We start from the raw sequence: 141,610 nt of genomic DNA, 5'->3' as shown, positions 1-141,610 counted from the left end.
TGGTTTACTCCTGCTTGCCCGTCCCACCAAACTGACTTTGTTTCCTGCACATTGTCTCCGTTTTGACCATGGTAGGATTCTGATCTACACATCTTGGGCTCCTGCAAACTTTCAGACTGTCCTCACGCTTCGCACTGAGCCATTGGTGAATACTCTCTCTAAAAAAGTTGTCCAATTCTGTGGTCCTCAAAAGGAGGGGGAGGAAACAGGAAGTAGGAAAAAAATGTTGGCTTTTGGAAAAGGGTGAAGATAGGAGTCAAATAATCTAGAGGCACTGTTCTAATGGGAATAACAATGACTCAGGAAAGCAAGACCCTAAAACCAATAAATGTCTTTGCATGGAATGTTTGTTGAGTCCTTGCGTGGTCTACCTATGTTCAGTATTTCTTGCGGTTTCTCTGGGATTCCGTATGCATTGTCCAATGTGGCCCATTGCAGATGGCTTCCTGTCATGTGGTGGCCTCTGATCTTTTGTGCTTTGCTAAATCAAAACTCTGAAACATGTCACGAGCATTCTCTATAAAAATCAATGAAATGTAACTGAACCAAATCTAATTAAGCCTCACTGTGGTTTAAATTTCTCCTTCAGCTTTCATTTGCATTATGAAGACTGTTGAACATGTTTGCCAAAGAGTCCCATTAAAGTTGAAATTGTGTACTTAGCACAATACAGTGGCCGAAACTAATACTGAATTGCAGAGCTACATCTCTGGAAAACTGTTATAGAGTAGCAATTCTAGAAAGGGACGATTTTCACACACCCTAAGTTCAATCTATTCAAAAGGGACTATAGCTAATGTTTCACACTAGTATGTAAATTGGCTTTCGGTTTTTATTTTAAGCTATTTATCAGAGGAATTTCCCAGCACTTGTGTCAATATTTGAAATCATTTTTCAACCGAGAGCACGTATTTCTATTAAAACCTGAAAATGTTACCATTTTAGTGTTGAGTAGGTTGTAGGCGAGGGCTGTGGAATCAGACAGCCCTGAATCCTCCCCATGTTCTTGCGTACGGATGAGCATCGTAGCCTCCTGGACACTCAGTCTCCGCTTTCTTTCTTTTTTTTATTTATATTTATTTATTTTTGAGAGACAGAGTGAGACAAAGTGAGAGTGGGGGAGGGGCAGAGAGAGAGAGGGAGACACAGGATTGGAAACCGGCTCCAGGCTCTGAGCTGTCAACACAGAGCCCGACACGGGGCTCAAACTCACAGACCGCAAGATCATGACCTGAGCCGAAGTCGGACGCTCAACCGACTGAGCCACCCAGGCGCCCCTCAGACTCCCCTTTCTTAACTAAGCCTGAGACGTTACTATGTCCCATTGAGGGTGGCTATGACAAGGCAGGTGATAACAGGGGAAGCATGAAGTCCATGGCTGGCCTGGAAGTTTCATCCTTTTGGGCGAAGGTGTGGAAGATCCATCCTCCACAGGGCGATGGCTCTGAATACCTCCGGGGCAAGGGAGGTGAGTGTCGGACAGATTACACACTGTCCCTGCACCGTACTCGGGCCCAGCTGGGTAGGAGAGTTGACTGCAGCAGATTGGGTGGTCTGTGTTCCGGGACATAGTTTTCTTAAGGCACAAGTTGAAGACCCGACAGGATTGCACCTGGACCTTGACGCTAAGAATTTAAGGTGTGGTCTCTGAGTAGGTAGGGGCGTGACCAAAAGGCACAAGATGCGTGCACTGGACCTCGGCTTTGTTCGTCTGTTGTCTTAAAGAGCTCTCTGTTCCTGCCAGAATGAACGCGACATGTTAATGGAAACAAGTGATTTTGCCTTAGACACGGGGACATGAAGGAGACCATGAGGTGGATGCACACACAGTCTGTTTGTCAAACGGCTGGAGCTTGGTCTAGTCAGCCTACAGGTGTAGGGACAGCCACGCAGGCACTGGCCAGCAGAGAGGCAACGGGGTCAGGATACAGTGCATTTTGAAGCTACAATTTTTTTTTTTTTTTTGGTTTAAATGTATCCCAGAGCATTTTTAAAAATGTTTATTCATTTTTGAGAGAGAGAGAGAGAGAGAGAAAGTGCAAGTAGGGGAGGGGCAGAGAGAGAGGGAGACACAGAATCCAAAGCAGGCTCCAGGCTCTGAGCCATCAGCACAGAGCCCGATGAGGGGCTTGAATCCATGAACTGTGAGATCATGACCTGAGCTGAAGTCGGACGCTTAACTGACTGAGCCACCCAGGCACCCCTATCCCAGAGCATTTTTTAAAGATTTTGGGAGGGGCGCCTGGGTGGCGCAGTCGGTTAAGCGTCCGACTTCAGCCAGGTCACGATCTCGCGGTCCGTGAGTTCGAGCCCCGCGTCAGGCTCTGGGCTGATGGCTCAGAGCCTGGAGCCTATTTCCGATTCTGTGTCTCCCTCTCTCTGCCCCTCCCCCGTTCATGCTCTGTCTCTCTCTGTCCCAAAAATAAATAAACGTTGAAAAAAAAAAAAAATTAAAAAAAAAAAGATTTTGGGGAGGGTCATGAAAGGTTTTCTAATAAATAATTTTGAGGCTTAAATCCAATTAAATAATTCTAATAATTAAATAATTAATAATTATTTAATTAAATAATTAAATTAAATTAAATAATTAAATAATTAAATAATTCATAAACTTCTCCGTAGGAAACTATTCCTTTTTTTTTTCTATGTCTACATTTGCAAAGCTTTTAATTTCTCAAAGACCTTTTAGAACTATGTTCTCACATCCTCTCCATAGGGAACGCTGTGAGATAGATTTAACAGCCTTTCTGCACCAGGCTTGGAGACAGGAAACAGGCGTGAAAAGTGTAATTGATTTTTCTAATCTGATTTCACTTAAACATGGTCAATTAGTTTCCTGTGTCACTAAAACATTACATGAAGTCAATCCTAAACCAACTTTTAGATCTCTACCTCCAGGGAATATTTCTAGCTACAACTTTCCAAAGTTTACCCCTTTTAACACTCTTAACTAGACAGTCCTTCTTAACTACTACCAAATTCACGTGCATGCATACACACACACACACACACACACATGATTCATGCAGCCTTATTCTCATTGTTTCAAGGGTTTTCTTTCCACTTTACTGTAGTTTCTACATTTTATGCTGTTACTTTCCCATAAAACATATTAACTTCCGAAACAAGATATAGTTCCAGGCAAAGGTGCCTCCCTCCCTTTTCCGTGAATAGAGTCTCCCTGGGGGTCCCTACTGTCACCTACTGAGTTTGTGTCCTCGGTCCCTGGTCCCCAGACCCCTGGACTCCACGGCATCCAGGGTCAGACCCTCCCACCACGTTCAAACGGTGGGAATAAAGGCTGTTTCTAGCAAATGACAGCTTGGAGTTGGCTAAGTTGACTGGAGAAAGTGTTGGCAATAAAACCAAGGGCCCCACTCCCAATTTTCATGCCAAAGGTTTATTTAATAAATGAACTGGAAAGGGCCTCCCTGGAAAGAACTCTGTCATTTACTTTGGTTGCGTCTGTCCCAGGCTGGGTCCTCAGCTCAGAGCCTGTTCAAACATTTCCCAGCACACAGACGGTTTCAAACGAGGTGACGCAGAAGACTTCAAATGGTGAAAGGATTCTTTATAACCCAGAGATCTCCTTTTTCAGGAGGTGTTTTAAAGCTCAGGAAGTTACATCCAGACTCCAGGGTCCTCATCCAATATCTTGTAAATCTGGGACCAGAAATGGGGGCCTTGTTACTTCTAGTCATGTTGCCTTATGAGTGTAAAATATATCTACATGTGCACATGGCACGTAATGCATCCAATAACTAGGACCATCTTAGAATGTGAAGGAAAAAATTATACATATATATATATATATATATATATATATAGTAGTGGGTTGAATAGTGGTCCCCCCCAAAATCTGTCCGAGTCCTAAGCCCAGAACCTGTGAACTCGACCTTATTTGAAAAACAAAAGTCTTGGCAGATGTAATTTAGGCCAGGATGCCAAGATGAGATCGTCCTGGATTTAGGCTGGTCCCCAAATCCAATGACAGGTATCCTTACAGGAGAAAGGCACAGGGAGATTGAAACACAGAGATACAGGGAAGGTGATGTGAATAGGGAGGCAGAGATTGGAGGGATGAGTCTACGCCAGGGAGCACCAAGGATAGATAGAAACACCAGAGCCTGGGAGGGAGGCATATGATGTATTGCCCCTCAGAGCCTCCAGACGGAAGTTTGCCTGATCTGGGACTTGTGAGTTGGCAGGTGATTTGATGCTCTCCTACCAGAGGCTCTCCCTTTGAACTTCTCTCTTTGAGTCTCCAAAAATGTTTGAGTACCAAGATTTTAGTGACATTTGGTAGTTTCTATTTTTTTTAAGTTTATTTATTTTGAGAGAGACAGTGCGAGTCGGGGAGGGGCAGAGAGTGAGGAGAGAGAGAGAATCCCAAGCAGTCTCCTCACTGCCCAGTGCAGGGCTTGAACCCACGAAGCTGTGAGATCCTGACCTCATAGAGTCAGACATTAACCGACACTTGCTAAGAGCACCCAGGCACCCCTATTTTTTTAAGTAGACTTCACACCCAGTGCGGAGCCCAACACGGGGCCTGAAATCACAACCCTGAGATCAAGGCCTGAGCGGAGATCAAGAGCCAGATGCTTAACCAACCGAGCCACCCAGACGCCCTGACATTGGTACTTTCTTAAGTAAGGAGCAAAGGTCACAACGGTGTGATAGTGGACTCCAGGAGCAGAAGGAAGAGAACTTGAAAAAGTTGAAGGCTTACAGAGAGCAGCCCCAGGAATAAAGATGCCCCAGGGGAGTCAGCCACATCTGAAAGTGACCCTCGAATGAGTCACACTCTCATACGACCCTCTTTCCATCATGGGGGCAGGCCGATGGAATATGGAAGGATAATGGGATATGACCTCTGATTATGTCATGTTGAAGGGCAAGAGGGAGATGAGTCTAGACCTGCCCTGAAAAGAGAGATTCTCCTGGTGGCCTTAAAGAACTAAGCTGCCAAGTCACGGGGGCCACGCGGGTTGGCACAAGGGTCTCTGGGAGCCTAGAGAGGCCCGCAGCCAACACCAATAAGAAATGGGCCAGTCCTACGGGTGCAAGGGACTAAATTCTGCCAATAACTTCCTGAGCCCGGAGGACGACCCCAGCCTCCAGAAAGGCAGGCAGCCCAGCTGGCATGTTGACAACAAACTGGTGAGACCCTGAGCAGGGGACGCCGCTGTCCCGAGCCTGGACTCCTGACCCACGGGAGTTGAGAGACAACACGTGTGTTGCTATTTTAACTGCTGAAAGTCACACAGCAATAAAAAATGAATATGCCAGTCAGATGCTTTGCCCCCACCCGGAGACGTGGAACTCTGTGGTGAAGAGAAGGCTCCGGTAGAGGAGGGTGGGCCTTGCCCTGATGTGGAGTTGTGGGTCCTTTTGGGCACTTGGCCATTGCATTTGTTTCCTGAGGCTGCCCCAAAGGATCACCACAAACTGGGTGGACTAAAACCGCAGAAATTTAACCCTTCGTGTTCTCGAGGCCGCAAGTCCAAGGTCATGATGCTGCCAGGGCCACGCTCCCTCTGAGGGCCCTAGGGGAGATCTCTCTTGCCTCTTCCAGCTTCCGGGAGCTCCTGGCATGCCTTGGCTTGTAGCTGTGACCTCGAATCCCTGCCTCCTTCTGTGTCAAGTCTTCCCCTGCCTTTCCTTAGACCACTGGGCATTGCACGTAGGGCTCACCTTGATAATCCAAGATGATGTCCTCATCCCAAGATTCTTAATTACGTCTGCAAACTACACTTCTACATTAGGTCACGTTCCCAGGTATGAGGGGGTAGGCCATGCACATGTCTTTTTGGGGGGCCACCATTCAACCCACTCCAGATGTCACTGTCAACGTGGAAATTTGCACTCACGCTGATATGCTGGCTCTGCTGGCCTTTGGCTCTGGGGCCAAGCCCGCCCCACTCTGTGACCTGCAGATCACTTTCCCCAGAGACTGCTGTCTGTGCCTTGTCCCCATATGCATCACGCCTCCGCAGTGGAAGGTCAGGCTCGTGTCCATCTCAGGGCATCCGGGCGCTGCTGGGAGCTGAAGAGCAGACCTGGCCGTGACCTACCCCGTTTAGCATGTCAGTTCACCCACGGCCCTGCCATAGGAAGGACACGTGGGCCCGCAGCTCCTTGAATGGAGACTCTGGGGAGAAAGGAGGAGGAAAGACCAATGTGGTTCCGCTTGCTCTAAGCATCCGCCGAAGGCGATTCGAGGTCAGCTCATCTCCCTAGAAAGCCCCACATTGACTCCTTCGGGGGAGTGAATCACCAGCTGTCTCAGGGTGCCTTTCCTTTAACTGGCTTTTCCTCCACCAAATCAAAGTGCTCTGAGTCATGCAGACCCGTAGGGAGGTGTTCACTGAGTCACCAGCCTATGGCACCCGTTCCGCCATGCGGTCCTGCGGATGCCTCCCCACAGTCCCGGCCGGTCGCCTCCGCTGCTCACCACCCACCTGGCTGTGAAGAGACGACAACGTGGGGACATTACAGCATCGGGGGAAAGAGAAACGGGAGATTCATTTTGCTATAAAAAGGTAAATCTCCTCCAGGAAGAAAAACGGCCGACTCTATAAATTCATCACCAACACCTGCTGGGAAACGCTGCTGCGCTCTGAGAAGCAAATTTGCCCGAAAGCCCCTTGAGCTCCCTGCAAGCCCACCCACCGCTCGGGCCTCGACGCATTGGGACCCCCAAAGGCGGCACTGTCCGAAGCCCGGAGAGAAAGTCCCCTCCTTTCCCTCGCATTCTCCTGGTCACCTCTCCGCCAGCAGAAAACTCTCACTTGTCCCAGGATGAACCCACACGGATGTGCCCCAACACTGAATAGCCTCATGTTCATTATCCTGATGGCCGTCATCCGGCGTCCCCTGCCTGCCTTGTGCACGGTCGGGGCTGTGAGGCTTGGCGAAGGGTTAATGAGAGAGACAGAACATTTTATAATTAGAGGGAGGTCAGGAATAGAGACTAGGGGAAGAGAGAGGCTCAGAAACCCCCTCTCCTGTGGCTGGCAGTTTCTGAACGGCATGTGTGAACGTGTGGGTGGTTCTAGGCGATGTTAATTCCTTGTCTTCCCAAAGCTGATCCAGCCGGGGCTTAAATGAAACACTGAGACTGTGGTCGGATCACGTTCTGTCACTGAGATAAGGAGGCAACAACAGCGCCTCCCAAGTTAGAGCTCATTCTGACAGGTTCCCCTGGAGCCAGTGGTCTCAGGGGCCATGCCTTGGTCTCAGGGTCTCAGGGGCCATGGTCTCAGGGGCTATGCCCCTCGGGGGGCCCCGGGGCAGGGGTGCACTTGGCACAAAGGCCTCGTGACCCAGTGATGTCTGCTGGGGACACCGGCCCACGGGAGGCCACCGCCTCTCGATTGCAAGCCCGACGCAGAAGGCTGGCATTTCCCGACCACAGACGGGACACGAAGCAGCCACGGAAGCAGGACCCGAGCGGAAGTAGCCGTCCAGAGTCCACCCTGTAATTCCTTGCTCTCTCATGTGGAGAACTGTATTTTCTTTCTCTCGAAAGCTTCCTTTCCTTCCCCGTGACTCTAAGTGCTGGACAGAAGCAGGAGGTGCACCGGGAAAAGCTTCCCGCCCTTGCTGGGGTGCCTGGCACTGGTCCAGAGGGGCCGTCGGAACACGGGCCCTGGCGGGAAGCGAGGCTGCGTGGGCCTGGAAGCCGTAGGTTCCTGCGGGACGGGCCCCCACTGCCTACCTGAGTTTCCTAATATTCTGTTCGTGTGGGTTCTTTTTATTTTTTTCCCCCATTTCAGTAAGGGGAAAAGCCATAGATTTCCTGTAAATTTTCACTAAAGGCAAAAAAAAAAAAAAAAAAAAAAAAATGTTGAGAGAGGAGACACAGACAGGAAACTATGTGGCCAGGACACCATGAGGGCGTCTGGGTGAGCAAGGAGGGTAAGGAAGACCTTCCGTGTATTTAAGGCGCTGTGGCTGAACCACGCAAATAAAGGGGAGCAAGGATGGGAGACCCCCGGCCCCCCGAGACTCATCCAGGAGAGCCCCTGCCTCACACAGGTGTGGGGTTAACCACCTGAAGGCCCAGGCCAGCCATGTGTCAGCGGGCCCAAGAGACGCATCCTAAGCAATGAGGAAGCGTGTAAGGACACGGCTTACAGCCTGTGGTCAGCGCTGGGACGGGGCGGGGGGTGGGGGCACACCCGTACTACGGGGCCGTCCTAACCCCTCAAATCCGTTACCCTGAGAGTTTTCATGGCGAAAGCAACTTTTCAGGTGTGATCCAGTGAAGATAGAGAGATTATCCCGGATTATCCGGGTGGATCCAGTGTGATCAAAGTGTAGTTTTATGAGAGGGGGCGGGAGTGTCACAGAGGAGATGTGATGACAGGGTCGTAAGCAGGAGTGACACAGGAAAGGGCCACGGCCGAGAAGGGCAGGTGACCTCCAGAACCCGGGAAAGGCAAGAAGTGGGCTCCCCCTAGAGCCTCTAGAAGTAACAGTCCTGCCACGGCCAGACTTCAGGACTGCTGATTCCCAGAACAAGGGGGTGTTGTTTGTATCCGCTGGTTGTGGGATTGTTCCAGCAGAAAACCACACGCCGCGCCCCGCCCCCCTCCCTGGGTCCACCAGAGCGAGGGGGTAAGCGGCAGGTGCCCGCAGGTGTCCCGGGCAGTGTTGACAGCTCAAGGAAGGGCCCAGACGTTTGCAAGCCCGGCCCAGGCATGGAGTGGTCCCCAGGCCAGGCGTGTTGGGATAATCTTGTCCTCCAGCCGGGCTCCCAGGAAACAGGGACGTGCAGGGGAGACTGATCCCAGGAGAGATTCAGGGCAAGGGGTAGGAGAGCCCAAGGACAGTTCCGGGACCTGGGTCGAGGGACACCTGAGCTGTTAGTGCGCAGGCCCAAGCGTGGGGGAGCAGGTTGGATAGAGGGGTCGCCATGGATGGCATGACCTCCTTGTGAGGTGCCCACGCCCCCAGGACACGCCCTGCAAAGCCTTGGATCAAACCTCATCTGCCCAGCAAGGCCCTTCTCAGCCCTTGTCTGTAGCCACAACCCACCTCCACCCCAGCCTCACCCTGGCCCCCTCTCAGCTGCCGTGCTCCTCACCACATGCACTGGGGTTCTAGAATGGGGGTGTGCCCACAGTGCGCCCCAAGCGCCCAGAGCAGTGCCCAGCGTGGAGGAATACCTCCCTAAGCTTCACCTCTTCTCTGACTGCCTCTTTACCTGCGTGGGCTTCCTTCTGTCCCCAACATGGACTTCCTTCTGTCCCTAATGTGGACTTCCTTCTGTCCCCAATGTAGGTTTCCTTCTGTCCCTAACGTGGGCTTCCTTCTGTCCCCAACATGGACTTCCTTCTGTCCCTTATGTGGACTTCCTTCTGTCCCCAATGTAGGTTTCCTTCTGTCCCTAACGTGGGCTTCCTTCTGTCCCCAACATGGACTTCCTTCTGTCCCCAATGTAGGTTTCCTTCTGTACCCAATGTGGACTTCCTTCTGTCCCCAATGTGGGTTTCCTTCTGTCCCCAATGTAGGTTTCCTTCTGTCCCTAACGTGGGCTTCCTTCTGTCCCCAACATGGACTTCCTTCTGTCCCCAATGTGGGTTTCCTTCTGTCCCTAATGTGGACTTCCTTCTGTCCCTAGCACAGGCTTCCTTCTGTCCCTAACACAGGCTGTTCCTTCTGTCCCTAACACCTTCCAGGTGTTCGGCTGGTCCTGCCCTTCTTTCCCTTGTCGTCCCCACGCCCAGGCTCTCCTGCCCCAGCCTATTCGGCACCTGCCCCCCCCCCCCATCGGACCCGACCTGGAGGCTACCGTGTCCACCCTGGCAGGGACTGTGGGGGTTCCCACCTGCCAACACACAGCAGGTGTTCAATCATGTCTGTTCCGAGAATGAACGGAGGCTGAGGAAGGGAATCCCCGCAGGTTCTGATGGGGCCGCAGAGAGGGCTGGCCGTACGGAAGGTCGGAAGAGGAAAGGATCCCTGCGTTATCGAACCACATCCCTTCCTACAGGGACACGTTTCCCAGCCCCGGAGTGTTGCAGATGCAGCAAATAAAAACACAGGAAGCCCAGTTAAAGTTTAATTTCAGATAGCCATGGGTGATTTTTTAGTGTAAGTGTGTCCCAGTATTGCATAGGAAATACTGATACCGAGAACTTATTACAATTGTGTTTAAATAGGCTTCATGCCCAATGTGGGGCTTGAACTCACGACCCGGAGGTCAAGAGTCCCATGCTCTAATGACCAGCCAGGTGCCCCCAAAACTTTTTTTAATGTGAAGTTTGAATTTACCTGAGTGGCCCGTGTTTTATCTGGCAGTTTGCTTCACCTCCCCCCCCCCCCCCCAGGGCATCCTGGATGATGTGCAAAAACCAGATGCTCTCAGGAGGTGCTGAGACCATGTCGGTCTCCTGACAGTGGCTCAGCACGGGCCCTGGTGGGACAGGAGGCCTGGCTCTGCCCCCATCCCCTGCTCAGGCCTCTGCTGGGCTGACAGCAGAGCCCTGGCTCCCTAGCACCGCAGGAAGGAGGGGGCTCCCCTCCCCGGGAAAGGTCCCAGTGCTCGGTCTGAGGGAGCCCCCAGGCCGGCGGCCCCTTCTCCCCACCTCCAGGCCTGGAGCCCGGCCGCCCCACTGCAATCCCGCTCCCTGTGCAGGGACGGGGGCTGGGAGCCAACACAAGCGCCCCTAGCAGGTGGTTGGGGTGACTCAGGGTGGCAGGTGACCCCTGAGGAAGCTAGGAGCACAGCGCCCAGCAGAGCGAGCCAGAGTCAGCACAAGCCCTGCTTTCTGGTCACCTCGGTGCTCCCCACACAGAGGATCCTGAGACCCGGCCCTGGAAGTTGGCAGGAGATGGGACCCCAACTCCTCTGGCACGTCCGAGAGCAGAGCAGCGGAGTCAGGAGTCTGAGGCTGGGTCCCTTCCTGCTCAGGGACAGCATGGTGGCCCTACAGTCCCTGAGCTCAGGCACCCCACCACGAGCCTCCCCTGCCCAGTGCAGCCCCCCACACCTGGGCGTCTACACCCATGTCCACACCTGTGGACGTCTACACCTGTGTCCCTCTGTCCTGCAGACCTCTCAACGGGACCCATTTCACAAGGATGGTGATGGAGTAAAGCCCTCCTAAAGAAACTATGTGTCTGCTCAGAGTCATGCTGGGAAATTTCCAGAATCAGGAGCCGTGGGAGAGGATATCTGGGAACATCAGAAGTGAGTAAGTAAATACTGACTCACTTTCCATGGGGAACTGGCGCCCTGGAATCCCAGAGCACAGTTCTGGACCCCAGGCTGGCCTGTGACCGTTTCTAATGATTTACCAAAGGCCCACGTGGTCATTCAGCCACCCGTCAGCACAACGTGCCCTCCGTGCCTCTCTCTGGCGATGTGTCTAGAGGTAGTCTGGGCCAGCATGGCATGTCTCGCCCCGCGGCATACTTCCTGAGTCTCTCACGACGTCCCCGCGAGGGTCGATTACTGGTTGGACGTCAGCCCGAAGCGTCCTCCGGGGTCCCCGAGTGCTCCCTAGCCATTCACCGTGTTTCTTCCTCCAGAAGTGGGGGAGGGGGGACTCATGCCCTGAGTGTGGCCGCCCCAAACGCGTCGGCTCATGGCTGCCGTGAACTACGTGTGGAATTCGAGGGGCTTGCCGGTGTTTGGACGGAGAGCTGGCTCCACAAAGGGCAGAGGGAAGGCAGGGCACAGATTCTCAGGGCACAGCAAGCTCGGATGGCGGGGCCCAGCAGACGCCAGCGGAGCTCCTGCGTTAGGAGGACAAGGACCCGGGTGACAGGCCTCCTCTGTGACCCCCTGAGAAAAAAGACCGCATCCAGCGGGAAGATCGCCTCGCTGCCGTGGGCCGACACAGACAGCTGTCGTGCAGATGGGTCCACGTGTGTCCGGGAGGGGCTGTCACCACGTCTGCGTGGCCACGACCACACGAAGCGACTTGATTGTAATTCCAGACCCCATGCTTCTCTGATCGCACCGTCCGGGAGAGGTCAGACCCTGAGAAATGTCCTGCTCCAACGCATCTAAAAAGCCGGGGTAATACGTGTTTGCGTGTTTTTCAATGCATGTTTGCGCTCATAAGACAATGAGGAAAATCTCAGAAGAAACGAATAAGGCTGGACCCCAAGTCCGGAGAAGTCAGGACGCCCGGAGCCAGAGCACCAGGTGGTTCCCGTCCGCAGAGGGGTCTGTTTATGTGGACACAAGCCCTTGATGAGCCTCGTCACACACGGCCGGGACGCCCGGGGACTCACCCGCACGAATGGTGAAGCAGGGAAATCTGTCTACTGGACACGGCGAGAGGCACGTGGGGGCACACGGGGTAGACAAGGAGGACAGGTGGCAGGCTCCTGCAGGACGGGGCTGGGGACAGAGCCACCGGAGGATGCTGGGGAATGGCGGCGGGGCCACCAGCAGAGGAGGCCGGGAACCCCGGGGCCACCGCAGGGAGGGATCCCGGGATTGCAGGATGCGAGGGCTCTGTCACCCACGGGCAGGGAAGCAGGCTGTCGGTGGGGCCGGGGCTCACCAGCACGGCAGGGCATAGGGACGCGGGAGGACAGAGGTGATGGCCGAATACGATGCCGCCTCCTTCTGAGAGACGGTGGGGCTCACCACGGGCCCGGTGCTCAGGCAGGAGGCCCAGGTGGCACGTGAGCAGACCCCGGTGGGCGTTTGGAGCAGGAGCTAAGTCCCAGGACACAGCTGACGCAGGACATGGGGCGTGGGGGTGGGGTGTACGGACGCCTGCATGGTCCCAGTGGGACCCAGAAACACAGCCGAGAGCGTCATGTGACTGTCTGGAACCCAGGAGGGAGTCTGAGGTCTTAGACACGGCGCGTGCTTCACCCCGGACCGGCCCAGGGCTGGGAGCGAGCTTCCAGCCAGAAGACGCTGTGTTGGGACGGCTGTCTTCGGAGGCCTCGCTGGCCGCCGCAACAGACGACCACAGACCAGGCGGCTTAAAGAGCAGACACTTTCATTTTCTCACTGTCTGGAGGCCAGACGTCCGGGATCAAGGTCCAGCCTCTTTCTTTGGCCCGCAAGTGACCGTCTTCTCCCTGTGTCCTCACCTGGCCTTTCCCCTGCACACGTCCCTGCCGACTCTTCCTCTTCTTACGAGGACACGGGATTAGGGGCCCGGGATTAGGGCCCCAGCCTCAGAGCCCGCTTTAGCCTTATTACGTCCTACCAGGCCCCACATCCAATTACAGGCCCAGTGGCGTCAGGACTTCAGTGTAGGAATTTGGGGGCAAACCACTCGGCACACAGGCTGAGGCCGAGGCAACGAGGTCAGGGTGAGCCCTGGGAACGTTTGGTGCCAAGGGAAATAATAAAGCACAGCAAAGAATGGCCCTCCGGCATTGCGTCGGCTCATGGCCCCCTGTGGACACTATGAGTGCGCTGACAAGGCCCGCTCCCTGAGTGCCCCACGCTCCACGGCCTGTCCTGAGCCAGACGCTCTGACCCTCACGCTGGCCAGCGGGGTGGGCGCCCCCACGTCCTTACCCCGGTGCCCTGGTCCCAGCACTGCCCAGGGGAAGTCCATTCCCTGTGTCCTCAACGCCTTCCGCCACCTCCCGCGGGACCCAGACAAAGCATTCCTACCCTGCTTTGGAAGTGCCGTCCGGATGGCTTCGTCTGCTTTGCCTTTTCACTTCCGATTTTTCTCCCTTTTATTTCAATTTCGATTTGATTGTAGCAAAATAAGTATAAGCTGACCTTTCGGCCACGCTTCCGTGCCCAGCGCGGTAAGGGCCGCCAGACCAGGAGGGCTGAGGAGGGACGATAGGGGGCCTCTCCCAGGGAGGGATCGCCTCGGGCTCTGAGGACCTGGGCAACCTCCTGCGTCCACCTCATCCACCACTGGCCCACTTAACACCTGCAACCTTGGTCTAAGCTGCACCGGCCAATATGGTGGCTGTTAGCCACATGCGGCCTTTCCAAACTGAGACGTGGTTAGAGTCCATAAGACCCACCACATGTCAAGACTGAGCACGGACAGCCAAGAGGAACGTGATACATTTCTTTAATAATTTGATATTGATTATGTGTTGAAATTATATTTTAGATACATCTGACTAAATAAAACACATTATTTTTATTATTTTTTAAGGTTTATTTATTTTGAGAGAGTGAGCAGGGGAGGGGCAGGGAGAGAGAGAAGCTCAAGCAGGCTCTGTGCCCAAGCCTGCAGACCCGACCCGCGGTCCTCGTGCTGCCCAGGGCCTCTGTCTGGCTTCGTCTCTCAGTCTGGGGGTGCAAATGAGAAGCGAGTGCCCCAGGTGTCACGGAGCCCCTGGTGGCACCATCGAGTGGCAGTCCTACGGCACGGGCATTCTGCTCTGCTCACTGATCTTCAACCTTCTTATTTAGGGCTGGCTTAATGATGATGCAATCACCACTGGGGTCACCAGGGGGCAAAGTTTTCACCTGTTCCTTAAAAAAAAAAAAAAAAAAAACAATGCTAACAGGTCAAATCTCTTGGAAGAACAGATACTTGTTAGAAGTCTGTGAATGTGGGGGCACCTGGGTGGCTCAATCGGTTAAGCATCTGGCTCTCGATTTCGGCTCAGGTCATGAGGTCGCCGTTCGTGGGATCGAGCCTCTCGTCGGGCTTTGTGCTGACATCACAGAGCCTGCTTGGAATTCTCTCTCTCTCTCTGCCCCTCCCCTGCTCTCACATGCATTCTCTCTCTCTCTCAAAATAAATAAACATTTTATAAATAAAAGAAATCTGCAAATGTGAGCTGTTTTCTCCCCTATGTAATGTGTATCATTTATCTTCCTCTGGAGAGAAATACACAGGTCCTCACAGAAATTCGCTTATGAACAACACAAAATAGCCCGTGGGTACTTGAGGGAGATGTGAAACTTTTCTCCCTTCCGTATGTAAAAAAAAACCAGGTTCCTCCCCACCCCAGACTCTCGCAGCAGCATCCGCCAGAAAGGGAAGCAGGATGTGTTCAGCTTTTCATGGCACCCACTTACCTTCTTCTCTCGAGCTCTGCTCCCAATACTTTCCCATCTTCGACAATGTCTCTTAGGCCTATGACTTGCTCTTGTGGGACAGGTATGAGGCTCCTCAGAGCAGATGATAGCTAATTTTACCTGTCAACTTGGCTGGGCGGTGGGGTGCTCAAACATCTGGTCAGACATTACTCTGGCTGTGTCTATGAGGGCATGTGCTTGGGACTGACATTTGAGACAGTACACTGAGTAAAGCAGATCACCATGCCTATGGTGGGTGGGCCTCATTCAATCAGTTGAAGGCCTGACTAGAACACAAGGGTCGACCGTCCCCTGAGTAAGAGAGAATTTTTCCTGCTTGAGGGCCTTAGGACTGGGACATCAGCTTTCTCTGGCTTTCACTCAAACTGAAACATTAGTTCTTCCTGAGTCTCCAGCTTGATGACTCACCCTGCAGATGTTGGGGCTTGCTTGCCTCTGTAATCATGTGAGTCAATTACTTATGATAAATCCATCCATCTATCTATCTATCTATCCACACCCTATTGGATCTATTTCTCTGGAGAACTCTGACTAATACGGAGCATCAGAAATTTCTTTGTTTCATGGCTTCAGAAGAAATTTGGTTGAGTTAGGACCTGCAGAGTGAGTTCACACTGATTTCTGAGGGCACCAGGCATGGAGTCAGGACATGTACATTCTCTCCAGCTTTATCATCTCCTGCTTCTTGAAGGTCACACACTTTTTCTGGGCTTCATTCTACACACCACTTGAACAGGAAGGAGTAAGAATAATAATCCTTCACCTCTGTTCATTTCTACCATTTTCTCTAAGTGTCATGAAGGTTGTAACTTGGTCTGTCATGACCACTGTTTATTATCAAGTACCTGGCATAACGTCTGGCACATATCAGGTGTCCAGTACAAAGTTGTTGGATGGGATGGGATGGATGGGTGGATGGGTGGATGAAGAGATGGGTGGGTGGATGGATGGATGGATGGATGGATGAAGAGATGGGTGGATGGATGGATGGATGGAGAGATGGGTGGATGGATGGATGGATGGATGGATGGATGAAGAGATGAGTGGGCGGATGGATGAAGAGATGAGTGGATGGATGGATGAAGAGATGGGTGGATGGATGGATAGATGGATGGATGGATGGATGGAGAGATGGGTGGATGGATGGATGGATGGATGGATGGATGGATGAAGAGATGGGTGGATGGATGGATGGATGGATGGATGGATGGATGAAGAGATGGGTGGATGGATGGATGGATAGATGGATGAAGAGATGGGTGGGTGGGTGGATGAAGAGATGAGTGGATGGATGGATGGATAGATGGATGGATGGATGGATGGATGGAGAGATGGGTAGATGGATGGGTGGATGGATGAAGAGATGGGTGGGTGGATGGATGGATGGATGGAAAGATGGGTGGGTGGATGGATGAAGAGATGAGTGGATGGATGAAGAGATGCGTGGGTGGATGGATGAAGAGATGAGTGGATGGATGGATGGATGGATGGATGGATGGATGGATGAAGAGATGAGTGGGTGGATGGATGAAGAGATGAGTGGATGGATGGATGAAGAGATGGGTGGGTGGATGGATGGATAGATGGATGGATGGATGGATGGATGAAGAGATGGGTGGGTGGATGGATGGATGGATGGATGGATGGATGAAGAGATGGGTGGATGGATGGATGGATGGATGGATGGATGGATGAAGAAATGGGTGGATGGATGGATGGATGGATGGATGGAGAGATGGGTGGATGGATGGATGGATGGAAGGATGGATGGATGCATGAAGAGATGGGTGGGTGGATGGATGAAGAGATGAGTGGATGGATGGATGGATGGATGGATGGATGGATGGATGAAGAGATGGGCGGATGGATGGATGGATGGATGGATGGATGGATGAAGAGATGGGTGGATGGATGGATGGATGGATGGATGAAGAGATGGGTGGATGGATGGATGGATGGATGGATGAAGAGATGGGTGGGTAGGTGAATGGATGGATGGATGGATGGATGGATGAAGAGATGGGTGGATGGATGGATGGATGGATGGATGGATGGATGGATGAAGAGATGGGTGGATGGATGGATAATTGGATGGTTAGTGTGACAGTTAATTTTGTGGTCAACTTGACTACATTATGGAATACCCAGATACCTGCTTGAGTCTTATTTCTAGATGTGCCTATTGCTGCCTTTCCAGAAGAAAAAAGTACTTGAATCTGTAGAATTTGCCCTTCCCAAAGTGGATGGGCATCATCCCATTCTTTGAGGGCCTGAATAAAACAAAAAGGTGGAAGAAGGGAGGGTTCAATGGCTCTCTGCCCGACTGCTTAAGCTCCATCACACTGTCTTTCTTGCAGGATGATAAAGGAAATTGGAGTGTTCAGGTCTTAGGAAAATGAAAGCTCCACACCCTGCAGATTTGCATAACCCTTCTGGAATCCTATTTTTCTTTATACTAAACTGTAAATGTTTGTCAGGGAAAGAGGAGATAGATGCTCAGGTAGCCCGAGGCTGCTGACGCGGTGGTTACACCCGTATGCCCACGCAGAACTGGCCTATAACTCTGTGCGATTCCCACTCTCCGGCAGGGACGTGCTCCCTCGGGGAGGTGGTGATGGGGAGGGACCAGTGCTCCTCTGCCAGCACTGCTGAGGAGAGACGAACCGATACCCTGATGTGCTTAGCAGAACCCTCAGCACTCAGAAAGCCCTGGATAAACACGAGCTGTCACCTCCGGCTTCCCACCACCAGCACCCAGCCCAGGGCTCTGCACCCAGGACACGGCTGACAAATATTTGTTGAATAAATAAGTTTGTTGATGTTTCTCCCTCGCCAGACAAGATCAGCTCTTTGGGGAACCTGTTTATTTTTCCAGATAAAACAGTGTCTAGCTGTGGAGTTGGAAAAGCCCTCGGACTCATCTGGCCTGTGGTTCTTGACTCTGGCTGCACAGGGGAGCCTTTATTTCCAGACATTGTCCAGGCCCATCAGGGAAGGCTCTCTGGGGTGAGGTATGTTTGAAAGGCTCCCAAAGGGGCTCTAACATGTGCCTCCAACACCGGCCATTGTGCAGATGGAGAAAGCAGGGCTCGGGCAGGGCAAGGACTTGCCAGCGGGCAGCTGGACTGGGGTCTCTGGCCCTGACTCCTGGCCCTGCGCTCCTCCACACAATTTGTACATCCTGCTGTTGCAGGGACGAGGGGACTTTATAAAAGCCACCCCATTGGGCAGTGGCCCACCAGCTTCCTTCCTCATTAACCCCCATGGCCTCTGCTCTCAGCATGTGACCACGCCCTAAGAGGCACCAAGGCAACTGAAATCTTGTCCCCATGGGCCATGGAGCCTCTGCAAAAAGCCCCCCTCCACAGCGGAGCAATGAATGCCCCAAAACCTCGTGGATCTCAGCAGCACGGAGCATCAGGTAGACGGCGAAGAAAGCCAACCGCAACGCTGTACCCACCACCACGTGGATTTGGCTTCTTGGCAGGAAGAGGAAGGGAAGCAGAGAGTGCAGAGAAGGGACCAGGGGCTCCCACAGTCCGAGCTCACATTCAACAGGTGCACACCAGGTGCAAGTAATGCTGAAGCTCTTCCCCTGGATTAACTTCTCGAGCTTGCGCGGTAGCCCACAAATGTGTATTTGGCCCTGCCGCTGCTGGAGGGGCCGTGGGTACAAAGGCGAGCAGGACACACGGATGGAGAGGGTCCTGGCTCCCAGGCCGGGGGTCAGCACGGCTTCCGAGTGCCTGCTGGGGAGAAGGCAGTGAGTGAGCTGCAATTCCCAGCTGTGCAACCTGGGCTAAGCCCGACGCCAAGCCGGGGCTCAGCCTACCCGGAACACAAGAGGGTTAAACTCAGATCTGAGCCCCTTCCCACACCAATATGCAGTCATTCCCATCCTAGAATTTCTTCCAAATCAGTTACCAGCCATTTTATTAGCTTCCGCTGCCCTCTCTCTGGGGCTCTTACGTAGGACATTTAGTTCATCTCAGTGAAGTTCAACTCAATAAATATTCATTGCAGACTTACTACATTCGCTTTTTGCCACTGTGACAGGAGAAAGGTTTCTATAAGATGCAGTCTCTACCTGCAAGGGGGTCCCTCCCCATCGTATGCAGGAGACCAAAAACTATTTTAGCACCGTAAGATTGTGTGCGTATTAGAGGCACGTAATTAAGGGTGCGATGGTGGGGTAGAAATTTCGAGGGAGAGCAGGATCACGGTGGGCAGTTTCGTGAAGTCTCGCGGACGAGGACGGTGTGAGCCAGAACAGAGAGGGAACTGGCCTTTGATAGAGAAGTGGGTGACACGTCCATCAGTCAGGTTAGTGGCCAAGGACAGAGGACAGCAGAAGACACAGTGTAAAGACAGCGTACTTCATGACGTTAGAGGCAAAGAGAATGATTACTTTGGGGCGGGGCAGGTGTTAAGATCGGGAGAAGAAACAAAGGAGCTTCCCAGACGCTGGGAATTTCTAGTCCCAGGGGTGGGATCCCCCAACAGGTATGACACTGTGGGTGTGAAGGGGAAGGGGATAGAAGTGAAGGTTCATGCCGGGGAAGAGGCAGGCTGGGAAGGGAAGGTTTGGAGGGACCTTGGCCAAGCTGGTCTAGATTATGGAGCCTATGATTGGTAGGTCACCGTCTTACCACGTGGGGTCCAATGATGGAATGTGGGGCAGCAGGACGGCAGGCCAGCGGGTGTCATGGCCGGGGGGGGAGCCATGCGGAGTCCAGGACAGCAAGGTGGCTCCAGCAATCATCTGCATATGAGGCTGGAAGACCTTGATGCAGACATGGGCACTGGGAATGAGTCCCGGATGCGAATAAAAGTCACTTCCTCCCGAAACTGGAACCCTCACACGCTGCTGGTGGGGGTGGAAAATGGAGCAGCCACTTTGGGAAACCGACTGGTAGCTCTTGGGACCGTCAAACCCGGTGTTGCTTTATGACCCTGCAACTCCACAGCTGGGTGTGTGGCCGGAGGACTGAGAAACTATGTCCCCACCAAAACCCGCGCACACGGAATGTGGTCTCTCCACACGATGAGACGGCATCTGTCCATAAGAAGGAATGAAGTCCGATACCTGCTACTATGCGGGGGAACCTTGAAAACTTTACGCTAAGCGCTTAGACAAACATTATGTGATTCCCTTTATGTGAAATGTCCAGAACAGGGGAATCCACAGGGACAAAAGGGATTAGCAGTTGCTCCGGGCGGAGGAATGTGGGGGCAGGAAGGTGAGAGCTAAAAACTTTAGGGTTTCTCTGGGAGGTGATGAAATCGTCTAGAATTGATTGTGGGGGCACATACCTGAATACACTAAAACTAGTGAGCTTTACACGTTAAATGGTGGACGTCTGGTATGTGAATTATATCTGAAAGAGGCTGTTGTAAAAAAAAAAAAAAGTCATGGGGCACCTGGGTGGCTCGGTCGGTTAAGTGTCCGACTTCGGCTCAGGTCATGATCTCGTGGTTCGTGAGTTCGAGCCCCGCGTCGGGCTCTTTGCTGACAGCTCGGAGCCTGGAGCCTGTTTCCAATTCTGTGTCTCCCTCTCTCTCTCTCTGACTCTCCCCCGTTCATGCTCTGTCTCTCTCTGTCTCAAAAATAAATAAACGTTTAAAAAAATTTTTTAAAAAAAGTCATTTCAGTGGAAGCATTGGCAGAATCCTGTGAAAACCTGTACACGGGAGGTGACGAGAGTGGAAGGGGATCCCACGGGCTGTAGGCACAGCCTTGGGGTCACAGGACTCTGCCCTGTTCTTGTCTCCAGCCTCCTCCAGTTCCCTGTGGGCCTGTAGCCTGCTGGGCTCCAAAGTAAATAAGGCGCGGGAGGTAATGTTACAACAGGGAGTTGCTCAAATCAGAGGTAGGAAGCTACCCACGGAGGGAGGAGGGGGGAGGGCCCCAAAGCAGGGAAGGGATGCATTCTGTTTTGCAGGAACACTAGTTCCAGCCCGGGAGACACCCCTCCTCCCCAGCTAGGTGTTTCCCCTGGTGGCCCCTTTCGTGAGCCAGTCTGAGCAGGTTTGGAGCTGGGCACCTGTGCAGAAGCCCCCCGAGTTGTCCTGAACTTACCTTTAGCTCATGATAATACCCAGATCTCCTCCTGTGGACACAGTTTCCTGCCAGTGTTTGAACACAGGACGCAGGCACCACATGCGGACATTTAACACAGGCGCCTAAGTAATAGGACACAAATAGAAGATGTGAGAATACGGAGAAAGGGGAACGCTTTTTCCTGTTGGTGGGAATGCAAACTGGGGCAGCCACTCTGGAAAACAGGATGGAGGTTCCTCAGGAAGTTAAAAACAGAACTACCCTACGACCCAGCAATGGCACTACTAGGTATTTATCCACGGGATACAGGTGTGCTGTTTCGAAGGGACACATGCACCCCCCTGTTTATAGCAGCACTACTGACAATAGCCAAAGTATGGAAAGAGCCCAAATGTCCATCGATGGAGGAATGGATAAAGAAGATGTGGTTTATATCCACAATGGAATACTACTCGGTGATCCAAAGGAACGAAATCTTGCCATTTGCAACGACGTGGATGGAATAGAGGGTATTAGGCTAAGCGAAATAAATCAGGCAGAGAAAGACAAATATAATTTCATTCATGCGTAGAATTTAAGAAACACAGCAGGTGAATGTAGGGGGAGGGGAGGAAAAATAAGATAAAAACAGAGAGGGAGGCAGACCATAAGAGGCTCTTAAATACAGAATACAATCTGAGGGTTCCTGGAGGGGAGGCGGGTGAGGGGGCTGGGCTAGATGGGGGCTGGGCGTTGAGGAGGGCTCTTGTTGGAATGGACACCGGGTGCTGTATGTAAGAGATGAATCACTGGGATCTCCCCCTGAAACTAACTTGAAGTTAAATAAACAAAGTTTTAAAAAGATGTGTAATTCCCCAAGGCACACGCATGCTTCCAGAGGTACTGAACAGGCTTCCGGCACCAACCCCAAGGGGAGGCAGTGCTTTGGGAGCCACCTCCTCGCTGTCTCCTCAGTTGTCGCACATAATAAAAACCATTTGCTCAAAGCAAGAGGACGCGGGCTGATCTTCTGGCCGAGGCACCCCAAGCCGCGAGCCCTCTGCGTTCAGTGACAGTCAGAGGGGAAAGCGGAAGAGCCAGGGCGGGAAACGGGGAGCTCGTCAGCCCATGGCCCGGATACACACAATCACGAATCTGCGGGAAGGCAGAGGTGAGGCTGAGCCTTCAGCCACAGCATTTCGGCATTTCGAGAGCTAGATGAGAGAAGACATCCACCCTTACCCGGCGCACGAATCTCACCGGCTCCCCGTTAGCCTGAGATGTTCTCAAGGCTTGGGCAGGAAAGTGCTTTGAAAGTGACAGGGAGATTTAGACGCCTGAGGGTAGCGAAGCCCTCGTCACTGTCACCGCGGTCACCGCTGGACAAGCCATCCCGTCTTCCAGCCCGTCCTCCTCACCACCAGCGGAGGTCACAGAACGGATCTTTCAGGGACTCGTTTGTGCTGTGAACGCAATAAAAAAAAGTTACCGTGAAGCATTTCTACCTGCCAAGTGTCGGAAATGTGCTGAGGGCTGATAAAATGCCTCTGTCGAGGTTATGGCCGGCCACCTCTGATGATCCATTTTGCAGAAGCGCAGCAGAGGAAAGCCCAGAAAAGTTGTATTCAAAACTGGACACTTGGAGCAGGCAGGGGATGTTTCCCCAACATTTCCCCAATCACACTTTTTCCTTTCTTATCACAGTAGGTCCACACGTGGCTTTCTCCAGCTGTTACCTTGTTATTTCTGTACCGCCCCCTTTGACACTACGGGAGTGGAAGAACCAGGCAGTAAGCGTCCTCCGGGACGCCTCGCTGTGGACAGCAACACTGCAGGAACCAGAGAAGCAGGCACCCTTGTCCTCACCTTGTTTTCTCCTCACGCATCGCATCTCAGGCGGGGCATGCAGACGGCGTCTACTCGAGGCCTCGCCTGCAGGCCAGTTGCCCATCTATTCCCAGCGTGACGAACGGAAACAAAGAAAGAAGCAGACACAGGAAAGGATGGAAGCAAGGATGTGGAGGAAAGGGACCTGAACTGTTGGTGGGCTTGCAAACTGCTGCGGCCACCCCGGGGAACAGCACGGGGTGTGGGGGGTCCTGAAAACATCACAAACAGAAATAGCACTTGATCTGGCACTCCCTCCCACTTCTGGGTACTTATGCACAGGAAACACTAATTTGAAAAGATATCTGAAACCCCATGGCCACAGCGCTATTCACAATAGCCAAGACATAAAACAACCTAAGTCCCATGGATGGATGGACAGGTGGATGTATGGACAGATGGGTGGATAGATGGATGGATGGATGGATGGACGGACGAATGGATAAAGCCATTCAGCCATAAGAAAGAAAGAAATCTGGGGCCTGGGTAGTTCAGGTCAAGCATCTGACTTCAGCTCAGATCATAATCTCACAGTTCATGAGTTCGAGCCCCACATCAGGCTCTGTGCTGACAGCTCAGAGCCTGGAGCCTGCTTCGCATTCTGTGTCTCCCTCTCTCTCTGCTCTGCTCCTCCCTCGCTCACACTCTGTCTCTCCCTCAAAAATAAATAAACGTAAGAAAGAAAGAAAGGAAAGAAAAGAAGAGAAAAGAAAAGGAAGGAAGGAAGGAAGGAAGGAAGGAAGGAAGGAAGGAAGGAAGGAAGGAAGGAAGGAAGGAAGGAAATCTTGCCACTGGTGACAGCATGGATGGACCCTGAGGGCATTATGCAAAGTGACATAAGTAGACAAAGAAAGACAAATACCGTGATCTCACTTATATGTGGAATCTAACAAAACAAAACAAACAAACAACAACAAAAAAAATGAGCTCATAGATCCAGGGAACACGTTGGTGGTTGCCAGCGTTGGGGGTCGGGGAAGGAGGGAGGGGGGGCGGGTCAAAGCACAAACTTCCAGTTATAGGATAAATAAGTCCTGGGGATATAATGATCAGCCTGGTGACTAGTTAGCTATTTGTAAATCGGTGAAAAAAATTGTGTAACTGTGTGTGCTGACAGATGTTAACTCAACTTTTGGGGGAGATCATGTGACCATATACACAAACAGCAAATCATTATATTGTACAGCTTGGGCTCATACAACGTTAGATGCCAACTATATTTCGATAAAACTGGAAACAAAACCAACAAAAATAATTCTTTCGTGTGGAGATTAGAGAAGAGAAATGAAAACCAGATTGCCAACCAACAAAAACACTGTGGATCTTTCCAGAGCCAGTCCAGTGGCTGTTCATCCTGGGGGGGAGCAGGAGAGAGGACAGGGAGCCGGGAGGACGCTGCCTGGGGCCTGCAGGACCCCCGCGTGCCCCCCTGAGCCGCAGCAGGCAGCCCCGACCGCAGGGACAGCTGTCCTGGCTGTGACTTACTCCCCTGACTCACCGATTGGCTGCCCAGGGTAACAGTGCCCCCACCAGCTTAGCGGGTTGAGAAGCCAGCCTGCAACCGGGCTCATCGCATAGCTCTCTGTGCCTTGCCTTCTTGGGACACTGTGGGTCAGCCCCAGAAGGGGGATGGGGCTTCTGGCCAGAGCCCTCTCTCCCCTCCCCTGCCCTGCAGGCCCCAGGGAAGCTGCATCCGGCTTCCCGCTGGGGCTGTCCTGAGATGGAAGAGGCCCGTCCCCGTGGGGCCACAGGGCCAATGCCAAGTGCAGAAGGGGGCAGCCGGGGGCACCAGGGAGGGCACAAGGCCCCAAGCTTGCCTCGCCAGCTGTCTGAATCCCCCGAAGCCACAGGATGATGGTTTCTCACCTTCAGCTTTGGGGAGCCTGCCTCCCGCCCCAGGGGCTCTGGCCAACACGAAACCTGTCCAGGGTCTAGAGTCTGACCTCTCCGGTCTGTGCTCACGTGGACGGAGGGTGCCGGGTCCCTGGGAGAGAAGACACGGGCACTGCCCTGGACTCTGCAGAGCACCTGACACAGGAGCTCACCTGCAAGGGTTTCCCTCCAGCAAAGCCTCGGGAAGCCCGGGTTCCCAGGGGATTGTGCCTTGGCTCGGCCGGTCCACCTGACATGCCACCAAGCAGCTACGGAGACCCCATCCCCCCCCCACCTCCAAGATGGGTGCCCCGCTTGATGGACGGGGCTGTCTGCAGGGCGGGAGGGGCCCCTGCCAGCTGAGTGTTCTGCCCCCACTTACCCCGCGGCGCTCGGAGCTGGTGGCAGTGGGGGTGGCACCCAGCAGGTCTGCCTCTTCTCCGCAGGGCTGGGCAGGGGTGCGAGCATCCCTCCCGACTCAGCGGCAAGCGGCTCTGGGATCCTTCGTGTTTTTCCAGACACAGCGTTGCCTCACCTGGATCTGGGTCTCCGCTGGGAAGAAAGTGGGGAATGAACGCTGACCCAAACGTGGAGAAGGTCTCTTGGAAGGAAACGGGGGCCCCGGGGACCCTGCAGCAGTTAGGGAGAAGGCGTGCCTGGGAAGGACAGGCGGCCGGTGCAGGCGACGTTCTCAGGTTGCAAAGTGGGGAAAGAAGGCTGTTTGCCTACTTAGGACAGCAGGAGCAAGGCGGCATACTCTGGTAGGGGGGAGGCTTGTAGGGGGGACGGGGTGAATAACATCCCAGGGACAGAGGGGCTGTGGACCCCATCCCAGAGGAGGGTGGGACCCAGGGGTCTTGCTCACTCCCTCCTCCTTCCTCCCAGGTGCCGCCCCAGAGCTGAGGCCCCTCCCCTCCCACCTGCTACGGCCCCTCGGCCCCTCGTGGCGTCCCCTCCCACCTGCTATGGCCCCTTGGCCCCTCGGCCCCTCGGCCCCCCGTGGGGCGAGCTTAGTCTCCGAGGATCCAGCCCCAGGCTAAGTCCTACCCGTGAGCTCTCAGGCCAGGCCTCAGAGGGGCAGAGGCTTTGGTGGGCCTCCTGTGGGGAGCTGCCCCCTAACCTGACCAGGTGGGCAGCAGGTGCATTGGTTTCCCAGAGGGAACTGCAGTCTGGATGAAGCCCCCGGGCAGATGTGCTCACAGGTGTCTGAATCCCCAGCTGAGGCGCCTGCACTCACCTCCTCGCTGGCGCCCTGCTCTCCACTCCGCCCAGCACCCCGCCCCTGTACTTCTCCGCCCTGCTTCCCTCTCCCCCAGTCTCTCCCCCTCCCCTGCCTGGAGCCCCCAAGAGCCATGGCAGCCAGTGAGCTCCTGAGCCCCTGAGCTCCTGAGCCTGGGGAGGAAGGGAGCCCTGGGAGCCCGCCCTCCTTCTGTCCTTGAGCTGCCACCAACACCAATGTCTTTACCTTCCCTTTGGCTCCTGGATCTAATCGACCATTTTCAATGTTGATCTGGGGGCCTGCAGACTCCCTGTGTGGGGTGCAGATGCCGGGAGGAAGGCACCTGCGAGCCAGCCTCGAGAGGGAGAGTTGGGGCTGCAGCTGACCCCCGCCCAGGCTGAGCCATGGCAGCCCCCCTCCGCCCCACCCCCCCTGCCATGGGACCTCTCTGCAAAGGTCAGCCCCTGCTGCCAGCTGCCAGCCACATGGACCAGCTCTTTTGCATCACGGCTGGCCCGGCCGGGAGGCACCGTCCCCAGATGCGGGGAGGGAGAGGATGGGGGACAGAAGCCAGCCCCATTTCTGGCTTTGCTCATGCTCCCCGACCCCAGCGCCAGCATTCAGGGCACTCAGCCGATGGAAGGCGCCCCCCCGTCCCCCCTGTCTGCCACCTCCCTCTGAAACCCTTCCCCAACTCAAGCCCCTGTGCAAATGGGTCCTCCTCTGTGTGTTCACACCCTGGAGCCGAGCACGACCGCTGGTGCCACTTCTGTCCAGCCCAGGGCCCGAGAAGAGAAGCTTCTCAATTCTGTGTCTTGGGACTTAGTCCTACCCAGCTGCCATGCTGGGGGGAAGCCCGGGCCACCTGGAGGGGCCGCAGGGAAGTGTTCTGGCCAACAGCCTGCCCCCCACCCCCTGAGATCCAAGCTGGCATCGACCACCAGCTGGTAGACACCCGCCCCAATCGCCCCCCGAGTGCAGTCACGCGACATCCCCCAAAAACCACCCTGCAGAGCCCAGCCAAGCCCTTGAAGGAAGGGGAAGAGAGGGGCAATGGCGTGAATAAGTAAAACCGCTGTTTTCACTTTAGGAGGATGAGACATTCAGCGATAGTAAGTGCAACAAATAGCCAGCCAGGAAGGGATTGTGGAACTGTAGTAACAGCTCATCCCCTGGCCGTCTTAGAGCAAGCCCGCTGAGCTACCCCACTTAAACACAAACAAGTCGTACTTCTTAGCAAAACCTCAGTCCTCTCTTTTGTCCCTTTGAATCTCTTTTGAGAGATACCAGTAGGCATCACCCACCTCGTGTGCCTGGGCAGAAGGCAGCTGGATCATTTAAGGGGTCTTTAAATTTTAAAAAGTCCATTTGCCATGCATGCCCTCAAGGCTACACATACTAAATACCTCCGTGAATCTGTTCAGCTTGCTCATTAATACAGTATTTTCTGCCAGGCTCTCTCTTTGAGCAACATAAAACTGTTTGCTCACAGACCCGGGGTTTGAGCACGGACAGGATGCTTTAATAATTGATCACTGAATAACTTCAGTCAAGGACAGAAGTTAGACTGAGGCATGGGAGAAAAGCAGCAACACGAATGAAGGAGATGGGCACAATCACTGTGGACAAGACCCCCCGACGCCAAGCAGGTCAGTGCTTCTCCACAAAAAGTCGGTCACCCCGCACTACTTAAAGAGGGTCAGAGTGTGTTGGCCAAGAGCAGAGAACTTGGCAAGGGGCAGTTCGGTGGCTGGAAGTTCATTCCAGTTCGGTGGCTGGTTCATTGCATGTCAGTGGGGACTTCTCCCAACAGTGAGTGTTTACAGAGCACAGGTTCTGGACCACGCGCACACAAGCCTCCAGGAACACGATGCCACTTCCCGGTGCCAGAAAGACAAAATCCAAACATTTCCAGAGGAAGCTGCTGACAGCTTCCTGGTGGCTCCATGCAGACTCTGTACCTGGATCCTCGAGCAGCCCAGAACACAGTGAGCGTTTACGGGGTGGGGATGACCAACATTGTCTGGGAGATGTTTATCACGTCCTGTCTCCAGACCTGTCCATCGTTCACGACACACTCTTTGATCAACCACATCTGTCCATCTTAGAAGGTAGATTGAAGGTAGATTTGGAAACAGACCAACCCAGCAGATTTATAAACACTGCGTTTGTTCCTGTGCTTCCTGACAAGTGTAGTAGCTCAATTCAAGTAAGATTCATTTTCTCCTTTTCAAAAAATAAAACTGGACCTCATGGGCGCCTGGGTGGCTCAGCTGGCTGAGCGTCCAACTCTTGATTTGGGCTCAGGTCATGATCTCATGGTTTGTGACTTTGAGCTCTGTATGCCGGGTGTGGAGTCTGCTTGGGATTCTCTCTCTCTTTCTCTCTGTCTCTCTCAAAATAAATACATAAACCTAAAAAAAAAAAAAAAATTGGACCTCAGAGGCACAGAATTGGGTTCTGTGCATGAACCTAGATTTGAGTTCCAATATCAGCACTGGTCCACGCATGGCCTGGATTGTTGTGTCCCACCATCCCTCCTCTCTACTCAGCATCCAACCCAAGGCTGAGGACACCGCAGATAACAAATACCTCCACGTGCATGCTTCTCATTACCACTCTGCCTCTCCCCAGAGGCAGCCCCCACCTTGAACTTGGGGTTCACCATTTCTTTAAGAAAAATCTGTTAAACATACATATGGAGGCCTAAACATATTTTATTCAGCTGTACATTTTTAAGACCATATAATATAAAAAGAATCTCAAAAAATACTGTATAAAAAAGATCTCATACTATAGAAAGCCTTTCAGGATTTGCTTTCTCATCCATGTTCTTTTTTTTTTTTTTAATTTTTTAAATTTATTTTGAAAGAGGTGAGGGAAGGGCAGAGAGAGGGGGAGAGAGAGAATCCCAAGCAGGCTCCACACTGTCAGCACAGAGCCCGAAGTGGGGCTCAATCCCACTAATGGTGCGATCATGTACTAAACCCAAATCAAGACTTGGATGCTCGACCAACTGAGCCACCCAGGCGCCCCTCTTATCCATGTTCTTAATGAGGCAGTGACTGCAGTTCATTTCTTTTCACTGCTATAGAGGACTGTCTTGTGGGGATAGACCCCAATTGCTATAGGCATTGGGATGTTCCCAGTTTTGTTTTACAAATAGCCCTGCTATGCATGTTCTCGTTCATAACTTCTTACATGCATCTGTGTTTGTCTTAGCTAGATACCTAGAAATGGAATTGCCAGATTCCATTAGGTGTGCTAATGTTCCAATTTACAAGAGTGATTTCCAAAGTGGTTGTAACAACTTGCACTCCCACAAAGATATAAGGTTTAAAACCTTTTTTATTTGAGTATAGTTGACACACAATGTTACATTTGTTTCAGGTGTAAAACAGAGTCACCACGGGAACAAAATATCGTCTTAGTTCACTTCCTCTCCAACACTTGGACTTCAAGAATCAGACTTAATTATCTTGCTAACCAAACAAGGGTGTATAATCGCAGATCATTGTGTAACTCATATGCCTCTGATTTCTAATGAAGTTTATCATCTCCTGTTCGCTTATTGGTTCCACATATTTCCTCATCTTTGAAATGCCTGTTCCTGTCTTTCGCTCATTCTTAAAAATTCAGTTGTCTTTTCTTATTAACTTGTGGAAGCTCAAAGAACCGTTAAATTTCTGGTATGATGTGAGGTGGGAAATCCCATTTTACTGTCTTCTGTATGAACAAAGGAAAACCAAATTCTTCTGCTCCATTTACTGAGCAGTCTCCCCTTCAGCCAATGATGTTCCATCTCATTTCTGTCATGTACCAACTGGTCGTGCACCTGTGGTTCTTCATTACATCCCATTGGTTGATTTGTTATGCTTAGTTCAAAAGCACACTGCCTTATTACTACTTACTGCTATGTAGGATAAGACGAGGTGTCTGCTAGGCAAATCTTCCTCCCCTTCTTCTTTAGAATAGTCATGGCTTGGGGGTGCCTGGGTGGCTCCGCCCGATAAGCATCAGACTCTCGATTTTGGCTCAGGTCATGATCTCACGGTTCATGAGTCTGAGCCCCACATCACGCTCTGCACTGACAGCAAGAAGCCTGTTGTGGGGTTCTCTCTCTCCATCTCTCTCTCTGCCCCTCCCCTGCACTCTCTGACAGTGCAGAGCCTGATGTGGGGCTCAGACTCATGAACCATGAGGTCAAAACCTGAGCTAAAGTCAAGAGTAGGACGCTTAACCCCTTGAGCCACCCAGGGACCCCTCTCAAATAAATTTTGTCTCCACTGACTGACCTCCTCAAGTTAACCTGGCCATCTCAGTAAGTAAGATGGGAAGGAGTTTAAAAAGAAGAGAAGCTGGGGCGCCTGGGTGGCTCAGTCGGTTGAATGTCAGACTTCAGCTCAGGTCATGATCTCACGGTTCATGAGTTCGAGGCCCGTGTCGGGCTCTGTGCTGACAGCTCAGAGCCTGGAGCCTGCTTTGGATTCTGTCTCCCTCTCTCTCTGTCTCTCCCCTGTTCACACTGTCTCTCTCTCTCAAAAATAAATAGACATTAAAAAAAAAGATAAAAAGAAGAGAAGCATTCCACAAGTTATTAAGATATGAACATGCAACTGTTTTATAAAAACTCCCTATGGGGGCGCCTGGGTGGCGTAGTCGGTTAAGCGTCCGACTTCAGCCAGGTCACGATCTCGCGGTCCGTGAGTTCGAGCCCCGCATCAGGCTCTGGGCTGGTGGCTCAGAGCCTGGAGCCTGTTTCCGATTCTGTGTCTCCCTCTCTCTCTGCCCCTCCCCCGTTCGTGCTCTGTCTCTCTTTGTCCCAAAAATAAATAAACGTTGAAAAAAAAAAAAAAACTGCCTATGTTATCAGTCAGTGCTCATGGAGTTGCTGATGAAAAAAATATTTTTAAAATTTTTAATTAAAGCAAAACAAACAAACGAAAACAGCTGCCTATTCCAGTGTCTCCACCCTGGCTGCAAATTAGAAAGAGCTTTATAAAACAAACAACAAAAGGAAGGAAAGGAAAGGAAAGGAAAGGAAAGGAAAGGAAAGGTGGAAGGAAGGAAGAAAGAGAAAGAAAGAAAGAAAGAAAGAAAGAAAGAAAGAAAGAAAGAGAAAGAAAGAAAGAAAGGAGGGAGGGGGTGGGAGGGAGGGAGGGAGGAAGGAAGGGAAGGAAGGAAGGAAGGAAGGGAGGGGGGGAGGGAGGGAAGAAAGAAAGAAGGAAAGAAAGAAAGAAAGAAAGAAAGAAAGAAAGAAAGAAAGAGAAAGGAGGAAGAAAGAAAGGAAAGAAAGAAAGAAAGAAAGAAAGAAAGAGAAAGGAGGAAGAAAGAAAGAAAGAAAGAAGGAAGGAAGGAAGAAAGAAAGAAAAAGAAAGGAGAAAGAAAGAAAGAAAGAAAGAAAGAAAGAAAGAAAGAAAGAAGAAAGAAAGAGAAAGGAGGAAGAAAGAAAGAAAGAAAGAAAGAAAGAAAGAAAGAAAGAAAGAAAAGACAGAAAGAGAGAGAGAGAGAGAAAGACCTATGATGGGCACACTCAGGCCAATTAAATTCCAATCTCCTGGGTTGGGACCAGTATTTCTTAAAAGCCCCACAAGTGAGTCTAATCTGCAGCCAGAATTTGAAATAGTGGCACGTCAGAATCTGAATTTTCTTTCCATGAAGCGGTCTCACAGATGTCCATCTTATTAATGGATCAATCAATCTACCACCCAGAATCTGCCAACTGCTGGCATATTTTGCATGCTAACGAGGGTGCTGATCACAACAGACACTCAACAACACATAGTCAGATAAATTGTGGCTCGTTTATCTGATGAAATCTCTGCAGCCCCCCAAAGAAAGTTCTAAAAGTTGCTAGTGATCTACAGTTCACACACATGACAAAACAGTAGATGTTATAACATTTTCAGAAAATATTTAGGTACAGAAAAAAGTTGCATAGAAAAAGCAACAAATACACACGTCCGCTGATTTATGTTGAAAGCAGGAATTGTTTTTAGTTTGCTTCTATGGGTTTTTTCCCCCTAGCTTGTTTGAAATGCATAAAAATTTCTTATGCAAAAAGAAAAGAATAAATACAAAATATAATAAGAGATCATTACGTAATCACTGATTTTATTTAAGGCCTTTCTGTTACAAGGAAAAGTTCGCTCCTGTTAGCTCTAGTGTCTGGGGTGCGGGGGTTTTGTGTGGGACTTTCACAGACATGCAGAAGTCAACGAAGTCAACCCGGTGTGGACATAGGACCTGGAAATTCAGGTGCTGTCCCTTGTCTGGGGTCCTGCCTCGCTGTCCCCAGGAACCTGCTCCTGCCTCCGCCTCCCCAGAAGTCCCGTTTGCCCGGGTGCCTGGTCTCCGTGGAGGGACTCGGACACCGGTCAGGACCACGTGATCTTTTGAATCCAGTGTCATCCCTTTAGGCAAACTGCGAACTTCCACCAACCTAAGTCTGTCGTGTATAAACAGGGACATAATTGAACCACCACAAATATCTGAGAGTGAAATTTTTAGCAAGGTACCTGTTGTATTACAAACTTTCAGCAAATGTTCCCTATAAACCAGTAAGTGTTATGACTTGCTGAAGATGTGCAATTTTTCAACTTTATTCATTTACTTTGAGAGAGAGAGAGAGAGAGAGAGAGAGAGAGAGAATTCCAAGCAGGCTCCATGCTGTCAGCAAAGAAGAGCCCACCATGGGGGTCAATCCCACGAACCATGAGATCCTGACCTGAGCCAAAACCAAGAGCTGGACACTCAACCGACTGAGCCACCCAGGCGTCCCTGAAGATGTGCAATTAGACATCAGCGTTGCTCTGGGGGCAGAGGGGAACAGGGACATTCTGGGTGGGCGCGACTGCGTGGACCGACCTTGGCTGTCCAGGGGGCCAGCAGGGAGGCAGGCTGATGGCAGCGGGGACGATGGGCTCCTCGGAAGTCAGATAGAGGAGCTGGATGTGGGAGGACCAGGACCCAGGGCTCTTCCGAGCATGAGGCTCGGTGGGCAGTGGCGGGCCCTCCACCATCAGTGTCACCGAGCCGTCACCACGAGCCTGGATGTGACAGTCCTGGCCAGCACATGGAGACAGTCTGGGCGCACGGACAGAAACAGGAGCGAATGCTCACTGCAGAGACGAAACGAAGCCCCTTTCTCCAGCTCTCTGCAGAATGTACCCCTGGCCGGCAGGTTTATGGAGCGCTCGCTCTGAGTCGGGCTGTGTCAGGCGGGGCCTTTGCACCTGCTGACCTACTGAGTTCTCTGACCCGTGGAGGCCACCGTCGTCCCCCCTTGTACAGGAGGGGTGTGAGGCACAGAGGTTCGGGGCACATATCAACCTCCGTGTTCAAATCAGCCACGGTGACCATTTACACCGCCCGCCTGGCCATGCCAGCCCCCCGGTTCCCCATTACCCGCAGCCACGCTTCCTAAGGCAAGACCTTAGAACTTTATTCCCGGGAGATGCTCTCTGCAAAAGTTCTTTCGAGCAAAAGTACTGCGGCTCAAATACGTCTGGCGAGGGCAGCACACAGCCTGCTCCTCCTGGGACCCGCGGAGCAGGTGAGCGCGTTCAAGGCTCTGAAGCGGCCCGCTCCTCCCCCCTCACCTTCTTCCCCTTCTGTGTCCATACAACCCCTCCAAGCAACCCCTCACACCCCCTAACTCCACGAGATCTTCCTCCGATCCTGCCGATTGAGCCCAGCGCTTGGCCCGGGGGGAACGCTCAACAGCTTATCACATACTCCCATCCAACCGGACGGGAGAGAGACTTTGATGCAAAAGCAACGTTCGTGCCCTTCATCCCGTTTCTCCTTTTCAGCCAGGCGGCAGCTGAAAACAAAACTGTCACCCTAAAAGTGCCTCCCTTCTCATGGGTATGACCTCCGTAGACTGACCTTCAGTCTAAGTTAAAATGCATGGACACCCTCCAGACTCATTCTAGAAGCATCACCAACTGTCACGGCCATCAGCCTGCAAGTGTGATATGTTCTGTAGAAATACTTTCAAGAAACAAGCTCTCCATTTGATTTAAAAATACGTGGGGCGCCTGGGTGGCTCAGTCGGTTGAGCGTCCGACTTCGGCTCAGGTCATGATCTCGCGGTCCGTGTGTTCGAGCCCTGCGTCAGGCTCTGGGCTGACAGCTGGGAGCCCGGAGCCTGTTTCAGAATCTGTCTCTCCCTCTCTCTCTCTCTCTGCCCCTCCCCTGCTCATGCTCTGTCTCTCTCTGTCTCTCAAATACAAATAAACATTAAAGAAAATTCAAAAATACATGCTGTTTATCCCTTGGCTGTTTCCAAGGGTTTCAAAGGAACTATTTTCAAAAACATATCATCACAATACCCTGAGGTGAAGGGCTGGGATTTTAGGGCCACCCCAGAGAAAGAGCTGCCCGCCAGTGGCCTCACAGCCTTCCTGCGCTCCAGCCCGGGGGACACACGTCCTGCCCTTTCTTTTCCTGCAGGTCCTGGCTCAGGCGGGAGCCCACGGGGCCGTGAGCCCTGACTGACCAAGGACGAAGGGGAGACGCGTGTCATGGTGTCCCCAGCACAAGGCACTGAGTCACAGGGACATGCCGGTCTGGACGAGGCGGGGGGAGGCCCGAGGAAGGGGAGCTGGCTGCAGAAGGACTGTTTGCACGAGACTCACACCGTGCGACCCAGCATGCCAGAGGTGGACGGGGCCACTTCTGCTCATGCTCCCCACCCGCGGCTGCTGGCAAGGTCAGCAGGACAACTGTAGACAAGCCCTGGGACATTTACAAAGCTTCCGGTCTACAAACACAACACACGACATGAAGAGTTCCTTCTAGAACCGACTTTCCCTTCTGTGTCGGTTTTCTGTGGCTGCGTAACAGATGACAACACATTCTGCAACCTGGGAACTAGAGCACATTCTTGTCACCCTCGTTCACAGCGGTGTTATTCACGATGGCCAGAAGGTGGGTAGACACCAGGGGGTCCGTCTGTAAAATGCAATATCGTCCAACCATAGAAAGGAAGAAACATCTGACACGTGCTCCAACATGGGGAGAACCTTGAAGACATTATGCTGAGATAAGCCGAAAGAGGCAAATACTCCATAGATTCCAGTTAGAGGAGGGACCTAGAATAGTCAATTTCCTAGAGGCCGAAAGTAGAAAGGAGGTTGCTGGGAAAAGGGTGTTAGGGTTTACAGGGAACAGTGTTTCAGTTTGGGAAGGTGAAACACTTCTGGAAATAGTGGTGATAGCCTCACAGAACGGTGAATGAATTGAACGCCACTGAATTGTACGCTTAAAATTGATTTAAGTGATACATTATACACATACATATATACATATATATATATACACACATATATACATATACATATATATATGTGTGTGTGTGTGTGTATATATATATATATATATGTATATAGAACATAAATATATATAGAACATAAATAAACCTAAACCAACAAACAAAAACCCACAAATGTATTATCTCACTGGTTTCCATGGAGTCTGACATACATTAGTTGGGTCCCCTGCTCAGGGTCTCAGCCAAAGACGTCCTTATCCGGAAGCTCAGCTGGGAAAGGACCCACTGCCAGTGTCTGTCCCTCAGGTTGTTGGTAGGACGGATTTCCTTGTGGTCATAGTACTGAGGTCCCCGTTGTCTTGCGAGCTGTCTCTAGGTCACCCTCAGGTTCTTGCCACGTGGTCCCCCCTCCATAAGCCTTTCAAACTTCCAAGCTCTCCCTCCAGGAAGGGCCCAGTCCCTGGTGAGGCTCACCTGATTAGGCCAGGCCCGCCCACCAGGACTGGCTCCCTTTTGACTAATTCAAAGTCAACGGACTAGTAACCTACTCACAGGCATGATATATCCCATCATAGTTGTCAGTTCTGCCTGCAATCCAGGGAGGGGGGAAGCTTAAAGGGCATACCCCCCAGGGGACAGGGATCATGGGGTCATCCTAGAATTGTGTCGTGGAAATCCCACTAAACCTGATTTAACCTACAATTACCAGGTGATGACAGGTGCCCGCTGAGGTTCTCTGCATGGCCTGTAGCACCTCTACCGAGGGACGCAGAAGGCATAAAAAAGAGTCTTTACCTTTCTGAAGGGCCCAGCCTGCTTTGAAGTCGTCAGGAGCATCAAATACAAGACTCAGACGGTGGGGAGGGCCTGTCGGAGCTGCTCATCTCTCTGGGAAAGAGCCCCTGGTGGTTTTCAATTAGCTGAGCCGGCTGGCTTCACAGCCTGGCTCCAGCTGTTGCCTGGGCTTGAAAATAAAATCCGAGCCAAACAGATGATTTCAGGCATCCCGAGCAATATTTCTGCTGGTCGGCCGGTCTGCGGCCGGACGCTGTCACTGCTTGGAGAATGCGGGGACAGCGGTCTCCACCCAGGCCGCCCGGTGGATCCACTGAGGATCCTCGTGAAACCCCCGGCCTCTGCTCCGCGGGCCCAGACCCACAGTATCCGATTCTCTAGGGCGGTCTCGCGGCCGCTCAGCTGATTCTAATGGGCGGCCAGGGTGCAGAACCAGTAGGTTGGATAATCATTTGGGGAACGAGTCCTAATAAGATAAAAATTGGAATGCCAGCCGATTCCACTGAAGGGTGCTCAGCTTATTAGAGCAGGGAGCGAAGTCCTGCAGGGAGCGGTAATGCGGTCTGGGGAGACATCGGGGAGGAAACGGCTTATTTCGGGACATCCACAGTCATCCGATGAGGGTTTCCGGAGCTCTCCCGAGTGCAGGTGCCGGAGATACAGACGATTGTGCATGAGATCGACACGGCCCCTCACGGAGCTGACGGTCTCCTGGGAATGTGCAGTGACAACACGATGAGCCCGGAAGGCTCAGCCGCAATCCTGGCTGGCTTTTTTTAACTGGGGCACGACAGGATTCGACTCTACCCACCTTGCACTTTTTAGGTGAGCAAACCGTATCAGGGTGTGGCAAGAAAAAAAATGCGTCTGTTTCTCCTGGAAATTTGTGAATGAAACGATAGACCGTCTTGGGTTTGCTTCAAAATCACCTGGGGCAGGTGTGTGTTCGTCTCAGGAAGGAGGGTCTGTGCGCGGACATAGCACGATGAGACGAAATGTCACTTGTTGGGTTGTTGCGTGGGGGGGTGGGGGGGGGCTCACGGTACCGTCCTCCCTGCGTATGTATGCTCGAAATTTTCCACCACAAAAAGTCAACAAAAATTGGTGAATCAAGAAACAAAAGACCAACGTATCAATTAAAATTTCCAGGTAAATGAAAAAGAAAAAGCTGAGTTCAGAGGGGGGCAGAGAATGAGTGTTGGGGACAAGGCCCTCGGCAACATGGGATTTTTAAATTTTTTTTTTTTCAACGTTTATTTATTTTTGGGACAGAGAGAGACAGAGTATGAACGGGGGAGGGGCAGAGAGAGAGGGAGACACAGAATCGGAAACAGGCTCCAGGCTCTGAGCCATCAGCCCAGAGCCCGACGCGGGGCTCGAACTCACGGACCGCGAGATCGTGACCTGGCTGAAGTCGGCCGCTTAACCGACTGCGCCACCCAGGCGCCAACATGGGATTTTTAAACCACACGAATCATTACTTGATGGAAATGTGCAGTCGCCACGCGGGGCTGGGAGCCCTGTCCCTCCCGGCTCTCTAGGTCAGACCTGCGGGGAGCCAGCCTGTGTCCCTAGTGACAACCCAAGAAGCTAATGGACAGCCCTTGGGTAATAACTGACAGCTTCCATAAGGTTTTGGTTTTTCTTTTTTGCTTTTCTTTTTTTTTGCTGTTTCCTACTTAGGACCAGCCAGACAAAGCCGAATGTGCTCTCTCCTGTCAGCACGGAGCCTGCTTCGGATCCTCTCTCCCTCTCTCTCTCTCTCTGCCTCTCCCCTGCTCGTGCTCGCTCTCTCTCCCTCTCAAAAAATAAACATTAAAAAAAAAAAAACAACAGAAAAAGCGTGCTGGGGCAGGGGCACAGGCGAGTGGTGGCCGATGGAGCCTGCAAGCTGGCACCTAACCAGAAGCTTGTCCACCGTGGTTTCCAGACTGAGTGTCCCCCCGCCGCCCCCCGCAGGCTGATTAGGAACCTGTGCTTCCTGACCTGTGCTTCCGGTGTGGTGCTGCCTCCTGGTCTGGAAGGCAGAGGAGCCAGGGCTCTCCTGGGATCAGCATTATGTGCCCCTGGGGACAAGCCATCCCCCACTCCCTCCCCGAACAACGAGGCAGGTGGACAGGGGGCCCTAAGCCTCAGCTACGGGGAGAGGCTGTTTCAAACCTCCCCAAAGCAGAGTTATGTGGTTCCTCACAAGCATTAGTCAAAATGAAGAGCCCAGTGCTAACCCCAAAAGGCACTGTTTTTTCATAGATCTCAGCCATCGGACGTTAGAAAAGAAAGCGTCTTCTCCAACTAATCTCTTTCACCCCCTTGGCCTTCAAGGGTCTCCTGTCGGTTTCTTTCCCTCCATTCAGTTGCTCCTCAATCTGCTTCAGATTCACAGAACCGTGAAAAGGAAAAACATTCCCCTTCCCCTACTTCTCACCTCTGAAGGGATTCCAAAAGCAATCTGGAGGGGAAAACCTATCAGAAATAAACAGGATGGACGCTGCATTACAAATGAAAACTGAATGGTCAGGGTTTGGGAGGGCTCTGTCACCCAGGCTTCCTGCAGACAGACAGGGGAAGAAAACCAGCAGAACATCGACAGAGGGGCAGAGGGAGGGGAGGGGGCGGGAGAGAAATTTAAAGGAACAGCTCCTGTGGTCAGTCGTGGGGCTGACACGTGTGGAAGCCGTGGGGCAGGCCGGCAGGAAGGGCGGGCTGGAGACCCTCGGCAGGGGCAGATGCAGCAGTCTTGAGATAGACTCTTTTCTTTCTCAGGGAAACCTCCGTTCTGCTCGTAAGGCCTTCAACTGATTGGATGAGACCCACCCACACCATGGAGGGTAATCTCCTGGACTACAAAACAGCGCCATGGCAATACCTAGATTTGGTGTGGTCCCTTGGCCAGGGTGTCATGTGAAACTGCCCATCGCAAACACAAACTGACGTTCCCAGCAGAGCAGACATCATTCCCGCCTTCACGAGCTGCCTAGCATCAGGAGAGCTGGGGTGCAAGCTGCCCCCTGCACCGCAGACACACACAGCGGGCACTCAGTCACCCTCTGAACGTGTGGGGGCAAGAGCCCCGTCTTCCAGCCTCCCGCCCTAAGTGCGAGACCACTGGGCGAGAAGTCACCGGAAGCTTTCAGCTCTCAGCCCCCCTAGCGCCGTGCGAGCCCTGCTGTTACAGGCGAGAAACTGAGGCCGAGAGCCAGCCCGTATGACTGTCCAGGGCGCGTGGATACAGGACTGGACACCATCCTAGCGAAGGAGTAACGGGGTCCTCACACGCCGTCAGTTCCTCCTCATTCTGGATGATGTGGAGGAGACAGGGCTGCCCAGGCAATTCCCCGCCTCCCCCACCGCAAATCCCGTCCACACCCAAGTGTAAGAAATACGATCAGCAAAGGGTTCCTCGTTTCGCGGAGCCGGGATATAGGTCTCAGGCAGGTGGGGATGTGTGATCCTAGGGGCGACGTTTCCATGTGTGGGGTGCACCGGCTGGTCGCCTGTGGGCCCCCTGACCTTGGGCACAGCACCCCTTCACTCGGAAGGCAGTGCTGCGTGGAAAGTGCCGTTTCTGGGGGAGGACACCCGCATGTCCCCGGGCCCCTGCCCTGCTGTGTCCGGCTCTGTGACTTTGGATGAGAGCCCTTGTCTATCGGGAACACCGTTTCCTTACCTACAGGCGGGGACGGACGGTGGAGCGGAGCTCCGAAATTCTGGGTCTTCGTGGATACGGATGTTCATTCCCTTCATCACTGACGTTTACTGTCGCCTCGCTTCTGTGTTCATGACACGTGTTTTGGTTTCAGCTATGGTTGATTTGGTGCCGGGTCTTTGGTACAACAGGCAACCCCCAACCATTTCCTGCCGTATGTTATTCCTTTGGGAAAATGCTGCCTGCCTTCCAAAGCAGTTTCTAGAAAGGCGCTGCAGCAAAATGCGTGTGGTGGTTGTGCCTCGTCTGTCCTGGCCACCTGGGTGCTAGAGCGGCCACCGCGGCCAGCGGGGTCAGCCTGGGAGCTCTCTGCCATCGGTGACTCCAGGGCACTAGAAAAACACATTCCTGAAAGCTGGTCCTGGCCATGGCTCTCCCTGGAAGAGTGAGACACGTAATGGTACAGGACGGAGAGCTCGGGAAGGAGGGGGCACACCTTGCACCCCCACCCGCAGACCTCGGGGGGAGAGGGGGTGCGCAGAATGGAGGCACTGCAGCTCTTTTTGGCTCGTGAGGATTAATTGGTGCTTGTTTGCAGCTGAGTGGAATCCAGCCCACCGGCCACCTAATTTGGTCCATGAGAAACCCCCGGGGGAGGTGGGTGGCTGATGTGCGACATGCCTTTCTTTGTCTATAAGACGGAGTCATTCGTTGTGCACCCCATGGCGACCATTCTCTTCCCAGTGCCCCTACATCACAGCAATGCTGTCGAAGCCTCTGCTACCTGCCCTCAAATAGATCCGTGCGACCTTCTGCTTCACCCTGTAACTCACTGGGGCCAGGACTAGAGGGTGGGTCCAGGGTCCCCCGCTGGTTAAGGCAGCAAACCACCCCCCACACGCGGAGCTGGTTGCTATGAGCCAGGTCAGGGGATGTCAGGCGACGGAGGGAAGCCTGCTCAGCGCATCCCTGGTGCTGTTCCCACCAGGCAGAGTTGAAAATGGGATGGAAGGCTGGAGGTGAGGGGGTGGGGGGCACGTGGGGAAGGAGGACGGTCAGGGGCATCATCACCCCCTGTTGGTCTGATCTTCCTATTCACGTTTATCAGGGGCCACATGGCCTGCGGTGCAGGCCCCACACAAGAACATGTGGAAAGGCCACATACCCGTGTGGCCTCCTAGGGCCGAGCTGGCCCCTACCAGCCCCCCATCCCCAGTGCCCAGGCCTTCCCCGGGGTGTCCCTGTGAGCGGAGCCCACCCTCCCAGGCTCCGGAGGCTCATCCCGCCCGGTCATCGGGAAGAAGCCACGGAATGCACCACGATCCCGCGGCACAGGGACCCGGCCGGCTCCCACCACCCCCTCTGTCCTGGGCCAGCCGAGGGTCACCTGGCAGGTGAGTCCTTCCTCTGCCACAGCCCACCCAGCCACCCTGCCGTCCCTCAGCTGACAGCCTAAGGGCCGCACACACGGGGACCAGAGCCAGCCTGAAGTCCCGGCACGGGGTCCAGGGGCACAGATGGTCTGCAGTCTACACTTCCTTCCGCAGCCGCTGGTATCGGTCCGTTTCTTCCTGATATTGGGGGTCTCTGGTCCCGCTTCACATGCACCCCGACTGAGGGCAGGCCAGTGAAGGTGGCAGCCCCAGCCACACCCCAGACCGCTCCACGGGACTCAGACGCCAGTGGCCGCAGTGCCCCCTCCAGGTGACAAAGCGTGAGACAGGCGTGGGTGCAGGAGCCCCCCACCCCAGGCCCAGCCCGGCCCCGCCGTCTGGCTCCAGGAAGCCCTACTGTCCCTTTCAGAGGAGGCCTGGCCTGTGTCCCCTGCCCCAGCCCTGGAGGTTTGGCCCCTGAGGTTTGGTGGAGAGCCGCCCGGGGGTGGAAGGGGAATCATCTCCATCTCCTCCCCCTCCTCCTTCGTGACATTACCGGGAAAGAGACAGGTGCTCCCTGTCTGCTAGATTTGCAGCGGTTTTCTTTTAATAATTTATTTTTTAATTTACATCCAAGTTAGTATACAGTGCAACAATGATTCAGGAGTAGATTCCTTAATGCCCCTTATGCTTTTAGCCCATCCCCCCTCCCACACCCCTTCCAGTAACCCTCAGTTTGTTCTCCATGTTTATGAGTCTCTTCTGTTTTGTCCCCCTCCCTGTTTTTTTATTATTTTTGTTTCCCTTGCCTTATGTTCATCTGTTTTGTCTCTTAAAGTCCTCATATGAGTGAAGTCATATGATTTTTGTCTTTCTCTGACTGACTAATTTCACTTAGCATAATACCCCCCGGTTCCATCCACGTAGTTGCAAATGACAAGATTTCATTCTTTTTGATTGCCGAGTAATACTCCATTGTACATACAGACCACATCTTCTTTCTCCATTCACCCATCGGTGGACATTTGGGCTCTTTCCGTACTTTGGCTACTGTTGATAGTGCTGCTGTAAACGTGGGGGTGCATGTGCCCCTTGAAAACAGCACACCTGTATCGCGTGGATAAATGCCTAATAGTGCAATTGCTGGCTCGTAGGGTAGTTCTATTTTTAGTTTTTTGAGGAGCCTGCATACTGTTTTCCAGAGTGGCTGCACCAGCTTGCCTTCCCACCAACAATGGAAAAGAGATCCTCTCTCTCCGCATCCTCACCAACATCTGTTGTTGCCTGAGTTGTTAGTGTTAGCCGTTCTGACAGGTGTGAGGTGTTATCTCATTGTGGTTTTGATTTGTATTTGCCTGATGATGAGTGATGTTGAGCATTTTCTCATGTGTCGTCGGTTGGCCATCTGGATGTCTTCCTTGGAGAAGTGTCTATTCATGTCTTTTGTCCATTTCTCCACTGGAATCTTTGTTTTTGGGGTGTTGAGTTTGATAAGTTCTTTATAGGTTTTGGATACTAAGCCTTTATCTGATATGTCATTTGCAAATATCTTCTCCCATCGGTTGCCTTTTAGTTTTGCTGATTGTTTCCTTCGCTGTGCAGAAGATTTTTATTTTGATGAGGTCCCAGTAGTTCATTTTTGCTTTTGTTTCCCTTGCCTCTGGAGACGTGTTGAGTAAGGAGCTGCTGCAGCCAAGATCAAAGAGGTTTTTGGCTGCTTTCTCCTTGAGGATTTTGATGATTTCCTGTCTCACATTGAGGTCTTTCATCCATTTTGAGTTTCTTTTTGTGGATGGTGTGAGAAAGTGGTCCAGCTTCATTCTTCTGCATGTCTCTGTCCAGTCTGAAGAGACTGTCTTTATTCCATTGGATATTCTTTCCTGCTTTGTCAAAGATGAGTTGGCCATACGTTTGTGGGTCCATTTCTGGGTTCTCTCTTCTGTTCCATTGATCTGAGCGTCTGTTCTTATGCCAGTACCATACTGTCTTGATGATTACAGCTTTGTAGTATAGCTTGAAGTCTGGGATTGTGATGCCTCCAGCTTTGGTTTTCTTTTCCAAGATCGCTTTGGCTATTCGGGGTCTTTTCTGGCTCCACACAAATTTTTGGATGGTTCTAGCTCTGTGAAGAATGCTGGTGTTACTTTGATAGGGATTGCATTAGAATACGTAGACTGCTTTGGGTAGCATCGACATTTTAACAATATTTGTTCTTCCTATCCAGGAGCATGGAATCTTTTTCCATTTTTTTTTGTGTGTTTTCTTCAGTTTCTTTCATCAGCTTTCTCTAGTTTTCAGTGTATAGATTTTTCACCTCTTTGGTGAGATTTATTCCTAGGTATTTTACGGTTTTTGGTGCAAGGGGAAGTCTTCTACACAAGCCAAGAGGATTGTAATGAGCTTCATTTCCTGCAACGAATGTTTGTTTTTTTTTTAACATTTGGGTGTCATCTTCCAAATGTACAATTCATATTCGTAAGCTGAATAAATAGGTTTTTTTCAACTACATGCCCAAAGGTCTCCAAAAGGAGTGTCTGTTCCCACTGCTGCCCTCGGGAGGCAGGAGACCACGCCCCTGGGGAGCTTCCTCATCCTGAACCGTGCCAGGTAACGGGGCCCACCTCCAAGCACGTTTCTCTGTTGAAATGAGGCGATGGGCACTCGGCACTTGCTGGCTAAGGAGACGAGCGGGGGATCCAGGTGGGGAATCACCGGCCAGGTACAAGCTTCACAAAGCACTGCCTGATTCAGGGTCAGCTCCTGCAGTGGAGGGGGACCTGGTGGCCCGGGGCAGGTGGCCTGAGACAAGCTCCGCCCCTTCCCTGAGTCTTGTGACAGGAGGCAGGCAAAGCAGAGACTCCCCCACTTCCTCCCTTCCAAACTGTACCCCTGAGGCTGAGACACCTCACCTGTCACCAGGACAGAGAACTCAGTGTCCCCCACGAGAGGCTGCCGTTGCACAGGGCACCTGCCGCTGGGTATTCATTCACCAACGTTCGCTCAACAGAGGCTCGCAGACTGCGCCCTGGGCACCAGGCACTGTCTTCGTGGGGCTGGCTGTCTGGAGGGAGGGGGGCTGACGGGAAGCAAAACGAACTAGCCAATGGACAGCATGTCGACGAACAGGTGCAATGCTGCTCACGCGGGTCTGCAGTGAGCGGGTGCGGCCTGAGAACTTCAGCTGGTCAAAGAGCGTGGGGACCTCTCTGCTCTCCGACTTTCGGGCAACACTGGAGAACAGCCATACGGCTTCTGCTTTGACCCTTTGCGTGTCTCACGCTAGTGAAGGACTCCACTGGGATTGTCACCTTCAGAGGTGTCACAGCCAGTAGGACGGAAACTAAATGCTGCCCACAGATGAGCTCGGCCGCCGTTGGGCACCGTGAGAGGGACGAGGCTGCGGGGAGGAGGCTGCCCATCCATCCGACTCCTGGCTTTCGGCAGCTCCTGGGACCCAAGCCCTAGAGAGAGCAACGGTGACCCACGTGCTCAGACATTCACTTAACCCGACGGCACGACGGTGTCATCAGAAACGGCACCTCCCCTGAAGTGAAGTCAGGAGCACGGGGAAAGCCCACCTTCCAAACAGATGGCGATGAATGAAGCCGCCCACTTTCTCACACCATCATCATCACCGGATATTATTACTCCTTAAACTTTTGTCACTCTGATGAGTGAAAAGTGGAATCTATGGGCGGGGCTGTCTACTGTAGGTCTTCTGCAAATTACCTCTTCATATCCTTTGTCTGCTTGCAAACTGCTCATCTTATTGATTTGTGGAGGCTATTTACATATGGACACAATGTGTCATCTACTACGTGTATATTTTCTCCCCATGTGTCAATTTGTTAAGATTTCAGTGTGGACTAGCTGAGGTGAAGTGAGCAGTATGTGTTACCCGGTTCCTGTCTGTCGCTAATATTTTACTATTCAGTAGGTTGTGTGACACAGGATTTCTGACAAATATCCTTCGTCGAGTTAAACAGGTTTCCCTTCCATTCTTAGCTGTTGTTTTTCAAAATAAGGGATGAGTCTTGAATTTTATCAAACCGAGGTTTTAATTGTTCTCCTTTATCCTCTTAATATTTATAATTCCTATATAATTGTGTTAAACCATGTAAGTTCATAGCTGATGCATTTTACAATATGGATATATAATAAATACTATCTATGATATATGGAATAAGATAGGGCATCATATAAAGTTTAGAAGTCCTCTTATTCCAGGAATACATGATGAATCCATTTTGCAACTGCCTGCTCCTTCTGTTTCGCTCATATTCACTTAGTCTTACATGAGCGGTTTCGCAACAACGTTTCCTTTTTGTATGGACCCTTGTGCATGGGGGGCCTCCCGGATATGCCAGCATGGAATAATGGGGGAAACGTTCTGACTTTCTCTATAAAATGAATTTAACATAGGAAAGAGGTGTTTTCCTGGAAATGTGGCAAAGCTGACCTCAAAAATCTCCCTGGGCCCGGTGTCCACGTTGGGGGTGATGTGGATGTGGGCACATCCCCAGCTGACTGTTTCTTCTTTCTATGGTTATTATTCCTGCCGACATTTTTCTCCTCTTCTTGAAATAATGCTGGTAACTTATGCTTTCCTGGGTGTTTTTATTTCAGCTGTTTTCAAACTGTTGGCACGAAAGGCAACGTGGTGTTCTTGTAAGCTTGAGAGTCTCTCCAGTGGTGTAATGGTCTTTTTCTTTCTTGAGTAGGTACCTGAGATTTGTCTATTTTATTGGTCTTTTCAAAAGCTTCTGAATTATTGATTACCCTAAATATATTTTCTATTTCATTGCTTCGTGTTCACTCGCATTTGCTAACTGATACCCACATCCCTTTATCCTACTCTGTCAATTTCCAATTGATGCTGTTATTAAAATTTCTTCTTTCAAAAAAATTTTTTTAATGTTTATTTTTGAGAAAGAGACAGACAGACAGAGAGACAGAGAGTGAGCAGGGGAGGGGCAGAGAGAGGGAGGCAGAATCGGAAGCAGGCTCCAGGCTCTGAGCTGTCAGCACAGAGCCAGACACGGGGCTCGAACCCACCAACCGTGAGATCGTGACCTGAGCCAAAGTCGGATGCTTAACTGAATGAACCATCCAGGCGCCCCCCCAAATTTTTTTTCCCCAAAAATTTCTTAATATAAATGTAGATTTGCCAATTTCTTCTGTTGGTAACATTTCTTTGTTTTCGGTATTTTGCTTTAAGGTTAAAGTCTGTTGTATGTTCTTACAAAATATGTTCTACAATTCATTGGTATAAAACCTATAAAGTATTCGTGTTTCTCCCATTTAACGTGTCTTGCTACAAACTCCATCTTACTTGATATTAATATTGATACACGTCATACCTACTATAATTGAAAACGCACATCCTCCTTGACAGTAAGTAGTGCTTCCAGGAATTATCCTAGTCCACATGCACGTGCAACATTGGAAATGAGACGTACGGTTATTCGCTACAGATTTTTGGGTAGTAGCAAAACACTGGAACCACCCCAAGTGTCTGTTCACAGGGTCTGGTTAAAAGGACGCTCGGGGGCGCCTGGGTGGCGCAGTCGGTTAAGCGGCCGACTTCAGCCAGGTCACGATCTCGCGGTCCGTGAGTTCGAGCCCCGCGTTGGGCTCTGAGCTGATGGCTCGGAGCCTGGAGCCTGTTTCCGATTCTGTGTCTCCCTCTCTCTCTGCCCCTCCCCCGTTCATGCTCTGTCTCTCTCTGTCCCAAAAATAAATAAACGTTGAAAAAAAAAAATTAAAAAAAAAAAAAAAAAAGGACCCTCTGCACCTGGTGAAGGAATTGGAGCTCCTGGGGCATCTGAATGGCTCAGCTGGTTGAGCGTCCAACTCTTCATTTTGGCTCAGGTCATGATCTCCGGGTCCTGGGTTCAAGCCCCATGGTGAACTCTGTGCTGACCATGGAGCCTGCTGAATATTCTTTCGGTCTCTCTCTCTCTCTGCTCCTCCCCCCCCCTCTCTCTCTCTCTCTCTCTCAAAATAAACTTTAAAAAATAGAAAAATAATTTTTAAACAATGATTGGAGCTCCTGATGTACTGATAGGAAGTAATCTCCGAGCTCTATTATCAAATGAAAACAGCTGGCAGCTGAACGTTCTGTACAGATGTCAGCATCTAACAGGGGGAATATCGACCCATGTCTGTGCTGTGTGGGACACCTCCCTGGGAGGACAGTCTTCCCGCTGGTGGCCTCGGGGAGGAGGATAGGGCTGGAGGCGGCCCACTGACTGGAACCCCTCAAATACTGAGCCCTCTGCACGTCAACCTCTTCAAAACAAAAAAAAACAAAAAAAACCCACCCGCACCTCCCATTAGTATAGTCAGTCCTGTTTCCATTATTTTGAGCTATTTGCGTTTTCTGTTTATTATGTTTCCTCATCTCTAACTTCTTCCCCTCCCCCCCACCCCATCCTTGGTTGGACTGATACAATTTTGTGACTCTTTCCTCCGGCCCTTGGGAAGGCACAGTGCCTCTCTCGGTCTTCCTGCCATATTGGCAAGCAGGTCTCACTGGCGGAGCAGATGTGAGCCCGCACCTACGTGTGTGTGACCCAACCCCAGGGGACGGAGCCAAACCTCCCGCATGCAACTCTCCAGCCCATGGTCCGTCTCCCGGGGAACCTGCGGAAACAAAAACGCTGCTGAATCAGCCTTAATGCAAACTCCGGCCTCCCTCCCAGGCAGGCCGGTCCGGCTCACCTTGGCCTTCCCTCACCCACCCAGACTTGATGTCCCGGAGCAAAAGCCTGCACGGTTACGCATTGTAGGTACTGTGTGACTCTTCTGCACGGGTGGCTTGTCTAACAGTTCGAAGAGGCCCCCGCCCCAAAATGTAAATGGATCCAATGCTATCAGTGAGAGATGACTGATTATTAAAAAGCGTAGCCGTCCACGGGTACTGAACAGACCCCTTTGCTGTGCGCTCTGGACTCTTGTGGTTGTCCTTGTTTAAAACCGGTGGAACTACTTAGAAACTTTATTACCATTTTACTTTAAAAAGTGCAGTCCAGGAGCGCCTGGGTGGCTCAGTCGGTTGAGCGTCCGATTTCGGCTCAGGTCATGACCTCGCGGTCCGTGAGTTCGAGCCCCGTGTCGGGCTCATTGCCGACAGCTCGGAGCCTGGAGCCTCCTTCGGATTCTGTGTCTCCCCCTCTCTCTGCCCCTCCCCTGTCATGCACTGTCCGCCCGCCCCCTTCAAACATAAACAAACATAAAAAGGTTTTTTTTTAAAGTGCAGTCTTTCTCCAGACGCCAACAACAATCTTACAAAAAATCTAATCGGGACACAAATTTGCGTTATTTCCCAGGTGGTTGGATACTTTTAATGCGAGGCCAACGTTTACCAGTTTGTTAGTTTTTCATCCACGAGTTTAAAGCCATCTTCACTACTGCAGATTGGCTCTGAGGGCGGGAGGGACAGGGACTGGGGCCGTATTTGCTGCTGCGGCCAGCTCCTGGGCTGTGCGCCCCTGGCCGCTTAGGAGATGCATCCTGAACGCCCCGCCCCCAAACCGAAGGAAGGAGAACGAGAGCACAGGAACCACGCACGGTTGCTTGGCTGTAAGGGCCCCACCGTCGGGACCGACCGCACCACCGAGACTCAGCACCGTCCCAGGAGCAGACCGAGGGGGCAAAACCCACAATTTCAGCCGCTGCACACTTCACCCGTGTGACCGGTCTCCCTTGATCAAAAGGTTTTAGTCAATCCCAAAAGGAACCAAGGCCTGAGCCCAAAAGCCCAGCCTCCACCTTGAAAGGCTTGCTGGTCCAGGGCTGTTTCCACTCAGCATGTCTCACACGGTCACAAAGTCAGCGCTCAGCACCCCTGATCGGGAGGGTGCCATCGCTATGCTCATTTGACAGATGAGGAAAGGGAGGTCCGGTGACATTAAGAAACTTGCCCAGGGTCACACAATCAGTAACCTACTGTGTCTGTCGTCTACGGCCGCACGACGGTCACCCCAGCATCTGGGGGCTTGGACCATCTCGTCTCAGATTCTGTGGGTCAGGAATCTGGGTGTGGCTCGCGGCGGGGGGGCGGTGGGTCTTCAGCCTCAAGGCCTCTCCCGAGGCTGTGGTCCTCTCAAGGAGGGGCACAGACGGCGGCCACGCTTGCGGGGAGCATCGCATGAGAAATAAACTTGTCACGTCACTACGTCATACACCTGAAACTAATGGAGAATTGTGTGTCAACTGTACTCAAATTTTTTTAAAAACTACAATAAACAAAGACTCTGCTCAGGAAGGACCCACTTCCAAGCTCACGTACACGGCTGTTGGCAGGATCCAGGCGCACAGGGCTTGAGGGACGGAAGGGCCTTCATCGGTTCCTGTTCTCCACGTGGCGCTCACTCCATCGGTGACTGAGCCAGTGCGGGGAAGGGTCGGCACAGCAGGGCCGAAACCGCCATCCTCGGAAGGCGCCGGTACGAGGCCGGCCGTTGGTCGGCATCTGGAAATGTGGACTTGGGGAGTGTCTCCCCACCCTAACGGATAAGGAGGGTTCGCTGTGCCCGAACCCCTCATGCTGAAGATACACAGGGCACCTGCTTTCCTGGTGGAGCTCTGGAGCTTTCCACGTGCCTGTGCGGCCCCGGTGTGGAGTCTCTCATGAGCTTCCCCGGTAGACATTTCACACACACCGTCCCGTCCTGCTGGGTGAGCCAAGCGTGTGCTGCGCGACTCCCCTGGGCCGGGGCTCTTGCACCGTGGGGCCTGGTTTCTCCTGGAGGTCACCCCGCACCCCCTGCCCTCTGAGTCTGCACTCCTTCCCGGTATGAATCGGGGCTGGGAGCCCAACCACAGTCTGAGTCCGGGGGAACCATGGAACCTAAGAATGGTCTTGGGACTCTGGACTCCGCCAGGGAGAGTTCTAGCAGGACAGAAGCCACCGCCTCTAAAACCTTACGTTAGAAGTACGTGTCATCCGTCCTGACTTGGAAGCCACTCACCAGGTCCAGCCTGAGCACACAGAGGGGGTGCCGGGGGCGGGATCACGGGGGGCAGTCTGGGAAGCGGTTACCCCCGGGGGTGGGCGGTGGAGACAGGATTCAACGTGAACTGAACGACTGCCTCCAGGGGCCCACCCTCCACACCACGCCACTCACCACGTGCCACTGATACCCAGAAGGGCAGCTGGAGATCTGTTTCCTGAGAAGTGCTGAGGACGAAATTGGATTTTCTGGTGTGAAACACGACCCACGGGTCACGGGCGCCCTCTGGACTCATAGGCACGGCACCCTTTCTGCGTCACTTAAATTTATTGACAAAAAAACATTTTTAAGTGTTTATTCTTGAAAGAGCGAGAGAGCAGGGAAGGGGCAGCGAGAGAGAGGGGGACACAGAATCCGAAGCAGGCTTCAGGCTCTGAGCTGTCAGCACAGAGCCTGACGCGGGGCTCGAACCGACAAACTGTGAGCTCATGACCTGAGCCGAAGTTGGACACTCACTTAACTGAGCCACCCACTCGCCCCCTTAAATTCATTTTCTGAATGTGTCCAACACTCCTATGGTTCAGTGTTCAAAATCTCCATCCTGACCTTGGGCCTCGGCCCACCTAGATCCCCTCCCGCAAGGCAACCAGAACGGTCAACTTCTTCCATACCCTTCCTGAGTCAGCTGACGCACTTTCCGAAGTTCGAGCGTGTGTAAGCATGTGTTTCTTCCTGCTCACACAAAGGGCGGCGGAGTAAACACACTTCGCGCACCCTGCCTTCGTCTCTTACGTTTCTTGGCGACCCCTTCATTTCTAGCACGTGCCCAGTGGTGGCTATGCCATGCTCATTTCACCAGAGCCCCTCGTGCAATCCAGGGTCTTCCTGGTTTTCTGCTATCGTCAACGATGTCGCAGCAAATGGCACTGGGGACGCATGTTGCACATTTGCCGTCCTTTTTTAAGAAATTTCTTTTATTCGTCTCAATAGGGATTCCAAAGTTCAAAGGGCACAGAAGGTCTTCAGTGAAAAATCTGTCCTCCAGCCCACCTGCAAGGACAGCAATCCCCTGGCCCGTGGGTCCGTCCAGAGGCGTCCCAGGCCTGCGCAACCTGGCGGTCCATGGACGAGAGCCCTTCTTCAGCCACATCTGCCACCTGCCATGCCTTCTTTCGGGAGAAGCCGTGCTGCCATGTTGTCAATTAAAATTGGAGGAAAAACCTTCGGTGTAATTGTTCATGTCAGCGACACCTTTTTTAAAATTTTATTTATTTATTTTTTTTTTTTTTAATGTTTATTCACCTCCGAGACAGAGACAGAGCATGAACGGGGGAAGGTCAGAGAGAGAGGGAGACACAGAATCTGAAACAGGCTCCAGGCTCCGAGCTGTCAGCACAGAGCCCGACGCGGGGCTCGAACTCACGGACCGCGAGATCATGACCCGAGCTGAAGTCGGACGCCCAACCGACTGAGCCACCCAGGCGCCCCTACACCTTTTTTTTTAAAGGGTCTCATCAGGCTTCGTCCAGCTTATTTTTCAGTAACAGGGATTTTAAATTAAAAAAAAAAAATTTTTTTAATGTTTATTTATATATTTAGAGAGAGAGAGAGAGAGAGAGAGAGAGCGAGAGAGAGAGAATGAGCAGGGGAGGGGCAGAGAGAGAGGGAGACACAGAATCCAGAGCAAGCTGCAGGCTCCAGGCTCCGAGCTGTCAGCACAGAGCCTGATGCAGGGCTTGAACTCATGCACCACGAGATTGTAACCTGAGCTGAAGTCGGATGCTTAACCGACTGAGCCACCCAGGCGCCCCTAAGTAACAGGGATTTTTAAAAATGTTCCTGCTCCCTGCACATCTATGCCTCTTCCTAGATGCTTTTCCCTGTTTGCTCTGATCCCCGTATTCGGTGCCAGCAGCTGCTGCCAGGTGTCCCCGATCCCAGCCGTCTGCCCCTGATGAAGAGGGGGGCTCCGTGCCATCCGGGATGAGCAGCACTGAGTTGGAACAACCTGTCCTCTCTGCGGGGATGTGACAGGCCGTACCTTGAGAGATGCGGCAGGGAGGCCACTATCTTTAGGTCTTTTCTCTGGAGCTGGACAGGTTCCAGAACAGCGTCTTCCAATGATGTCAGCTGGGAAAGCGAGGTTCTGGCTGCCTGAAGCATGCTGGGAGTGGAGGGAAGAGGGGCGTGCAGACAGCCGCTCGCCCCCAGGCCAGCAGTGCGGAGGAGGGACCCCCGGAACCGGCCGCTCGCAAACCCGGCCGGGTCTGACACTTAGAACTCTGTGGGACACAGGGACCGCCTCTCCGGGGCTCTGCCCTTGCTTCTGCGGAACCGCCTGCCCATCTGCTTGCCAGCTTCCCAAACCGCACCGTGCCGCACTCCCCTTCCCTGCGTTTAATTCCGTTCGTGTAGTTGTCCTCGGGTTTGGGAAGCAGCAAAATTATACGTGTGGATTCAATTCACATCTCAACCCAGACAGACCCTAATTATTCTGTGCTTTGATGAAAGTGAAGTTTACATGCGACCAAAAAAAAAAAAAACAGAGATTTTAAATAGCCTTAATTAAAAAACAAAACAAAACCGTACATATATAAATAGGACACTGGTCCTTCTGCAGATTCCTTCATTTCTGGCAATTTTGAAAAGCGGCTAAAATCTTGAAAGTCACAACAGCGTGGCTGCTGCACTGCGGACGGCCCGTTAAAAGGGATGTAATTCAAGGCAGAGACCCCCACGTACAGACCAACTGGCTCTACTTCTGCTGGCCAAGACTTCTTTAAAAACTGCACTCCTGTCTTTTGTCACTTCTCCTGTGACATTACTGCTTCAGTTTTCTTACCTGTAAGTAAGGTTAGTCACACCCCTCCACCTCTATTAGGTTGTTGGATTAAATGAGCCACGAATTAGTAATCACTTTGGGTCTCAGGGTTCTACGCCAGCCACTGCCCTCCATCCAAAGGTCTGCGCCCTTGAAATGCTCTTCGCCAGCTGGCCCCGCGCTGCACTGGGTCTGTAGGGGGCACCAGAGAGACACCGCAGGAAGCTGGCCTTGTTGTCTCTGGGTCCCCAGGCTTCTCCACTGGGAGCGACGCACTCATACAGTAGAAGCCCGGGTGTGGGGCTGACATCTGCTGTACTGGTGTGACATGTGTGCGTTTGTATGCGTGCAGGGCGTGTGTCCACAGACACATTTAATTCCTAGTTCTCGTGGGGCGCGCCTGGGAGGCTCTCCGTCGGTTGAGCATCTGACTCCGGCTCAGGTCACAGTCTGTGACTTCAAGCCCCACGTCAGGCTCGGTGCTGACGGCTCAGAACCTGGAGGCTGCTTCGGATTCCGTCTTCCCCTCTCTCTGCTCCTCTCCCCCTCGCTCTCTCTCTCTCAAAAACAAGTAAACATTAAAAAAAATTTTTTTTTTTAAATAAAAAAGAAATGACGCCTCAGTAGCTATGCACACACCTACCTCCAGATCTTGGTTTCCAACCACCGTGCTCCGTGAAAGCGGGGGCTCCCCAGGGGTGACTCCAGGACCTGGCATCTCACCGTATGAGAAAGCAGCATGATGGGTGCATGTGCAAGGCCAGGGGGACCAAGTGGAAGCAGCTCCCAGCAGCCATTTCGGGCACAAGGTGGGCAACATCATCAGGGATATACATAAATGAACGTGAAGTGACCGGAGGAGGAGGAGGAGGAGGAGGAGGAGGAGAAGGAGGAGGAGGAGGAGGAACAAGGAACGTTGAGGACAAACCAGTAACGTGGCACAGCGGTGGGGGACAGACCGCCCGGAGACACTGCAGCCGGGAAGCCTGGTACGGAACAGGTGCACGCAGTCCTGCGGCGTCTCCCGGCAGAGTGCGGGACCTTCTCGTGGGGACACGAGGCCAGCACACGCCACGCGAACCACGGGAAACCACGGGAAACCACGGGAAACCTACTAGGAGGCGGACAAGTCCACGAGGGCCTCATCCCACGTCCCAGTGAGCGAGCGGAGCTCCTCTGCAGTATTCTTGCTGAACACAGGACACAGACCAAAACCGAAGCAGTCCACAAGGTAACTGACCTGTGACCCCCGAAAATGTCACGATCACAGAGGACAGACAGCCGCTCCGCATCGGAAGGGACTCGAAAGGCGGGACAGCTGGACCGGGCCGACAGGCAGGATGGGGGCCCAGGACTGAGGGTCATCTGACGTCAACACTAACATTTATACTGCAACCACCTACCAGGTGCCGCAGGAGGACACGGGGTCATTTGCCACAAAGAAAAAAGGTCCTCATCTTGGAGTTGTGATTCAAAGAGGTGGGTGGGGGAGGGGAATCAGCAGGGGCTCTGATCTACTAAGATGGTAACAACTGGGCCAGCGAGGGGGCAGGGACCTGACGGTCCTCCACACCGCACTCTCCTTTCTCACAACCATCACACTTCTGGAAAACCCTCGCCACCAGCCCCAGGACCCAGGACCTTGCCTGGCACGTGGCAGGAACTCAGGAAGCAATTGAGGGAAAGGGCCCCCTGCAGCGCCTGCCTGAAGTGTATCACCCGCAGGCTGGGAACCACGGTGCCCCAGGGGCCCAGGTGAGCCCCCAGCCAAGCCCACACCTCCTGTGGCCCGACCAACTGGACCCTCTGGCACAAGGAGGGCGAAGCCCACAGGAACGCTTTGTGACACCTTCACGCTAAAAGTCCTTTGACCAGCTAAGAATGCGTGAATTCTACCATTTCCATTTGCCCAAAAGGAAGTTTAGTCCTTCCGCCTCCTGAAGACTGAAACGGGTCATTCGCACATACACGTCGTCATCGACAATTTATTTAAACGTTCCAAGGATCCCAACCCCATTTAAAGACTAAAACCGCAACATCCCCCATTCAATAAAAGCACACAAAGCTCTCAGAGTTAGTACCACAGCCCACGAGACAGCTCTTCCTCTGAGAAAAGTTTATTTGACTTTTATTACGAAGGCACACAAGTCATCTGAGGCTTCAGATATTAGCCCACCGCATGTGAACGTCACACTGTTAACGTGCAACTTCACAGCTATTAAGGTTTACAAAACGGTCTTCCGACGATTCAGGAGTTAGATTCTTTCTATAAATAATAATTAAAACAATAATTAAGCCCAATAGAGGCGTAACAAAAGGGACCTGAAAATTCCTTCAAGGGCAGTTTTGTTTCTTGATAGAAGTTTAAGACCTTAACGGTGAAAGTCTACGACTGCCTGAAACACGCACCATGGACCAGCTTTGCCAAAGAAACCGTAAACGGGCTAAAAAAGTATCGTGAAAGCAGCACTGAGGTCATTTACAGACTGTTCTATCATCTCCACCAGTTTTCAAAAATATGCACTTTGTGGGTCAGAAGCTCCGGGTTTGGCTCTGGGCACCAAGGCGGAGGCCTCCTCACCGGGGCAGGGCGCCCTCGGCCGGGTCGGGGCCCGGGGCTGCGTCCACGCTGGCGCTGGCGGCCGGCTCCGCACCGTGTTCGGCCCCCGCCTCCTCGGCCTCCGGCGGCCCCGAGCCGCCCGCGCTCTCAGGCGCCAGGACGGCCCCTTCCTTCTTCTTCTCCGCCAGCACCTCCAGCCCCATCATCCTGAGATAATGAAGCCGTTCGTTCTTGGGCACGAAAGTCCGAATGGAGGCCTTTCCTCGCCATCCACATAACACGATGGGACACTGGAGGGTGTCCGGTTTCCTACGAACAAGATGGCTGTGCGTGAGCGTTAAGCGTCCTACCTTCATCTAGAGAGGGGAGCACGCAACCTCTCCAGAAACAACATGCCCAAACCCCGGGGGGGCATTTTAGTCTGCGACCCTACGGAAGGTTTTCTCAAAGGCCATCAGCAACTTCCTCACGTCCTAAATATCCTCGATATCCTTGCGTTGGCCGGTTTTTCTTTCTACAAGCTCCCAGTGTAGAATAAGCCCCAAATCCAGAGTTCACACACACTTCTGATGCCAGAATCTCTAGATTCTTCCAGCTGCTCAAATGCGAACACGGGTCACACCTCACACCACCGACAACAGGCACGGCTGCCCGGGGCCTCCCAGCCCATCGTCGGAGACGAGGCTCCTTGCAGGTTGCAGAGCTGGGCCTGGAGCCACACAGCCCTTCCTCGCCACCCTCAGTGCTTCCCCTACCTCGGTCCAGGTGACCCCGAGTCTCCTTGGCCCCCCCCCACCCCGAAGAGCAGCGTGGGGCCCCCACACACCGCGCTCACTTGTTTCCAGCCCGCTGGGTCCCCGCCTCCCGCAGTCTGGGGATCCGCCTCAGACCCCTACCCACCCACTGGCCTTTCCTCGGCTGACGTGGCAGTGACTGTCCCGCCCCCGTGTCCCTGACGAGCACTACGCAATCATCACTGCCTTTCAAACGAGACTCTGGTCTGGTTTTGGGGCTCCTAAAGCCCCGCTCCATTAACCCCACGTCCCACCGCCGTGTGACGCCAGGCATCAGTGACGTGGGCGGAGACAGGAACACACTCTAGGTTGAAAAAGCAAACAGGGAGGCTCCCGGGTGGCTCGATCCGTTGAGCGTCCAACTCGGGCTCAGGTCATGATCTCGCGGTCCGTGAGTTCAAGCCCCGCGTCGGGTTCTGGCTGACAGCTCAGAGCCTGGAGCCTGCTTCGGATTCTGTGTCTCCCTCCCTCTCTGCCCCTCCCCTGCTCGCTCACTCTCTCTCTCTCTCAAAAATAAATATCGGGCGCCTGGGTGGCTTAGTCGATTAAGCGTCCGACTTCAGCTCAGGTCATGATCTCACAGCTCTCGTGAATTCAAGCCACGTCAGGCCCTGTGCTGACAGCTCAAGAGCCTGGAGCCTGCTTCAGATTCTGTGTCTCCCTCTCTCTCTGCCCCTCCCCTGCTTGTGCTCTCTCTTTCTCTCTCAAAGAATAAATAAACATTAAAACAAAAAAATTTTAGGGGCACCTGGGTGGCTCAGCCAGTTAAGCATCTGACTTCAGCTCAGGTCATGGTCTCACTGCTCGTAGGTTCGAGCCCCACGTCAGGCTCTGCGCTGACAGCTCAGAGCCTGGAGCCTGCTTCGGATTCTGTGTCTCCCTCCCTCTCTGCCCCTCCCCTGCTCGTGCTCTCTCAAAAATTAACATTGAAAAATAAATAAAAACAAACAAACAGAAAAAGGGGCTGAACCAACACGAGAAACAAGCCACTACCAAGAGAGGGAAGGACACCCGTGTCCGTCTCTCCAGGGGGGTGGCGGGGGGCGGGGAAACGTGGACAGCACGCTGGTAACAAGGATGAGAGGAATCGACCGGAATTCCCAAACTCCCACTTGCTTTTTCTGCACTTTCTCCCCAGTAATCCCCGCAGCTGTCTTTCCGCTCGTACAACAGGTCAGCACGGGAGAAGCACCTGGCGTCACTACTGCTAAAGACCACATCCCGGTCCTTGTCTGAGCGGTTCTGCGAAACCGCCCCGTTCCCGACACCACTGGCCCTTCCTTTTTCCTTCCCGTGGACCTTCCGGGGGTCCGGGAGCGGGCGAGGCGTCTCCCACCTAAACCACCTCCTGGCCCGGCTGTGCCAGGAAAGCCCGTCTCCGTCGTGCACAGAAGACACCTGGCAAGTGAGGTCGACACGGGCGCTCCGCGGCTCGGCGTGTGCCTGGGTCTCCTCTGTCCTGCTTCGTGCCCCTCCCTTTTGTGCCCGTTTCACAGATGCGGACCTCGGATGCTGGCCCAAGAGCCCGCGAACCCCGGTTCCCGTCTACACCGCCCTCCGGAGCTCCGGCACCGTGCTTGTGGCGGACGCGGCATCAACACGCTCGGGCCCCGAAGGTCCACACCTGGGACTCCGAGTCCCCTCGCTTCCCAAAGCGTGTGAGCGGCGGCCTGCCAGCGTCTCCAGCACGTTCCGACCCAGCAGGTGAGCTCTGCCCTCACTTCCCCCTTCATCAGACGACACCTGCCCAGTCAAAAGCCAGAAGCTGACCCACGAGCTCCCGTGCCTTCGCCCCCACAACCCACCTTGTCTGCACCAGCCCCAGACGCACCAACCGTTGGTCCCCGGCACCCGCCTCCCACTCCCCTGCTGCCCGATGCCGCACATGCTTGGGCCACCATCTTCACAGCAGCCGGAGGCCGTGGAGACCGCGCAGGGTGCTGGGGCCTGCCCCACCTCCGCAAGCTCCACCCAGGCTGCCTTCCGGCCCGTTCCATCCCCCAGACGGGTGCTTCTCAGCTTCCTCGTCGCCACCCAGAGTCAGGCCAAACACACCTCCCCGAACACGGCCCGTGGCCCCACCTAAGCTCTCCTGCAAACCCCTCCCCAGCCCCGTGTTCTTCCTCCTCCTGGAACAGGGGTTTTACTTGAGAAAGCGGCCCTGGGTGCAAATCCTCACTCCCCTCTACCTAGCGGGGTGCACTGGCCACGCCCCCTGGGCTCCTCGCCCCACTTCCAGCAACTGCTGCCCACGGGACCTAGTGTCCGCGGGCACGCGAGGGCCGCCAAGGAACAGCGGTCAGTGAGTGAGCTGTCTGTCTGCTTCAGCAAAACCCCACACCCTGCCTTCGAACAATGCTGCCTGACGCGTGACAAGAAGCCCACGGACACTGGCCGACCCCTCGGTAGAGACAGGACTCCACGTCTCCTGACTGTTCAACCTGTATGCTCCTTCTGCGGGAGACAGAAATCAGAGCTAGATTTCCCAGGCACAGGGAGAAAGTTCTATACGTTTAATTCTCTAGGTAGAAGCTGAACGTTCTAGGAGAAGATGACGTACCAGAACACTTGTCCTCAAGTTCCCACAAGGCCGTCTTCAGGAGCACGTTCCCGACAGGCCCCACGGCCACCCACAGACCCCTCCCGCCCCCCGCTGACAGGAGCGCCCGCACTTACGTGGGGTCCGGCTCGTACTTCAGGACGATGCTCCCCTTGGCTGGAAAAGAGACAGACAAGTGTGGGCCAGGCTGCCGGTCAACGGACACCGTCTGCGTGTCCGGCACTGTGGACAGCCAGCAACACACAGCCTGCACTCCTGGCCTCGAGGACCTCCGTGCGGAGATGGGGACTCTTTGTACCCGGACACGCAGAGCCTTTGGCAAGCCCGGCACCGAGTGGGCGGTCCACGCAGCCTGGCGGAGGACGGGTGGGACCCTCAGGCATTTCCGGGAAGCCTCTCCGTCACTCTCAGCAGCAGGGGGATGGGGAAAACTACGGGTGAATCCTCAAAATTTGAGACGAAACACGTAACTGCTCCAACTTCCAGAAACAGCATGACACACACGTGAAAACCGTCAACAACGAGACTGCCACCACCCCCCTGCAGGATGAAGACGAAGAAGAAAACAAGACGGTGCCCTCGTCCCTGCGATCGCATCTATTTCAGGTGCGGCTCCTGCCCGAGACCACAGAACACCGCGTCCACCCAGCACGTTTTACGCCCTTCCGTTCCGAACAGAAAACACAGAACCACAGTAACTTTGTGGGTGCAGTGTGTGTGCAGATTGAGCCAGAAACAGTGAACACGTAATAAACAACAAGAATGAAAAGAAAACTTAGCACCTCTGGTGGGATTATTTTCATTCTTAGGTGAAAACATCACCAGGATAACTTGAAGTGGAAAGTTTATGAAATACCCAAACAGCATGACCAACAACCTTTTTTGGCGGGCTAGGAAAGCAGCCTGCTTCAAGCTGGCTGATTCAATGCCAAACGAACCTGACGGCCTGTGCTGGTGAGTGCCCTGTGCCTCCGCACAGGACGGCCAGGCCCCAGCACCCACAGAGCACCTCCCCTCCCCCCACGAAGGCCTGGGGAAGCAGGGCAATGTAACGGATGCCTCTGACCCTCAGCGTGCTAAGACACCAATCCCATTTCCACAAAGCCCTCTGGAAAATGACAGTAAAAAGAAAGCCACACTGTATTAAATGTAAGACGGAAGAAGATCTAAGCAACTTGAACACCGACATCCTCACTGTCTTTATAAGAGCAAATTATGCTTCTATGCAAGTTAAACTGCTTACCCAAGTCCTTGGCTTGGCTGTAGGTCTCACTGCTAAGTTTTCTAAAAAATGGGTTTTCCTGGGTTAACAGAATTTTAACATCTTCCATTGACACAGTGATAATTCTTGAATTAATAAATGGATACAACGTGTATATTCCCTGCGGGGAATAAAGAGACGCCACCATTATGAACGGTAACAATCACCCACTGTCCCCAGGGCCTTTCCACATGCCACGCCCAACCCTCCCCTCACCACAGCCCCTGGAGAATGTGTAAGCGAACGCGTCCAGGGGAGTCAAAGAAGCCGGCAGGGCTCTATTCGCCCGGACCCATCGGACTAGCTCAGCAACAGCCGTCTGCCACAGAGCACGGCAGGTCAGCTCACGGCTGCTGCTTCCCCAAGTCTCTTTCCCAAATTACCTCCTGCGCTAACCGAAAAGCACAATCAAACTCTTCGCCACTGTTATTCCGACACCAGACTTTTATCCCAGTGTTTATAACCTGTTGGTGAAGACACAAGACGAAACACGTATGACCAAAAGCCAAACAGTCGATTAAAATACTCCCTTCCACCACAAGGCAGAGCCTCGAGGACGTGCTGACAGAGAAGAGACGGCAAAGCTGTGGAAGTCGTGGGATCGGAGCAGGGGTTCTCCTAGCCTGACGCTCTCAAACGGCGTTGGTTTTAGGTGGCTTAGATCGACTAACAATCACCACAACAGACATTAAAACCAGGAAAAGCTCTGAAAATGCAGGGACACGACACACACATTCCATGGGCCGTCAAGAAAACACACATTCCATGGGCCTCCATGGAGGCCGTCGCCTGGAAAACACTAGGGGACACCCAAGCGAGCAGAGCAGAAGGGGCGGAAATGAGGTCTCAGCATTGGTTCGGAAACAATTTAGAGGTCGTGCACCTCCAGACCACACCTGGAGATCTGCCAGGGAGGAAGCAGTTGGGAAAAGAGCAGAGCAATGAAGGCAGGGCCTAGGGGCAGCGAAACGAAGGAGAACAGAAGGGCCCGTAACAGCAAGAGCGCCCAGGAGCAGCAGCCGGAGCTGTGGACGCCCCGTTCCGTCCTCCCGGACACGCCCGCCGAGCGCAGCCCGCACCTGCTGGGCGGGGCTCAGGGCCCCCGTGCGAGCCACCCCGGAAGCGCACCCAGCCGGGCCGTCTGGCAGTCCCACGCACGGCGTACCTTCACCCTCTCGCTGTTATTCAGCAGGACGTTCCTCAGCTCCTTGGAGACCATGTAGAGTTGCCTTTTCTTCCCTTCTGTGGTTCGAGTCAACAAATTCATCTTTGGGAACGAAGGATCCAATGCGTAAAATTTCCTACGCACAAGACAGAGCTGCTGACGAGTTCGGTTCAAGTGTGACAGACGGTCTCCAAGCAGGACGCTCTTCCCCGACAGAATTCGGTTTCAAGACTGTGGCTTACGGCACTCGCTCTGCTGTGCGGTCCCGTCTCCTAAGCTCGATCGAGTTCACCCAAAACCCCAGGCAAGTTTTACTTGCGGCACAACTAGACCAGGGACGTGGGCAGACAAGTGCGAGGCCTCTCCATCACCTGCTGCTCCAGGGACCAGGACCTGAGAGAACACCTCTGCTACTTGAGAAACGCCCTAAGGGGCAGACCCGAGAGAAGGACCAGTCACCCACATGCAGCACAAGCGCCCACCGTGGGAAATGTATACTGACGGGAAGATGAACGGCGGGAGCTGTTGACCCTCAACCCTTCCTCTCTGTTCCGCTCGGAGGTTTCCAATCAGGGTCCCCAACCTCCCACCCAGACCCACTCTTCTCCCCTTCCCACACGGGGGCCCAGGCAGGCAGCCCCCCGATCTGGAAGCTCAGCTGGGTCACGGACATTCGGGGCCACAGTGCCCCCCACCCCCCGGCCCCGGGCACTTCTCGGGCGCTGGCCGCTTACACTGAAGGGCGTGGTGAGCACTCCCTAGGATTTCACCCGGCTCTAGCGTGCGGTTACGTGGAAGGAGATACTACACACGACTAAGTACAAGGCACGATGAAATGCGATCAGTTACACATTTATGATGAGAATTTAGAAGCCTGAATTAATTCTTACTGGATCGGTGGAAATAACGGGTCGTCTTCAGGAATAAACACGAACGGGTCTTCTTTAAACCCAAACAACTTCATCTTCTTGGACGGAGGAGGGCTGAAGACAGAGGCAGGAGAAACACCACCCAGGTCGGAGGGGAGCATCGGACGCCAGCAGCCCACCCTCCACCCCCCGCCCAGCCCTCCTCCTCAGCCTGCGCAGCACGGGCCCCCCCGCACACAGGCTCTGCAGGGACCGCACCCCGTCCAGCACAGCGGAGCCCACACTGCACCACCTCCAGGAGGCCACGAGAGCCAAGGGGCCGGGAAGACACGAGGACGTCAGGGACCAGACGGATGCCCTCTTCTTACCCACACACTCCGTCTTTCTTACTTCCGTTGTTCTCTACGTTCTCAGCTCTTTCCGTGATCTCCGTGTCGTCAATTCCACCGACCGGTTTACTCTCCAGCTCGGCGGGGTCCGTGGGGCCCGACCGCACAGGCTCTCTGGGCTCGCCCTGCAGCTGCAACGGGAACAAGTGTGTTTACGCTCCGAGAGCAAGCCACTCTGCACTGCCACAGGACCTCGGCACCCGAGGTCCGTCCTGTTTTTCCACAGCCTTTTATATGTAAAAGACAAGAGAATTTTTGCAACTATCTGAAATCTATTTTGCTATGATGAACAGAATTCACGGGCATGGTTTCTTTCGAAGTTCTGACTTGGGCTCAGGTCGTGATCTCATGGTTAGTGGGTTCAAACCCTGCATCAGGCTCTGTGCTGACAGTGGGGAGCCTGGAGCCTGCTTCGTATTGTGTCTCCCTCTCTCTGTCCCTCCTCTGCTCGCACTCTCTGTTGCTGTCTCTCAAAAATAAACAAAAACGTTAAAAAAAATAATTTAAAAAACATGCCCCCCAAATTCACGAAGCTCTAAAGCAGACAAGCTGGTGGGACTCATGCTGTGCAACACTGCCTCCCAGAAAATGTTTAATTTAAAAGTAAAAAATAGGGGCGCCTGGATAGCTCAGTCGGTTAAGCATCTGACTTCAGCTCAGGTCATGATCTCACAGTTCGTGGGTTCAAGCCCTGCGTCAGGTTCTGTGTTGACAGCCCAGAGCCTGGAGCCTGCTTTGGATTCTGTGTCTCCCTCTCTCTCTGCCACTCCCCACTCATGCTCTGTCTCTCTCTCTCTGTCAAAAATAAATAAACGTTAAAAAAAAATAAAAAATAAAAAAAGTAAAAAAACAGCCACCCAAACCCCCTGCCCAGGCTGCCTATGCCCTGCCCACCCCTGTTGGGCTCCTGGAAATGCGGCCCTGCCCTTCACAGCCTGTCTCAAGTGCCCCTTCCCCACGGGCCACCTCTGCATACTGTGGTCGAGCCTCACTTGGCCAGCACACCTGCCCTGGCTGGGATTCCAGCCGTGTTTACAGGCCTCACTTCTACACCAGGGCGTCCTGAGGACGAGGCACCGGAGTCCTCAGCACGGCCCCAGCAGCGCTGAGCTGTGCTCGTGTGCAGGGCAGCTGACTGAAACAAAGCGACTCAATGCAAAGGAAAAAGGAACCGAAAAAACAACAGAAAAGGAAAACAGCAGTAACGCTAAACGAGCAAGTGACGCCATGCCGGAGCAGGGGGACTGGAGGCAAGTTCGACGCCCATCCACATAGGCTGCACCGGGACAAGAGTGTCCACGTGGCACGTGGCGAGGTGATGTACCGTGTCACACGACAGGCCCTGCACCTGCACAGCGCCGCGGCCGTGGGCCATGCGCACTTTCTCACCACTTCAGAGGTGACCAGGGCAGGGAAGAGGCATCTCAGAGTGTAAGTTCACACGGTTTTAAAAACCGCACAAAAGCATGTAAAATAATTCACTGATAGTTTGTTGTACGATTACCACAGAATAAACCTTTACGCTGGGATAAATAAAATGTTACTAAAATCAATTTCGCTTTGGTTTTTGCACGTCTGAAAGCGGCTGCGAGAATGTGGAAGTGACACGTGTAGCTGGCGCTCCAGGTCTGGGAGGGCACTGCTCAGAGCTCCCGCCCCGGGACTCGGGGGGCCTGGAGTCCAGAAGACGAGCTCCACGAGCATTGCCCTCGAGCCTCTAACTCGGGCAGCACAGTGGTGCCCAGAGGTGCGGGCTCCCCCCTGTGCCGGGCTCTGCGTGCACATGGTCATCTGGATCAGCCACGACCCAGGGACGGTCTCCTCTCTGCTTCTCCAAAGGCTAAGCATCATTCGTCCACGCCTGTAGGCTCTGATCTGAAGGAAATGCTGACCTTCAGACTGTGATTCCCGCCACATTCTGACACGACGCAGGCTGAGGTACGCACTAACAGAGAGAGGTCATGTCGATACAGAGAAGAGCGGACACCACGCGGCAAGACTCGAAAGGCCGCCCTCTCACCGACCTCCCTGCTTCAGGGCCTCCTACAGCATCCAGGAGGCAGGGGACTCAGGAAGACAGGCCGGGCCTACTCGATCTCCTTGTCAGCCAGGCCTGGACAAAGTCTCACGGCCACCGTTGAAGACAGGCCGGCTTGAGGCTGGCAGAGCTCTATCAACCTGCAACAGGCTGAATGGAAGCAACCTCTGGGGACACCGCACCGCAGCCAGCTCGGGGGGCTCCGATTCTCGGGGGACACAGCACCGCAGCCAGCTCGGGGGGCTCGGGTTCTCGGGGGACACTGCACCGCAGCCAGCTCGGGGGGCTCGGGTTCTCGGGGGACACTGCACCGCAGCCAGCTCGGGGGGCTCGCTCTCTGAGCCACAGAGCAGTCATGGTGTCTTTTCGATCTGCATTTGAGATGCAGAAGGAGTGTATTCGCCCGACTCTGCCTCCTCCAGGGACCTATCCCTTTATGACGCTGCCGCTTTTCTGCAAAGTAAAAATTTAGAAGCATCCCTGCCCCTGCCACACACATGCTCATGGACAGCTGCTCTCCACACCCAAAAACTATCCCAGTGACCATGGTCAGCGTCTGCCTTGAACACACGAAAAGAGCCCATGATAAGCTGCGTCACTTCAGAGGACACTTACCTTCGGTGGACGCTTATTCCATGGCATTGAAGACTTTTTCACCAATACTGCCACAAAGAACCCGCCGGTATTCTGATGATGTGGTAATATTCTAAGACTAAAAAAAAAAAAAAAAAAAAAAACACAGTGCAAACTTTTTAACTGAGAATACATTCTCTTACGGGCACTTGGGTGGCTCATTCGGTTAAGCGTCCGACTTCGGCTCAGGTCACGATCTCACAGTTTGTGAGTTCGAGCCCCACATCTGGCTCTGTGCTGAGAGCTCGGAGCCTGAAGCCTGCTGCAGATTCTTTGTCTCCCTCTCTGCTCCTCCCCCACTCACGCTCTGTCTCTCAAAGATGAATAAATGTTAAAAAAAAAAATTAAAAAAAGAAAATACATTCTTCTAGTACTAAGACAAAAGCTGCAAAGGTGATCTGTGACAGAGAAGTCACGTCTCCCTGCAAATATTCACACCCCCCTCACATGTGGAACGGCCAGTGTGTAACGTGTAGAAAGTTCGTGCGGTTTGCAGAGCACAACCGTGTAAGTTCTTTCCGCTTCCGTTATTTATAAATGCTCAATGCCAGCAGCCAATAGGAAATGAGAACTTCTTTCTTGCTGGGAAGTTCACATGCCTGGGGTCAGCCACGGGCATAGCCCAGGCCTCGCAGGAATGCTGGGGGCCCGAAGTCCCCACCTCCCCAAGCCTGAGAGCCCCACAAACCCACCACCGCTCCAGATGCATCGCCTGTAACCTCTCCGGGTCCTTTGGTGGGAACATGGTGGGCCGGATCTGGGTGTGTCTGCCATGAGGAACAGCCTCCCACTCTGAAAACCACTGTCCATCTTTTGTCATCACCTATGAACACCATGGCGGAATTCTGCATTACCAGCACTATCCAACAATAAGAAATCACACGGTGCTAATGTAAATGCTGTCCACACGATAAATGGCGAGTCTCATTTCTCTCCGAAGCTGAGACTGTGTGTGCACGTAAAAATGCGATAATCTCGTGTTCCATAAAACACGATGATCATTTTATAAAACAGCATTTTCCGTATAGATTTTATTTTTTTTTAACAAGCCTCAGTGTTTCTGGTTTAAAACTGAAAAGTGAATTGTTTCATATTGGAACTGAAGCTTGAACCCCAGCCAATAATAAAAATAAAGCACAGCTACGCTTACAGGGATAAGAATAAATAGCTGATTTCTAACTGCAGAATAAAGACAGGGAAACTTTTCCACTGCCAGAGAAAAATACTTGTATAATCGTGTACCATTTGTCATTATATCTAGTTTTGAAGTTAATTCTACATCAAAACTGACCGCGTAACTAAAAGCAGCGTTTGTGGAAGTCACTCAAATACGGACGCTCTCAAAGCGCCTGCTTGCTCAGCGGTACGTGTTCCCACAACCAGGCTCCTCCCAGAAACATCACCTTCCACTGTGTGATTCCAGGCATCCATTTCAGTCCCGGCAGCTCGGAAGACACGTCAGCGAGCTCCAAGGCCCCTGGGGACCAAAAATAAAACCTTTTCACCTTATACCCAAAGAAGCCGGACGCACGAGATCACACACCGTGTGATTTATTTCTACAAAATGCCCAGGGAGGGCAACTCCATACACACAGCACCTCAGTGGGTCGGGGGTGCGGGCCCCACAGGCAGTGACCACACGCGGGCAGCTCTCCGTGGGGGGGGGGGGGGGGGGGGCAGGGGACCGAAACAGCCAGGGACCGGACTGCAGGGAGGACTATGCGCGTGTGAGGTCACTAGTCGTACCCTTACAACGGGGGACGCTGAGGCGTGTGCATCACAGCAAAACGGAGCTTCGGAAACGAGGCGGCGGCAGGGTCCCGCCCGTGTCCCAGGGGAGCCCACGGCAACTGTGCCTGCTCCACCCCCGGCTTCTAGACACACACATGCCAGTTAGAGGACACGGTCTTTGTGCCCTCGTGTCTAACACACACCCCAGAACCAGAAAGCAACATATAAAGGGAACTGTGAACATCTGTAAACGTTCTGTGTCAGGCCCAAGCCAGTTTCCTAAAAATGCCCAGCAGGGCATCGGTCCAGCTTTGAGGACATCGTGTCTATGGTAACATTACAAGAGGCTGTAAGATGGGGCCATTCCGGGGATCCTTTCAAATAAACCTCCATCCACAGATCGTGGATACAGATTGGACAGCCTCACAGAAAGGGAACGTCCAACAAAGCTCCACGGAAGCTGTGAAAACGCACATGATCGTAAAAACGAAGCAAAAGAATCCTCAAGGCCGAGGTGGAACGGTATGAAACCCCCCACAAAAGCACGGCCCTGACTTCTACTACGCTATCTGAATATTCTCACTTTGTTAAATGCAAACACCAAATTCTAGTGCAGGTTTGAGGAAACTAAACCCAACACAAAAATTCCAATCGAGAGGACTCCGAAGGGGTTGAACAACTAAGGGCAGACCCCACGGCATGGGTCAACCAGGCACTGAGAACAAGGTAACTGGAAGCCTAGACAGTTGGCTTTCAGTCAGGTTTCAAGCTACTTCATACACGTGCATGTGGTAAGTTTGGAAGTGTCTTATTCTGGATCGTAGTCAGTTTGAAACTCCTCGTTATTTCCTTTAAAGACAAGATGACGGGAAAAGCTAACATTTCAGTAAAAGCTTACACAAAGGAAGAAATATTTTACGACAAAACGTTGTGAAAACTGGTTTAAAAACATTTTAGGCACCTGTCCAGTTTGTCCGTATCCAGCAGTGTGGTTAAGACCTCACACCCGTTAGGACGGCTACCGTCACAAACACAGAAAATAACAAGGGCTGGTGAGGACGTGGAGAAGTCGGGATCTGTGCACCATCGGCGGGAATGCCCTCCAAACTGAGCAGTGAATCATCATCATCCAGCAATTCCAGAAGATACTCACCAAGAAAACTGAAAGCAGGGTCCTGAGCTGCGTGTACAGCTGGGGTCACAGACGCACTATTCCCAACAGCTAAACCGAGGAAGCAACTCGCGTCCATGGACAGATGAATGGGGTCAACAAAATGTGGTGTAGGCCTGACGTGGGAGATGTTCAGCCTTGAAGGCTGAAGGAAGGGAATTCTGTCACCTGCTACAGCGTGGATGAACCCCGAGGACAGTGTGCTGGGTGAGATATGCCAGTCACAGATACAGCATGATCCCACAGGGAGATCCCTAGCGATCCCTAGACAGACTTGAGACAGCAAACAGGAAAGTGGGGACTGGTTTCACGGGTCCAGAATTCCAGTTTTGCAAGACCAAGAGCTCTGGAGACGGGCTACGCAACAACGTGTTCCTAACGCGACAGAAACGTAGGCTTTAAAACAGTTAAGGTGGTAAAACTTCAAGTTGCGAGTGTTTTACCACAACTACAATTCTCTCAAAAAAACCACCGTGGTAAGGACGGACATCATCTTTCAAACTCGAGAGATAACGAAACATATGAAACAGACAATCCTCGAAATTCATTAAATACAACACATCCGCCACATAAGCGTGTTTTTAAGTCAGGGCACCTCACCGTAGGGTTTAGAGTCTAATTTAGCAAATGCCCAGGAAAAGGTCCACAAGAATATAGACTCTTACCTTCGCTTTTCTCCAGCAAAGACGCTATGACCGCCTCGTCTTCGATGGGGTTCAGCGAGCACGTGGAGTACACCATGCGACCGCCCTCCACCAGCTGCTCAGCACCGCGCGTGGCGATCCGCAGCTGTAAGCTAAGGGTGGACACCAGGTCACCCTGGGACCGAACGTGTCCGTGCGGCCCACAGAGCACAGGCACCTACCATACCACGTGTTCGTTACACATTGTCATGACAGACTTTCAACAAATCACAAAACAACCCCCAGGAAAAGAACTCTTTAAGGCTGCAAATGAAGTTAGAGTAAACCCACAGGAGGTGGTTCGTGTTCACCAAATCAGCATGTGTCCGTATAAACAACACGTTTGCTATTCTGTTAGCCTTTCCCAACATGCCAACGAGCAAAGCACGAAGCTAATGACTGAAAGCAACATATTACGGGAGTTTCACTGTGAAGAGGCCTCCGTACCTGTGCAGATACGTGACTTTTCTTTCTACGAACAACTCATAACCCTTAGCACTTTCTAATCCTAATACCTACTTCACAAAAGCGATAAACTATTTAACAGAGAAACCATCTCCCGCCGGCATTATTTACGGTGAATACTCATTAGGACACTGCAGACCACCCACAAGTCTACAATTACGAATGTGTAATTTTAATGTTAAAAGGAAAAAAGGACATAGTCCTGTAGACAATATAATCCAAACTGGTGTGGCTAACATCCCTACGCACAGAAAAACCACTGAAAGGCGTTAGACATTACAGAAGTTATCTTTGACTTATGAGATGTTCTTTTTCCTTCTACTTTTAAGGATTTTTCCAAATTTTCTTTAAAGACAGTCCATAAATATTTGAGATCAAAATGTTAACCAAAATAATTCAACACAAAAGAACGGAAAGCAGAGAGAAGATGAGTGAGACACTAAGGTAAAGATTATTTTGTGGAAAACAGGTTTGAAATGTTACAGGAAGTGGTCCCAAAAAACATTTTAAACAAATGTGTACCTGAAATGCATATGGTCTTCAGTTTACTACTCCAACAATGTTCCAAAAACAACCGCTTCTGATACGTAAGCAAACTCTCTCGAAGATGACCATTAATTGGCCCTTACAGTCCAGTGAACTCAAGATCCGGGCACCAAGTTACGAAACTGGGTGATAACCCTTCCCGACCCTGCCTGTGGGACGCCGGACTCACCCGTGCAGCTGCAAGCTGTTCAAGGTCGTCCACTTTTTCCAAACATCAATGTTTTTTCTCATAGTGCCATCCCCACTGGAAAGGAAGGTATTTAAGAACTTACAGGTCTGTTCAGATAGATGATTCGAATTTATCAATTATGTCCTATTCCAGCTAAATTACAAAACAGGTTATTGTTATTATAAACACCAACAGAACAGCTAAATAATATAGTTATTATATATATAACTGTATATATATGTATATGTATATATGTATATACGTACATGTACATATGTACATGTGTATATAATAGACATAATAACAGCTAAATAATAAACAGTTATCATAAACACCAACAGAACAGCTAAACTCTCACAGACTACAATCAACTTTCTATTTCTGCTTTCGGGGCAGAATTCTAATTACATTAAACTTTTAAGTTATACTTGAATTTGCAATTAAGTAAGGAAATAACAGATTTGAACAGAAAACCTCATTCAAAACTTAAAGAGGTAAACATACGCTTCCATGTGACAGAAATACTAGCAAAACTAATTTTGAGACCAGGACATGGACGTGTGGATCCTGTTACTTAACAATTTGGTGAATCAACGGTGGCATTTTAATCAGATTTACATGAATAACAACAAACTTACACTCACAGGGATTTTCCACAGTGGATTCAATTAAGCCAATGGAACTTCTTTATCAAGAGCTTTCTGCATAGCAGTTAAATATTTTTGATTTTCTACTTTTATTTAATAGAAATTACTTCTATGTTAATTTTACAATACAGACCTGATGAATTAATCTTCCTGTCCACATCTAACTTTATCTACCCATTTTCTCCCAGGGTAATTCCTGGAGCTGCTGGCTTTCTGTGTGAAGTTGAATGTCCCTTGGACATCTAGGTATCTGTCTTGAGGGGAAGGGGCTGCGGGGAGAAAACATCCCGAGAGACCCAATGGCTTTCAAATGACATCCCTTGCCTGCACAGTGGTGGCTTCAAATTCTGCCATAATGTTTAGAGATTTCCTCAGCTGACGCCTCAGTGCTCAGGTTACCACATTCTCCTAAGATGACACGAGACAGGAATTCTAGGTTTCTTTTCTTTCTTTCTTTTTTTAATGTTTATTTATTATTAACAGACAGAGAGTGAACAGGGGAGGGGCAGAGAGAGAGAGAGACAAAGAATCCGAAGCAGGCTCCAGGCTCCATGCTGTCAGCACAGAGCCCGACGCGGGGCTCGAACTCAGAGACCGCAAGATCATGACCTGAGCCAAAGTTGGACGCTTAACTAACTGAGCCACCCAGGTGCCCCAAGGAATTCTAGGTGTCTGACCAGAAGAGCACAGGGATGGGAAAACACTGACCCAAAGGAAAATCAGACAACTGTGGCTCGTGACCCATGTTAAATTTCCCTTCACAGGGGCATCCTTTCCGGGATTTGAAAGCGCACTCACACTCAGTATGCCCAACCACAGCTTTCACAACGAGCTCTGCCACAGGCAGGCAGTCTGCCGCGGTTTAAAGGAGAGAGTCTGAGATCGGCCATTGTACTCAAAACAGTGTGTTCTGGGCCGACGGAGTTTTCCGACAGACAAGTCCACGTGTTCAGAGTCTTAAACACCTACATCACTGCCTCTGGGAACTTAAAAGATGGCTTCAGTGCACAAACACAACTGTACACACGCAATTACAGTAAGTTTCTCCAAGGCGTCAACTCCTGAACTGCAGCGTGCCGAAGGACGTAAGACTTGCCATAAAAACCCAACCTGATTAGGTATGGCTCCTCAACGAACTGCTTTACATAGTCACCGCTCGTGCAAAGAGGAGTGACGGGGTCAAACAAATCATTCCTGACATCCACCACGGCGAGAGTCACTGCTGTCATTCTCTCGGGGACTTTAACTCTTGCGAAGACTGTACAACCGTCCCGCCTTGTACCTCCTTGTTTGGGACCCTATCTCTGCTGTGCTTGTCCATCACTAAAACCGTGAGGATACGGTCCAGGGCCACAGAGCCTCTGTCCTCCTCCCAGCTGCCCCGAGAACGGCGCCTACAATTGTGTGTGTGTGCGCACGCGTGTCCAAGTTAATCTAGACCACACCTCATGTGATCTCCTTAGTGAATTTCAGGCTTTCTGGCCTCTTAATAACACAAATACCTGCAAGGGACATCACACAGAATGCGATCATAGAAGAGAATCTCTTTCTTCCCGTTCACATCTATCGTGAGCCGAGGTATGCTGGATGCGTCGTGGTTCACCACCATGATGCAGGGGCTGCTCAGCCTTTTGGCCTGATGCACGAGCAGATAGCAACGCTTGTTGTCCACATCATTCGCAATGACAAACCCCTCTGAGAACATGAAATGATAGCGTCAGGCGAAATGTTGCACCCGCAGGATAATTTTCTACAATACCCAACCTCCTGGTTGGCCGGTGAGAAGCAGCAATCCACCAGAACGTAACACCCAAGCTTAAGATTTGCCAGAATTATCTGAGCAGTCCAAAACGGTGGCTCAGGCTCAGCGTAGATTTTTACAGTCACCTAGGATTCCCAAACCGCAAGATTTATTTTTCCGATTATTCAACAACTATTCATTTTGTACCAGTTATCACGCCAAAAGCATCTTTTCCATTATCTTCACTAACAACTAAAATGGAGGCTGAGGGGAGAGACAAAGCTGTAGAAAACAAAAGAATCACCCAACAAGTGTTCAAAATACTGCACCTGTATGCTGGGTCCCCACTCCAGACCCCGTGAATCGGAAGCTCTTTTAGCAAAGCGATTAGTCAGAGAAGAGAACGCCTAGGACAAAGCTAAGCAAGCAGGCCCACTAGAACAGAGCAGGAGCAGGGGGCTTGCACGAAAGGGGGAAGGCCGGGAGGGAGGGACGTAAAACGGCACGAGAGTAACGACAGCATTCCTCAGCCCCGGGGAAGGAGCCCCAGCAACGCTACAACGGCCTGAGCACTCCGAGGGCTCAGAACAGCCACGAATCCGGGCCTGACGCCCAGGTGACGCGGGAGGGCTAACACTGTCACCTATGCCGTGGGGGGCGGGAAGCTCGGGCAGCTGATAGCGGCTCCTAACTACGCTCTACAGCCTCTCGTGCGGCCGGGGAGTCATCACAAAACCCACCGAAACAAAAACCCAACGTGATAATGTTACCACCGGAAACTCAAACTGCAATCTACCTACTACTGAGTTAATGGAGAAACGCCACCTGCTTTCACAGAGGACACACAGAATTCTCAAGTGAAGCCACTGTCCCACCCCCACATATGAGCACGGTGGCTTGGGAACTGGTCACAGCGGCGTGCAAAATGTTTCAGAGACAGAAAGCCATCAGCTGGTCACAGGAGGCTTCAGGACCCCACCCACAAGTGACGTCACCACTCTACCTCACCTACCCCAGCACAGGAGCACACTGACCCTCTGGGGCAGCCCAGCGCGTACCTGGGAAAGGGACGTTCATGTCGGCGTGTAACATCTCAATGAGCTGTGTGGTCTTTGAGCCGGGCGCTGCACACATATCTAAGATCTATGAAAAAGCAAGAAATGGCTGACGTCTTTAAGATATCAAATACTCTACACTCATTTTAAAACAATCTTATGAGTCATTCTAGTATTTTAATTTCTTTTTTTTTTTTTTTTAATTTTTTTTTTTTTTCAACGTTTATTTATTTTTTTGGGGACAGAGAGAGACAGAGCATGAACGGGGGAGGGGCAGAGAGAGAGGGAGACACAGAATCGGAAACAGGCTCCAGGCTCTGAGCCATCAGGCCAGAGCCTGACGCGGGGCTCGAACTCACGGACCGCGAGATCGTGACCTGGCTGAAGTCGGACGCTTAACCGACTGCGCCACCCAGGCGCCCCCTTAATTTCTAAGATCTAAATACGTTTCTTTATAGAACGAATCTACAATGTGATATACTGAACCTCCAGGGATCTAAATACGTTTCTTTATAGAATGAATCTACAATGTGATATACTGAACCTCCAGGGATCACAAGCACAGAACAGCACTAGAAACCAGTGGCAGCAATAAATTCAGGGATGAACGGACAAGGCCACAAAGTGCAAGCAGCACTTCTGTTGCCAACCTGCTAAAGGACAGAACTACCCGGCCTCAAATCTCCGCCTGGCCCCTTCTGGCCCCGGGACCCTGAGCTAATTGCTTCGGTTTTCCTTTGCCTCCTTCCCCTCATCTGGAAAAACAGGACAGTGACAGCATCTACCCTCACGGGGACGTGCAGATAACAAAATGAATTAATCCACAAGAAGAGCGCAGAGCAGCGCTTGGCCTGTAACAGGTTCTCAGTACGTGCCCATTACGATCTTCAAGCTGATGGACTCAGTCAAGGCCACTGAAGATAAACAGTGCAGTAAGTAAATGAGGGAGCAAATCTTAAAACAGGAGAAAAGTTATGGGTTGTAAATTTTAAATATGACAAAAATGCAAAAACAGAACCTGAAACAAAATACACAGCATTCTCTATAAAAAGTAAACGGGAAAAATCCAAAGATTATATGAAGAAAAAAAAAAGTGTCAATAAACAAAGGCGCTTTCTATCTAATCCACAATACCTTATGGTGAGGGTGAGCATTAAGTAACAGCGGTGGAATCATGCTAACAGCTTCTTGACGACTGATATTTCCCTTAGAAAATTAAAAAAAAAAAATCAGAATGTTTAAAAAGGCAGAAAAATTTCAATATTGGGCATTATTTCATATGCAACAGAAAAAAACCATTTATTCACCACACGTGAAACAAAACAGCTAATACTATCACACAGCACATGATGTAATCAGGACGTATTTTCATACTAGTGGGTAAATGGTTGCTATTTCAAGGCCAAAGAAGGACCGTTTATGGCAAAACTTACCATTAGGACATCCAAAAGGCAGGTGTAATACTCAACTTTATAAAGAATGAGGATTTAAGCTGACATGGTCCCAATGCGCCATCAAGAATGGAAGCTGGGGGTAGCAACTCTCAAAGGTGGACAATGGCCCTAAGGCACCGGCAGCAACAGAGAGAGCGATCCCTGCGAGCACAGGACAGAGAGCCACCCAGCAGGGCCTTCCCTCTCAGCTAAACCTGTACCTTCCATTTTAGTCCTCATCTGGTTTTAGGAACAGCCCGTGTCTGCTTTCTACTCCTGAGAACTGCCCCTCAAGAAGATGGACACACCGACCAGCGCTCCCATCTCCCCGCCTCGAAGATACACAGGATCTAGCATTCTCACGACGCCAAAGGTCCTCTAGGTCTTTGCTGGTGGCTCAGGGGACCTGTGACGACCCCTCCACGTTCGGACAAACGTTCACGATGGGAGTCCAGCACTCGCCTCAATCACCACTCTATTTTAACAGCCTTAAGACTGAACGCCTCGAAGATGACAGTACTTTAAGAAGCAGTGAAACTTCGGCTGCCGGGAGACTTCGGCTCCATTACAACCTGGGTCTTTTGTACCGGAACAGCCATCCAGGCAGCCTAACTAGCATCTGTCCGAACCTAAATACAGACTCACATCCGAACCCGATCTTCTGGCCAGCAAGGGGTCTGTGAAGACGATCTGACTCCCCATCGACTCGCAAGGCACGCGGGCTCCTGGCTCCAGGTTATACGTACGATACTGATAAGCCTGCCCTGTCCTCATCCAAGTTTTCGTTCAAAGCATCTGAGTAGTATGGGGACACACGGTCCCGGACCAGACAGCCTGGCAGTCAGTCACTTCTTCCATACACGTTTGGAAGTGGTTTGCGGGCAGCTTTGAATACCCCAGCACAATCTCACCCTACGGACTCCCCGGCCAAAATCCATACTGGGTCCCTACGGTCTGTATACGCCACCCACACTCGACACCCACCTCCCCACAAACCCTCTGCTCTGCTGATGTTCACACTGGAACTGTTCTGAGCTTCTGCTCACCTGACATTCCACCTAGGTCGAAAGTAGAGCCAGAAGGTCCCTGCTTGTACCCACGCAAGGAAAGAGCCAAGAATGTGGCAGCACCTGTTTTTTTCCCTTACGGGGGTGGGGGGAAAGCCTGGCCAACACAAGCCTGGGCAGCGGGTTTCCTCCGAGGACAGAGTGCCAGGGTGGCAGTTAAGAGCTGCCAGGTGGAGCAGAGGTCAGGACTGGGCCAGGTGAAGAGCTTCTAGACTGATCACGGCTTCCAGGGGAGACACGTGGGAAGCACAGGGGTCCTGCCAGGGTTCCCAGAAGCTCAGAATGAACAAAACCAAACGTCATCTGGAGAAACACAGAGGGTTCCTTGGCTAGAGAAAGCAAACTAGAGGACAGGAAGGGGGAACCCTGGTTTCAAACAGGAGAGTAACGATTCCCAAAAACCAAGATGGAAGCTGCTCATCTGACAACAGCCAACCCCAGGGGTGTCTGTTTAATCACGTGGGGCAGGAGGGGCACAGCTACTTTGGGAGAGGAGGTCTGATGCTGAGGGTGAGTCCACACACTGACCCACAATCGAGAGACTCGGGATGGCAAAGAGACAGGGCGAGGGCACGGTATCACACAGGAGAACCTGAGTCGTCAAATTCAGGTCCTGTTTTTTGGGGCAAAGGTGGGGTACAGACAGGAACAAAGAAGGAACAGAGATGATACACCGAGAGCAGACCGACAGCTGTCTCCAGGACACCTTACTGCGCGGAGGGCCGTGCTCCGTCCGCTTTGGTGGCAGCCAAAACCCCAGAGAGGCAGGAAGACAGGACGCCCAGCGGACAAGCGTCCCTGACGTCCTCCCTAACGTCCTCCCTACGTTCCACCGTGACACGAGCCAAACCAGGGAGCAGCTGTGTGGATCACTGGAAACGAACGGCGACAAACACGCTTCTCCGTGTGCCCCATCTACCTCATCGCTCCCAGGAACGCGTGCGGAGAAAACATACCCGTGACAGTCACGTGCGGCTAAGGCTTTAAGGAAACCAACAGATGTAAAGAAATCTACTCACAGATTCGGTTTCGCTAACCAGGAACTGGTGAAACTTTTCCAACTGTGGAGACTTTCTCAAGATTTTTCGACTTAAGTTTGTGTGCCAGGCCAGTTCTTCTGGATACCTGACCAAACAAAAAGAAGGAAAAGCAAGCGTTTATGGCTTAAATCTATCAAAGGGCTCTCTTGACAACCCCTTGCTCACACAGATCCTGCAACCAGAGACACCCAATTCTGCTCGGTTCCTCACTTCGGTGGTCTTCGCAGGCCGACAGCGAGCACGGCATGGGGCCCCCTAAGCCATAGGGAGCCCGGCTCTAACCTTATCACGGCCCAGGCAGGAACAGCAGAGCTGACGGTTTTGAGAGAGACATGTACAACATCACCATGGACCCACGATGACGAACGTGCAAGAGGAAACGACAAAGAGCTGCTCTGCTCTCCCCCGCTGATGTTAACGTCGGAAAAGATGTAACGAATTGAAGAAACGCACATTACACTGTTAAAGAATGCAGTTGAGGGGGGCGCCTGGGTGGCTCAGTCGGTTGAGCGTCCGACTTCAGCTCAGGTCACGATCTGGTGGTTCATGTGTTCAAGCCCTGCGTCGGGCTCTGTGCTGACAGCTCAGAGCCTGGAGCCTGCTTCCGATTCTGTGTCTCCCTCTCTCTCTGCCCCTCCCCCATTCATGCTCTCTCTCTGTCTCAAAAATAAATAAACATTAAAAAAAATTAAAAAAAAAAAAGAATGCAGGCCTGGCGAACATGTAATTGCAACCTTTCCCGCTGTATCTCTCACCACGTCTAAAACAAAACAGCCCGATAACGTACTCAACTGTCTTACACACCAGAAAACCTTAGCGCCACTGTGTTGACTAGCACGGCCAGGCTGTTATTTACCCACACCCGAGAAGAAACTTCTCCTGCCGTTTCCGTACACGCGTTTAAACTTTCTGTGATGGGGGCGCCTGGGTGGCGCAGTCGGTTAAGCGTCCGACTTCAGCCAGGTCACGATCTCGCGGTCCGTGAGTTCGAACCCCGCATCAGGCTCTGGGCTGATGGCTCAGAGCCTGGAGCCTGTTTCCGATTCTGTGTCTCCCTCTCTCTCTGCCCCTCCCCCGTTCATGCTCTGTCTCTCTCTGTCCCAAAAATAAATAAACGTTGAAAAAAAAAAAATTAAAAAAAAAATAAATAAACTTTCTGTGATGATGACATCGCTGATTAATAGGTCTCTTTTTTAATGTTTATTTTTTAGCGAGAGAGAGAGAGAGAGAGAGAGACACACCGTGTGTGTGCATGCAATCGGGGGAGGGACAGAGAGAAGGAGATATAGAATCCAAAGCAGACTCCAGGCTCTGAGCTGTCAGCACAGAGCCCAACGTGGGGCTTGAACCCACGAACCGCGAGATCACGACCTGAGCCACAGTCAGACGCTTAACCGACTGGGCCACCCAGGCGCCCCAGGACACAGACCTCTTCAAACGTGGCTCAGCCCTGATCACTGAGCTCCAGCGGCTCCGGGAGGCACACTGCTGTGACACAGAGCCTTGCTCCAAGGACCCAGGCCCAAGCTATGCACAACATGGTACTCGGTGGTCTCACTGCGGTCTTAGTACTTACAGCTCAGTCTCAAGGGAACAACCAGCTCAATTTAACAATGCAGGATGACAATATTTCCATGTGTCAGTTGCAGCTAAGGTGACAGCCATGAAAGTGAAATGAGAACACTGGCAAAACAATACATCTGACTCCCATGAAGCAGAGTGATTACTTGAAAGAAACTCAGGCCTTGAGATTTTAAGACACGACCCAACTGTCAGACTATGGGACGTGTCTTGAGAAGTACTTTCCACCAGGTAATAAAGATTAAACTGGCTGAATCTCTCTGTGGCCACCCCCCAAATGTCTCAGCACCTTGTCTCTATTTCCTATGCCTGCTTCCTTCTTCAGTATTTAACCTGCTTCAAAAATCTAAAACCAAAACACAATCATACTTACTCGGCAATTAAAGCGTTTAGTCTTAACTCTTCCCTTTGGCCTCCTTGGAGGTGAAGCGCGGAACACATTCAAATGTGCCTTCCCCTGCAGGGTCTGCAAAATCTGCTGTTCCAACGCAACAAGACTGGAGAGCCAGACACTTCGTTTTATATAATTCCTTGCAACCCTGAACTGCCTGCTATCAGAGACAGTGAATTTGGCAAGGGACCGCCGTAGCAAATCACCAACACATCATAAATTTGAATGCCACACGCCATAATTATTCGTCAATAGCTGAATTTTCATTTTCAAATATAGGTCAACAGTCCAGATATAGCCAGAGCAAACATTTCCTTACGTGCCTTTTAGACTGAATTTCCAATAGTTAAAAAACGTTAAGTTTACTAAGGTCAAAATTCTTCTCCAAGTGGTTAAGGTCGTGAAAGCTACTAATGTCACAAAAAAAATACTTAAGGGGCACCAGGGTGGCTCAGTCGGTTAAGCATCTGACTTCGGCTCAGGTCATGATCTCACAGTTCATGGGTTCAAGCCCTGCATCCGGCTCTGTGCTGACAGCTTGGACCCTGGAGCTGCTTCGGATTCTCTGTCTCCCTCTCTCTCTGCAACCTCTCCCGCACACTATCAAAAACAAAACCATTAAAAAAAAAAAAAAAAAAAAAAAAAAACCAAAAAACTCTGTAGATTTTAACATCAAATAAAATATCTTTAAAGAACTAATTAGTTTTTAGTTAACGCAATTTGACTGTAACTCCTCAGTCTTTAAAGTCCTATTTGGAAATTTGTTGTGTCTTCTGAGGATAAAGTAAAAGCACCACTGTCATCTTTATGCCTTGTGAATTCTTACAGGGGAAAAGTAACATTTACGAGAAGTCATCTTCAATCCAGACACTGAAAAGGACACAAACAGAATGACAATAAGGTGTATTCTCAACAACTGATCATCAAAAAGAAGCTTTTATAAAAATACTTTGGGATAATTCCTTACAGTTCTGAGTCTACAAAAAGGTAAAAAAGAAATCAGTCCAAGCTATGCGTCCTATACTTAATATTCCTTCAAAAAAAACATGGTTCCCTCGGGGTGCCTGGTGGTTCAGTTGGTCAAGCGTCCCGACTCTTGGGTTTCAGCTCAGGTCACGATCTCATGGTTTGTGAGTCCAAACCCTAAGTTGGGCTCTGCGCTGACGGTGTGGAGCCTGCTTGGGATTCTCTCCCTCCCTCTCTCTCTGACCCTCCTGTGTCTCTTTCTCTCTCAAATAAATTTGTTAATAAATCATTTAAAATATCATGGCTCCCCGGGGCACCTGGGTGGCTCAGTTGGTCGGGCGTCCGACTTCAGCTCAGGTCATGATCTCGTGGTCCATGACTTCAAGCCCTGCATCGGGCTCTGTGCTGACAGCTCAGAGCCTGGAGCCTGCTTCCGACTCTGTGTCTCCCTCTCTCTGACCCTCCCCTGCTCACTCTGTCTCACTCTTTCTCTCAAAAATAAATAAACATTAAAAAAATTTTTTTAATTAAAAAAAAATAAAAAATATCATGACTCCCCAAAACGCTTTCCTAAATTTAATTCTACTATATACCAAAAAATTTAGAATATTTTACGACTTGTTTGTTTTTCAAACCATACAGAAATCCACCAGAAGTGTCTTCTTTGCTTGCTTGCTGAGAGATCTATGGGTAGCCTACACCTGATGAATGACTGTGACTGAACGTTTGTACAGTACAACTTGTCATGTAACTGTCACAGATCATGGAAAAGCTGACCATTAGGAACCCAAATAGGGCAGTATTTGAGTTGTTTACACCCTTTAGCTGTGTGCTCAGATGAAAGTGGAGAATGACTGGTAGTTACTAGAGTCACTCCCGTTCATCCTTCAACCAAACAACCCACAGGGCCTTTCTCAGATGTTGGAGAACTGCCTTTTCAGGTACCATCGCCACTCTTCAACAATCAAGATGGAAAAGCGTCTGTCAAATGTTAAAAGGGCAGGGTGACTGGGGTGGCTCAGGACACGATCTCATGGTCTGTGAGTTTGAGCCTCGCATCGGGCTCTGTGCTGAGAGCTCAGAACCAGGGATCCTGTTTCGGATTCTGTGTCTCCCTCCCTCTCTGCCCCACTTCTGTTTGCACTCTGTCTCTCAAAAATGAATACACGTTAAAACAAAAATGTTAAAAGGGCTAATCAAACAAAATTTTAACTGTAGTTTCCAGTGAACAATAAAAATAGCAAGACTAATTCTCATAGATCTTTTGGAACCTGCAGAAGAGAAGTCCCACAATGACCCACCCAGAAGCACTTCTTCCCTTACAGGATGCACGCTTTTCAGCTCCTCCTACGGGCCAGACTTGCTCTTCCAAAAAACTTCATTTCTAAATATAAGGCTGAAGGAACAAATGTTTTCAGGTGATTATGTGAAGCAGTCAACACATGCAGAACTATTAGAAACGTACACAAACACAACCTTAAACCCACTTCTGAAAATATCAGATGGCCCCTGCTACAAACACCAGTAACATCAGTCCAATCTCCAAACCAAGGCACTGGGGGGAGTTAAGTCTGTAACCTGGTTACTAAGACAGCAGAGGAAGCTGGATTATGCGAAGGCGAGGTGACCTAGCAATGTCACAGGTACAGCAGTTGGAAAAACATTCCTTTTCTAATGACCTCAGTACAGGGGGCCATGCAACTAGTAACCACTCAAGTCATTTCCTGCATTAGAACATTTGAGCTTTTAAAATCTTCATACACGGGGCGCCTGGGTGGCGCCGTCGGTTAAGCGTCCGACTTCAGCCAGGTCACGATCTCGCGGTCTGTGAGTTCGAGCCCCGCATCAGGCTCTGGGCTGATGGCTCAGAGCCTGGAGCCTGTTTCCGATTCTGTGTCTCCCTCTCTCTCTGCCCCTCCCCCGTTCATGGTCTGTCTCTCTCTGTCCCAAAAATAAATAAACGTTGAAAAAATAAATAAATAAATAAATAAATAAATCTTCATACAAAATCCATCATGGTATTTTTTTGGCTTAAAACCGTAGATTTATTTTCATATCTAAGAAGTGCATTCTATAATGTTGTTTCTGCTCTTGAGCTTGGCTGAATGCAGACTTAAACGTTTGGCCAGTCTGCATTCACTCCAACTGTGTGTGCTGCACACATCTGTGATATGGCCACTGGAAAACCCGTATGACCCCTGGAAGAGAAAATTCAGCTTTTTACAGCAATCATTTAAAATCATCGCTTTGGGAGGACTCACAATGCCTCAAAGTTGATAATCCGAAATGTGGAACTCTAACAATTCAATGACTTTTATGTTTACAGATTACCCTGGGCTTGGCGCCTCTGGAGTCTGTGTGTGAATACTCCAGGCGCCTTCCAAGACTTTTGAGACTGCCTTCACTTCACTGAGACCTGAACTAGGCCATGAGGAGCAAATAATCCACAGGATACTTCCAGGGCAAGTAAAGAAAGGGTCAGCACGGAGGGCAGCAGTCCCCACCAGCGCTGGACACAGTGGAAATCCACAATCAGCTGGACTGGTCCGTGGCGACCCTGGTCAGGTGGACTGTATCCTTCTGCTGAAGGTAGAAACCACACAGCAGCAGTTCTGACGTGAGAAAACAAGGGGTGCAGGTGAAAATAGGTAGAAGTGTCCGTCATGGAAGGACAGAGGCTGATGCACTTGGAAAAATTAACTGAACTGAATGACTCCGGGACAGCTGCAAATCACGCGTGAAAAGCTATATACTCCAGTATAAAGTAACACGGACAAAAAGTACCGTGTAAAAAGAACACGAGGGTGTCTATAAAGTACCTTCAGATTCTCGCACGTTCCTAACAAACACGTTGCCCAGAAAACATGCTGCCAAACGACAAAGACTAAAATCCCAAAGAAACATCCAACAGGATGAAGACTTGTTTCACCTACCAACTCAGGGGCTGGGGAACTTCAACTTTCTGACCATCCACCTCCAGGTCCTCCAGTTCCTTGAAATACTTGTTCTTTAAGCAATGGAGGATCTCTTTTGCGTGGCTATTTAAAAAAAAAAAAAAAAAAAGTAAGTTTCAAACCCATCGGAAAGACTACTACGAATGAATCTAAGATGACGAGTGTTTTATTTAAAACAAAAACCATCTTAGCGCCGAACGAAGACATTTTTGCATCCTGCCCTTTTCCTCTTCCTTCAGAGTTTAAACAATCCGCGCTGCTCCTTGGCTAACCGATAAGCTAAAGGGACTACTACCTGCATTCCTTCCCTCCTAAACGTTCCCACAGGTTCTTACTTGCTTGCAACTCCTCTGGGAAAGATGCAACGGACAGAGACACGGGAGTTTCACAGGAACTCTGGCGCGCCACTAACGTTCACGCGTTGCAAAGGGGGAGGCGTCCTCAGCTCACAAATCCCTCTCGGATCGCACTTTCACGTCTGATCCTAGCCTCCCACCTTGCAACACCTCCTCGGCCTGTTCCGTCCGACCCTCGTGCTCCCTCCTCCGTGCTATGTTTGCAGACCCTCGGGTCCACGGCGCCGACGAGCAGCAGCTCTCCAGCACCGCAGCACTTATCGGGGTGACGGGGGCGCCCGCGTCTCTAGCCAGCCCCAACTCCCCCGGCACAGGAAGGCTGGGCGCGGCTCCTTACCTCTTGTAGCCAGTAATTCGTAGGGTGGCGGGGAGGGGCTCCCTGAGCGCTTCCATGAACTGGTCCCACTCTCCCTCGGGCACGATCTTGAGCTCCTGGTAGTAGTGCTCGAAGAGCTTGTTCTCCTTGACGATCTCTGGGTACCCGCCTTCCCAGCCCTGAGGAACGAAAGACGGGTCTACCCAGGGCCGGAGGAGCCGCCCCGCGCCGTCCCGCAGGCCTCGGGGGCCGGGCGGCGGACTGGGGACCCGGCCCGCCCTCGCCCCGACTCCTACCGCCTCACGGCGCTTCCCGCCGCCCTCGGCGCCGTCCTCCGCTCCCTGCGGCCGCTGCTGGAGCCGCCGGCCCCGCGCCCGCCGCCCCATGGCCCACGCGGCCGCGCACGCCGCCCGCACACAGCGCCCCGCCACCGTCGGCCGCGCGGACTTCCGGGCTGGGGCGCGAGGACCCCGGCTCCACGCCTGCGCTGCCCCCCGGGCCTGCGGGGCCCTGCGGGGCCCTGCGGGGCCGAAGCGCAAAGCGCCGGTCCCCGGGTTCCCGGAGAGCCGCGAGCTAGGGGGAGGGGGAGGCGCCTCGGAACCGCAGCCCCCAGGGTGCCAGTCCCGGCTCCGGCAGCTCCGCGGACAGCCCGCGGTCGCGCGTGCGCAGAGCGGCGAGGGGCGGGGAGCCGGCCGCGGGGGCGGGGCCTTTCGGGCGCGGTGCGTCGAGTCCCACCCGCCCGAGCGGGGCGTCTGCCCTCGGGGCCGCGGGGGGCGGAGGTGGGGCTCGGTGCCCGGCGTCTGCGGCCCGCGCCGGCCTGAGGTAACCGCACCTCCCGCCCCCTCGCCGCCGCCCTATAAGTTGCCCGGCGCGGACGCCGGGCCATGGGGCGCGCCCGCTGTCCCCCGCGATGGAGCCGGCCGAGGGCTCCCACCTGGACGCGCTCGCCTACCTGGAGTGCGCGCTGGGCTTGCTGGGCTCCGTGCTGCTGAAGCTGGTGCGCTCGGCCTACGGGCGCTACGCGTCTCCGCGCCCCGCCTGCCGCGTGCCGGCGCGGGCCGCCTGGGCGCTGCAGGAGCTGCCCTCGCTGGCCGTGCCGCTGTGGGTGTGCGCCCGCACGGCTGCCGAGCGCCTCCGCCACGCGCCCAACCGCGTCCTCCTGGCCATGTTCCTCGTCCACTACGCGCAACGGTAACCGCGGGCCGGCCCGCGCCCCTCCGCCCGGCTCGCTGCCTGTGCCAGCCCCGGTGCCCTCTCCCGGGGTCCCCTCCTCACTGGTCCCCGTCCCTTCCTTCCTCCGCCCGGTGCCTCCTTCCCCGACCCTCCCTGCCGCACCTCTCCGCTCGCCCTCCCGTGCTGTCTCCCTGCTGTCCCCTCCCCGGTGTCCTCTCGGGCGCCTGGACCCCCTCTCCGGCCCTGCTGCCCTCGCCCTCTACCCCGCATCTTCCAGCTCCTTCCCCGGTGCGTGCGGACGGTTCCTTTAGCGCTGTTAGTCTGGGAGAGTGGGGGAGACGGGTAGAGAGGACTGGAAAGGGAAGAGGACTGGAAAGAAGAGAAGGGCTTTTTTGGTTTTGGTTTTGGTTTTGCAAAACTTTGGTCGAGAAATGGGTGTGTTACACGGTAAGACTGGTCCGTGTTCTCTTCTATGAAGACGAGATTCTCTGACCCAAAGGTGAATGCAGATGACCTCAAATTATCTTAAGCAATGGTTTTTGGCTCCTTTTTGTGCTTTTTCCATTTTGGTCTCATTGTAGTGGGTGGAGCTGTTTTTATCTAGCCAAGTGATCACCTGCAAGCTGGAAGCCTAGTTTTCTAGAACTGCATGCTTGGTGATACCCCCTTTACCATACATGGACTGCATGCACTTGAAGGCATCATGTGCAGAGACCTTCACCCCTACATTGTGCAAGGGGTCCCAAGACTGTGGGAGTAGCTTTCCAGCCAATGACCTTAAAGACATAAAATCTTTAAGGAGACTTCCAAATGTTTTGGTAATTTAAAATGGCTGTGCCTGAAATCTTCAGGTCTCCCAGTAAGTTGGGGCTCTTTCCAGCTCTTAAGTGTTGACTTTTACACAGCTAAAACAAATGGCTGAACAAAAGTTTCAACTCAAAATTTAAAATTTTTCATTCAGGGGCACCTGGGTGTCTCGGTTGAGCGTCCAACTTCAGCTCAGGTCATGATCATGGTCCATGAGTTCGAGCCCCACATTGGTGTCTGTGCTGACAGCTCAGAGCCTAGAGCCTGCTTCGGATTCCGTGTCTCCCCCTCTCCCTATCTGTCCCCTCCTCGCGATCTCGCGATATCTCTCTCTCAAAAATAAACATTAATTTTTTTTTTTTTAATTTTCATTCAGACTTCAAACAGCTGCACAGTTTAAGAGGATGTTCTCGGCATCTGAGAGAGCTGGGTTCACTTACTCTGTAACTGGGGGCAGTTGACTTGACCTCTCTGATTTTGGGGCCCACCTCACAACACCCACTTGATAAATAGGAAAAAGGAAGCATCCGTGCGTGCCCCTCTTCCGGACTATTCTCGCTTCAGGAGTCCCTGGTTCAGTGTGTCCCCATCTGCATTGATGCAGGTGCTTTAAACAGGCAGAGTCAAATGTTCAACAAAGGCTTTCTGAGTCCTGTGTTCCTGACTCTCCATGATTATTCCCATCAGCAAAATTGTCCGACTGCTAGTTTTCTTTTGTAACATGTTTGAGCATTATTGCAATTTGAACGTGGGTACAGTTCTCATGTCTGCCTACGTTTCTCCATAAACATGCTGGAACACGTGTCCGTCCATTTTTCTAACGGCCAAAAGCAAGTTCTGGGGTCAGACTGCTATGTGGTCGGGTCAGATCCCAACCACATCACCGGGGGACATGGGATAAGTTACAAAGCTGTTCTGCACCAGGTTTCCCATCAATGAAATGGGCACAGTGACGGTGCCAGCCCACAGGACCGGCATGCATTTAAATAAAGACAACTCCATAAAATGCCTGCACAGTGCTGGCAAATCTAAATGCTCAGTAGACAGTTAGCAACCCCGTTCCATACCACTGTGCAGATGGGCACATGTACATGTACTCCAGATACTGTTCGTGGATGCCTGCGGCCAGTCTCAAGTACCAACAAGAAGTTTCTGAAGACGTGACACTGAAAATGTGTAAAGGGAACACTTTACAGAACTTTGAAAGCCTGTGTTGAGCTTTTTAACTTAAAACATGTTTCATTGTTTCTGAGCTCACTGTAGTGGGAGACTGGTTGAATGCAGCGTCCCCCGGGGCCAGAGTCACCTTGAGCATGACAGAGCTTTACTAGACCATTCAGATAGGGGAGGCCACTGAGACTCAGAATTCAGGTGTTTTACCCGCTGATCACAGGATCATTGCACAAGAGAGTGTTGAGACTAAGCCCTGATTCCAAAAACAGTGGTTTTAAAAACGACTCCAGAGAATTTGCTAGGTCAGGCATGGGTTTTTAACTGGCTGGGCTATTTCTTTTTCTTTTTTTCTTTTCTTTCTAAAGTTCATTTATTTTTGAGAAAAAGAGGCAGAGACAGAGCATGAACAGGGGAGGGGCAGAGAGAGAAGGAGACACAGAATCCTAAGCAGGCTCCAGGCTCTGAGCTGTCAGTACAGAGCCCGATGCGGGACTCGAACTCATGAGCAGTGAGATCATGACTAGAGCTGAAGTCAGATGCTTAACTGACTGAGCCTCCTGGGCACACCCTGACCCCCCCCCCCGACTTTGTTTTTAAGTTTATTTGAGAGAGAGAGAGAGAGAGAGGGAGAGAGAGCGAGCAAGCACGAGCCAGGGAAGGGCAGAGAGAGGGAGACACAGAATCTGAAGCAGGCTCCAGGCTCTGAGCTGTCAGCACAGAGCCCATATTTTCAAGTCCTACATGTTATAGTACATCTATAGCCTGTGGGTTTTGGGACATTTGTTTTCAAATAGGGAAGATCAACATTTTCCATTCTACTCAAGCAACTAATTTATTAAACGGTCATTTGACCTAAGTGAGAGCTCGGAACAGAAACGCAAAGAGCATTTAGCACTTGTTGTAAAGCATCCGGCCAACCCAGCCAGCATTTGTGCAACCCCGCCATTTGCACGGGGCCCTGCCCAGGACACGGGACTGAGGAAGACCAGACACTGTGAGCTGCGGAGGCCCTGTGCTGAGCTCTGAGATCACCCAGGAGTGAGGCAGGGCCCTGCCCCAGGGAAGTTTTAGCCACCTGAAGGAGTGGGGAGGACCAAAGGCAGGTGCAGAGGCTTTCCCACCGTCAATGGGAAAGGGGGTGTTTGCTTACAGGAGAGGGGCAGCCCACGTGTCTTCATGCATTTATTCGGCACACGTTTCTGAAGATTGATTAACATACCTGGCACTATACTCATTACTGGGGATGTAGAGACAAGATACTTCCTTAAGGAGTGCAGGAACGCAAGACGGAAGAATCTACAGGATCTTCTTGGCAGAAGAGTCAGAGAAGGAGGGGAAGAGGGGATAGGTGTGGGAAACAACGTCCCGGGGCCCTGAGCACTTCCCCCATGGGCAGGAAAGGACATTTGTAGGCGCATTTTTAATCCATGGCAGACAGCACAGTCCCACAGCCCTGGACGGTTACGGTGTGCACCTGAATCCCGTCTGCACTGAGCTCCCACGCTGACCGCAGGGCTTCTGGGTCCTTGAGGGCTCGGGTGGTATCTTCTCACACCACCCTTGGTTTTGCTGTGCGTGGAGCGGTGCCTGGGGTCCTGCAGGCAAGCGCGTGCTGGCCATTGGCAGTGGTTCCCTTCGGGCACTCACCAAGCGTCTGTGCGTCTGCAGAGTCCCTCGGTATGGCTCCCTAGACTGCCCTGGCCCTCCTGTTCTGCTGCTCTCTCTCCTGCCAAGCAGGTTTTTTTCAGTATTCACTGAGCCGAAGGCTGCCCTTGCTCATGAACTTCTGCTTCCCACGAGGCAGTGAGTTAGTGAATGAGGGAGTTGCTGGATTTATTCATTCGCTTGCCCGTTTAACCGTTGCCAGGAAGTCCCACTTGAGCACATGGCACTGGTTACCACCGAGGCCCCAGTGACCACCTTTACCCTGAGGCAGAGGGAGAGAGCTGGATGGCCCCCGGAGGGCAGACTTTCAGATGCCCACAAGGCCCTCGTCATCCTAACACCCTCCCCCAAGGTCTGTGCCCAGCCAGATCTGTGACCTTGCAGGACCTCGATTCTGTTGTTAACCCCTGATTGTGTTCCCCAAAGAATCTCCCCTACATCGACTCATCCTTTCTCCTGTTCTGTTCTGCTGGTGGCCCCTTGGGGAGAGCCAGGCCCTAGCCTCACTTTTAAATGTGGCATATGCTGGGGCGCCTGGGTGATTCAGTCGGTTAAGCATCCAGCTTTGGCTCAGGTCATGATCTTATGGTTTGTGGGTTTGAGCCCCGCATCAGGCTCTGTGCTGACAGCTCAGAGCCTGGAGCCTGCTTCAGATTCTGTGTCTCCCTCTCTCTCCCTGCCCTCCCCAGCTGGCACTCTGTCTCTCTTTCTTTCTCAAAAATAAATACACATTTAAAAAATAAGTAAATAAAAGTGGCATATGGCGTGTGTGATGTTAGAAGATGTCAGGAAACACTGGAGGTGGGGGATACACCGAACCCCTGGCCCTTGCCTTGTGGACGCAAATAATTTGAGAGAAAAAAACCTTTTATACAAAAGTATAGAATTACAGGTAGTGAAATATTCATCGTGTCTGTAACCTTGCCTTAAAAGCGCACAGAGCTTAATTAAGTATGTGGCCTTATAGGGATCTGTGCAGTTCGTTGCAAAAGAGTGTTACAGAGGGGGGAAAAAAAAAAAAAAAAAACCCAAACAGGAACTGATCCACATCTTGGAGGTGCTGTAGAATTCAGTGACGTTGAATTGTTGAGAAAAAAAAGTGGTGACAGCCTGTTATTAAAATTAACAACCATTCTCAGTTTTAAACGTCTAAAATGATTAAGTCGACCGTTACCTAAATGGCTGCCAAATCACCAAAAGGGGTGTTTTATTGTACCTGGGACATGATGTCCAATTGCTTTTATTTCGAGAGTCAAATCACTTGCTGGATGAACATGCTGTTTCTCTTTGCAAAAATAACTACATGTTGTTATTCTAGTTTGCTGGGAAAACATTTCAGGAGATAATTCTCATAGTTCAGTTTGTGAATTACGTGGTCCCACAGCTCATATCTGGATTCGGAAACCTGAAAATCAGGGGCACCCCGGTGGCTCCATCGGTTAAGCGTCTGACTCTTGATTTTGGCTCGGGTCATGATCTCAAGTTTTGTGGGTTCGAGACCCCCGTCGGGCTCCCGGCTGGCAGCATGGAGTCTGCTTGGGATTCTCTCTCTCTCCAAATGAACAAATCAATAAAACTTTAAAACTATTAAAATAGTAAATAACTATGTCCGAAAAGAAACATTTAACATTTTAGAAACCTGAAAATCGTACCTTAAAAGTTTAAAGGATCGTGATTCCAAGTTGTTGCCCAAGTGTTGACGTCTGATGGGGATGCTTCCCCTCAGGTATTTCTCCCTCCGAACAGACCACACCTAGCACACGGGCGTGGACTTACTGACCAGTGAGTTGGGTTTCATATGGCATCAGTCTCTCTGGCTCGTAGCCCAAGAAAACACTCCATGCACCACAGGGCTTGAGAGGGCGAGGAGCACGGAGCTCTGGTCACCACTGTGCAGCAACCACAGTGACACAGGCTAGCTTTGGTGACCTTTGTTCTTGTTGGTAACCCATTTCCCTTCCCAGGTGTTTACAGAATACTTTCTGTTTTCCTTAACATCCGGGAACTTGCCTGCAGACACTCTGCGTGTCTACTTGTAGTTAATTTTGCCCAATCCTCCCTGAGCTCTTCCGATGGCGATCACAGACCTTCAGCCTGGGAAGCCTCATTTCTCTCCCTCTTACTCCTCTGGTCTGTTCCAAACGTATGAGGGGCCAGGACTTGCAGTCCATGCTGGTACCACATGCAAATAAACCTGCAGTCGAAGTATGTGCTCCTTGTAGAAGACTTAGAATCGAAGGAAGCGTTTAAAAACCACTTGAAATTGCGTCACTTAAAACGCTGACAGAATTCTAGTGTATCCTTTTCCCCCGTCTACCATTGTCTTTAGGAGGTTTGGGGTTGTCTTTTCAAAGCAGTAAGGATGTATACAGGCATAAACACACAATCTTGTTACCCCCTCCCTTTGTCAATCAGTATAATAACGGCAGTGTCCTTCTGGCTCAGTAGAAACACTTAACGAAAACGACCATGTCATGTGCCGCGGGGTGGCCAGGCAAGGACAGCCCTGGCACCCCAGTCCTGCTTCTCAGTGTGTCCTGTGGATGCAGTAGATAGAACACCTGGGAAGATGACATTGCCTGAGTGGGTCTGTCACCGAAGTCACTGTGCTCCTCTGAGCCCCCCGGGTCCTGATCTGTTAAATAGGGTAATAGTAACAGGTTTGAAGTGTTAAAAAAAAAAAAAAAAAAAAAAAGCATGTTGTATAGGATTAGGAGTTACTAGGAACGTTTCATCGGGAACAGTGAGAAACACGTACATCATGCTCTGTGCCCAAGCCTGTAAACTCACCCAAGTGGGAGACAGACAGGAGCCCCACAGAGATTCTGAAAGCTCCCTGTCCAGCCCCCTCGCCAGACGTGTCCCACAGCCCTGGTGGCCCGACAGCCACAGAGATGTGCACGTTTCCATGGCTAAACACAACTTGGTGGAAAGTAAGTACTGTTTCTTTACACGGGACAGAAAGAAAGAAAATAAATAGGATATTGTTACATGGTGGAGAACAAAGCATCAGATTCAGTCCCACACTCCATCTGACGAGTTGGAAAACAGAATCTCTTTGTAGCTCCCTGGGACCTTACCGTTTCATATCCTTCAGCTCATTATCAGAACCGAACGTGGATTTGTGTAACACATCACCGAAATAAAGTATTTTTAAGTCTGAGCACGTCACAGTTTGTCTTACAGATGATTTCGGTGTTCGGGGATTTTCAATTTCTGACTTCATACCTCTTCTCGAAGAGGGGTAGTGTTCATTCCCTGTGGTTCCGTGCGGAAGGGTGCTTATGCACGCAGATGAGACACCACGTGCGAAGGGCTGTTGACACGCGGGCCTGTCATCACCGAGGCGGCCTGGGCTCCAGAGCACCGGCTCGCGACAAGCGCTGTGTGGCTCCAGCACACGTGTCCACCTTCCTCACTGAGCCCGGCCCCGCATCTTAAAGAGATCCTACGCCTGGGGTCCACTGCAACCCTTGGTTTGCCCTTGTCCCTCTAGAGACTAGATGAAGGTTCGGATAAAATTCATGCCCAGAAGCCCCCGCACCCACCCACCATTTTGGTTCCTCATGGGCCCAATTCAAAGAAACCCTTTAGGGGCCCCTGGGTGGCTCAGTCGGCTAAGCGTCTGACTTTGGCTCAGGTCATGATCTCGAGGTTCATGAGTTCTAGTCCTACATCGGACCCTGTGCTGACAGTGCAGAGCCTGCTTCAGATCCTCTGCTCCCCACTTCAAAAATGAATAAACGTTTATTTAAAACAAAAACAAAGGAAACCCTTTCTGACATGCTGCATGGACTACCAAGGCAAAAGAAGTAAAGCTGAAAGGAATAGCCTAAAAGGAGAAAGACCATCCAAAAACTACCAAGATCGAGCAGAGTGGTTCGCCTGGGAAGGTGCGTTGCATCTGAAGACCTCAGGGCCAGGAGCACTTGACCCACGCTGGTGCACGGAGCCTTTTGGAAGGTGGGGGGAGGGGGGCAGGAAGATGTTATCTCCCCGCTTGAGGTCTGAAGGCATAGGCCGCATCGCCTGAGCCAACGTGTTCTACTGACCCCGGTGGTTTTATGGCCAGGCCTGTGGACGTCCGGGTCACTGCTGTCCCCTCAAGGGCAGAGATAAGAGAGAAACAGGAGAGGTCTGTGTCGACCTTTCTGAGGCCCTATTTCCAGTCCTTGCCACTTTTCTGAAATTCACCTTCTTTGAGACTAGAGAGAAGTGAATCCTCTCCCCGGGTCCTTTACGCACGTCCTTTCTGGGCTCCCCCAGGACACTCTCTGGAGCAGATCAGTGCGACTCTCTCTCCCATTGCGTAGCTGAGGACACAGGCGTGCTGTCCCCACCTCGTGGCCCAGACGGACCCCGGACCCAAGGGGCTGGCTGCCTGCAACCTGAGTCCTGGGGTGTGGAGGAAGCGAGCTTTCTGAGGAAGGCAAAGTGACGTTTCCAGAGTGTAACTCCTATTTTCATTTCAGTTGGAGGTCAAAACTGCTTTTTCGGAAAGGGCCAGATAGTGCTTTTTCTAAGCTTTATGGACCAAGGGACAAAGTAAGGGATATTGAGAAAGAGATATTTCACAAGACGTATACTTGTAAAATTCACGCTCTGTTACCTTAGTGTAATTTTTGTAACACAGGTGTGATGGGAAGCATGGAATTCTTTATTTGGTGGGGGGGAGGGGTCACATTCCCTTTTTTGGCCTCAGAGTCAGTGTGCATGCTTCCCAATACCCACAGTAAGCATTCACCCCTTACTGCTGATGGGCAATGAGACTTTAGCTTTGAAAATGTCTTCACGTGTGTGGGTTCTACCAAATATTAATTTCAGTCCACAAGTTTCTCACTTTATTTATGTATTTATTTATTTAGAGAGTGAGTGCACACGAGCAGGGGGGAGAGGGGCATAGAGAGAGGGAGGGGGAGAATCTTAAGCAGGTTCCACGCTCAGCATGGAGCCCGACACGGGACTCGATCCCATGACCATGAGATCCTGACCTGAGACAAAATCAAGAGGCGAAATCACAGTTACCTGACTGAGCCACCCAGGCGCCCCGACAAGTTTCTGATTTTAATTTAACGTATTCAGATTGCTCGAAAGGCATCTCTGGAATTCTAGACTCTTCTGCCGAGGGTTGTCCTTCCGAATTCTAGATTCTTCTGCCGAGGGTTGTCCTTCCGAATTCTAGATTCTTCTGCCGAGGGTTGTCCTTCTGAATTCTAGATTCTTTTGCTGAGGGTTGTCCTTCCGAATTCTAGATTCTTCTGCTGAGGTTTGTCCTTCCATGCGTCATTACATCGTAGATGAGTCTCTTCCACTTGGCTGGGGGCAGCTCCTCAATTATACAGTGAAATAGGTTTTGAAATGTTCAAAACACACTGGATTTCTAAGCTCTGGTTTGAGCTGAGAAATCACATCCATTTCAAGTTTCTGTGAGAATGGAGATCTCGCTGCCGGTTTTGATTTCAACAGCACAGAAAGTAGTCTGGCATGACCTGTGGTTCAGACAACGTCCATTTTTGCTGAAGTGACTAACATAGCATAGGTTTTGCACAAAAGTGATATTTTGCCTTATAATTTTAGGTCGAATTCCCTGAGGAACCCTATCAACTCTGCAGCAAAAAGGCTAATTTCCAGAGCCCTTCAAAACGCAGTAATAGTGGTCAAGGGCCCTTTTCCTCATAAAGAAAACGTTCAGTCTTGGCTCTGAACTGAAAATGGTGGTTAGGTCCAGGGAGGGACCATCAGGTTCACTGCTGACACTGTTAATTCAGTCACACACAATAGATTTTGCAGGGAGTCTGGGGGGGGGGGGGGGGGGGGGGGGAGGCAAAGTACCTGCTGATCCAGAGGGTGGCTTTCAACACCTGACATTGGCACGGGCTGTGTAAGTCTGCCAAGTTCGTTTCCACCCCCAGCAGCTACAACACCCTAGCAGATCCCACCACGGGTTGTACCGAGTCAGTGCTTCCTCAATGGCGGAGGCACTGTCACCATCAGTTGCTGCTCAAGGACCATTTAGAGCCAACTCGGCCTCGGCCCCCACCGCTCAGCGGTACGGGCGACACCCGGGACCAGGAAGACGGCTCGCTCAAACGTTGGCCTTGATTTTGGACGGTTTGCTGAACTTCACTCCTGGCGTCCAGACTCCTGGAGCAGCCGTCCTCACCGAAGGGCGATCCCACGCTGCACGCCGTTCTGCCATCTGAACGTGCTTCTTGGCCGCAGGCGGCGAGCTCGGGGCTGGCACGCGGCTTTCCTCGGCTAACCGAAGGGGCACCGGGCAGCTTCGGTGCTTGCGGCCTCATTTGCATTTCTTCTGTAAAACTGTGTCACGCGTTTCTGTTTCCAGTTCTCCGTTTTTTTCCTGACCGTCGCTTTCCCATGTGTCGGGGACAACGCGGCGGTGACCTCTTAGTCCCGTCGTGCCAACCTCTGGCGTGGTCTCCCGGAGGAGTCCAGGCGTCATTGTGAATCACACCCGCTTTGCTGTCCAGAGCAGTAATAAACTGAGCCACACTCCACCGTACCTCCCGAGCACGAAGAGCCCGCTTCCCTGTCTGTGCGGGACACGTGTGCGCTGGTAAGAGAATAAGGTGCGCGGTACAGGGACACAGGCGGCACTCAGAATGCCACCACACGGTGGTTTGCGGCGCTCCGAGCAGGGACACGGACAGATGAGGCTTGAGACGCGACACCAGAGACCGCGTGCCCCCCCACCCCCTCCCCCCATCCCCGGGTCTGCAGGCCCCTGGGTGAGCAGCCCCAGGCAGGACCCAAGCAAGTGACCATGGCCATGTTGTGGTTTGGTCAATTTTGAGGATTGTACACGGCGTGTAATCATCGCCACATTCAAGATACAGAACGGCTGCGTTCCCGTCAATGTCCCTGTGCCTTTCCGAAGCCATCCCCCTCCCCTGACTCCAGTTGTGCCTGTTGGAACTTCCTAAATCTACTTCCGTTTCTTTCCTTAAGAGATGGCTATTCAGCCTGTCGATTTCTCCTTGGGTCAGCTTTGGTCGCCTGTGTCTTTTAAGGATTTTGTGTATGCTGTCCAGATTGTCACATTTATTGGCATAAAGTTGTAGATGACAGTTCTTTACTATCCTCTTAAGGCCCATGGGATGTGTAGTGACGGCCCCTTTCGGTGTATTACATATTGATGTTACAGAAGGAATTCACACTCCAGTATCGCCTCCTCTTTTCTTCACAAGGGTCACTTTCTTGTCCTTACGTTTTCTCTGCCTAAACTTTCAGTAGTGTGCTGGAACAGAGGAATGTGGCCTTTGAGTTACCTGGGTTTACACTTGAGCTCTGTGACCTTGGACCGATTGCTTAACCGCTGTGAGTCCATTCTATCTCCCTACCCTCCCCCCCCCCCCCGCCCCCACCAAGAAGGTGTAATGGTGTTTCCTGTACGGGTGTCTCTGAGTGCTGTGAGTGAGGTGGTGAGTGCTCAGTGAATACAGCCACTGTGCTGACTGATGACATGATGGTGTCCCCACATCCCACTGCTCAGACTAGAGCAAGGGAGGATCGTGCACATTCCGAGAGCCTCTGGAAGCCTTCGATTCTCTCTCAGCGTGTCTGTTTCCCATTCTGTATCATTAGAATCCTGAGTTTGCGCACCATGATGAGCATTACTGGAACATGGTGGATTCTTGATTGAGCAATTCTGCTTTGAACATAGTAAATGAGGACCAGTAGTACTGATGATGACTTGTGTACAAGGAAGGAAGCAAGATGAAAAACCCAAGACTTTAAAGAGAATTGCGGAAATGATGTTCTAGACCATCGGTCTGTGTTTTATTTAAATTTGTTTCTGTTTCATGTTTCCTAAGGTCCTTGATTTTCCCGCTTCTCATCCGAGGAGGAAAGCCGATGCCCCTGTACACGTGTACGTTGGCGTTTACGTTCTGTGTCTATAACGGCTACTTGCAGAGCAGATATTTGAGTCAGTATGCGGTGTATGCGGATGACTGGGTCACTGATCCCCGATTTCTAGTAGGTGAGTGTCGCCCCGGTGATGCATTCTGTCGTTCAAGTCATAACTCGGATTGTAACGTCCCGGTGGCTCCTAGATAGAAAGCCCACGCCTGTTGAGCGAGAGAAAAGTCTGTGACGGTCCATGACCTGGCGGCAGGGAGGCTGAGCGCCGGAGGGAGAGTCAGGTGGTCCCAGCAGCAGCATGTGACGCAAATGCCTGGCACCATCGCCCTCTTGGCACTAAAAGCACAGATACCTGTCCCTAAAGCGAGCCTGAAAATAGCAGCGGGCAACAGTCTCCAGCAGAGAGAACAGCAGACTACGACTGTGGGGTGTGGATGCTAACTGGCCATGTCACCCAACAGAGTCGTCAAATCAAGCCTCCCACGGTTTCCTCCAGAACACGAGAAGAAGTCAGACCGGGTCGCCTTCCAACGAGGCAGGAAGAGTTTTCTGATTATACTAACTTGAATAAACTCTTAGGTTTGCGAAGTTTTCAATTTTTTACCGTCCTTATCGGTGAATGTAAATTACCGTACATTTTCAAGTCCTAATTATAACCTCGTAAGTTCTGAGCCAAAAGGAAAATAAAACAGCAGCAGTCAAAAAGATTGGCAAGCGTGTGAAAGAATACATCCTCTCGAGGCTCTTGTGTATAAGGAGATTGCTTCTAAGTTTCAGAGCGCCTCGTGGCTTCCGGCTCCAGCCCCGTGACACGGACTTCCCCTGTCCGCTGGCCTCTGTCTGCGTGAATGTCTGATCATGGAGAGCCTCACGCTGGGGCGCCGCTTTGTTGATGACGAGGCGTGTTCATGTTTCTCGATCATATTTTTTTCTGTGAGTTGAAATTCTCGCTCATCATGCCTGGGCATCATGGCCGTGGGCGTGTGCCTCCCCCACCAACCCCGCCAGATGAAGGATGGGCAAGAGAGTCCCCAGGGGGCTCGGCAGCTCCACAAGCCTGCGCCTCCACGAAATGCCAGACCCAGGTTTATGTTGTGGGTGCAGTGCCCCCAGATGCTTGCTTTCCTCACCCGCCGTTTGACTACCTGATTTCCTTCTGCCCAACCAGCAAGAGAAGGAGGAAGAATGGGCTATGGTCGCTGTGGTCGCCCTGTGGAGAAGATCCTGTTCTCTGCCAGGAGCCACACACATGCTTCCTGCCGCCCCAAGTTCCTGAAAGGGCAGAGATTAGGGTCCTTTCACACGCACAGGGACGATCCGATGGCTAAACACCTGCTCAAGATCTAAACTGAGTAAATAGCGAAGCCCGGGGTTCAACCATTTCACTGTCCTGGTGCCCCCAGAGCAGGCAGTGAGGGACAAGGGAAGGGAGGTTTTAACGAAGGGATACAGGCTTTAAACGTTTATTTGAGTTTCTCCCGCAAATCATTTCTGTGATGAGTTGTTTGGCTACTTTTGATGAACCACGGCAAAGCAAAGAATCCTCTTGGTATGTGAATTTCAGTGTCGTTTGCAATAGCAGGGCAGACAGACCCCGTCACCTGCAGGTGTCGCCGAAGCTGGTCTAAAATTAAAGACTCCACTAAATTGTATGCAAACCTCTCAGCTTCTCTACCGTTGAACAGAAAGAATCAGAAATGAAAAAAATATATATAACGGTTGGGAAACAAACAGGGCTACTTTTTTGGTGTTATATTGATTTCATAGAGTTTATAGTTTTTGTAAGGAGATAAACATGAAATGACGTGAATATTTAGCAGCATTTATGATTCTTACCATGAAGAACTAAGCAAATAGCAATAATAGTAATATCCTAACAAAAAGTTTTTCAGAGCAGCGAAAGTGGTTAACATAAAAGATTACATACCAAGACTTTACAATTCCTAAAAACAGTTCAATGTGTAGCTTAGATGAGCGCAAATACTAGCTTTCTTTACCAACCTGGGTGATAAAGGGAGCTTATCTCCGAGAAGAGATATAAGTCAAACATGGAATTGTGAGAACATAATTCTTTCTGGAACCACAAACTGCGGGACAGGTCACCTGGAGGTGACATACTGAAATGCAAGACAGGTATCGAATCGACTACAAATTTATGGATCTAGTAAGTGACTTATAATACATATTGCAAAATTTGGTATGAACTCCGTAGAAAAACCTGCCTACAATTGGTGAAATCGGAAGGAAGACATTTTCCAGAAAATTCCAGAAATGTTCTGGTCCTGGCTGTGGACCAGAATGTGTCACGTGTCCCTGTTGTAACTGACAGATGATTTCATGCCACTGGGATGACTGGGGACTCATTACTGACCAGGCTACTCCAGTTGTATGTTTCCTTGACAATGACTTGAACTCCACCAATATGCACCGTCCCACCTTCGCATTTCTCTAGTGTCAGAGAGTGATCAAACTAAGTCAAGTTATTCCTTTTCTAAAATTTTTTTTTAACGTTTATTTATTTTTGAGACAGAGAGAGACAGAGCATGAACGGGGGAGGGTCAGAGAGAGGGAGACACAGAGGTGGAAACAGGCTCCAGGCTCTGAGCTGTCAGCACAGAGCCCAACACGGGGCTCAAACTCACAGACCGCGAGATCATGACCTGAGCCGAAGTTGGCCGCTTAACCGACTGAGCCACCCAGGCGCCCCAAGTTATTCCTTTTCTAAAACACTATTGGGCATTTTACCTCTTCTTGTTGGAATGAAGACACGTGATACTAATAAATCTCCTTTTTTTTTTTAATTGTTTTTAATGTTTTTCTTTTATTTTTGAGAGACAGAGAGAGACAGCATGAGTCAGGGAGGAGCAAAGAGAGAGGGACACGCAGAATCCGAAGCAGGCTCCGGGCTCCGAGCTGTCAGCACAGAGCCTGACGTGGGGCTTGAACCCACGGACCGCGAGATCATGACCTGAGCCAAACTCAGACACCTAACCGACTGAGCCACCCAGGCGCCCCAATAAATTTCCTTTTTAAGTGATGAACAACCTCTGAAGGCTTTTCAGAGCCAGCGAGGAAACACCCAGGACGCCACTGGATGTCCAGGGAGAGCCGTGGAGCCAGCAGCAGAGGATGCTGTGGGGAGCTGGGGGTGTGACTGACGAGTGGGCAGGTGGGTGGCAGGCGAGGCCGTGGATGTGCAGGAACCTGTTCCAACAGGGCTATAGAGAAAGAAAAGCGGAGTGCTGGAAACGAGCTACCAGGAACCACCACCCCGGGAGCCCGTGTGCAGCTAGCCCGTCGGGGGCGGGGGCAGCGTGTGCCACACGAGGAGGCCGGCCACACCGCGCGTGTTTTCCGCGAGGACCGAGTGAATCTTGTGGGCCGCCCCATGGTTGGTGACGCTACCTCTCCCTGGAAAGGAGCCCTGTGCCGGGGTCCTAGGTCATGTCCAAGCATGCCAGCCCTTAGACGTGGGCCACGAGGTCCACGTGTTTAGGGCAGGTTCGATTACACAGTAGTGGTATTAGAAAAACAGAGCTCTAGGGGCACCTGGGTGGCTCTGTCGGTTGAGGGTCCGACCTTGGCTCAGGTCATGATCTCGCAGTTCCTGAGTTCGAGCCCCGCGTCAGGCTCTGTGCTGGCAGCTCAGAGCCTGCAGCCTGCTTCAGATTCTGTGTCTCCCTCTCTCTCTGCCCCTTCCCAGCTCTTGCTTTCTCTCTGTCTCTCACAAATAAATAAATGTTAAAAAAATTTTTTTAATGAAAAACAGAACTCTATTTAGCAGACCTAACAGCAGTGCTGTATAAATTATTTTTCTAAATGAAAATCATATTAATTATAATGATTCTTATTGTCATTTGTGGCTAACATGGTTTGCTAATAGTGAATAGAACAGATTATAGTAACACCGTTCATTCAGGCTTGGGTTTGTGAATTTCGTAGTTTATTGATCATAATACTCTTATGTATTTTCTTATCTTTAGGTTTCTGCTTATGGTTAATAGGCATGCTGATAAACATCCATTCCGACCATATCCTGAGGAATCTCCGGAAACCAGGGGAGACTGGATATAAAATACCAAGGGGTACGTACTGAAAAATGGAGAACTGATTCTCAAGTCATTTCACACGATGCCTCACTGTTGCAGTTTTGTCGGGATCCAATAACTAAAGCATAATATTGGCCGCAGGTTTTTGACATGAGTCACAATTATTGATGGCAATCGCTGTGACCGTTGTTTTATCAGATTCTGGCTAACTGAACAGTTTATTAAGGAAAAAGGAAACTAGTCCGATCTGTGCGACAGCATAGACTAGACAACCAGTCCTCTCTCCGCAACAATTAAAATCTTTGGGTAAAGGTGTTTTTTTCATCTTTTAAAATGCATCCACGTGGTAGGATGGTAGAAAGGAAGTAATAATCATCGAGGGGGCAAAACCTGGGTGAATGTCGGAGGCCAGGGCCCGTCTCGTGAGAGTCCATAACCACCAGCGGCCCTCACGTAGGTTTGTGGCCCAAACGTGCACCTCAAGCCGTGAATTAGGACCCACGTGACCCTAGGGAGGTGGTACCTCATGCACGTAGCCTGTACAAGCCCAGATCCCTGAGGGGACCTGCCTTTAACCCAGGCCTCAGGGAGCCCGATGGACCACATGCCACACAGTAAGGGCCATACTCAAAAGTGGCAGAACCCACGAGAACATGTGCTACCACGAGATCTTAGAGTTAATAGAAACAGATCATAAAGTGATTACCTAATTGTTTAATAACTAAGAGGGATTGAACTTATGAGAAAAGGAGTAATACACGATAGAAAGAACTAAGTAGATACAAGACAGAAAGCAAGACAGCTTCTGAAACTGAAAAACGTTAAATACTCAGGAGGTAAAACTAAAATGCCAAGGGCCCATGACCAGGACTGTCTCCACCCCCAGTCTGACTTCTGGCCCCTCTCACCTGCTCTGGTCCTCCTCATGGCCCACCTCCTGCTGTATGCCACGCTTTCCTTGTGCATCACGTTGGGGTTTAATGTTCTAGAACAGGAGGCAGGGTCTGGTCCCGGTTCACCCCGAGCGCCTAGAGCAGGGCCTGGTCTGTGATGTAGACTGAAGGGTCTGTGAACATTGAGGAGGGAATGAACGAAGGACGGAAGGAAGGAGTCTGCCCTTGAAAATTATTATTTTCTTCCACTTTTGGTCCAGGGCCCTGTACAGGTCCGTCTTCTTAAGCTGGTTCGTTAATTGTTATCCTGTGTTCTCTGTGTTTACTTGGGTGTTACCAGTGTGATTCATGAACTAGTGAAGGGATTTTAAAAGGGTAGTTTTATATTCAGATAAATGCGTAGCTATTCATACAGGTTTATGCCACCAGAAAGTGTGGTATGAGACAGTAAAACTAGTAATGTTGGGTGTTTCGTTCACTAAAATTCTCTGAGTTGTTTTTCCCGGAGTTGGATTTATGTTCTCCAGGTAGGTATCCACTGCTGCCTCGTAGGTCAGTAACGTATCACGTTGTCGGAAACGCCCCACTTGCCTGTGTGTCTTTGCAGGAGGCTTATTTGAATACGTAACAGCAGCCAACTACTTTGGGGAGGTGGTCGAGTGGTGTGGCTACGCCCTGGCCAGCTGGTCCGTTCAAGGCGGGGCCTTCGCGGCCTTTACCTTCTGTATTTTAGTCTCCCGAGCACAGCAGCACCACCAGTAAGTTCTAAAACACTCTTGGCACATTGCGTCTGTTCTCGGGCCTCATTCTAACAATTTTCAGATTCCATCTCTGAAATGTTAACATGCATTTGAATTGCCAAAGCCTAGCGTATACCGTGGGTTAGCCGACCAAGCGCAAAACCACGCACACGTCCCAAGAATAACCTGTTCCGAGGGACCGACAGGTACACGTCAGCATCATTATTTGCTCCGCCCCTACTCTGAGCCTCCTCGAATTTTTGCCACTGGGCCTGATAGTCAAGTGAAATGTCAGGCAGGGGACCTGCGGTCTGACTGGGAACCCGCGGTTTACAGTGGAGAATGCTGACCGCCAGGGACAGGGCGCAGAGGAGTGCCGTGCTCAGGAAGCCTGACTTGGCCATGCACCCGGCTCCTTCATGCAAGCGTCCTGTGCCCTGCAGCCCCGCGGTCCCTGTCAGGCTCCCGGGCTCTGTGCACCCTCGAAATCACGTTGTTCTCCAAAGTGCAGGGCCATAACCTCTATCCAGTCCCCAGAAGGGCCTGTCACCATTTGACCAACAGGAATGCATATAAAACAGTCCAATGGGGCTGTTAAAGCTGACGTGAACTTAGGGAGCTCCTTGCCCATCCAACACGTGAAGAGATGAAGCTCCATGAACGAAGCCTCAGGCTTCTTGGAAGGGAGACATCTCGGGGGGCGCCTGGTTGGCTCAGTTGGTTGAGCATCCGACTCTTGATTTCAGGTCAGGATCCCAGGGTCATGGGATTGAGCCCCATGTCCGGCTCTGCACTGAGTGTGGAGCCTGCTTGAGGTTCTCTCTCTCCCTCTCTCTCTCCCTCTCTCTCTCTCTCCCCCCCCCCCCCTTTGCCCCTCTTCTCTGTTCATGCTCTCTCTCTCTCAACAAAACAAAACAAAAGATTAGAAGGGAGAGATCTCGGGCCTTCCCCTGATGCCACAGCGATGATGGAAATATGGCACAGGCACTCACCCTGGTGCCCACGTCGATCGCTCGTGCCCTCCGAGCTAGACAGGGCGCTGCCCTGCTTCCCTGGCTTCATTCACCCAAAAACATTTCCTGGAGGCCTTTGATGCTGGCAGGCATCCGTAGAGATGCAATGTTGTCTTCCTTCATGGCGTTTGTCACCGCTTGGGAATGAGGAAGAAGGACAAAGCCAACAGAAGAATAGATTGGTATCATGGCATAGTGGAAAACACACAGACTTTTTAGAGTCAGAATTCCCAGGTTTCTTTCCGGGCTTACCACGTATTGAAAGATGCAGAGAATTATTACCGGAGACACTGATGAGAACGGGCAGAACCGGACTGTCGGTTTAGCTAATATTTGTGGACATTACCCCAGAAACATGCGAGTTGAGATCGTAGGAGCACTACCCCACGTGGCCAGGTGCTCCGTTGTGCCCCATACCGACAGCAGGGACCTGGGCCCAGGACCCGTCTTCATCCAGAGCTGCTGAGAAGGATGGGGGCAGAGAAGAGCCCCCACCATGGAGGGCTCAGGAAGGGGACGCACTGTGAAAAGTGGCCGAAAACAGGATGATTTGCTATGATGGCTTGAGTTGTGTGTCCCCCTCCCCAAAATTGGTTGCCATCCTAACCCACGAGAGTGACCTTATTTGGCAATAGGGGTCGTCACAGATGTAATTCGTTAAGGGGAGGTCACACTGGAGTAGGACTGGTGACTTTACCAGGAGGGAAGTCAGGACACGCACACAAAGAGGTCACGTGAAGACACACGTCGACGGCCGTGGGAGGGTGCAGGCAGGGGATGCGCTGACACCACGAACTGAGGCTGCCAGAAGCCGGAAGCCGGAAGAGGCAGAGCTTGGGAGGGAGGACAGTCCTGCCCACCGCTCCACCTCAGACTTCTGGCCTCCAGACCTGGGAGAGAATACATTCCTGTTGCTTGAAGCCCCCCAGGGTGTGGTCCTTTGTTACAGAAGCCCCAGGAAATGGGACACCAGCCTTTCAACCATTTAAAATCAATTGGGCCAGAACTGAAGGCAACACGTATGAGTTTTGAAGCCCTCCTTCCTCCTCTGCCGATGATGCCACACCAGGATGCCTTCAGATCTCGTGCTGGTGCAGAACGCGTCTTTCGTAGAAAGCATTTCGTAGAAAAATAACAGTGACCACAACAGTCAGTGGATCTTGGCCCAGCCTGACGGTCCTGTGTTGCTGGGGACCTCTCCTCCCCTCCTCCCCTCCTCCCCTCCTTGTTCCTCCTCTTACCCCCTCCCCTCCTCCTTCCTCCTCCTCCCCTTCCTCCTCTTCCCTTCCTCCTCCTCTTCCCTTCCTCCTCCTCTCCCTCCTTCTCTTCCTCCTCCCTCCTCCCCCCTCCTCCTATCCCTCCTCCCCACCCTCCTCCCCCTTCTCCTCCACTCCTTCCCCTCCTCCTCCTCCCCCTCCTCCACCTCCCCTTCCTCCTCCTCCCCCCTGCTCCCCCTCCTCCCCTCCCTCCTTCTCCCCTGGCAGGGGCCCGAGACCACCTTCTCATGAGTAGCATCACCTCTGGAGGAAGATGCTATTCTTGAATGTTTGTTACATTAGACAGTAAGAAGCAAATATTGACTAGTTTCTAATAGTAGAAGCACATGAGATAATACTGATATTTTAAGAAATTGGATCAGAGGAAGATTGAACAAAGAGCATGCCAAGTCAGTTGTAAAGATGTTTTCTCAAATGAAAACAGGAAAATCTCTCTTCAACATTTGAATAGGAAACATATAGAAACAGAAATAAATCATTTCATTTTCCAAATAAAAGTCTAAGGTACTAAAAATCCAAATGTATTCTTGGCGGAAAGCTTCATGAGTTGAAAGGGCTCTTTTTCATTCATTCGCTACTTATATTGATGTCAGTGCAAACCCGATTTTAATTGCTGAAAAACTAATGAATTCAGCTTAGTGGCAGTATGTTCAGAAATGTTGGATTTATAAGCTGAGGACAAAATAAAAGCTATCCTTTTTTTTCCTTTAATAATCCAATGAACCCAGCTAATTAAACTTAAAGAAAACAATCCATGGGGCCCTTCCGAGCACTGTATTTGATGTATTATAATGTTCTCAAAGCATATTTTACTAAACGAATTTATTTCTATAATTAGATGTGAGGGATTTAAATTCACAGATAATTTACGAATAATTAAGCTCTAGGTCGGAAACATCGGGTCAGCTGTGCCGAGTTGCTAGCAAACTGTTTTGAGGGCAAAATGTCAAGGAATTATAAAGACGGCTGTTTTCATACCGTTCTCTTCCCCGCCAGCCCCTAGCAGCCGTGCTCATTAGTGGAGCGACGTTCTTGGTGCCCAAGCTTCTGCCGCGTCCCGCCAAGTGTGCTAGCCTGTGTGCAGATGTTTGCTTGTTCACACCAAAGTCCTGCAAGTTGGAGGCCAGCCGTCGAGGGCAGCCTTGGAGAAGGGACTCTGTTGAAATAAAATAAAGAAATATGCAGTGTTTCCCCAGTAAGTTTTTTTTTTTTTTTAATGTTTATTTATTTTTGAGAGAGAGAGAGAGACTGCAAACGGGAGGGACAGAGAGAGAGGGAGGCACAGAATCCAAAGCAGGCTCCAGGCTCCAAGCTATCAGCACAGAGCCCAACTCAGGGCTCGAACCCACAAGCTGTGAGATCATGACCTGAGTCGAAGTTGGACTTTGAGCCGCCCAGGTGCCCTCATCCCATTAAATTTAATGTCACTTAGAAAAACGAAGTCAGCACGTCTTCAAGACACTATGACAGATGGCATAATGGCCTAAACATATAAGGACACGCCAGAATAGGTTTATGAAAGACTTCCTCCCTCTCACAGCTCCCGTCACCAGACTTTAACAGAAGACAGGAGTTGTGAGCACTGGGAGGACGCTTCCTGTCTTGTCAGTGGCCCGTGTCCACCAGGGGAGACTTCTTCGAGAGGAGCTTGGGGACACTTTGGCTGTTTGTGAGCCGGAAAAACAGTCAATGCTTTAAAGAGTAACTTAGTAGACGCCAAATGTGATGCAGTGTTCGACAGGGGCATCTCACTTTCCACCCTAGTTCGGGCTCAGCGAGAATAAAATCAAGACAAAAAATTCATGTCAGTGTCACCTAAGTGACACCTTTGATTCTAGGGACAGAACAACAAGGGAGAAAAAGAGTAGAAATGGTGCTGCCCTCCCTTTGAAAAGACTGATACATACGCACGTCTACATATCTTAAGATACAGTCTCTCGAGGTGGATTTAAGATCCCAGGGATGTACGCGAATGAGAGAAGCTGAATCATTTTAACAAAGTAAATTTTATTTCTATATGATGGTTTCTGTGAGATGAATTTAACACATTTGGCAAACCCATCCTCATCGGGGGAGAAAAGTCTGACGCAGTCCGACGTCATACGGAGCTCAGCCGCTCATGCGACAATCCCGTGGGCGTGCGTGGGCCTCGCCGCCCTGGTTTCGCGGATTTTGAACTGCCCTTTGCTCCCGTGCGCGGTGCGTGGCACTGCTGAAGGTCCCGGGTCCTAGCAGGCCTGGTCCGTTCGGCTTCTAAATAACGTAGATTTCTCGCAGATCTAGAGGCCAGAGGTCTGGGGTCAGGGACCAGGATGGTGGAGTTCTGGTGAAGGCCACTCTGGGTTGCGGAGGGTACCGTCTCTCTGTGCCCTCACGTGATGGGGGTGGGGGGTGGGGGGCTTTTTTATCGGGACCGGAGGACAGGATCCCATTCCTGAAGGCTCCACCTCCCAAAGGCCCCACCCCCTAATACTGCCACAACAGGCACTAGGTGTTTAACATATATGAATTTGAGGGGGCGGGGGACATGTGCAAACGGTGGCACAGGCCCGCAAGAACCTCTGTAACCAGAGAGCATGTGGCACCTTTTCCCGTACTTGGCGTTGCAGTCGTGAGCGTCCCACGCTGAGAGGCAGGCGCCCTTGTCTCCAGGCAGGTCACTGATGTGGAAGAGAAGGGCTGTGACCGTGGCCTCGCGACAGAAGTGACACTTGCTCCAGAGTCCACCCACCAGCTTCCCACTGGTGGCTTTCCGGCCGTTGAAAGCACACCCAGCAGGCAGACACGCTGGGGCTCCCCGTTTGCAGACTGAGTGTGAAACTTACCTGAAACCGGCAGATTTTGCCAATTCCCTGGCCGCTGGCTGTTGCCACCTGTTTCTGCCCTGTAAACAAAGAGTCGCTTTCCACCATGACTTTCCCTGGGTTTATCTGTTGTGCTTATGGAAACTCCTTCTTTTCTGCCCATTTCTCCATCTCCTCAAGTTACTTGAAGTTTTCACTCCATCCACTTAGCCGCCACCCTCCCCAGCCAGCCAGTACCGCGGAACCAACGGGCGTCAGCCTGGCTGGTGTCATTCATATCAAAACTGAAAATACCTGTTTGTTCCGAGTGCAGGGTCCCGTTGCGTTCTCCCAGCTTTGTCCGAGAGCCCCCGGGCGCGTGGCTGGGCGCACATCTCCCCCACCCCGGTCTGGAGGCACCGTCCTCTCCTGGGGAGACTTCCTGCGGGAATCTGAGTCACCACAAGTGCCGGTCCTCTGCCCCAGTCTGCATGCTCCCGGGGTCTGCAGACCTTGCCCCCCCGCTGCATTGATCGGCACCCTCACACGCCAATAACCTTCGTGGGCAGCATGAATCCTGCTTTCATGACACAGGCAGAATCAAACTGTGCACCTGAAATGCCGAACTTTTTATTACTACTTTTAAAAATCTCTGTACTCCTGCATAATGAAAAGTGACAAAATCATTTCCTTTTCTTAGTGTGTGTGTTTTTTTGTTTTTTTTTTTTGTCTGATTTTAGGTGGTACCTTGAGAAATTTGAAGATTATCCAAAGTTCAGGAAAATTATAATCCCGTTTTTGTTGTAAATTTGTTGTCAGTGGATGGTCTCCGACTTGCCACGTTTCAGTGATGTTTCTCTAGGGATCGTGTAAATGAATTGCTTTCTGTCATTTTCCTGTTCCTTCATCTGTTTCAAGATTTGCTCTAGGAATGTGTTCCTGGTAAGTGCGTAAGCTGCCTAACACCAAGCTAATGAGACTGAAATGCAGGCTGGAGTAGTGGGTTGCATGCCGGCTCGAGAATCTGCAGCTCTGGGTCATTCCAGCTGACCACTTCTCGGGTTTTGGAGTCTCCTCTTTTGGCTGCATACAGCTAAGTGGGCACGAGACCAGGATTACGAGCCATTTCTGACGGCCTCCGTGGACTGAAACATGTCATTGCCCCTGTCCTACCCATACCAACCATCAGTTCAAGGCCGGAGGTGATGTTGCCCCCTCCCCTGATAAAGGCAGAACTGTCTCCATGGTCCTGCTCACCCCGCTGGGTCAGCGAGGCCAGGGGGCACCCAGAGTGGTCCCAGCCCCAGGGAAACGTCCAGGCTCTCACTGGAGTGCTGAGCAGCAGAGAACTCGGGGGCAGAGAGAGGAGACACGGGGCCAGCTGAGGCCTGGACAAGAGGCCTCTGGCACCTGCGGCATCCTGGCTCCCCGGGTGACTAGACTACAGGGCAGGGGGCTGTGTGCACTCATGTAAGGGGTAAGGCGCTCTGTCCCCCACCGAGAGGACTTCTTGGAGGCCCTGGTGGGAGCAGGGAGCCCCTTGTGCTGATCACCACAGGCACCAGCAGTCTCTGGTTTAAGATGATTTTTCTTCCTTCCAGGTAGAACTAGCAGGTTTTAAAGCACTTTTTTCTCAGTACCCTCAGTATCCCAAAACAGGATCTTGAAACAGAATGTCTAACTCTAGATGCCCTTGAGAGGTCCGCGGAGGTAAATCATAGAAATAAAATGGACCACATACTGCCTGATACGTAAAAGATATCTCAGAAGGCTGAGAATCTGTAAAAGAAATCTAACAGAAGGCTACTAAATCTCTGGGCCACTCTGTGAAGCTCTGATGGGACACGTGGCGGAGGTCCCCTCCTGGCTGTGGCAGCAGTGCCTCAGTGTCCACCGCATCTGTGGAGCCAGAATCTGCAGGAGGAGGGGAGGAAGGAGGAGACTGTTCACTCTGATCCGCTGACCTGCTAGGTGGGTGGCTGGGGGCGTCCAGAGCATGCGCGGCCCCAGAGCCCCCCATGGGCTCCCCGACCCCTCTCCTGGCTGACCTTCCCAGCCACGGTCTCGCCCCTCTCGAGGTTTTATGTAGGAGCCATGTTCTCGGTGTTAGTGATTTGTGGAGTCTTCGTTTGATCTCAGAATTACGCAGCCAACGTCTCCGATGGAACTATGCTTCATTGTAACTGGGGATAGAACGTTTTTGAAGAGAAATTTTGGTATTCAATGCACTTGGTTCCTTTTTCTGAGCCTTTTCCAATTACTTGAGAACACGAAGCAATAAATATTTTGGATCTCCTCGGGAAAACTCAAAAGTCCAAGCAAGTCACGATGGATTTGGCTGCTGTGCTCTGGAAGGCGCATGTGGCCGGGAGAAGGATGCCAGTCTGAGAGCCGGAGAAGCTCGCCGTGATGTTTTTCTCCTTTTGTGAACGGCCCGAGCGAAGGAATGCTTGGGTTGACTCAGGCTTTGATGTGTGGTTCATGCTTTCACCCGCCCGCACTGGGGGGACGATTGATAGGAACAAATCTTCCATCTTGCCTCTCCGCCCTCCCTCCCTTTCCTAAAAACCGCCACTTAGCAAATTGTCATCAATTACCGTGTTAATCATAACAAGGAGATTAATAAAATTACTTCAAGCCCAGTCGTTTTGTGTTCAGGGTTACTCCAGTGTCTCGGCACGTCTTCACTCCACAAACTCACGCCGTATCGTTGTGCTGAGCCCGGACACCTGCTTCTCCTCGATGTCCCCATTCCATCGTGTCAGACACGATGACGCGTCTCCGGTCCTCGGCGGAGCTGAGGGACACTCTGAAAATTCCATGCCTGCCTGTTTAGGTAGTTCTTCGGTATCTGATGGTTTGTTCATTGTGGATGACAGTGCGTCCCCAAGCACGTTTTGTAACGAGGGTAAATGAGCACCATCGGTGTTCACGTGTTTGTCCTGCCAGCCCAGCCTCTGGGGGCATTTTATGCATCCCTGCCATTCTCTCCGGTTAAGCTCCGGTTCTGGAGCGTCACCGTCCCACCATCCGCAAACCTGTCATGTTCTGTTTAGCGGTACTTGAGGCTGTTGTTTCTGCTGTCGCTTGCTTCCTATAGTAACAAGAAATTCGAGAACAATGCTGAATAATAAAGGGGATTGTCCGGATTCTTGTGCGATTTTAACAGCAGTGCCTTTCTGTGAGATTACGGTTTGGAACGTTTCTCTTATTTTCTTACTTGGTCATTGGTCTGTTTTCTACTGGAGCCAATGGAATTGTTTCTTTGCTTTAAAAACAATCTGCAATATTTCTCTTGAGATTTTCAAGGGGACTGCATACACATCAGAAATGAGAAAGAGGGCTTTCCATCAAGTGCAGAGGGGGAAGGCGAACTGAGAAGAAACCCACATGGGACGCTGATCTTGTGGGCTTTCTTCATTAAATGTTCTCTGCGTGTCCTTTACGATGGTGATTTCCTCTGTGTCTCCTGACTTCCTATTTGCTTATCTTCACTGTTCTAATTTAGGGGAAATCTTTTCATCGTGCTCGTAACTGCTCGGGAGGACCACCTCAGTCATCTGTTTGCCTAGTGGGTGTATTTGTAGCTTTTAAGGCTGTGTGTTTCTGCTACGTGACACTTCCTAAGGTTTTGCAGGGTTTGTTTTTTTTTAACACATTAAATTACTTTTGAGAGAGAGAGAGACACAGAATCTGAAGCAGGCTCCAAGTTCCGAGCTGTCAGCACAGAGCCCGAGACGGGGCTCGAACTCACAAACGTGAGATCATGACTTCAGCCAAAGTCGTTTGCTTAACCCACTGAGCCCCCCAGGCGCCCCTGCACTTCCTAGAGTTTAATGACCTTCCCATAATTATGACCCTAAATAGTCTCCAGCTGTACTTGTTAGGTTTGTCTCAATCTCACTATTTCTAGGAAATTCATTTTGGTTTGAAAGGGTGCTTTTTTTCTTCTCAACCGTTTGAGAGATTTCATTGAAAGGTTTTTCTTCTTTTTCACACATGTGGATACAGTAGAGATCATTTTCTGTGAAATCTCTCCCGCGCAGATTTTGAGTTTTCCTTCTGTGGCCTCAAGCTCTTAATAACAAGGCCGTTCTCCAAAGCTGATGCTGTTTGTTCTGTCGTGTGTTAATTCAGAGATATTGACCCCACCGTTAAACTTGTCTGCAACCTTATTTCTCTTCCATGTCAGATTTCCCTTGTGTGTCTAATAGTTTTTGCTTTGGGTTTTGCTGCTGGCATTCTGCAAAACTTTTCATCCACCCTGTTATCGATGTGAGATAATCTTCCCGCTGAGTGCTGCTCTCCTGGGATCCGGCTTTGCTCCGAATACTGCCATGCTACGGCTTTCGTTGGCACATTCACCCGGCGTTTCCCGGCCCTTCCAAGCACTCAGATTTGTTTCGTTTTCTTTAACAACACGAGAAACAGACTTGGCCGTGGAATAAGCTGGCTCAGATTCTCTCATTAACTGCGATACTGAAATGTCCTTTTATCGTGTTTTCTATTTTTAGTATTTGCAACTTCCTTTTTTAAAAAATTTTCTATAGTGACTTAGAGAAATATTTCCTTTAAAGAGGCACCCGTGTCTGACTCTTGATTTCGGCTCAGGTCACCATCTCACGGTTAACAAGTTCAAGTCTCCCATCCGGCTCCGCGCTGACGGTTCTGAGCCTGCTTGGGATTCTGTCTCTCTCCCTCACTCTCTGCCCCTCCCCCTGCTTGTGTGTGCACGTGCATTCTCTCTCTCTCTCTCTCTCTCAAATAAACTTTAAAAAAGGCAACATTAGGAATGGTTTTTATATTTTCAGGAGTACCTTTAAATTCTCTCAATTCAAAATGATGAACTGAACACGTGCCTTTCCTCCCCCTCCCGGTCCTGAGCCGTTACAATCGCTGTGAAGGAATCTAAGGGCCCACGGCTGGGACTGATAAAGCAGGGCAGGGGGCCGTGGTGCTGGAGAGCCCACGGTGTGCCCTGCTGAGACGGCAGGACAGAGGGGGAGGGGAGGTGTGCCCCTGGAAGTGAGGCCGTGCACCTGTGCGCCTGGGCTCTGGACTCAGAGCTGACAACAGTGCCCTCTCCATTCTTGCTCCCTACAAACAGCACATAAGCCCCAGGAGCTCTGCACCCATTTCTGGGGAAAATGCAGTGGGAGCAGGGTCGGGGAAGGAGCTAAGTAAAAACTAGCTATCTGGGTACAGCCAGAGTAAGCAGATGTTGGCATCCCAGAAAAAAATAAATCCACGTTTTGGTTCTTAGGGACCCACCAGTGTAGTAGCTGGCCACCTTCTGCCTCGTGTTGCAGGAGAGCCCCAGGAGGCGTGGTCCCGCAGTCACAGGCTCCCACTCAGCTCTTCTGGAACTTTTGCAGAAATGTGCACTGATGATACTTAGAAAAGGTTACATCGTGGAAGAAAAGCAAATGCCTCTGAAGAAAACATCATTCCAGGAGCAAAAGGAAATGTTTTAGAAACAAATTGTAACATCGGGGGAGACTGGGCCTCGGCAGGTGAGTGGCCAGAGGAACGTGGTGCCCTGGAATGTGACCCAGCAATGTTCAGGAATGGACTGCTGGTGTGACTGACAAATCGCGTGTCCGATAAGAGTTCTGCATCCAAGGGGCGCCTGGGTGGCGCAGTCGGTTAAGCGTCCGACTTCAGCCAGGTCACGATCTCGCGGTCTGGGAGTTCGAGCCCCGCGTCGGGCTCTGGGCTGATGGCTCAGAGCCTGGAGCCTGTTTCCGATTCTGTGTCTCCCTCTCTCTCTGCCCCTCCCCCGTTCATGCTCTGTCTCTCTCTGTCCCAAAAATAAATAAATGTTGAAAAAAAAAAAAAAAGAGTTCTGCATCCAAATACACAAAGAACTCTCAAATTTCAACAATAAAAACTTCAGAACAATCTTTACCACGGGCAAAAGATTTGAACAGACTCTTCATCAAAGAATACATACAGGCGGCAGGCCAGTAAGTAGGTGCAAAGATGCTTACCACCTCTAGTCATTAGGGAAACGCCAATCACACCACACTCCCCGTCCCTTAGAATAACTGAAATCGAAGAAAACGACCAACGAAGGCTTGGTGAGGAAGCAGAGACTCTGAAACTCACACACACTCACTGGTGGGAATGTGAGATGGTGAAAACACTTTGGCAGTTTCTTTAAAAGTTAGACATACACTTGCTATATGACCCAAATATTTCACTCCTAGGTAATTGCCCAAGAGAAATGAAAGCGTAGAATGTATACAGAGACATTTATGGGAATGATCATAGCAGCTTTATTTGCAACAGCCCCAAACTGGAAACAACCCAATTGTCCGTAGGCAGGTGAATGACTAACTGTCTTGTGGTATATCCATACGATGGAATACTACTGTGCAGGAAGAGAGGAAGAAACTATGAACGGTAGCAGGAAAATAGCATCTCAGTGTCACCACGCTGACGGAAAGGGGCGAAACAAAAAAGAACACACGCTGTATTAGGTACGGGAAGTGTTTGCCTGCGGGTGGGGGCTCGGGTGGGGGCTTTACAAAAGGACCAGAGGACACATTCGGGGTTGATGCTCCTTATCTTGCTTGTGCGATGGTTTCACATCTGTATGCATCATGTTATACGCTTTATAAATACATGCGGTTCATTGAACGTCCATTACACCTCAATGAAGCTGTTTTTAAAAACATAAGCTTATTATACCTGCATAACAACAGGATGCCATGAAAGCAAAATTATCCGAGGACAGTGACTCTCGGAAATGAGAGAACAAAAATGTGGTAGAAGAGATAGAAGGTGAAATCAAGTCTATCCTAGAAAATAATCACAAAAGGCCGAGAAGCAAGAAACACGAGATGGTGTGGGAGCCCGACATGAGACCGGCGGGTGTCACAGAAAAGCACCCTTCCCAGCATTTCTTTGGCCTGGGTGATTTCGGACACTTCCCTCCACAAAAGCTCATCAGAGGTTTGCTTCGAGGTGACCCTCGAGACAGGGTGGGCTCACCAGAACCGAAGACCTTTCTGGTGAAGGAAGGAAGCAAGAGGGAGAACAGTTCACTGGAGAATAATACAGGGTTTGCCATTGTGAGGAAACCCAAAGCAACACTACCAACACCACATGCAGAGAGTGAGTGTCGTAAAAGTATGAAAATATGGATTGGAGACTCATTAAGCCCATGACTGTGGTTGTCCTTGAAGATAAGGGGACTGAAGAGGGAATCTAGGTGATTGTCACATTCTGTGATGGGCATTTCTTCTTGTTTGAGAAATCTGAAGCAAATAGATCAGATCTGGTTTTTTGGATGTTACTATTTATACTGAGTGGTTATGTTATACTTTGTAGTTTTATGTATTGTTTATTTCTTAACCAAAATAAAAAGAATATAGAGAAGGCCGTGGAGCCTAGACTGTGAGGAAAGTATGTAAATGGGAAGGGAGAAAATGTGTCTCAGGGCAGGGCCCTGGAGAGCCCCACGCAGGCTCCTGTGGCTGCCACTGTGTCCTTAGGACCGAGAGTCTTACCATGTTCTTTCCTGTCATCAGTTGTTATTCTGGGGCTGGGTGTCACATAGGGAGTTCAGTTCAATGACAGTTCCTGCAGACTGGGTGGGGCAGTTTAACAGGATCAACACTATATCCCCCGAGCCCTGGTACCCAGGGGAGTAGCACAGGGGCAGGTCACCCGATACGTGGCCCACTGTGGTCAGGCTCGCATCAGATGACAGAGGTCAAAGGCAGAATGCAGTTTTGTCCTCAGGAGACCTGTGGTCTAGTGTGGAGACAGACATACCATGAGAATACAATGGGATGTTTGCATTATGGAAAATTATGAGGGCAGAGGGACCTCCAGTCTGCTCAGAGAGTGTGGCTCCAGTATGACTCGAGGAGAAACAGTCTCGGCAGAAGTCATACCTGTAGGGGCCAAAAGTGTGGGAGAGCCCCTGCTCTTCCAAGGAAGCTTTCCCGGGGCTGCATTTAGGCTGATGTTGGTGAAAATAAAGTGAGAAGGGGGGTAGGGGATGGGCGCCAGGGTGAAACGGACAGGGGAGCAGCAGATCGAGAAGGTGCCCACGTGGCAGCTGAAGGACGACGGAAAGACCCTGTCGCTCGGCACCCTCTGGCGATGCCTGCACGGGAGGATGTGAGCCCCACGCGTGGACGTGCTTCTTCTGGTAGCATGGCAGGGCCGTGGCTGGGAGACGGGCAGGGAGTCTCCATAAGAGAAAATGAGGATCGGAACTAGAGAGTGTGGGAGGGGGTGAATACGAACCCCATTTGGGAGCTGGCAGTTGAAGGCTGTATTTTTAAACGAGTGTAACATTCGAACAGACGTTTCATCAAAGAAGATACACCTGCGACTGAGAAGTACCGGAAACGATGTTTAACCTCTTTACTCACTAGGAAAACGCAAGTTAAAACCATTACCACGTACAACACAGGTGGCAGAAGGGCTGAAATGAAGGGGCCAAGTGCTGGCTGGGGCCGCCCAAACCGTCACCCTGCATCACAGGGGGATGTGAGAGAGTGAGGCCACTCGAGGGAACTTCCAAATTCTGATTTCCTTCCCTTCTTTCCTCTTCTCTCTTTCTCTTTCCCTTCCTTTCATTTTTTCATTCTCCTCCTACTTTTTTTTTAATTTTCAGAATTTTAATGCTAATCAAAAGCCCAGTAATTCATGGTCTTACTTTTTACCACTATTTGGTCACAAACGGCAAACACCATTGGTCTACAACATTATCATCTATCCATACACAAGAGCAGAACATTTTCTTAATCTTTTAACTCTGAGTTTCAAAGTTTAGCTGAATTTCTGTTGAAACTTAGGTTTTAGTCATAAACAATTGAATTAAAAAACATTTTTTTTGCATGTTCTTTGAAGGACATTCACGGTGTGAATTGAATTTAATAAAAGCACCACTACCAATTTTAGAAATTGCATTTCTGACATTCATCATCCCTGGACTTAAAATTGCTGAGAGCTTTCTCCTTCAGTGTCAAAGATCTGGAGTATTTATCCCGTGGCATACGGAATTAGAAGCCTGTTGTTAGAGGATTTGGAAACGGTTTGTCACATGCTGAGTGTAGACTGTAATACGGTCAGATATACCAGCTCAAGTCGACAGGCAAAACATCATCGAGACTTAGAGTTCTGTATCGTGTTCTGTATTTAGCAAGAAAGTAAAATTTCAATTTGGATAAATAAAACTAATTTCACTTTCAAAGGCCTGACATTGTAAAGAATGCAATGTGCACACAAGAACCATTACCACACCCTTGCCCCACTTCACTCTTTCGAGAAACTTGCAGCTGGTCAAGCAGGGAAGACGTGTGAGGAGTCATAACCCAAGAGTTCACAGGCTCTTACAGTAGCTGGCTTTACATAGAGCTCTCAGATGTTAAGAGTTGAAATCTATAAAAGTTTATTCTAAATATGCCAGTTACCAAAATATGAACATTTTCCCAGTAACACTCGAAAGTCATAACTTAATTTATACTGCTGTACTATGGATATAGCATCGATATACTATGTATATACCATAAGACACTAGTATACTATGAATATAGCATATATATGCTATGCATATACTATAAGAAACTATACTATGGATATAGCATATGTATGCTGTGTATATACTATAAGTCATACTACTATACTCTGTGTGTATACTATAGTTATATATGCTATACTAAGTTACAATACTTCGTTAAAAATTTTTACATTTACATCACATAGTTTAAAAACTACAGGTTTGAGGGCGCCTGGGTGGCGCAGTCGGTTAAGCGTCCGACTTCAGCCAGGTCACGATCTCACGGTCCGTGAGTTCTAGCCCCATGTCAGGCTCTGGGCTGATGGCTCAGAGCCTGGAGCCTGTTTCCGATTCTGTGTCTCCCTCTCTCTCTGCCCCTCCCCCGTTCATGCTCTGTCTCTCTCTGTCCCAAAAATAAATAAACGTTGAAAAAAAATTAAAAAAAAAAAAAAAACTACAGGTTTGCTTAAAGTGAACCTTCACTGGTTGGACCAGAAAAAAAGGGAAATATTATTAACAAAAAATATCAATTTTAATTAACAAAAATTTAAGCCTTTTTTTAAATTGAAAAAAAAAAAAACTAGTCCAGAAGTGGCCTCATCCCATAAAGATGGACCTTTGCCCAATCACAGTGAAAGAGACGTGAATAATTTCCTATCTTAGTTTCCACTCTGTGCCTTAGAATCCCTCACTCCGTCACCCTCTGACACACAGCACAGCATCTGCAGAAGATGTGACGGTAATGAGAGTGTATGGACCGTCAGACATACATTCAGCAGGACCGATAGGTCGATTGTCAACATGCTAAATTGTCCAGATATTGAGTGGTTGGTTCTACGCTAATTACTTACCTCGAACGTTGGCATTTTCCCAAGTTATTGCCTGAAGAGCGTGCTAGCGGCCATCCTAAGCAGCAGACCACCCAGAGTGTTCCCTTCACACGAGCTGGTCAGTGCCCCGGAGGCCGGCCGCCAAGGACCCGAGGCGAGCACTGCACGGCCTCCTCCGCGGTTACGCCCACTGTCCGCCACCGACCACGAGAAGACCCGGTAGGGAACCTGGAATGATGGTCCGGGCTCAGAAAATTGTTAAACAAAGAGAACGACTTCCAGTTTGCCTCTCAGCTGGACGAGAAGGCCAAGGTCGAATAGCTCCACGCTTCAGGGAGAGCCGGGACACGGCAACAAAGCCTGAGACTCTGGGTCCCGAAGCGTCCCGCGGGGAGCTGGTGGCTTTCAGGAGGACAGTCTGCAACACTGTGCCGGTCTCTGCCTCTGGCTAAAGGCCATTCACGTCTGCTGCCACACACAACTGCCTGTGTATTTTCAGACCTATGACAGTCTTGGATGCCTATGGGGGTGGCTGTGGGAGTGTCCTGTCAGGGGGCCCTGTGGGGCAGAAGCAACTTCTAGAAGCTAAAGCCTCTCCCTAGGCCAGTTTGAGCCCCTACATCTGCCTCTCTCCTGTTACTTGACCTCCTTCTCAGAGCCCTCACTCAGCCCCAACTGGCTTTGCCAAGGATGACATTTGCAGTTTCCTTGGGCTATAATGAAGTCCAAGATCACCAAAGAAATCATGACTTTGGAAGCTGTACTGTCATTCAGTGGTTCCTGGCCCTGCGGCCTTCCACTCCTCCCGGGGAGGACCCACTGCCTTGTCAGTTCCCGTGTGGGAACACAGGTCCGCCACCCCACCGTGGGCCCCCAGCCCTGTCCCCCAGGGCCGGCTGGGCAGGAGGCTGCTCCGTAGGAAGATGGCCCTGCTGCTGGGGCTGCAGCCTCTCCTCAGGGACCTGTGTCCCAGCCTTACTTGTCAGGGTGGTGGCCCCCAGGCCTTCCTCTGGGAAGTGGGTGCATCCAAGAGCCCTGCTCACCACTCTGCTCCCTTTGGAGACACCCCCCTGAGTCTGGAGGCCCCTCTGAGCTCCTGTGTCCCCACACCTGCCTTCCTCTGCCAAAATTACTCTGCTGTGGTGGCACCTGGGGCTGGGGCGGGGGCAAAAGCCCTTTCCCACCTGTTCTGACCCTCTCCCTGCTTCCCGCCGAGGTCTGGAGAGCCCCTCCTTCCACCCTTCGGTGTCCCTGGGGTTGGAGGAGGCAGGTTCCCCTGCTTGTCCTCTGCAACCCAGCTTCTCCGTGACGTCAGCTGTTATGCCCAGAATTCGTGATCCCCAAAGCCCACCAGGGAGCCGAGTCCGATGCAAAAGCAAAGAGCCTTCATTCGAGCTAGCTCGAGCTCAATCCCCTACCTGCACCGAAGCAGCGGTGAGATACCGGAGAGGGAGAGCGAGTTTCAAAAGCACAAAGGTTTTACAGGGATCATGGCCTCAGCCGATTGGCTGCCAAAATGTGGTCCCAGATCAGCAATTATCAGCATCACCTGGAACTTGTTAAAAATGCAAATGTTGGGCCTGGTGATCACAGACCTACTGAATCAGAAACTCTGGGGGTGGGGCTCAGCAATCTGTGTTTGAACAAGTCTCCCAGGAGATTCTGATGCACCTGAAGTTTAAGGACCACTGTGTCTGAGGATCTCTAACATGTTTGGCCTCAGCGCATACAGAACGTTTCTCACTGGTCCCCTATGAACCATTGGCTGTCAGCCTTGCTGTGCTATGTAAATCCTAGCACCAAACACCATCCCCAGAGACTCTGATTAATTGGTTTGGGGAGGGGTAAAATGCTCCCGGGTCATTCTAAGCCTGGACAGGGTTGAGGGCTCCTGCCTCTGGCCCCTACCCGAGAGAAGCCCTCCCTCTTCTACTCACGCTTTCCACGCCTCTCACACTCCCCTTCCTCCCCCCTCAGACTTCGGAAGAATGCATCAATCGGTAGCCTGCTTTCTTAGAAAACATAAGTTACTCAAGGGGAGGAGGCGTGTTGTGAGGTTTGAGCGGGAACCTCTTTCTGCGGCCCCGTCGGGGACACAGTCACTAGCCGGCCGGCCTAGGTCTGGTCTTTCATCAGGCTTGTGGTTGGGATGTTGCACGGGCTGCAGGGCGGAGGGAGGGACTGGCCTGGCAGGAAGGGGTGGAAGTTGGAGGACATCCCAAGGTTGTCACCATCTTCCAGTCACCAGCAGCATCTGCCTCCAGTGCCCTGAGGGCTCCGTTGCGAAGCTTCTCCCCACTGGGCTTTGCAGCATCTGGCAGGGACCGCCCTCCCACCTTTCACCTGCTTTTCACCCAAACCACGTGTCCTCGCTCCTCGCTCAGCAAGGCCGCTGGGCACGGTCACCTGCTCTCTGGGGACGTGCCGTGGGCTGCCATCTAGGGAGGACTTCACCCACTGGCCATGTTGGTTAAAGTTGAACTGCAACGAGGCAGGGGACTCATTGGACCCGTGTCCTCCTCACGGGACGCTTCTCCAGGGCCAGGACTGCACTCAGCACTATTTACTGAACACAGACTACGTGCCAAGCACCGTCGGAGATGCTCCGACGGACGGGCAGCTGAAGCAGTCCCCGCCCAGGCGCCGTGAAACGCAAGAAACTAGTAAGTAGCTAAAATAATGACCGGTAGGAAAAAGTGACAGAAATAAACACGAGGCCAAGTGAGGGGCTTACGGTCCATCCCAGGCCATTGTGGTGGCCAAACCGTGATCAGTGCACTCCAGCCCTCTCCCACTGTCGCCCTCCTGGGGACACACTTCCCTGTGTCCTGCTTGTAGCAAGCACAGGCTTCATCCCGGTGCATTCTTCCTCAAACCCTTCTAGGTCCTTCCATGCTGACTGGATCCAGGGGCATCTACTGCTCTGGGTTCTGGGACGCTGTCCCACGCTTCCGTCTCGAGAATCGCTGATCCTGGTGGGTAGGACCCTACATTACAGGAAGGGAAGTGCAGGAGAGGCCGCACGTCAGGGGCCAGCTCCTGAGGGGAAGCCTCGCCCTCCCCTAGCCAGCCTGGAGGGGAGCGGGAGGGGGGCCTGTGGACCAAGCCCACCCCCGAGGCACACTTGCACCCTGTGCTCTGAGATTTGCAGTCGCTGCTGGGAGTCAGGGAAAGCACTTTAGCTCTAAAAAACTCATTTGAGTCAAAGTGCCTGGGTGGTTAAGCGTCTGACTTCCGGCTCAGGTCATGATCTCACAGTTTGTGGGTTCGATCCCCACATTGGGCTCTGTGCTGTCAGCTTGGAGCCTGGAGCCTACTTTGGACTCTTTGTCTCTCTCTCTCTCTGCCCCTCCCCACTTGTACTCCGTGTCTGTCTTTCTCTCTCTCAAAAATAAATAAACATAAAAAAAAAAACCCACCTCCTTTGAATCAAGAATTTACAAAACTTAGATTCGAATCCCTTGTTCAGAAATCCATTGTTCAGAAACTGTTCAGAACAGTCGGGGGAAAAAAGACATCAGACACGATGCTAATAGATGGAGAATTCACAAGAGGTAAAGTCACATCTTGCTTCTTTTCTGGAGACGGGTGGTGGCTGCTTTGAGGACCCAGCTGTGCTGGCCGTCTGAGGCCTCACCCCTCAGAGACTTTCACCAACTTCGTCACAAGGGATGGTGCCAGTCCAGTCCACCCCGGCCACGAGCCGCTGCCCCCGCCGTGCCAGGCAGGCAGCACGAGGCCGCACACTAAATGCACCACCCTGTGTCCAGGTGTCTCGGGCCACCTGGGGCACTGTGCATCCCAGCTTCTAGCACTGGCAGGACCTCACTCGGGCTCAGCTGCCTCTCTCCCGGCCCCGATGCCAGGCCTCTTCCTCCCCCGGATCCCCGCCTCTTCCTTCCATCATGTCCCAACCTGCCCCGTGAGCGTGAGTTTTAGGGGGCACGGATAACCTGTTCACTAGAGGACACGTGTCCCCGGGCCACAGGCTACCTCCACCTTAGTGTAGACCAGTTAGGACACGCAGAGCAGTTGAAATCACCGGGCTGAGCCCTGGCTCCACAGTCTCCTACCCATGTGACCTGGAACAAATCATCCAAATCCCGTGACTCCATTTCCTCGTTTGCAAAAAAGGGTAATAGCATTGGCCACCTGGCACAGGCGTGAGCATTATGTAGAATAACACTTGGAAAGGGGCGCCTGGGGGGCTCAGTCGGTTGAGTGTCTGACTTCAGCTCAGGTCATGAGCTCGCAGTGCGTGAGTTCAAGCTCTGCGTCGGGCTCTGTGCTGACAGCTCGGAGCCTGGAGCCTGCTTCGGATTCTGTCTCCCTCGCTCTCTCTGCCCCTCCCCTGCGCACTCTCTCTCTCTCTCTCTCTCTCTCTCAAAAATAAATACACATTAAAAACTTAAAACAAATAACATTTGGAAAGCTCTCAGACACTGTTGGACACATGGACGTATTTAATAAATACTAAAAAAATAACGTCCGCATTGTTGGAGAATATCAATATGAAACCTCTGACTCTGCACCCATATGCTGTTGAAACCACCCATTCGGGAGGATACTGTCTGCCTCTTGGTCTCAGCTAGATTCCTTCTTAGGACCGTGAGCACCTTCACCTCCTTGTGTCGTGCTCTGAAAGTGACATTTCTCCCTGCAGAAGTACGGTATTTAATAGCTCTGTAAGATGTGTGGTTGTAGGATGCACCTACAGCGGTCCCGCGGTCCCTCCCTCCTGCTAGGCTCACATGACCAGGCTAGGCTAGGCTCACAGACGACTAGGATCATATGTATAGAACTTAGTATATGGAATTGGCTTATGCAATTATGAAGGCCGAGAAGTCCCACAACCAGCCACTCGCAGACCGGGACTCAGGAAAGTCAGCGGTGGGTGTGGTTCCAAGTAGTTTGAATCCAAAGGCCTAAGAACCAGGAATGCCAACAGCATGAGGGCCAATGTCCCAGCTCGAAAAAGGCAGAGAGAAAGACATTCTCACTCTGTCTTTTGTTCTGCACAGGCCTCCGCGGGACTGGATGAGGCCCCCCCCGCACTGGGGAGGACCGCCTGCTTTGCGGGACTGGGTGAGGCCCCCCCCCCCGCACTGGGGAGGACCGCCTGCTTTGCTCAGTCTATCAAAGCAAATACTGTCTCATCCAGACACACCTTCACAGACATGCCCAGAATCAAGCTGAACCAAATATCTGGGTACCCCTGTCCTCCTCGTCAAGGTAACAGGGAACTAACCGTTACGTCTCCTCATGCAGCGGTGCTAGGAGGATTATAATTACACATATGTGATTATGATACACAAGACTGTAACACCCATCTTGTGAGGAGATGCTCCCCCCCTCAGCTGGCTTCTTCAAAGTCACTTTGGAAGCTGCCCCCCAGAGAAGGCCACACGGCCAGTAGACTCCCAGCAGGAAACAGAAGCCCTCAGTCCCACAGCCACCGGCCTGGAAGTAGATCCTTTCCCAGACGAGTCTCTGATGAGACCCCAGCCCCACTGACACCTTGTCTACAGCCTGGAGAGGCCCTGCGCAGAGGACCCGGCTAAGCTGTGCCTAGACTCCCGAGCCTCAGATACTCTGAGGTCATGAATGTGTGTGGTTTGACCCCTCTACGTTTGTGGTGCCATCATTATGCCACAATAGACAACTAATACTATTACAACGCCCACGAGCATAAGGGTTTGCTTTTTTCGAAAACCACAATTGTCCAGGGACGGGAAACTCAAAATGGCTGAGACGAATATCCGTGTGTCAAGATATCAGTTCTCCCTTGCAAAGAACAGACCTTGATGGCCTTTGGTCTGTCTGTCTGTCCCAACCCCGCTGGCAGAACGCTCTGGTCATACTGTTCTGGCTGCTTTGGGTCATTTCAACACCCAAAGCGTAGGAAGAGAAAAACAGAACTGCTAGGTAAGCAAACCAGTTTCCCTGGACTTTCAGGACCTCACCGTGGAGGAATGGGGTCTAAGTAACACTACCAATTGACCGAGAACCAGTTTGGAAACTGTTGGAAGGAGACAGCTTTCCCAGACTTTATTTTTTAAATGACATTCTCCCCTTTCCCTGAAGACAATGGGTCTGGAAAGTCACATTTCTGTCACTGCTGACTAACGGAATCCAACGATAGTATTTCAGAATGCTCACCTGTCATTTATAAAAAAAACCACATCTCTGTCAAAGATGATACAAATGAACTATTACATTGTCATTTCTTCAATGCCTGGTTCCACTAAGGCAATCAGTTTTTACTTAAAATGAATAGCTATCCGATAGGCAATATAAAAATCCCTCTACATTTAGTGGTCTGTCTAGACATCTGCTGGCAAACGGACAGTTGTCTGTCTGTGGGGCGGAGCATGAGGGGTTAGACACCTGCATTCTGGAAGAATGATGGCCTCTTTCTCCCACTAAGCAGGAAACAAGACCTGGGCTGGAGCACAGATGGTTGAGGGAGGGTCTCGGAGGGACTGGGTGTCTTCACCTTTCGTGTGGCTAGTCCTGTGATGAGAATTGTTTCTGCCTTGAATGGGAAGGGAACATGGAATTTATGTCCCCAGAAGGCAGATGCTGGCCTCCTGGTAGGAGGACAGCCTTGTCCACGGTGGCCCTTTGCCAGGGGACCTCTCCAACTTTACACTCCCTTTAAGAAGATGCTGGAAACCAGGTGGCTTTATGGATTACACTGGAAGGATGGGTTCTTCGGCATCTACAGAAGAGCTGGTTAAGAAAGAATGACCAAGGGCCGCCTGGGTGGCTCAGTCGGTTAAGCGTCCGACTTCGGCTCAGGTCATGATCTCGCGGTTTGTGGGTTTGAGCCCCACATCAGGCTCTGTGCTGACAGCTCAGAGCCTGGAGCCTGCTTTGGACTCTGTGTCTCCCCCCCCACCTCTCTGCCCCTCCTCCAATCACACTCCATCTCTTTCTCTCTCTCTCTGTCTCTCAAAAATAAATAACATTAAAAAATAAAAAAAAAAAAAAGAAGAAAGAATGACTGAGATTGTTAAAACTCTGTGTGCTGGAGAGAATATGTGGGAAGGCTTTGTGTGATGTTCGGAGCCAACTGAAAACCACGGTCAGTGAAGGGGCCTTGGCCCAGACCACAAACCCCAGATGATGTTACAAGACACGTCACTTCCCATCTTGCTCAGAGCGACGCTCCTCGGAGCGCGGCCAGGACTGGAACGAGCAGTAGGAAGCTCGTGGTCAGGCTGCACAAGTGTGGGTGAGTTTAGAAAGAGTCTGGCCTGGATACCCGGGAACAACGAATTAAAGAGACATTTCGGAAAGCGAAACGTTCATCAATTCCCAATGCTTAGGGAGAAAAAGCATCGAAGCCTCTAGGACCAGTGCTGCGTGCCCGCTGACTGTTGCAGGGTCCTGTTAAGTGTCGTGGCCCACAGCCACCCAGCTGTCATGCAGCCCCACCTCCAGAGGTGCACCCGAGAGCAGACAGCGTCCAACTGGAGATTGCAACAGGGTCATGGTCAAACCGGACACCGAAAGTCCTGGCCATCATATTCTTTTTTTTTTTTAATTTTTTAAAATTTATTTATTTAGATTGAGACAGAGAACCAGAGTTGGGGAGGGGCAGGGAGAGAGGGAGAGAGGATCCCAACCGCACAGAGCCCAACGTGGAGTTCGAACTCACGAGCTGTGAGATCATGACCTGAGCCGAAACCAAGAGTCTGACGCTTAAGCGACTGAGCCCCCCTGGTGTCCTGGGCCGTCACATTCTTATGTGTAGATGTTTGCTATCCCTGCTGATGTCTGTATATTAATACTGTCAGCCCACAGTGGTGAGGACAGAGCCACCACTCTGTGCATCTCGCTGAACCTGACTCGGTGGTCCTCAGTGTTACCGTCCTAATAAGTAGTGGCTTAGGGAGAATTTGCTGGAGCAAGCCCAGACACTGAACTTCTTCAGTCTGACAGAATTAAAAGCAAGCTGGTTCTGTCAGTGAGATGATGATTTTCTTTCTCTCTTCAAATCCAGCTGGCTTGGCCTAACATACACACGTGAGAGGCAGGATTGTGGAAATACCTCACATCTCTTAGTGTCTTACTCTTTGCAAAGTAGTCAGCAGTCTGGATTGGTTGCTTTCGCTCCATTGCAAAGTGGCAAAATCTGTTCTCAAAGGCTCCACGTGGCTGGGAAAACTTCATTCCCAGCTGGGACCCCCTAAGGAGGGGGTCTTATTTATTTTGAGAGAGAGAGGCTTATTTATTTTGAGAGAGAGAGAGATCGAGAGCAAGAGTATGAGTGGGGGAGGGGCAGAGAGAGAGGGAGAATCCCAAGCTGGCTCCACCCTCAGAGTAGAGCTTGACACTGGGCTCGATCTCAAGACCATGAGATCATGACCTGAGCTGATAATCAAGAGTCAGAAGCGTAACTGACTGAGCCACCCAGGGGCCCCTCTCCGTTACTTTCGAAAGATGTGTTAAGAGAAGGTTTGGCCCAATTAGTCTAGAAACATATTTCTCTCATAATGATAAGCCAATTTATTCTGCTTACAAGAAGAAATATCTACATTAGGCCCATGAAGAAGAAGAAGAAAAAAAAAATCTGGGTAACAGGCATATGAACAAACACTCAATATCAAATTAAAACCACCCCAAGGTACCACTACATGCCTATTAGAATAGTCCACATCCAAAACCCTGACAACCCCAAATGCTGATGGGGTGTGGAGCACAAGGAACTCTCGTACATTACTGACGGGAATGCAACTTGGGGCACCCACTCCGGAAGACAGAACTGACCCCATTCTTACCAAGTGATCCAGCGTGTCAACTCACCTGGTTGAAATGAGCTGAACATTTACATCCACCCCAAACCCCGCACACGAACGCTTCTAGCAGCTTTACTCACAATTGTCAAAGTTTAGATGCCTTCCAATAGGTGAGTCGATAAAGACACTGGTCCATCCAGACAGTGTGATATTTACAGAGATCAAAAGAAATGAGCTATGAAGCCACAAACAGACAAGGAAGAAACTTGACCCATTTGCCGCGTGAAAGAAGCCAATATGGAAAGAGTTTATGCTGCATGACTCCAACTACATGACATCCTGGAGGAGGCGGAACCACGGAGAGGATAAAGAGACCAGTGGTTGCCAGGGGTTGGGGGTGGGGAGAGGGATGACGCAACAGAGCCCAGAGGATTGTTAGGACAGTGAAACTACTCTGTATGATACTGTAACGATGGACACACTCCATTATGCATTTGTCCAAACCCACAGGGTGGACAGCACCAAGGAGGCACGCTAACGGAGACCACGGACTTCGGTTCCTAATAATGGATTGTTATCATAATGTTATCTCATTATAGTTAGGTTTATCGCTTAAATTTTAATCTACTTTAGTTATTAAGCTTAAATGCTATTTGTGTTTTCCTCCATTTGAATTATCACTACACTATTAATATCTCCAGCTGTTACAAATGTGCCACGCTAACGGACGATGTCACTAACAAGGGAATCTGTGTCCAGGGAGAGCACAGTAAGAACGGTAAACGGGAACCCCACTTCCCACCCAATTTCTGAGGCTCGGATTTTCACAGGGCTCTGCTCCAGCGCCCTCCTGCTAAAGGCGGCCAGGAAAATGGACACTTGACCCTGAGCCGCTTCACAGAGCCCTTGTGCTGGACGGATTTCTCACAGGCAGGTGTGTGAACTCCCAACAGGGGCTGCCCTCCCAGGAGTCGATCCCAGGACCCACTGGCACAGCTGGCCCCTTCTGCAAACCAGACGATCTGGAGGGACAGCTAAGGTGGGATGGGCCTGCCCCACGTGGTTGTATCTCAGGTGGCACTCTGGGGCACGTTATAAAAAGATGCCCTTCTTGGGGCGCCGGGCTGGCTCAGTCGATTAAGCATCTGACTTCGGCTCAGGTCATGATCTCTGGGTCGGTGAGTTTCGAGCGCTGTGTTGGGCTCTGTGCTGACAGCTCGGAGCCTGGAGCCTGCTTGGGATTCTGTGTCTCCCTCTCTCTCTGCCCCTCCCCTGCTCATGCTCTGTCTCTGTCTCTCTCTCTCAAAAATAAATAAACATTCAAAAAATTTAAAAAAAAGAAAGTTACAAAAAATAAAAAGGTGCCCTTCCTCAAGACACTTCACATCTATCTGTCAGAAAATTGTTGCAATGTTCTGATTATTTCAGAACCAGACCCTTATATTTCAGAACCAGTCCTCCTATATTACTGTTTAGAGAAACATAAACCTGTGCTGTTCACACCTCTGAGGGCGTCCCCGAGACGTGGTACCCCAATTCAGCCACCACCCATCAGCTCCTGGCACATCCCCGGCTCGTGATGGACTCCCTGGACGACAGACCAGGACCCAGAGAAGCTTCCTTCTCCATACTCACACAGCCCAGCTTAGGACCCAGAGACATTTCAGATGATGGTCAGAATCCCTTTGTGCAACCTCATCAGGAGTCCTTTGTTTCTTAGATTAATAGGAAACAAACGGGCTATTGTCCCACATGTCTACGTATTTCAATCAGTTGATTGGACTCAGTTCTGCCTGACCAGAAAGGGTTTCTATCTTGAGTCCTTTGGATAGAGAAGTCTTGGGACACAGTCCTAAATCTCCAGGGGACAGACTCCTCACACATCTCCCTCTGGTACTAAGTGGCAACTTGGGTCCTGAGAACGTCCGATGCCCACATCTTTGGGCTTTTTTTTTTTTTTTCTATTATACGCAACAATTTAATATAGGAGAAGAGATACTATTCAAAGAAATAGAAATAATAGCCTGTACTGAGAGCTTTCATTGCATGGAGACTAATCCATTGGGAAATGCAAAATTACCAAGTAAATGCCAAGAATGAGAAGGGGAAACAGTTTGCCCACTTGAATAAAAGAGAGAAGGACGTTACTTTCATTTTTATTAGAAAATATGTCTGATAGGGGCGCCTGGGTGGCGCAGTCGGTTAAGCGTCCGACTTCAGCCAGGTCACGATCTCGCGGTCCGGGAGTTCGAGCCCCGCGTCGGGCTCTGGGCTGATGGCTCAGAGCCTGGAGCCTGTTTCCGATTCTGTGTCTCCCTCTCTCTCTGCCCCTCCCCTGTTCATGCTCTGTCTCTCTCTGTCCCAAAAATAAATAAACGTTGAAAAAAAAGAAAAAAAAGAAAATATGTCTGATAAAGACCCTTGATTTCCCCCTTCCTGATGGAGAAAACCCATCCTGCTCTACACAGAGGATAGCCTCTCAATATTTACTCCTAGCCTGGCCTCCCTCCCGTCTCGACCTTCTCTTGACAAACGCTCTCTCAGCACCCGCGTGTGCCAGGCCCGGCCAGAGCACCAGCTCACGGGCTAGGAGACGTGTCCGGGACAGTTCCTAACCCCAAGGCCCTCATTACCCGGCGGGTCTAAAGACAATAAAATAATTTGTTGCCATGATGCAAGTTACATACGAGACACAGCATACGTGGAGGGGAACTGCCTGATTCTGCAGAGAAATCAGGTGACTCTTCAGATTGGTCTTTGCAGCAGAAAGAATTCTAATTATTGTCAACCATTTAATAACCTTCCTGGGCACCCCAGAGGATGACATTTACCAGCCCCCGTGTACCTGATGGGGCCGTAAAACTAAGTCCGACTGATGGAGTGCAGGTAGATGTGACGTCTGATACGTCCGGCCCCATAAACTGCCTCATACACCCGATCCTTTCCCTCCTTCTCCTGTGGCAAAATTGGAGCCACTTTTTGGAAATGGCAGCATCCCAGGATAGAAAGAGCCTGGATCACTGAGACGTTGTCTGAAGGAGGTGCCCTCACTGGAAAATCTTCAAAGGACATGGGGAAGACAGGAAGCACATTTATTTTGCTGTGCCTCTGCAATTTGGGGGCTGTTTCCAGCAACTAGCACGATTTATTTAATAGCATGGAGACTGGTATCTTGCAGGGGGTTGCTGCTAAAACAAAAAGATGTGGCCATTTTCTTAGCAGTTGGGCAAGAGGTGAGGAAGACCTAGGCAAGCTGGAGGGCTGGACCTCTGTGGTACCTATTGACAAAACACGGCAAAACGGTTGTCCGCAGGGACTTGGAAGGCAGACCCATCACTGTAGTCTCCTAGGAGGAGTCACTGGAAAATGGAACATTGGAAATCTCTTTTAACTGGAAGTTGGCCCTGTTTGGAGAGGCAATGCCAGAAAGAGATGAGCTCAGGAAGTAACTGGCTGTTTTTAAGCAGAAAATGACAGCTAATAGATGGAGTCCAGAAATCCTTGGCCGTGTAGGGTTGCCAAAGGTAAGCTGCTTCTAGTCCCCAAATGGTAAGTATGGGAAGGAAGAATAGTTTGAACTGATTGAGTGCCGGTGAACCGTCTCAGCTACATGAAGTGACGCGGAGCAGAGGTGTGGGTAAGCGCGTGGACGTCCCGCTCAGCCCTGGGGCCTCAGAGAGGCTGCCGTCGTGTTGAGGGACGGATTCAGAGGAGTGGAATCGATTCCAGAAGGACATCCAAGAAAGGACGTGGAGTTGTGGTACTGATACAAACAGATCAGAAGTCACTAAGTTTTTGAGATGATCACACCGCCAAGAAGTCCACGCGTATCTGGACCAAAAGAAAAAGAAAAAATCCTTCGATTGTTTGGGACTCGAAAACAATCTTTGAGTCCCCAGCCTCTCTTAAGCAGGAGGCGAGCTCCCAAAGCTGTATTGCCACAAGGGGACAAGGGGAGGACACCACCCGAAGTCCATGTGGCCCTGCAGAGAGTAAGGAGCACCGAGGAGCCCCCAGAGGGTGAAGTCGGGGGCCAGGACCATGGGGGGCCCGGCATCCCGAGCAGAGGAACTTCGGCACACCTGTCCTGCAGGACTGAAGCACGTCTCTGGGCTAGTGCTGGGGGGAGACGCCCCTACTTCCTCTATCCAAGGGGGGAGGCCTCCATGCAGGTCCCCTGCCCTGATCCATCACTGCTGATTGGAAATCAGGGAAGCCAGGGACAGATCAGTGACCTCTCAGGTCACAGGGCTGTTCCTGCTTTTCACCGAGAGGCCGAATCCATTCAGAGATCCAGGATGGGTGTTCACATTCTCCGCCTTGGGCAGAGGGGGGCAAGTTGTATTATTATGTGAGAAGAAGAAGAAAGCAATTTGGTGACGGGTCCAGCAGCAGAGACGATTCTGGCTAGCACTTGATTAGGCTGCTTCATTTTCCTCCTGGGATCCAGTAAACCACAGTGCCCTTTCTCCTGCCTGTGGGTATGACCTAGGATTCGTTCTGACCAGAACTGATGGGCAGAAGTGATGCGAGCCTGTGTCGGCTTGTGCTATTTAAATAAACAACAGGGGCGCCTGGGTGGCTCCAGTTGGTTACACGTCCGATTTTGGCTCAGGTCGTGATCTTGCGGTTTGTGGGTTCGAGTCCCACATCGGGCTCTGTGCTGACGGCTCGGAGCCTGGAGCCTGCTTCGGGTTCTGTGTCTCCCTCTCTCTCTGCCCCTCCCCGGCTCACACTCTGTCTCTGTCTCTCTCTCTCAAAAATAAATAAACATTAAAAAAGAAAAAGAAATTAAAGAAACAACAAATGCTTCTGCACATCTTTCTGCTGCAGTGAGGACGGATGCTGAAGTGAGTTCACTGGAGGGGACGAGGATGTACGTCACCGAAGACGAGGACAGCCTGAGGATCTGTCACAGGCTGGAAGAGACTAAGGACACAACAAGTTAGACCTGATGTGGAATCCTGGGCAATAAAAGGACATCTCTGGTAAAATTTCACAAGATCCTCGGGCACGTGGGTGGCTTAGTTGGTTAAGCGTCTGGCTCTTGGTTTTGGCTCAGGTCATGATCCCAAGGTCATGGGATCGAGCATTGCTGTCAGTGCAGAGCCTGCTTGGGATTCTCCCTCCCCTCCCCCCACCTCTCCCCTGCTTATGCTCTCCCTCTCTCTCTCTCTCTCTCTCTCTCTCTCTCTCTTAAAAATAAATAAATAAACTTAAAAAAAAAAGTCACGAGACCTGTAATTTAGTGTTGATTTCCCGGTGTGATGACTGCAGGAAGGGTGTAGCAGGTACTCTCTACCATTTTGCAACTTCTCTGTGTTCATCTAAGCCCATGACAAAGTGAAAGAATTAAAAAACACATTGCAGGACATAGTATCAGATTGAACATCGAGCAGGTATTCAGGAATTCTGTCAAAAAGGCCTCTGGCAAGAGGTGGGTGGGGGAGGGGTGGGAAGGCCGGTAGGATAGCAAAGGTGGAAAGAGGGGCAGGTGGAACCCTCTAGCCATCAAAGCCATGTACGGGTTATTCAGTCAAGGCCTCAGACTTGGACCCCAGCTGCCCGGGAACGTGGATGGGGCATGAGTCCTGACTCAAACGGATGGCAAGGGTGACTCAGTCCCAGAGATTGGACAGGCGCTTCTGCAGTCCTTTTTGTGTTCAGCCAAGATTTATCCTTGGAGCTGAGACATGGGTAAGCCTGGGCGTGGAGAGCGGCGAGGTGAGTTGGGAAAAGAGGCCGTCTCCAGCCAAAACAAGAGCCTATCTCCGGTTGAGAGATGGTCAAGATTCGGTATTCTACCGGCAAAACCCGAACTTTCCATTACGGACTAGGTGCTACCTGACCCAGCCGGCTGGGTTGAGTGTGGCAACATTCATCATCAGGCGGGTGTTGGCGTCCACGTAACTGGCCTCCAGCAGGTACGGAAGGCCCCAGTGAGTTGCATGATCACGAGGTTCAGGGTCTGACACCTGTCCCTGCTATGCTGCCTCCTTTTCCTCGTGGGGAGCTCTGTATTCCAGTTGACCGGGGGAGGCCGTCCTGCGTGCGTTATGGATGGTCCTGCACGATGCGGAGAAGCCGACTGGAAGCGGTCTAGTGAAGCATGTCAACTGACTTTCCAGTCAGGAAAGTCCCAGGAAGACCATGCTGGAGGGAGAGCTCCCCGAAAGGTGGGGCGTGAAGCAGTTCATCCACTCGTCCACTTTGCCTGGACCTAGAACGACCGGGACAGATCTACACTCGTTTATGCGCGACTACTGATCTGTGTGGTCGCTTGGAGACTCAAAAGGCGAAGGATTGGGAGACTGGTAACGAGGAGACGGGAGGAGCAGGTATGTGCATGATTCTCTTGGAATTTTATGTGAAATCTCTGGAGTTTTTAGATGTAACTAATTCAAACATTTCAAAAACACCGCACAGGCCCAAAAACCCATGTCCTTGAGACACTTGTAAATTGTAAAAACACAATGAAACAAGTGCCGGAGACCTGACATGTGCCTGCACTTCGGGGACAAATTGGGACAAACAAAAAATCGAGACAAAAGGAGAAATGTGTAAGCTTCTTCATTTTGGGCTCTGAGGATTGAGGTTGGGGATTCCGGTGAGCAGGGGTGCTGTGCAGTGGCCTCAGTTATCGTGGGAGAACGGCTACCACAGCTGACGACACCTAGGCCATGCTGCGCGTCGTATTTCTGCGACATTAGATACAGCCGGTTCCCGCCACCCCCTTTCCTTATGCCTGCGAAGCTGCCCCACATGTCAAGTTGGCAAATCCTGGGCCACCGCTCCTTGAGAAGGTGCAGGGTTAGCGTCCCGTGAGCCTCCCGTCATGACATTTTCAGTGACCAATCAATACAATACTTTGTTTTATTATTGACTAATTAATGAATTATTGAAGACGCCTTACCTGATACATATAATTGATCATTTCACATTGGATTCACTGTCAATAGTACACGAGCATATGCGTGAACCCGGGTTATCGGACGCGCAGATCTCCTCCGTGAGGTGCATCACAGCCCTCTTGCCCTTACGGTCACTAGACGGCGTGGCAGCATGTGCCGGGGCCACTTTACACGGAGAAATCCACAACAGGCCCCAAAGTGAGGAAAACGGGGTCCTACATACGCCACCCAAAGGACTCTCGTTTACAGTGTGCAGTTGGGGGCAGGGAGACCAAGAAGGCAGAGTGCTGCTCTGTTCTCTCTCGGCAGGAAACGTGCACGTTGGGTGATTCTTTTTATCCTCGCTCTATGCATGTCCGTGAATGGCCGTGGCAGTGCTGCAGGTGGTTGGCGGGGAGGGACTATCCATGTTAGCAAGTGGGCGAATTCATGGATATGGAATCCATGAGTAATGAGGGTTGACCCCATATGTGTGTGTCCACATATGTGAACATGACGTGTGTGTGTGTGTGTGTGTGTGTGTGTGATGGGGAGGGGTCAGGAGGCCAGCACAGACAGGTGCCGAGACAGCGGGGAGAGCTCCATAGCATCCGGGCCCCCATGCCAGCTGCAGCACACCCATTACTGGGGCGTAGACTGCGGACAGGGCCGGGAGGGCACAAGGTGTCGCAGAAGTCCGGGAGAACGAATCTCAGAAGCTTCCATCCGGTGACGGACCTCAGGGGCTTCGTGTCCTGCGTAGAGCCCTCCCGGAGCACCCGGCCCCGGGGGAGCAGTGCCGGGGGACTGGAGAGTCTGCAGGCTGGAGGGCGGGGGCAGCAGGGGCACAGCCCTGCCAGCTCCCGCTCGGCAGTCCTACCACCTTTGCAACATTCCGGTGGGTTCCTACCACCAGATCTCTGGCTGCGAGGATTTTATTTCAAAGGTCAGATGGTGTTTTCATTTGTCAGTGGTCACTAAGACAGACGCTTTTACGCATAAAAGAAAATAACTAAGGAAGTTTTTTTTTATCTTGTTTCAATTTTTTGAAAAGAACAAATCGATACCTTAAATTGATATAAAGCAGCAGAAAACAACCCCCACTCCCACCCGAGGGGAACCATTCAGAAAAAGTACAAATGTTCATGCAGAACACGTTTCCATTCATCATGACCAAAAATGAAAGTCCCCCGGGAATAAAATGCAGATCCTTGCCATTATATTGCCTGTTCGGTGAGTATAAGAAGACCGCTGACAAAACAGCCCGTGCATTTTAAGTACAATGTTCCTCGTTTAAGCCCAATTGAGAAGTCACCAGAAAGAAGCCGGACTCCAGTTTTCTTGTGCCCTCCTGTTTGCCCCGCGTTTTATACGCTCTCTGGCGTGTGTGCTATGCTTGGAAGTCTGCCTTCAGCTTGTTCTTGAACATTGTGCCTCTATATTTTGAACACAGAAACCTACCAGAAAGGACACCTTAAGTAAATTTTCTTCTCTAGTCAAAACTCAGCAATATTTATATAACTGAGAACACTGTGTTTTAGATGTGATAATTAAATATTAAAATATGATGCATAATATTAAGACTATCTTAGGATGAGTCATTCATAATAATAGTGAGGGCTTTCTATGAAAATTAAATAAAAAGAGATGTTTGGAGTCATTACGATGAAAGAGGAAGATAAAGTAGAGGGAAAAGGCAAACCCTCTGACCGCCCGTGGCAGGGTTGGGCAAGCTTTATCTGAACGGCAAGACGGAAAATATTTTTGGCTTTGCGGGCCATAGCGTCTCAGTCACAATGAGTCAACTCTAATGTGAAAACACAAAAGCAGCCAGAAACAATATGGGCCAAACGGACATGACTGTGTCCCAATAAAACTTTACTTATAAAGACAGAAGGCTAGAGCGGGCAAGGGCCATAGTTTTCGACCCGTGATCTATGGGAGACAGACTACGAAATTAATGATGAGTAAGATGAATCAGCGACCATCACAGACCCTCCGTAACCACACAGAGAATATTAAAAACCACTCGGGACTTGATAATATGCCCGGGGCATCCATCTGCTATGAATTATTTCATACCTGCCCTTAAAGGGAAAGCTTACATTTACTTTTCATTTCTAGAAGGATTTTAAAGTACACAGAAGATGTATTTTGTTACGAGATAAACTAGCATGGCGAATACTCACAATAAATTAAACAGTGATTGTTCTCAGGGAGTAAGTGATTCTGTGTTTTCCAAAAGAAGTTGCTTTTGAATTTCTTTAATATGCGTAGCCCGTGTTGAATTTACTGCGTGGGATCTAGAAACCGGGATTTTCAATATGGGTAATTGGGGGGTAAGTGGGGGCGGGGGAAATTTCTAACCTGATGAAGTATTGTAGCTAGTTCACTTCAAAATAGTGAGAGGCCCGATCAGAGGGACGGGCTTGTGTGGCCCTTGAGTTGCTGTGTGTGCTTGTGTGCCTGGTTGCATGCAGGTCCTGTCTTTCTCCCTCTGGCACACGTACAGCTACCCTCCAAATGGCCACAGGCCACCCCTGTCCTGGAGCAGGCCGCGTGGTGGGCAAGGATGGCTGAGACAAAGACCCTTCGGGAGGGGCGGCCACCAGGTATAGGGTCTCTCCTCCAGGCCAGCTTAGAATCCCTGTCTCACTCTCCTGTCCTCCCCCCGGGGGCCTGTGTCGTGCTCCAGAAAGAGCTGGAGCTCTGGACGGGCCCCCAGAACCCCCCTCACCTACCGTGTGATACTTCATGTCCCTAACTGCTCTAAGCCTCAGTTTGCCCATCTGCAAAGTGGGAACAATCGAATTTCCCTGGCAGAGTTCCTCTGATTAAATAAGATAGCGTTTGAGCTCCCGAGACGGGGACCCCAGGCGAGACTGGCTTTTAGCCCAGTTCAAGGTCTGCTTAGCCCAGTTCAAGGTCTGCTTCCTGTATTCATTCAGTCTTCAGTGAACATGAGCTCTGGTCTGCGTGCCTTCTTTAACAGAACATCACACACATACAGGCACGCTTGTTTCAATACCTACATTACGTTTAAATATGTACCTTTTCAGGGGCGCCTGGGTGGTTCAGTTGGTTAAACGTCAGACTTCGGCTCAGGTCACAATCTCAAAGTTCATTCTCTCTCTCTCTCTCTTGGGATTCTTTCTCTCTCTCACACACACATTCAATCTCTCTAAAAAAAAAAAACAGAAACAAAAACACTTTTAATATGTATCTTATGAATCAGAGTTTTCTAGAGAAATGGAACCAATTGAATGGATGGATGGATGGATGGATGATCAATTGATCAATCAGTAGATAGAAATAGAGGGATCTATTTCAAGTAATTAGCTCGCATTTTTGTGGAGCTGGCAAGTCTAAAATCTGTAGGGCAGACCAGCAGGAAGGCAGGCTAGAGACTCAGGCAGGTTGATGTTTGCATCTTGAGGCAGAATTCCTTATTCTCTGAGAGACTCCAGTGTTTGCTGTAAGGTCTCCATCTGATTAGATGAGGCCCACCCATGGTATTACTTGTTCTCTCTGACTTAAAGTTGGTTGATTATAAATGTTAATAATACCTACAAATATCTTTACAAGAACGCCCGCATTAGTGTTTGCCCAAACAACCGGGCACCGTGGCCTAGCCTGGTTAACACATAAAGCTAACCATCCCAGTAACATTTACAAGCCCATAGCCTATTCCTAAATTTTAATCAAGAGGGATCCCACTAGGGGCGCCTGGGTGGCACAGTCCAGTAAGTGTCCGACTCTTGATTTCAGCTCAGGTCATGATCTCGTGGTTCGTGAGATCAAGCCCTGAGCTGGGCTCCATGCTGACAGCACAGAGCTTGCTTGGGGTTCTCTCTCTCTCTCCCTCTCTCTTTCTTTCTCTCTCTCTCCTTCTTTGTCCCTTCCTTGCTCTCTCTCACTCTCCAAAATAAATAAACTTAAAAAAAAAAAAAAAGAGGGATCCACAGTAAGAGTTTATAACGCTGCGGGGCAGGTCGAGGCCTCGGCTGTTGGAAGCTGCCTGGGGAGGCAGGCACGCCTCCTCAAGCAGAGGGAAGTACAGAAGACACACAGCCTGCTGCTCTGGGATCACCCCACAGCCCCCAGGGCTGCCATGAAGTCACACAGGCCTTCCTGGGCTCCCGCCTGCCTGCCGTGTGCTTGGGGTCAGATCCCTGGGGAGGTCCCAGGCTGGCAGGTTCCTGCCCTCAACACCCCCCCCCCCCCACCTATGTTTACCCTTCCTTTCACAGTGGATTTATTCCCACCTTCATATTCATTGAGTATCTGCTGGCCCTGGAATGTGAGACCAGGAAGCCAGAAACCCGGAAGTCAGAAGGGGGTGGCCTCTAGGCTGACTGTGGGAGGGATAGGTTAGCTGTGGGTGGTCATGGGAGCTTGGGGTGAGGGGGGAGGGGAGGAAGGGGGCAGGGACATTCCTACATTTTGAGAAGTTCGGGGAAGGCTTCCTGGAAGAGGTGACCCCCAGCAGTCTTGAAAATCCTTTAGCCCTTTTGTAAAAACAAATAACCTGAGGCCATTTGTTAAGGTTCCAAATGATGGTGGGGAAATACAACATGTTAGGAAAGACTTCAGACTTTCTCTGTGACATGAATTATATAAACGGTCCGAGCTGAGTGTCACAAACTCCCATCTGCCTACTCTTCTATTTCCCGTGCATCTGAATCGGGGTTCTCAGAAGTTATCTCTGGGAAATCTCATAAAAGTCTCTTCAAGACAACTTAGACTCAGTTACACGCCATCTATAAGGCAGCTCAAAACCCAGCAAGCTGGGGCGGGGGGGGGGGGGGGTGGTGGGGAGGAATGACTAAACACCCAACAAGCAACGTGAGCCTTTCCAAAAAGCTTGAAAATCCAGTACGGGCGTGAAGCAGGTTGGAGGCCACCTAAATTAGCCAAGTGCCTTTGAAAGATCCATCAAGGCAAGTTTAGGACCCAGCAAACTGACAAACCCATGGGGACATCCGAGTGTACATTTATGGTGTGAGCCTTTCCACTTGAGGGGGAGTTAATGAGTCATTAATACACCACAGTTCTTTATTGAAGGCCCTCTAGCCACAGCGGCCCCTATTTAGTGGCATTCTTGGAGGGGAAAGTGGGCGCAGAAACGAATGTGTGCTCAGAAGTTTAATTTATACGTGAATGAAACTCGGGGACTCAGCAAGAGGAACAGCACGGATGCCTGTGTGGCCGCCACACAGACAGGGCACAGAGATGTTAATCCATGTGGGGTCGGTGAGCAAACGGTCCAGAAAGAATTCTTGAGACGTTGTTGGTGCAAAAAAAGCTGTCTTTATTACAGCACGGGGACGGGACCCTGGGCAGGAAGAGCTGCTCTGGGATCACAGGACTGTCTGATTCTATGCTTTTTAGTCGGTGGGGGTCAGGGGTAGCATGTCTCTAAGGAATTTGTGTCTGCTGAAAGTGAGGTTTACAGGACCTTAGAGGGCTGGCTATCATCAAGATAAGGTTACCCTTTATTATCTAGTAAAACATTACTCATGAGACCGCCTACGGATGCCATGTTCTATCTGTCTCAGACGTGCATCAGTGAGCCACGTGTAAGATGATTTTTTTTTGGTTACATTTCCCTTGCTCTTGTTCTCCTCCTCATTCCCCTCCGGAACATTTTTGACTCTTCAATCTTTAAGGTTGCCGAGGGTGGTAGGTCTCATCTTCTGTAACTTCTGTCTTGAATGAGGAGTGTAGAGACATCCCTTCCTAGAGGCCAACATTGGTCAGTATGTAGGAATTTCGAAAGGCAGAGGCTGCCGACTCCAAGGTGGACAACATGTGTGAGTCTCCTTGAGTAGAAAGGATCATCTGTCGGCTTCAAGTCACGGTAGTGAGAGAGACATTGGAAAAAAAGATCAAAACGTGATTAAAATCATTTTGAGAAAAAGAAGCCCGAATAAGAAATCTTTGATGATCACAATCCCCCTCCAGTCCAGGAGTTTAATTTTTTAAGAAGAGGAAGGGATCATTTCAAGCACCAATTTGAATATTCATATATTTTTTTGCCACGCTGTTACATTTTTGCGATCATCTGGAATATATACACAACATTCCATTTTAATAAATGGTGCAAATACCTCCTTGTGTTCCTGTCAGAACCTCCAGTGCCATTCTGTTTTATAGAATTTCTTTATGCAGGTGTGTGACTTCAGTATCTAATAGGGTCATGCTATTTTGGGAGTCATGTAGGGCTCTGACTGTGCACTTACTAAGGATTTCCATGTGCCAAATGACATCCTCTAGTCCTAAATAGGGATCAAAGATGCATGTTAGGTGGTCATACCAATGAAACGTAGAACATGTACACGGTTGTTTTGAACTTGGAAGGTTGGCTGGGTTGGGATGGTTTTAACAGCGTGTCCATTTTTTCAGACAAAACCCAGAGTGCAGTGACCTCTGCAGCCTGGAAGAAGCCATGCCCATAGCTTAGAGCCACCTAATTCTGGGTCTCCTTCTCCAGGCAGTAGCAAACCCATCAGTGGCCTGAAGAATAATAATTTATGAACATATTTCTTAACCGTCGTGTGCTGTTTGCCCATGTATCATAAGTATGGTTTCTCTGTTCCCAGCATAGAATTGCTTTTTGCCTTAACTGTCCAACTGTGGGGGTGAGCCATATGCATTTGTCCCAGATTTGATACATGCGATTAGTTGGGGTCTGTAATTTAGGCACCCTCTTGTGCCCATTCATTTGTGGACAAGTGAAGTCAGTCAGAACCTTAAGGGTTTGAGGGTATGAAGAGATCTGATTGTGGCCTGGGAGATTCCAGGTGGTACTGACGGTAGGCCAGAGGGCAACACTTTGTTTTGTGATAGAGCTATCACGAAATACAGTGGTCCTCAAGTCACGCGTCATATCTGAGACACAGGAGTACAAGGAACGCCAATCTGTGTGCGGTAATGAGGAGACCCACCAAGCCTGACCGAATGTGCTCGATGCAGGCAGAATTCCACATATCTAGCCAACTGTTCGACTTTGAAGTTCGGCATAATGTTGTGTCCATGGTAAGAGGGAATCGTCAGTATAGACGGGGGGAAAGAGAATGAGAAAGACGAGTGCAACCTTTCTTGTCGTTTGAAGAGAAGCTCGAGGTCTTCTAGGCTTCGTGTGGCTTGCCTGGCTGCACGGTCTACTTGGTTATTTCCTCCAGATTCCATAGACATTTCCTTATGATGTCCCCTGAGGTGAATTACAGCCACCTTCTTAGGCATGTGTACCGCCTCTAAAAGGGCTATTAGTTCAGGTCCGTATTTAATGGGAGAGTTATGACGTGATAATAACCCTCTCTCTTTCCAAATTGCCCCGTGTGTGTGTAGGGCTAGGAAGGCATATTTAGAGTCAGTATAGATATTAATCCTGAGGCCCTTTGCCAGTTGTAAAGCACGAACGAGGGCTATTCGCTCCGCTTTCTGGGCCGACGTATTTGCTGGGAGGGCTTTGACCTCAATAGCCTGGGTTAGACTGACTACAGCCTACCCTTCACCGTGAAACTGCTGCCATCAGTAAAGCAATTGTCATCCGCATCATCAACAGGAGAATCTTTTCAGGTCTGATCTGCTGGAATAAACAAGATCAAAAGCGTCTGGACAGTTATGTTCTGTAGACGTACTGTGGTCAGGTCCCAGCATAAGGGAAGCCGGGTTGAAAGCCGGACAGGTCTTGAGGACCACTTCGGGTGTGTCTAAAAGCACAGCCTTCTTTAAAGTCTTGCTGCAAAGCAGTGGGTCATTTAGCACGTGGGTCATCCATTGGTGGCCTTGAGTTTCTAAAACATTTTGGACCAGACGTGACGTCATCACGGTCAGGGACCGTCCCATGGTCACTTTCGAGGCTTCCTCTTTCAGGAGGGCTGTGGCAGCCACCGCTCTAAGACAAGCCCGCCACCCTTGTGCTACACTGTCGAGGGACTTTGAGAAATAGTCCGCTGGTCTTTTTTCGTTTCCTAATTTTTGGGTAAGAACTCCCAAAGCTTGACCCTGTTTCTCTGCTACATATAAAGTAAAAGGTTTTTTCCAAGTTTGGTAGAGCCACATCTGGCGCTGATAAAAGCTTAGCTTTTAATGTTTTGAAGGCTGTCTGCTGGGCGTTAGTCCAGAATAAAGGCTCTTTATCAGGGCCTTTCACTGAACCATACAATGGCTTGGCCAAGAGCCCAAATCCAAAAATCCACAGGCGGCAAAAGCCTGCCATGCCCAGGAAAGTGCGGAGTTGTGTCTTTGTAGTTGGGAGCTCAAGATCTAATATAGCTTTTTTCCGATTAGTCGATAGAGTATGGTGACCTGGTGTTAGTTTATATCCCAAATATTGTACTTTCTATTTAGATATTTGAGCTCTTTTTTTGGGGAGGGGGGGGGGACATGATACCTTCTGTCTGCCAAGAAATTAAGTAAGGTTAGAGAATTGTTACCAGACGCTTCCTTTGTGGGACTACACATTAAAATATCATCCACAAATTGAATTATACAGTCGCTCGAGGCAAGGCGACATCACGGAGGTCTTCACTAAGTGCAGCCCCGAATAAGTGAAGACTGTGTCTAAATCCCTGCCACGACACTGTCCAAGTTCACCGAGCAGCCTGTGGACTTGAAGGTGAGGTCCATTCAAAGGCAAATAGTGGCCGCCTTCTCTCACTTAGAGGGCTGCAAAAGAAGGCACCT

At 51.0% G+C, this 141,610-nt stretch overlaps 3 protein-coding genes, 2 long non-coding RNA genes and 1 other non-coding gene across 10 annotated transcripts; 2 read left to right on the top strand and 4 right to left on the bottom strand.

Moving 5' to 3' along the window:
• Positions 1 to 6,315: 6,315 nt before the first annotated feature.
• Positions 6,316 to 14,101, top strand: LOC123606952. The gene is made up of 2 exons (XR_006716587.1): positions 6,316 to 6,542; positions 11,064 to 14,101. It is a non-coding gene; the product is annotated as an uncharacterized LOC123606952 (long non-coding RNA).
• Positions 14,102 to 17,541: 3,440 nt separating this feature from the next.
• Positions 17,542 to 19,902, bottom strand: LOC123606906. The gene is made up of 2 exons (XM_045495768.1): positions 19,660 to 19,902; positions 17,542 to 18,756 (listed from the first exon to the last, which is right to left on the bottom strand). The coding sequence occupies exons 1-2, from the start codon at positions 19,776 to 19,778 to the stop codon at positions 17,928 to 17,930; spliced, it is 948 nt and encodes a 315-aa protein (XP_045351724.1). The 5' UTR covers positions 19,779 to 19,902; the 3' UTR covers positions 17,542 to 17,927.
• Positions 19,903 to 54,998: 35,096 nt separating this feature from the next.
• Positions 54,999 to 84,104, bottom strand: NSUN2 (NOP2/Sun RNA methyltransferase 2). Its single transcript, XM_045442508.1, has 19 exons — positions 83,775 to 84,104; positions 83,500 to 83,657; positions 82,786 to 82,890; positions 76,894 to 76,999; positions 74,509 to 74,580; positions 73,378 to 73,462; positions 72,081 to 72,273; positions 69,932 to 70,006; positions 68,734 to 68,864; positions 66,570 to 66,643; positions 65,859 to 65,989; positions 65,149 to 65,245; positions 62,475 to 62,626; positions 62,128 to 62,220; positions 61,238 to 61,373; positions 60,456 to 60,536; positions 60,055 to 60,193; positions 58,928 to 58,967; positions 54,999 to 55,766 (listed from the first exon to the last, which is right to left on the bottom strand). The coding sequence occupies exons 1-19, from the start codon at positions 83,862 to 83,864 to the stop codon at positions 55,475 to 55,477; spliced, it is 2,250 nt and encodes a 749-aa protein (XP_045298464.1). The 5' UTR covers positions 83,865 to 84,104; the 3' UTR covers positions 54,999 to 55,474.
• Positions 78,243 to 78,327, bottom strand: TRNAH-GUG. The gene has a single exon. It is a non-coding gene; the product is annotated as a tRNA-His (tRNA).
• Positions 84,105 to 84,168: 64 nt separating the features above from the next.
• Positions 84,169 to 109,577, top strand: SRD5A1 (steroid 5 alpha-reductase 1). 5 transcript variants are annotated; one of them, XM_045442532.1, is made up of 5 exons: positions 84,169 to 84,669; positions 96,132 to 96,298; positions 100,164 to 100,265; positions 101,730 to 101,880; positions 107,676 to 109,577. In XM_045442532.1, exons 1-5 carry the CDS (start codon positions 84,389 to 84,391, stop codon positions 107,740 to 107,742), a joined length of 768 nt encoding a protein of 255 aa, XP_045298488.1. In that variant the 5' UTR covers positions 84,169 to 84,388; the 3' UTR covers positions 107,743 to 109,577. The 5 variants fall into 5 exon arrangements, with proteins under 5 accessions (XP_045298488.1, XP_045298474.1, XP_045298481.1 ...); XM_045442518.1 differs by having other exon boundaries at positions 84,189 to 84,669; positions 106,805 to 109,577; XM_045442525.1 differs by lacking the exon at positions 107,676 to 109,577 and adding an exon at positions 105,693 to 106,041 and having other exon boundaries at positions 84,189 to 84,669.
• A 5,534-nt stretch (positions 109,578 to 115,111) lies between these two features.
• LOC123579057 lies at positions 115,112 to 126,373 on the bottom strand. Its single transcript, XR_006702605.1, has 3 exons — positions 126,170 to 126,373; positions 117,307 to 117,513; positions 115,112 to 116,088 (listed from the first exon to the last, which is right to left on the bottom strand). It is a non-coding gene; the product is annotated as an uncharacterized LOC123579057 (long non-coding RNA).
• Positions 126,374 to 141,610: the final 15,237 nt, after the last annotated feature.

The sequence above is a fragment of the Leopardus geoffroyi genome, chromosome A1 (assembly GCF_018350155.1).
Source record: "Leopardus geoffroyi isolate Oge1 chromosome A1, O.geoffroyi_Oge1_pat1.0, whole genome shotgun sequence".
In the NCBI taxonomy this organism is placed as follows: domain Eukaryota; kingdom Metazoa; phylum Chordata; class Mammalia; order Carnivora; family Felidae; genus Leopardus; species Leopardus geoffroyi.
The sequence above is the reverse complement of the archived record's forward strand: the minus strand, read 5'-3'. Positions and strand labels throughout refer to the sequence as shown.

Coding starts and splice junctions, on each gene's coding strand:
- LOC123606906 (XM_045495768.1), bottom strand. CDS start 19,778: ATGCAGATGATTGCTGGAGCCACCTTGCTGTCCTGGACTCCGCATGGC. Junction 18,757..19,659: donor CCATCATTGGACCCCACGTG/GTAAGACGGTGA, acceptor TCTCCCCAGCAG/GCACTCGGAAGCCGTGCTGA.
- NSUN2 (XM_045442508.1), bottom strand. CDS start 83,864: ATGGGGCGGCGGGCGCGGGGCCGGCGGCTCCAGCAGCGGCCGCAGGGA. Junction 73,463..74,508: donor ATGCTCACCCTCACCATAAG/GTATTGTGGATT, acceptor GCTTTTTCATAG/ATCTTAGATATGTGTGCAGC. Junction 68,865..69,931: donor AACAGCTTGCAGCTGCACGG/GTGAGTCCGGCG, acceptor GTCCACCCTTAG/CTTACAGCTGCGGATCGCCA.
- SRD5A1 (XM_045442518.1), top strand. CDS start 84,389: ATGGAGCCGGCCGAGGGCTCCCACCTGGACGCGCTCGCCTACCTGGAG. Junction 100,266..101,729: donor TGGATATAAAATACCAAGGG/GTACGTACTGAA, acceptor GTGTCTTTGCAG/GAGGCTTATTTGAATACGTA. Junction 101,881..106,804: donor CGAGCACAGCAGCACCACCA/GTAAGTTCTAAA, acceptor CCTTGTCTCCAG/GCAGGTCACTGATGTGGAAG.